The sequence below is a fragment of the Calliopsis andreniformis genome, unplaced genomic scaffold (assembly GCF_051401765.1).
Source record: "Calliopsis andreniformis isolate RMS-2024a unplaced genomic scaffold, iyCalAndr_principal scaffold0015, whole genome shotgun sequence".
In the NCBI taxonomy this organism is placed as follows: domain Eukaryota; kingdom Metazoa; phylum Arthropoda; class Insecta; order Hymenoptera; family Andrenidae; genus Calliopsis; species Calliopsis andreniformis.
Window position 1 is genome coordinate 14,487,173 of NW_027480428.1, and position 144,179 is coordinate 14,631,351.

A 144,179-nucleotide genomic window follows, 5' to 3' on the forward strand; every position below is an offset into this window, starting at 1 on the left:
AATGACCATCACTTTCAAACTGGTTGCAATTAATCCTGTTGTACGATGGAAGAACTGTTGTATTTTTTTTGCATTTTATGCTTCGGGCGTTGACTTCTAAGGACCTTACTATTCAATCTGTCGGAGCTACGCCCTAGAGTGAAGCCTAGGTTGCTCGGAATGTAGAAATGACCATAGCTTTCACACTGGTTGCAATTATGCGTTTTACACGATGGAAAAACTGTTGTATTTATATTGTATTTTATGCTTCTGGCGTTCACTTCCTAGGCCCTAACTATTCGATCTGGTGGAACAACGCCCTAGGGTGAAGCCTAGGTTGCTCGGAATATAGAAATGACCATAACTTTCACACTGGTTGCAATTATTCGTTTTCTACAATGGAAAAACTGTTTTATTTATATCGTATTTTATGCTTTTGGCGTTGACTTCTATGGCCCTAGCTATTCAATCTAGTGGAGCAGCGCCCGAGAGGGAAGCCTAGGTGGCCCGGAACGTAGAAATGACCATCACTTTCAAACTGGTTGCAATTAATCCTGTTATACGATGGAAAAACTGTTGTATTTTTATTGCATTTTATGCTTCGGGCGTTGACTTCTAAGGCCCTAACTATTCAATCTGTTGGAGCAACGCCCTAGAGTGAAGCCTAGGTTGCTCGGAATGTAGAAATGACCATTACTTTCACACTGTTTGCAATTATTCCTTTTATACCATGGAAAAGCTGTTGTATTTATATCGTATTTTATGCTTCTGGCGTTGACTTCTAAGGACCTAACTATTCGATCTGGTGGAGCACCACCCTAGAGTGAAGCCTAGGTTGCTCGGAATATAGAAATGACCATAACTTTCACACTGGTTGCAATTATTCGCTTTCTACAATGGAAAAACTGTTTTATTTATATTGTATTTTATGCTTCTGGCGTTCACTTCTTAGGGCCTAACTATTCGATCTGATGGAACAATGCCCTAGGGTGAAGCGTAGGTTGCCCGGAACGTAGAAATGACCATAACTTTTACACTGGTAGAAATTATTCGTTTTATACAATGGAAAAGCTGTTGTATTTATATTGTATGTTATGCTTCTGGCGTTGACTTCTTAGGACCTAACTATTCCATCTGGTGGAACAACGCCCTAGGGTGAAGTCTAGGTTGTCCGGAAAGTAGAAATGACCATAACTTTCACACTGGTAGCAATTATTCGTTTTATACGATGGAAAAACTGTTCTATTTATTTTGTATTTTATGCTTCGGTCGTTGACTTCTAAGGCCCTAACTATTCGATCTGGTAGAGCAACGCCCTAGAGTGAAGCCTAGGTTGCCCGGTAAGTAGAAATGACCATAAGTTTCATACTGGTTGCAATTATTCGTTTTATACGATGGAAAAACTGTTGTATTTATATTGTATTTTATGCTTCTGGCGTTCACTTCTTAGGCCCTAACACTTCGATCTGGTGGGGCAACGCACTACAGTGAAGCCTAGGTTGCCCGGAACGTAGATCTGACCATAACCTTCACACAGGTTGCAATTATTCATTTTATACGATGTAAAGGCTGTTGTATTTATTTTGTACTTTATTCTTCTGGTGTTGACTTCTTAGGCCCTAACTATTCGATCTGGTGGAACAACGCCGTAGAGTGAAGCCTAGGTTGCCCGGAACGTAGAAATGATCATAGCTTTTACACTGGTAGCAATTATCCGTTTTATACAATGGAAAAACTGTTCTATTTATTTTGTATTTTATGCTTCGGGCGTTGACTTCTAAGGCCCTAACTGTTTGATCTGGTGGAGCAACGCCCTAGAGTGAAGCCTAGGTTGCCCGGAACGTAGAAATGACCATTACTTTCACACTGTTTGCATTTATACCTTTTATACGATGGAAAAGCTGTTGTATTTATATCGTATTTTATGCTTCTGGCGTTGGCTTCTAAGGCCCTATCTATTCGATCTAGTGGAGCAACGCCCTAGAGTGAGGCCTAGATGCCCGGAACGTAGAAATGACCATTACATTCACACTGGTTGCAATTATTCGATTTATACGATGGAAAAACTGTTGCATTTTTATTGTATTTTATGCTTCTGGCGTTCACTTGTTGGGCCCTAACTTTTCGATGTGGTGGAACAACGCCCTAGGGTGAAGCCTAGGTTGCCCGGAACGTAGAAATGACCATAACTTTTACACTGGTAGCAATTATTCGTTTTATACAAAGGAAAAACTGTTCTATTTATTTTGTATTTTATGCTTCGGGCGTTGACTTCTAAGGCCCTAACTGTTTGTTCTGGTGGAGCAACGCCCTAGAGTGAAGCCTAGGTTTCCCGGAACGTAGAAATGACCATTACTTTCACACTGTTTGCATTTATTCCTTTTATACGATGGAAAAGCTGTTGTATTTATATCGTATTTTATGCTTCTGGCGTTGGCTTCTAAGGCCCTAGCTATTCGATCTAGTGAAGCAACGCCCTAGAGTGAAGCCTAGGTTGCCTGGAACGTAGAAATGACCATTACATTCACACTGGTTGCAATTACTCGATTTATACGATGGAAAAACTGTTGTATTTATATTGTATTTTATGCTTCTGGCGTTCACTTGTTAGGCCCTAACTATTCGATCTGGTGGAACAACGCCCTAGGGTGAAGCCTAGGTTGCCCGGAACGTAGAAATGACCATCACTCTCACACAGGTTGCAATAACTCCTGTTATAGGATGGAAAAGCTGTTGTATTTATATCGTATTTTATGCTTCTGGCGTTGACTTCTAAGGACCTAACTATTCGATCTGGTGGAGCACCACCCTAGAGTGAAGCCTAGGTTGCTCGGAATATAGAAATGACCATAACTTTCACACTGGTTGCAATTATTCGCTTTCTACAATGGAAAAACTGTTTTATTTATATTGTATTTTATGCTTCTGGCGTTCACTTCTTAGGGCCTAACTATTCGATCTGATGGAACAATGCCCTAGGGTGAAGCGTAGGTTGCCCGGAACGTAGAAATGACCATAACTTTTACACTGGTAGAAATTATTCGTTTTATACAATGGAAAAGCTGTTGTATTTATATTGTATGTTATGCTTCTGGCGTTGACTTCTTAGGACCTAACTATTCCATCTGGTGGAACAACGCCCTAGGGTGAAGTCTAGGTTGTCCGGAAAGTAGAAATGACCATAACTTTCACACTGGTAGCAATTATTCGTTTTATACGATGGAAAAACTGTTCTATTTATTTTGTATTTTATGCTTCGGTCGTTGACTTCTAAGGCCCTAACTATTCGATCTGGTAGAGCAACGCCCTAGAGTGAAGCCTAGGTTGCCCGGTAAGTAGAAATGACCATAAGTTTCATACTGGTTGCAATTATTCGTTTTATACGATGGAAAAACTGTTGTATTTATATTGTATTTTATGCTTCTGGCGTTCACTTCTTAGGCCCTAACTATTCGATCTGGTGGTACAACGCCCTAGGATGAAGCCTAGGTTGCCCGGAACGTAGAAATGACCATAACTTTTACACTGGCAGCAATTATTCGTTTTATACGATGGAAAAACTGTTCTATTTATTTTTTATTTTATGCTTCGGGCATTGACTTCTAAGGCCCTAACTATTCGATTTGGTGGAGCATCGCCCTAGAGTGAAGCCTAGGTTGCCCGGAACGTAGAAATGACCATAACTTTCACACTGGTTGCAATTATTCGTTTTCTGCGATAGAAAAACTGTTGTATTTATATTGTATTTTATGCTTCGGGCGTTGATTTCTTAGGCCCTAACACTTCGATCTGGTGGGGCAACGCACTACAGTGAAGCCTAGGTTGCCCGGAACGTAGATATGACCATAACCTTCACACAGGTTGCAATTATTCATTTTATACGGTGTAAAGGCTGTTGTATTTATTTTGTACTTTATTCTTCTGGTGTTGACTTCTTAGGCCCTAACTATTCGATCTGGTGGAACAACGCCGTAGAGTGAAGCCTAGGTTGCCCGGAACGTAGAAATGATCATAGCTTTTACACTGGTAGCAATTATCCGTTTTATACAATGGAAAAACTGTTCTATTTATTTTGTATTTTATGCTTCGGGCGTTGACTTCTAAGGCCCTAACTGTTTGATCTGGTGGAGCAACGCCCTAGAGTGAAGCCTAGGTTGCCCGGAACGTAGAAATGACCATTACTTTCACACTGTTTGCATTTATACCTTTTATACGATGGAAAAGCTGTTGTATTTATATCGTATTTTATGCTTCTGGCGTTGGCTTCTAAGGCCCTAGCTATTCGATCTAGTGGAGCAACGCCCTAGAGTGAGGCCTAGGTTGCCCGGAACGTAGAAGTGACCATTACATTCACACTGGTTGCAATTATTCGATTTATACGATGGAAAAACTGTTGCATTTTTATTGTATTTTATGCTTCTGGCGTTCACTTGTTGGGCCCTAACTTTTCGATGTGGTGGAACAACGCCCTAGGGTGAAGCCTAGGTTGCCCGGAACGTAGAAATGACCATAACTTTTACACTGGTAGCAATTATTCGTTTTATACAAAGGAAAAACTGTTCTATTTATTTTGTATTTTATGCTTCGGGCGTTGACTTCTAAGGCCCTAACTGTTTGTTCTGGTGGAGCAACGCCCTAGAGTGAAGCCTAGGTTTCCCGGAACGTAGAAATGACCATTACTTTCACACTGTTTGCATTTATTCCTTTTATACGATGGAAAAGCTGTTGTATTTATATCGTATTTTATGCTTCTGGCGTTGGCTTCTAAGGCCCTAGCTATTCGATCTAGTGAAGCAACGCCCTAGAGTGAAGCCTAGGTTGCCTGGAACGTAGAAATGACCATTACATTCACACTGGTTGCAATTACTCGATTTATACGATGGAAAAACTGTTGTATTTATATTGTATTTTATGCTTCTGGCGTTCACTTGTTAGGCCCTAACTATTCGATCTGGTGGAACAACGCCCTAGGGTGAAGCCTAGGTTGCCCGGAACGTAGAAATGACCATCACTCTCACACAGGTTGCAATAACTCCTGTTATAGGATGGAAAAGCTGTTGTATTTATATCGTATTTTATGCTTCTGGCGTTGACTTCTAAGGACCTAACTATTCGATCTGGTGGAGCACCACCCTAGAGTGAAGCCTAGGTTGCTCGGAATATAGAAATGACCATAACTTTCACACTGGTTGCAATTATTCGCTTTCTACAATGGAAAAACTGTTTTATTTATATTGTATTTTATGCTTCTGGCGTTCACTTCTTAGGGCCTAACTATTCGATCTGATGGAACAATGCCCTAGGGTGAAGCGTAGGTTGCCCGGAACGTAGAAATGACCATAACTTTTACACTGGTAGAAATTATTCGTTTTATACAATGGAAAAGCTGTTGTATTTATATTGTATGTTATGCTTCTGGCGTTGACTTCTTAGGACCTAACTATTCCATCTGGTGGAACAACGCCCTAGGGTGAAGTCTAGGTTGTCCGGAAAGTAGAAATGACCATAACTTTCACACTGGTAGCAATTATTCGTTTTATACGATGGAAAAACTGTTCTATTTATTTTGTATTTTATGCTTCGGTCGTTGACTTCTAAGGCCCTAACTATTCGATCTGGTAGAGCAACGCCCTAGAGTGAAGCCTAGGTTGCCCGGTAAGTAGAAATGACCATAAGTTTCATACTGGTTGCAATTATTCGTTTTATACGATGGAAAAACTGTTGTATTTATATTGTATTTTATGCTTCTGGCGTTCACTTCTTAGGCCCTAACTATTCGATCTGGTGGTACAACGCCCTAGGATGAAGCCTAGGTTGCCCGGAACGTAGAAATGACCATAACTTTCACACTGGTTGCAATTATTCGTTTTCTGCGATAGAAAAACTGTTGTATTTATATTGTATTTTATGCTTCGGGCGTTGATTTCTTAGGCCCTAACACTTCGATCTGGTGGGGCAACGCACTACAGTGAAGCCTAGGTTGCCCGGAACGTAGATATGACCATAACCTTCACACAGGTTGCAATTATTCATTTTATACGATGTAAAGGCTGTTGTATTTATTTTGTACTTTATTCTTCTGGTGTTGACTTCTTAGGCCCTAACTATTCGATCTGGTGGAACAACGCCGTAGAGTGAAGCCTAGGTTGCCCGGAACGTAGAAATGATCATAGCTTTTACACTGGTAGCAATTATCCGTTTTATACAATGGAAAAACTGTTCTATTTATTTTGTATTTTATGCTTCGGGCGTTGACTTCTAAGGCCCTAACTGTTTGATCTGGTGGAGCAACGCCCTAGAGTGAAGCCTAGGTTGCCCGGAACGTAGAAATGACCATTACTTTCACACTGTTTGCATTTATACCTTTTATACGATGGAAAAGCTGTTGTATTTATATCGTATTTTATGCTTCTGGCGTTGGCTTCTAAGGCCCTAGCTATTCGATCTAGTGGAGCAACGCCCTAGAGTGAGGCCTAGGTTGCCCGGAACGTAGAAATGACCATTACATTCACACTGGTTGCAATTATTCGATTTATACGATGGAAAAACTGTTGTATTTTTATTGTATTTTATGCTTCTGGCGTTCACTTGTTGGGCCCTAACTTTTCGATGTGGTGGAACAACGCCCTAGGGTGAAGCCTAGGTTGCCCGGAACGTAGAAATGACCATAACTTTTACACTGGTAGCAATTATTCGTTTTATACAAAGGAAAAACTGTTCTATTTATTTTGTATTTTATGCTTCGGGCGTTGACTTCTAAGGCCCTAACTGTTTGTTCTGGTGGAGCAACGCCCTAGAGTGAAGCCTAGGTTGCCCGGAACGTAGAAATGACCATTACTTTCACACTGTTTGCATTTATTCCTTTTATACGATGGAAAAGCTGTTGTATTTATATCGTATTTTATGCTTCTGGCGTTGGCTTCTAAGGCCCTAGCTATTCGATCTAGTGAAGCAACGCCCTAGAGTGAAGCCTAGGTTGCCTGGAACGTAGAAATGACCATTACATTCACACTGGTTGCAATTATTCGATTTATACGATGGAAAAACTGTTGTATTTATATTGTATTTTATGCTTCTGGCGTTCACTTCCTAGGCCCTAACTATTCGATCTGGTGGAACAACGCCCTAGGGTGAAGCCTAGGTTGCTCGGAATATAGAAATGACCATAACTTTCACACTGGTTGCAATTATTCGTTTTCTACAATGGAAAAACTGTTTTATTTATATCGTATTTTATGCTTTTGGCGTTGACTTCTATGGCCCTAGCTATTCAATCTAGTGGAGCAGCGCCCGAGAGGGAAGCCTAGGTGGCCCGGAACGTAGAAATGACCATCACTTTCAAACTGGTTGCAATTAATCCTGTTATACGATGGAAAAACTGTTGTATTTTTATTGCATTTTATGCTTCGGGCGTTGACTTCTAAGGCCCTAACTATTCAATCTGTTGGAGCAACGCCCTAGAGTGAAGCCTAGGTTGCTCGGAATGTAGAAATGACCATTACTTTCACACTGTTTGCAATTATTCCTTTTATACCATGGAAAAGCTGTTGTATTTATATCGTATTTTATGCTTCTGGCGTTGACTTCTAAGGACCTAACTATTCGATCTGGTGGAGCACCACCCTAGAGTGAAGCCTAGGTTGCTCGGAATATAGAAATGACCATAACTTTCACACTGGTTGCAATTATTCGCTTTCTACAATGGAAAAACTGTTTTATTTATATTGTATTTTATGCTTCTGGCGTTCACTTCTTAGGGCCTAACTATTCGATCTGATGGAACAATGCCCTAGGGTGAAGCGTAGGTTGCCCGGAACGTAGAAATGACCATAACTTTTACACTGGTAGAAATTATTCGTTTTATACAATGGAAAAGCTGTTGTATTTATATTGTATGTTATGCTTCTGGCGTTGACTTCTTAGGACCTAACTATTCCATCTGGTGGAACAACGCCCTAGGGTGAAGTCTAGGTTGTCCGGAAAGTAGAAATGACCATAACTTTCACACTGGTAGCAATTATTCGTTTTATACGATGGAAAAAGTGTTCTATTTATTTTGTATTTTATGCTTCGGTCGTTGACTTCTAAGGCCCTAACTATTCGATCTGGTAGAGCAACGCCCTAGAGTGAAGCCTAGGTTGCCCGGTAAGTAGAAATGACCATAAGTTTCATACTGGTTGCAATTATTCGTTTTATACGATGGAAAAACTGTTGTATTTATATTGTATTTTATGCTTCTGGCGTTCACTTCTTAGGCCCTAACTATTCGATCTGGTGGTACAACGCCCTAGGATGAAGCCTAGGTTGCCCGGAACGTAGAAATGACCATAACTTTTACACTGGCAGCAATTATTCGTTTTATACGATGGAAAAACTGTTCTATTTATTTTTTATTTTATGCTTCGGGCATTGACTTCTAAGGCCCTAACTATTCGATTTGGTGGAGCATCGCCCTAGAGTGAAGCCTAGGTTGCCCGGAACGTAGAAATGACCATAACTTTCACACTGGTTGCAATTATTCGTTTTCTGCGATAGAAAAACTGTTGTATTTATATTGTATTTTATGCTTCGGGCGTTGATTTCTTAGGCCCTAACACTTCGATCTGGTGGGGCAACGCACTACAGTGAAGCCTAGGTTGCCCGGAACGTAGATATGACCATAACCTTCACACAGGTTGCAATTATTCATTTTATACGATGTAAAGGCTGTTGTATTTATTTTGTACTTTATTCTTCTGGTGTTGACTTCTTAGGCCCTAACTATTCGATCTGGTGGAACAACGCCGTAGAGTGAAGCCTAGGTTGCCCGGAACGTAGAAATGATCATAGCTTTTACACTGGTAGCAATTATCCGTTTTATACAATGGAAAAACTGTTCTATTTATTTTGTATTTTATGCTTCGGGCGTTGACTTCTAAGGCCCTAACTGTTTGATCTGGTGGAGCAACGCCCTAGAGTGAAGCCTAGGTTGCCCGGAACGTAGAAATGACCATTACTTTCACACTGTTTGCATTTATACCTTTTATACGATGGAAAAGCTGTTGTATTTATATCGTATTTTATGCTTCTGGCGTTGGCTTCTAAGGCCCTAGCTATTCGATCTAGTGGAGCAACGCCCTAGAGTGAGGCCTAGGTTGCCCGGAACGTAGAAATGACCATTACATTCACACTGGTTGCAATTACTCGATTTATACGATGGAAAAACTGTTGTATTTATATTGTATTTTATGCTTCTGGCGTTCACTTGTTAGGCCCTAACTATTCGATCTGGTGGAACAACGCCCTAGGGTGAAGCCTAGGTTGCCCGGAACGTAGAAATGACCATCACTCTCACACAGGTTGCAATAACTCCTGTTATAGGATGGAAAAGCTGTTGTATTTATATCGTATTTTATGCTTCTGGCGTTGACTTCTAAGGACCTAACTATTCGATCTGGTGGAGCACCACCCTAGAGTGAAGCCTAGGTTGCTCGGAATATAGAAATGACCATAACTTTCACACTGGTTGCAATTATTCGCTTTCTACAATGGAAAAACTGTTTTATTTATATTGTATTTTATGCTTCTGGCGTTCACTTCTTAGGGCCTAACTATTCGATCTGATGGAACAATGCCCTAGGGTGAAGCGTAGGTTGCCCGGAACGTAGAAATGACCATAACTTTTACACTGGTAGAAATTATTCGTTTTATACAATGGAAAAGCTGTTGTATTTATATTGTATGTTATGCTTCTGGCGTTGACTTCTTAGGACCTAACTATTCCATCTGGTGGAACAACGCCCTAGGGTGAAGTCTAGGTTGTCCGGAAAGTAGAAATGACCATAACTTTCACACTGGTAGCAATTATTCGTTTTATACGATGGAAAAACTGTTCTATTTATTTTGTATTTTATGCTTCGGTCGTTGACTTCTAAGGCCCTAACTATTCGATCTGGTAGAGCAACGCCCTAGAGTGAAGCCTAGGTTGCCCGGTAAGTAGAAATGACCATAAGTTTCATACTGGTTGCAATTATTCGTTTTATACGATGGAAAAACTGTTGTATTTATATTGTATTTTATGCTTCTGGCGTTCACTTCTTAGGCCCTAACTATTCGATCTGGTGGTACAACGCCCTAGGATGAAGCCTAGGTTGCCCGGAACGTAGAAATGACCATAACTTTTACACTGGCAGCAATTATTCGTTTTATACGATGGAAAAACTGTTCTATTTATTTTTTATTTTATGCTTCGGGCATTGACTTCTAAGGCCCTAACTATTCGATTTGGTGGAGCATCGCCCTAGAGTGAAGCCTAGGTTGCCCGGAACGTAGAAATGACCATAACTTTCACACTGGTTGCAATTATTCGTTTTCTGCGATAGAAAAACTGTTGTATTTATATTGTATTTTATGCTTCGGGCGTTGATTTCTTAGGCCCTAACACTTCGATCTGGTGGGGCAACGCACTACAGTGAAGCCTAGGTTGCCCGGAACGTAGATATGACCATAACCTTCACACAGGTTGCAATTATTCATTTTATACGATGTAAAGGCTGTTGTATTTATTTTGTACTTTATTCTTCTGGTGTTGACTTCTTAGGCCCTAACTATTCGATCTGGTGGAACAACGCCGTAGAGTGAAGCCTAGGTTGCCCGGAACGTAGAAATGATCATAGCTTTTACACTGGTAGCAATTATCCGTTTTATACAATGGAAAAACTGTTCTATTTATTTTGTATTTTATGCTTCGGGCGTTGACTTCTAAGGCCCTAACTGTTTGATCTGGTGGAGCAACGCCCTAGAGTGAAGCCTAGGTTGCCCGGAACGTAGAAATGACCATTACTTTCACACTGTTTGCATTTATACCTTTTATACGATGGAAAAGCTGTTGTATTTATATCGTATTTTATGCTTCTGGCGTTGGCTTCTAAGGCCCTAGCTATTCGATCTAGTGGAGCAACGCCCTAGAGTGAGGCCTAGGTTGCCCGGAACGTAGAAATGACCATTACATTCACACTGGTTGCAATTACTCGATTTATACGATGGAAAAACTGTTGTATTTATATTGTATTTTATGCTTCTGGCGTTCACTTGTTAGGCCCTAACTATTCGATCTGGTGGAACAACGCCCTAGGGTGAAGCCTAGGTTGCCCGGAACGTAGAAATGACCATCACTCTCACACAGGTTGCAATAACTCCTGTTATAGGATGGAAAAGCTGTTGTATTTATATCGTATTTTATGCTTCTGGCGTTGACTTCTAAGGACCTAACTATTCGATCTGGTGGAGCACCACCCTAGAGTGAAGCCTAGGTTGCTCGGAATATAGAAATGACCATAACTTTCACACTGGTTGCAATTATTCGCTTTCTACAATGGAAAAACTGTTTTATTTATATTGTATTTTATGCTTCTGGCGTTCACTTCTTAGGGCCTAACTATTCGATCTGATGGAACAATGCCCTAGGGTGAAGCGTAGGTTGCCCGGAACGTAGAAATGACCATAACTTTTACACTGGTAGAAATTATTCGTTTTATACAATGGAAAAGCTGTTGTATTTATATTGTATGTTATGCTTCTGGCGTTGACTTCTTAGGACCTAACTATTCCATCTGGTGGAACAACGCCCTAGGGTGAAGTCTAGGTTGTCCGGAAAGTAGAAATGACCATAACTTTCACACTGGTAGCAATTATTCGTTTTATACGATGGAAAAACTGTTCTATTTATTTTGTATTTTATGCTTCGGTCGTTGACTTCTAAGGCCCTAACTATTCGATCTGGTAGAGCAACGCCCTAGAGTGAAGCCTAGGTTGCCCGGTAAGTAGAAATGACCATAAGTTTCATACTGGTTGCAATTATTCGTTTTATACGATGGAAAAACTGTTGTATTTATATTGTATTTTATGCTTCTGGCGTTCACTTCTTAGGCCCTAACTATTCGATCTGGTGGTACAACGCCCTAGGATGAAGCCTAGGTTGCCCGGAACGTAGAAATGACCATAACTTTTACACTGGCAGCAATTATTCGTTTTATACGATGGAAAAACTGTTCTATTTATTTTTTATTTTATGCTTCGGGCATTGACTTCTAAGGCCCTAACTATTCGATTTGGTGGAGCATCGCCCTAGAGTGAAGCCTAGGTTGCCCGGAACGTAGAAATGACCATAACTTTCACACTGGTTGCAATTATTCGTTTTCTGCGATAGAAAAACTGTTGTATTTATATTGTATTTTATGCTTCGGGCGTTGATTTCTTAGGCCCTAACACTTCGATCTGGTGGGGCAACGCACTACAGTGAAGCCTAGGTTGCCCGGAACGTAGATATGACCATAACCTTCACACAGGTTGCAATTATTCATTTTATACGGTGTAAAGGCTGTTGTATTTATTTTGTACTTTATTCTTCTGGTGTTGACTTCTTAGGCCCTAACTATTCGATCTAGTGGAACAACGCCGTAGAGTGAAGCCTAGGTTGCCCGGAACGTAGAAATGATCATAGCTTTTACACTGGTAGCAATTATCCGTTTTATACAATGGAAAAACTGTTCTATTTATTTTGTATTTTATGCTTCGGGCGTTGACTTCTAAGGCCCTAACTGTTTGATCTGGTGGAGCAACGCCCTAGAGTGAAGCCTAGGTTGCCCGGAACGTAGAAATGACCATTACTTTCACACTGTTTGCATTTATACCTTTTATACGATGGAAAAGCTGTTGTATTTATATCGTATTTTATGCTTCTGGCGTTGGCTTCTAAGGCCCTAGCTATTCGATCTAGTGGAGCAACGCCCTAGAGTGAGGCCTAGGTTGCCCGGAACGTAGAAGTGACCATTACATTCACACTGGTTGCAATTATTCGATTTATACGATGGAAAAACTGTTGCATTTTTATTGTATTTTATGCTTCTGGCGTTCACTTGTTGGGCCCTAACTTTTCGATGTGGTGGAACAACGCCCTAGGGTGAAGCCTAGGTTGCCCGGAACGTAGAAATGACCATAACTTTTACACTGCTAGCAATTATTCGTTTTATACAAAGGAAAAACTGTTCTATTTATTTTGTATTTTATGCTTCGGGCGTTGACTTCTAAGGCCCTAACTGTTTGATCTGGTGGAGCAACGCCCTAGAGTGAAGCCTAGGTTGCCCGGAACGTAGAAATGACCATTACTTTCACACTGTTTGCATTTATTCCTTTTATACGATGGAAAAGCTGTTGTATTTATATCGTATTTTATGCTTCTGGCGTTGGCTTCTAAGGCCCTAGCTATTCGATCTAGTGAAGCAACGCCCTAGAGTGAAGCCTAGGTTGCCTGGAACGTAGAAATGACCATTACATTCACACTGGTTGCAATTACTCGATTTATACGATGGAAAAACTGTTGTATTTATATTGTATTTTATGCTTCTGGCGTTCACTTGTTAGGCCCTAACTATTCGATCTGGTGGAACAACGCCCTAGGGTGAAGCCTAGGTTGCCCGGAACGTAGAAATGACCATCACTCTCACACAGGTTGCAATAACTCCTGTTATAGGATGGAAAAGCTGTTGTATTTATATCGTATTTTATGCTTCTGGCGTTGACTTCTAAGGACCTAACTATTCGATCTGGTGGAGCACCACCCTAGAGTGAAGCCTAGGTTGCTCGGAATATAGAAATGACCATAACTTTCACACTGGTTGCAATTATTCGCTTTCTACAATGGAAAAACTGTTTTATTTATATTGTATTTTATGCTTCTGGCGTTCACTTCTTAGGGCCTAACTATTCGATCTGATGGAACAATGCCCTAGGGTGAAGCGTAGGTTGCCCGGAACGTAGAAATGACCATAACTTTTACACTGGTAGAAATTATTCGTTTTATACAATGGAAAAGCTGTTGTATTTATATTGTATGTTATGCTTCTGGCGTTGACTTCTTAGGACCTAACTATTCCATCTGGTGGAACAACGCCCTAGGGTGAAGTCTAGGTTGTCCGGAAAGTAGAAATGACCATAACTTTCACACTGGTAGCAATTATTCGTTTTATACGATGGAAAAACTGTTCTATTTATTTTGTATTTTATGCTTCGGTCGTTGACTTCTAAGGCCCTAACTATTCGATCTGGTAGAGCAACGCCCTAGAGTGAAGCCTAGGTTGCCCGGTAAGTAGAAATGACCATAAGTTTCATACTGGTTGCAATTATTCGTTTTATACGATGGAAAAACTGTTGTATTTATATTGTATTTTATGCTTCTGGCGTTCACTTCTTAGGCCCTAACTATTCGATCTGGTGGTACAACGCCCTAGGATGAAGCCTAGGTTGCCCGGAACGTAGAAATGACCATAACTTTTACACTGGCAGCAATTATTCGTTTTATACGATGGAAAAACTGTTCTATTTATTTTTTATTTTATGCTTCGGGCATTGACTTCTAAGGCCCTAACTATTCGATTTGGTGGAGCATCGCCCTAGAGTGAAGCCTAGGTTGCCCGGAACGTAGAAATGACCATAACTTTCACACTGGTTGCAATTATTCGTTTTCTGCGATAGAAAAACTGTTGTATTTATATTGTATTTTATGCTTCGGGCGTTGATTTCTTAGGCCCTAACACTTCGATCTGGTGGGGCAACGCACTACAGTGAAGCCTAGGTTGCCCGGAACGTAGATATGACCATAACCTTCACACAGGTTGCAATTATTCATTTTATACGGTGTAAAGGCTGTTGTATTTATTTTGTACTTTATTCTTCTGGTGTTGACTTCTTAGGCCCTAACTATTCGATCTAGTGGAACAACGCCGTAGAGTGAAGCCTAGGTTGCCCGGAACGTAGAAATGATCATAGCTTTTACACTGGTAGCAATTATCCGTTTTATACAATGGAAAAACTGTTCTATTTATTTTGTATTTTATGCTTCGGGCGTTGACTTCTAAGGCCCTAACTGTTTGATCTGGTGGAGCAACGCCCTAGAGTGAAGCCTAGGTTGCCCGGAACGTAGAAATGACCATTACTTTCACACTGTTTGCATTTATACCTTTTATACGATGGAAAAGCTGTTGTATTTATATCGTATTTTATGCTTCTGGCGTTGGCTTCTAAGGCCCTAGCTATTCGATCTAGTGGAGCAACGCCCTAGAGTGAGGCCTAGGTTGCCCGGAACGTAGAAATGACCATTACATTCACACTGGTTGCAATTATTCGATTTATACGATGGAAAAACTGTTGTATTTTTATTGTATTTTATGCTTCTGGCGTTCACTTGTTGGGCCCTAACTTTTCGATGTGGTGGAACAACGCCCTAGGGTGAAGCCTAGGTTGCCCGGAACGTAGAAATGACCATAACTTTTACACTGGTAGCAATTATTCGTTTTATACAAAGGAAAAACTGTTCTATTTATTTTGTATTTTATGCTTCGGGCGTTGACTTCTAAGGCCCTAACTGTTTGTTCTGGTGGAGCAACGCCCTAGAGTGAAGCCTAGGTTGCCCGGAACGTAGAAATGACCATTACTTTCACACTGTTTGCATTTATTCCTTTTATACGATGGAAAAGCTGTTGTATTTATATCGTATTTTATGCTTCTGGCGTTGGCTTCTAAGGCCCTAGCTATTCGATCTAGTGAAGCAACGCCCTAGAGTGAAGCCTAGGTTGCCTGGAACGTAGAAATGACCATTACATTCACACTGGTTGCAATTATTCGATTTATACGATGGAAAAACTGTTGTATTTATATTGTATTTTATGCTTCTGGCGTTCACTTGTTAGGCCCTAACTATTCGATCTGGTGGAACAACGCCCTAGGGTGAAGCCTAGGTTGGCCGGAACGTAGAAATGACGCTCACTCTCACGCAGGTTGCAATAACTCCTGTTATAGGATGGAAAAGCTGTTGTATTTATATCGTATTTTATGCTTCTGGCGTTGACTTCTAAGGCCCTAGCTATTCGATCTAGTGGAGCAACGCCCTAGAGTGAAGCCTAGGTTGCCCGGAACGTAGAAATGACCATCACTTTCAAACTGGTTGCAATTAATCCTTTTGTACGGTGGAAGAACTGTTGTATTTTTTTTGCATTTTATGCTTCGGGCGTTGACTTCTAAGGACCTTACTATTCAATCTGTCGGAGCTACGCCCTAGAGTGAAGCCTAGGTTGCTCGGAATGTAGAAATGACCATAGCTTTCACACTGGTTGCAATTATGCGTTTTACACGATGGAAAAACTGTTGTATTTATATTGTATTTTATGCTTCTGGCGTTCACTTCCTAGGCCCTAACTATTCGATCTGGTGGAACAACGCCCTAGGGTGAAGCCTAGGTTGCTCGGAATATAGAAATGACCATAACTTTCACACTGGTTGCAATTATTCGTTTTCTACAATGGAAAAACTGTTTTATTTATATCGTATTTTATGCTTTTGGCGTTGACTTCTATGGCCCTAGCTATTCAATCTAGTGGAGCAGCGCCCTAGAGTGAAGCCTAGGTGGCCCGGAACGTAGAAATGACCATCACTTTCAAACTGGTTGCAATTAATCCTGTTATACGATGGAAAAACTGTTGTATTTTTATTGCATTTTATGCTTCGGGCGTTGACTTCTAAGGCCCTAACTATTCAATCTGTTGGAGCAACGCCCTAGAGTGAAGCCTAGGTTGCTCGGAATGTAGAAATGACCATTACTTTCACACTGTTTGCAATTATTCCTTTTATACCATGGAAAAGCTGTTGTATTTATATCGTATTTTATGCTTCTGGCGTTGACTTCTAAGGACCTAACTATTCGATCTGGTGGAGCACCACCCTAGAGTGAAGCCTAGGTTGCTCGGAATATAGAAATGACCATAACTTTCACACTGGTTGCAATTATTCGTTTTCTACAATGGAAAAACTGTTTTATTTATATTGTATTTTATGCTTCTGGCGTTCACTTCTTAGGGCCTAACTATTCGATCTGATGGAACAATGCCCTAGTGTGAAGCGTAGGTTGCCCGGAACGTAGAAATGACCATAACTTTTACACTGGTAGAAATTATTCGTTTTATACAATGGAAAAGCTGTTGTATTTATATTGTATGTTATGCTTCTGGCGTTGACTTCTTAGGACCTAACTATTCCATCTGGTGGAACAACGCCCTAGGGTGAAGTCTAGGTTGTCCGGAAAGTAGAAATGACCATAACTTTCACACTGGTAGCAATTATTCGTTTTATACGATGGAAAAACTGTTCTATTTATTTTGTATTTTATGCTTCGGTCGTTGACTTCTAAGGCCCTAGCTATTCGATCTGGTAGAGCAACGCCCTAGAGTGAAGCCTAGGTTGCCCGGTAAGTAGAAATGACCATAAGTTTCATACTGGTTGCAATTATTCGTTTTATACGATGGAAAAACTGTTGTATTTATATTGTATTTTATGCTTCTGGCGTTCACTTCTTAGGCCCTAGCTATTCGATCTAGTGGAGCAACGCCCTAGAGTGAAGCCTAGGTTGCCCGGAACGTAGAAATGACCATCACTTTCAAACTGGTTGCAATTAATCCTGTTGTACGATGGAAGAACTGTTGTATTTTTTTTGCATTTTATGCTTCGGGCGTTGACTTCTAAGGACCTTACTATTCAATCTGTCGGAGCTACGCCCTAGAGTGAAGCCTAGGTTGCTCGGAATGTAGAAATGACCATAGCTTTCACACTGGTTGCAATTATGCGTTTTACACGATGGAAAAACTGTTGTATTTATATTGTATTTTATGCTTCTGGCGTTCACTTCCTAGGCCCTAACTATTCGATCTGGTGGAACAACGCCCTAGGGTGAAGCCTAGGTTACCCGGAACGTAGAAATGACCATAACTTTTACTCTGGTAGCAATTATTCGTTTTATACAATGGAAAAACTGTTCTATTTATTTTGTATTTTATGCTTCGGGCGCTGACTTCTAAGGCCCTAACTGTTTGATCTGGTGGAGCAACGCCCTAGAGTGAAGCCTAGGTTGCCCGGAACGTAGAAATGACCATTACGTTCACACTGTTTGCAATTATTCCTTTTATACGATGGAAAAGCTGTTGTATTTATATCGTATTGTATGCTTCTGGCGTTGACATCTAAGGACCTATCTGCTTGATCTGGTGGAGCAACGCCCTTGGGTGAAGCCTAGGTTGCTCAGAATATAGAAATGACAATTACTTTCACACTGTTTGCAATTATTCCTTTTATACGATGCAAAAGCTGTTGTATTTATATCGTATTTTATGCTTCGGGCGTTGACTTCTAAGGCCCTAACTGTTTAATCTGGTGGAGCAACGCCCTAGGGTGAAGCCTAGGTTGCCCGGAACGTAGAAATGACCATTACTTTCGCACTGTTTGCAATTATTCCTTTTATACGATGGAAAAGCTGTTGTATTTATATCGCATTTTATGCTTCTGGCGTTGACTTCTATGGCCCTAGCTATTCGATCTAGTGGAGCAACGCCCTAGAGTGAAGCCTAGGTTGCCCGGAACGTAGAAATGACCATCACTTTCAAACGGGTTGCAATTAATCCTGTTATACGATGGAAAAACTGTTGTATTTTTATTGCATTTTATGCTTCGGGTGTTGACTTCTAAGGCCCTAACTATTCAATCTGTTGGAGCAACGCCCTAGAGTGAAGCCTAGGTTGCTCGGAATGTAGAAATGACCATTACTTTCACACTGTTTGCAATTATTCCTTTTATACCATGGAAAAGCTGTTGTATTTATATCGTGTTTTATGCTTCTGGCGTTGACTTCTAAGGACCTAACTATTCGATCTGGAGGAGCAACGCCCTAGAGAGAAGCCTAGGTTGCTCGGAATATAGAAATGACCATAACTTTCACACTGGTTGCAATTATTCGTTTTCTGCGATAGAAAAACTGTTGTATTTATATTGTATTTTATGCTTCGGGCGTTGATTTCTTAGGCCCTAACACTTCGATCTGGTGGGGCAACGCACTACAGTGAAGCCTAGGTTGCCCGGAACGTAGATATGACCATAACCTTCACACAGGTTGCAATTATTCATTTTATACGGTGTAAAGGCTGTTGTATTTATTTTGTACTTTATTCTTCTGGTGTTGACTTCTTAGGCCCTAACTATTCGATCTGGTGGAACAACGCCGTAGAGTGAAGCCTAGGTTGCCCGGAACGTAGAAATGATCATAGCTTTTACACTGGTAGCAATTATCCGTTTTATACAATGGAAAAACTGTTCTATTTATTTTGTATTTTATGCTTCGGGCGTTGACTTCTAAGGCCCTAACTGTTTGATCTGGTGGAGCAACGCCCTAGAGTGAAGCCTAGGTTGCCCGGAACGTAGAAATGACCATTACTTTCACACTGTTTGCATTTATACCTTTTATACGATGGAAAAGCTGTTGTATTTATATCGTATTTTATGCTTCTGGCGTTGGCTTCTAAGGCCCTAGCTATTCGATCTAGTGGAGCAACGCCCTAGAGTGAGGCCTAGGTTGCCCGGAACGTAGAAATGACCATTACATTCACACTGGTTGCAATTATTCGATTTATACGATGGAAAAACTGTTGTATTTTTATTGTATTTTATGCTTCTGGCGTTCACTTGTTAGGCCCTAACTTTTCGATGTGGTGGAACAACGCCCTAGGGTGAAGCCTAGGTTGCCCGGAACGTAGAAATGACCGTCACTCTCACACAGGTTGCAATTACTCCTGTTATAGGATGGAAAAGCTGTTGTATTTATATCGTATTTTATGCTTCTGGCGTTGACTTCTAAGGCCCTAGCTATTCGATCTAGTGGAGCAACGCCCTAGAGTGAAGCCTAGGTTGCCCGGAACGTAGAAATGACCATCACTTTCAAACTGGTTGCAATTAATCCTGTTGTACGATGGAAGAACTGTTGTATTTTTTTTGCATTTTATGCTTCGGGCGTTGACTTCTAAGGACCTTACTATTCAATCTGTCGGAGCTACGCCCTAGAGTGAAGCCTAGGTTGCTCGGAATGTAGAAATGACCATAGCTTTCACACTGGTTGCAATTATGCGTTTTACACGATGGAAAAACTGTTGTATTTATATTGTATTTTATGCTTCTGGCGTTCACTTCCTAGGCCCTAACTATTCGATCTGGTGGAACAACGCCCTAGGGTGAAGCCTAGGTTGCTCGGAATATAGAAATGACCATAACTTTCACACTGGTTGCAATTATTCGTTTTCTACAATGGAAAAACTGTTTTATTTATATCGTATTTTATGCTTTTGGCGTTGACTTCTATGGCCCTAGCTATTCAATCTAGTGGAGCAGCGCCCGAGAGTGAAGCCTAGGTGGCCCGGAACGTAGAAATGACCATCACTTTCAAACTGGTTGCAATTAATCCTGTTATACGATGGAAAAACTGTTGTATTTTTATTGCATTTTATGCTTCGGGCGTTGACTTCTAAGGCCCTAACTATTCAATCTGTTGGAGCAACGCCCTAGAGTGAAGCCTAGGTTGCTCGGAATGTAGAAATGACCATTACTTTCACACTGTTTGCAATTATTCCTTTTATACCATGGAAAAGCTGTTGTATTTATATCGTATTTTATGCTTCTGGCGTTGACTTCTAAGGACCTAACTATTCGATCTGGTGGAGCACCACCCTAGAGTGAAGCCTAGGTTGCTCGGAATATAGAAATGACCATAACTTTCACACTGGTTGCAATTATTCGCTTTCTACAATGGAAAAACTGTTTTATTTATATTGTATTTTATGCTTCTGGCGTTCACTTCTTAGGGCCTAACTATTCGATCTGATGGAACAATGCCCTAGGGTGAAGCGTAGGTTGCCCGGAACGTAGAAATGACCATAACTTTTACACTGGTAGAAATTATTCGTTTTATACAATGGAAAAGCTGTTGTATTTATATTGTATGTTATGCTTCTGGCGTTGACTTCTTAGGACCTAACTATTCCATCTGGTGGAACAACGCCCTAGGGTGAAGTCTAGGTTGTCCGGAAAGTAGAAATGACCATAACTTTCACACTGGTAGCAATTATTCGTTTTATACGATGGAAAAACTGTTCTATTCATTTTGTATTTTATGCTTCGGTCGTTGACTTCTAAGGCCCTAACTATTCGATCTGGTAGAGCAACGCCCTAGAGTGAAGCCTAGGTTGCCCGGTAAGTAGAAATGACCATAAGTTTCATACTGGTTGCAATTATTCGTTTTATACGATGGAAAAACTGTTGTATTTATATTGTATTTTATGCTTCTGGCGTTCACTTCTTAGGCCCTAACTATTCGATCTGGTGGTACAACGCCCTAGAGTGAAGCCTAGGTTGCCCGGAACGTAGAAATGACCATAACTTTTACACTGGCAGCAATTATTCGTTTTATACGATGGAAAAACTGTTGTATTTATATTGTATTTTATGCTTCGGGCGTTGATTTCTTAGGCCCTAACACTTCGATCTGGTGGGGCAACGCACTACAGTGAAGCCTAGGTTGCCCGGAACGTAGATATGACCATAACCTTCACACAGGTTGCAATTATTCATTTTATACGGTGTAAAGGCTGTTGTATTTATTTTGTACTTTATTCTTCTGGTGTTGACTTCTTAGGCCCTAACTATTCGATCTGGTGGAACAACGCCGTAGAGTGAAGCCTAGGTTGCCCGGAACGTAGAAATGATCATAGCTTTTACACTGGTAGCAATTATCCGTTTTATACAATGGAAAAACTGTTCTATTTATTTTGTATTTTATGCTTCGGGCGTTGACTTCTAAGGCCCTAACTGTTTGATCTGGTGGAGCAACGCCCTAGAGTGAAGCCTAGGTTGCCCGGAACGTAGAAATGACCATTACTTTCACACTGTTTGCATTTATACCTTTTATACGATGGAAAAGCTGTTGTATTTATATCGTATTTTATGCTTCTGGCGTTGGCTTCTAAGGCCCTAGCTATTCGATCTAGTGGAGCAACGCCCTAGAGTGAGGCCTAGGTTGCCCGGAACGTAGAAATGACCATTACATTCACACTGGTTGCAATTATTCGATTTATACGATGGAAAAACTGTTGTATTTTTATTGTATTTTATGCTTCTGGCGTTCACTTGTTAGGCCCTAACTTTTCGATGTGGTGGAACAACGCCCTAGGGTGAAGCCTAGGTTGCCCGGAACGTAGAAATGACCGTCACTCTCACACAGGTTGCAATTACTCCTGTTATAGGATGGAAAAGCTGTTGTATTTATATCGTATTTTATGCTTCTGGCGTTGACTTCTAAGGCCCTAGCTATTCGATCTAGTGGAGCAACGCCCTAGAGTGAAGCCTAGGTTGCCCGGAACGTAGAAATGACCATCACTTTCAAACTGGTTGCAATTAATCCTGTTGTACGATGGAAGAACTGTTGTATTTTTTTTGCATTTTATGCTTCGGGCGTTGACTTCTAAGGACCTTACTATTCAATCTGTCGGAGCTACGCCCTAGAGTGAAGCCTAGGTTGCTCGGAATGTAGAAATGACCATAGCTTTCACACTGGTTGCAATTATGCGTTTTACACGATGGAAAAACTGTTGTATTTATATTGTATTTTATGCTTCTGGCGTTCACTTCCTAGGCCCTAACTATTCGATCTGGTGGAACAACGCCCTAGGGTGAAGCCTAGGTTGCTCGGAACGTAGAAATGATCATAGCTTTTACACTGGTAGCAATTATCCGTTTTATACAATGGAAAAACTGTTCTATTTATTTTGTATTTTATGCTTCGGGCGTTGACTTCTAAGGCCCTAACTGTTTGATCTGGTGGAGCAACGCCCTAGAGTGAAGCCTAGGTTGCCCGGAACGTAGAAATGACCATTACTTTCACACTGTTTGCATTTATACCTTTTATACGATGGAAAAGCTGTTGTATTTATATCGTATTTTATGCTTCTGGCGTTGGCTTCTAAGGCCCTAGCTATTCGATCTAGTGGAGCAACGCCCTAGAGTGAGGCCTAGGTTGCCCGGAACGTAGAAATGACCATTACATTCACACTGGTTGCAATTATTCGGTTTCTACAATGGAAAAACTGTTTTATTTATATTGTATTTTATGCTTCTGGCGTTCACTTCTTAGGGCCTAACTATTCGATCTGATGGAACAATGCCCTAGGGTGAAGCGTAGGTTGCCCGGAACGTAGAAATGACCATAACTTTTACACTGGTAGAAATTATTCGTTTTATACAATGGAAAAGCTGTTGTATTTATATTGTATGTTATGCTTCTGGCGTTGACTTCTTAGGACCTAACTATTCCATCTGGTGGAACAACGCCCTAGGGTGAAGTCTAGGTTGTCCGGAAAGTAGAAATGACCATAACTTTCACACTGGTAGCAATTATTCGTTTTATACGATGGAAAAACTGTTCTATTTATTTTGTATTTTATGCTTCGGTCGTTGACTTCTAAGGCCCTAGCTATTCGATCTGGTAGACCAACGCCCTAGAGTGAAGCCTAGGTTGCCCGGTAAGTAGAAATGACCATAAGTTTCATACTGGTTGCAATTATTCGTTTTATACGATGGAAAAACTGTTGTATTTATATTGTATTTTATGCTTCTGGCGTTCACTTCTTAGGCCCTAGCTATTCGATCTAGTGGAGCAACGCCCTAGAGTGAAGCCTAGGTTGCCCGGAACGTAGAAATGACCATCACTTTCAAACTGGTTGCAATTAATCCTGTTGTACGATGGAAGAACTGTTGTATTTTTTTTGCATTTTATGCTTCGGGCGTTGACTTCTAAGGACCTTACTATTCAATCTGTCGGAGCTACGCCCTAGAGTGAAGCCTAGGTTGCTCGGAATGTAGAAATGACCATAGCTTTCACACTGGTTGCATTTATGCGTTTTACACGATGGAAAAACTGTTGTATTTATATTGTATTTTATGCTTCTGGCGTTCACTTCCTAGGCCCTAACTATTCGATCTGGTGGAACAACGCCCTAGGGTGAAGCCTAGGTTGCTCGGAATATAGAAATGACCATAACTTTCACACTGGTTGCAATTATTCGTTTTCTACAATGGAAAAACTGTTTTATTTATATCGTATTTTATGCTTTTGGCGTTGACTTCTATGGCCCTAGCTATTCAATCTAGTGGAGCAGCGCCCTAGAGTGAAGCCTAGGTGGCCCGGAACGTAGAAATGACCATCACTTTCAAACTGGTTGCAATTAATCCTGTTATACGATGGAAAAACTGTTGTATTTTTATTGCATTTTATGCTTCGGGCGTTGACTTCTAAGGCCCTAACTATTCAATCTGTTGGAGCAACGCCCTAGAGTGAAGCCTAGGTTGCTCGGAATGTAGAAATGACCATTACTTTCACACTGTTTGCAATTATTCCTTTTATACCATGGAAAAGCTGTTGTATTTATATCGTATTTTATGCTTCTGGCGTTGACTTCTAAGGACCTAACTATTCGATCTGGTGGAGCACCACCCTAGAGTGAAGCCTAGGTTGCTCGGAATATAGAAATGACCATAACTTTCACACTGGTTGCAATTATTCGTTTTCTACAATGGAAAAGCTGTTGTATTTATATTGTATGTTATGCTTCTGGCGTTGACTTCTTAGGACCTAACTATTCCATCTGGTGGAACAACGGCCTAGGGTGAAGTCTAGGTTGTCCGGAAAGTAGAAATGACCATAACTTTCACACTCGTAGCAATTATTCGTTTTATACGATGGAAAAACTGTTCTATTTATTTTGTATTTTATGCTTCGGTCGTTGACTTCTAAGGCCCTAGCTATTCGATCTGGTAGAGCAACGCCCTAGAGTAAAGCCTAGGTTGCCCGGTAAGTAGAAATGACCATAAGTTTCATACTGGTTGCAATTATTCGTTTTATACGATGGAAAAACTGTTGTATTTATATTGTATTTTATGCTTCTGGCGTTCACTTCTTAGGCCCTAACTATTCGATCTGGTGGTACAACGCCCTAGGATGAAGCCTAGGTTGCCCGGAACGTAGAAATGACCATAACTTTTACACTGGCAGCAATTATTCGTTTTATACGATGGAAAAACTGTTCTATTTATTTTTTATTTTATGCTTCGGGCATTGACTTCTAAGGCCCTAACTATTCGATTTGGTGGAGCATCGCCCTAGAGTGAAGCCTAGGTTGCCCGGAACGTAGAAATGACCATAACTTCCACACTGGTTGCAATTATTCGTTTTATACGATGGAAAAGCTGTTGTATTTATATCGTTTTTTATGCTCCTGGCGTTGACTTCTTAGGCCCTAACTATTCCATCCGGTGGATCATCGCACTAGGGTAAAGCCCAGATTGCGCGGAACGTAGAAATGACCATAACTTTCACACTGGTAGCAATTTTTCGTTTTATACGATGGAAAAACTGTTCTATTTATTTTATATTTTATGCTTCGGGCGATGACTTCTAAGGCCCTAACTATTCGATCTGGTGGAGCAACGCCCTAGAGTGAAGCCTAGGTTGCCCGGTACGTAGAAATGACCATAACTTTCACACTGGTTGCAATTATTCGTTTTGTACGATGGAAAAGCTGTTGTACTTATATCGTATTTTATGCTTCTGGCGTTGACTTCTTAGGCCCTAACTTTTCCGTCTGGTGGAACAACGCCCTAGGGTGAAGTCTAGGTTGCCCGGAAAGTAGAAGTGACCATAACTTTCACACTGGTAGCAATTATTCGTTTTATACGATGGAAAAACTGTTCTATTTATTTTATACTTTATGCTTCGGGCGTTGACTTCTAAGGCCCTAACTATTCGATCTGGTGGAGCAACGCCCTAGTGTGAAGCCTAGGTTGCCCGGTACGTAGAAATGACCATCACTATCAAACTGGCTGCAATTATTTGTTTTATACGATGGAAAAGCTGTTGTTTTTATATCGTATTTTATGCTTCTGGCGTTGACTTCTTAGGCCCTATCAATTCCATCTGGTGGAACAACGCCCTAGGGTGAAGCCTAGGTTGCCCGGAAAGCAGAAATGACCATAACTTTCATACTGGTTGCAATTATTCGTTTTATATGGTGGAAAAGCTGTAGTATTTATATTGTATTTTATGCTTCTGGCGTTGACTTCTAAGGCCCTAACTATTCGATCAGGTGGAGCAAAGCCCTAGAGTGAAGCCTAGGTTGCTCGAAATGTAGAAAGGACCATAACTTTCACACTGGTTGCAATTATTCGTTTTATACGATGGAAAAGCTGTTGTATTTATATCGTGTTTTATGCTTCTGGCGTTGACTTCTTAGGCCCTAACTATTCCATCTGGTGGAACAACGCCCTAGGGTAAAGCCAAGATTGCGCGGAAGGTAGAAATGACCATAACTTTCACACTGGTTGCTATCATTCGTTTTATATGATAGAAAAACTGTTGTATTTATATTGTATTTTATGCTTCTGGCGTTGACTTCATAGGCCGTAACTATTCGATCTGGTGGAGCAACGCCCTGGAGTGAAACCTAGGTTGCCCGGAACGTAGAAATAACCATAACTTTCACACTGGTAGCAATTATTCGTTTTATACGATGAAAAAACTGTTCTATTTATTTTGTACTTTATGCTTCGGGCGTTGACTTCTAAGGCCCTAACTATTCGATCTGGTGGAACAACACCCTAGAGTGAAGCCTAGGTTGCCCGGATCGTAGAAATGACCATAACTTTCACACTGGTTGCTATTATTCGTTTTATACGATGGAAAAACTGTTATATTTATATTGTATTTAAGCTTCTGGCGTTGACTTCTGAGGCCGCTGCTATTCGATGTGGTGGAAGAACGCCATAGAGTGAAGCCTAGGTAGCCCGGATCGTAGAAATGTCCATATCTTTCACACTGTTTGCAATTTTTCGTTTTATACGATAGAAAAGCTGTTTTATTTATTCTGTTTTTTATGTTTCGGGCGTTGACTTCTAAGGCCCTAACTATTCGATCTGGTGGACCAACGCCCTACAGTGCAGCCTAGGTTGCCCGGAACGTAGAAATGACCATAACTTTCACACTGGTTGCTATCATTCGTTTTATATGATGGAAAAACTGTTGTATTTATATTGTATTTTATGCTTCTGGCGTTCACTTCTTAGGCCCTAACTATTCGATCTGGTGGAACAACGGCCTAGAGTGAAGCCTAGGTTGCCCGGAAAGTAGAAATGACCATAACTTTCACACTGGTTGCAATTTTTCGTTTTATACGATGGAAAAACTGTTCTATTTATTTTATATTTTATGCTTCGGGCGTTCACTTCTTAGGCCCTAACTATTCGATCTGGTGGAAGAACGCCCTAGGGTGAAGCCTAGGTTGCCCGGAACGTAGAAATGACCATAACTTTCACACTGGTTGAAATTATTCGTTTTATACGATGGAAAAGCTGTAGTATTTATATCGTATTTTATGCTTCGGGCGTTGACTTCTTAGACCCTAACATTTCGATCTGGTGGAGCAACGCCCTACAGTGAAGTCTAGGTTGCCCGGAACGTAGATACGACCATAACCTTCACACTGGTTGCAAATGATTCCTGCTATACGATGGAAAAACTGTTGTATTTTTACTGCATGTTATGCTTCGGGCATTAACTTCTAAGGCCCTAACTATGCAATCTGTTGGAGCAACGCCCTAGGGGGAAGCCTAGGTTGCCCGGAACGTAGAAATGACCATAACTTTCACACTGGTTGTAATTATTCGTTTTATACGATGGAAATAGTGTTCTATTTATTTTGTATTTTATGCTTCGGGCGTTGACTTCTAAGGCCCTGACTATTCCATCTAGTGGAACAACGACCTAGGGTAAAGCCCAGGTTGCGCGGAACGCAGAAATGACCATATCTTTCACACTGGTAGCAATTATTCGTTTTATACGATGGAAAAACTGTTTTATTTATTTTGTATTTTATGCTTCGGGCGTTGACTTCTGAGGCCCTAACTATACGACCTGGTGGAGCAACGCCCTAGAGTGAAGCCTAGATTGCCCGGAACGTAGAAATGACCATAACTTTCACACTGGTTGCTATCTTTCGTTTTATACGATGGAAAGACTGTTATATTTATATTGTATTTTATGCTTCTGGCGTTGACTTCTTAGGCCCTAACTATTCGATCTGGTGGAACAACGCCCTAGGGTGAAGCCTAGGTTGCCGGGAAAGTAGAAATGACCATAACTTTCACACTGGTTGCAATTATTCGTTTTATACGATGGAAATGCTGTTGTATTTATATCGTATTTTATGCTTCTGGTGTTGACTTCTTAGGCCCTAACTTTTCCATCTGGTGGTACAACGCCCTAGGGTGAAGTCTAGGTTGCCCGGAAGGTAGAAGTGACCATAACTTTCACACTGGTAGCAATTATTCGTTTTATACGATGGAAAAACTGTTCTATTTATTTTATACTTTATGCTTCGGGCGTTGACTTCTAAGGCCCTAACTATTCGATCTGGTGGAGCAACGCCCTAATGTGAAGCCTAGGGTGCCCGGTACGTAGAAATGACCATCACTATCAAACTGGCTGCAATTATTTGTTTTATACGATGGAAAAGCTGTTGATTTTATATCGTATTTTATGCTTCTGGCGTTGACTTCTTAGGCCCTAACTATTCCATCTGGTGGAACAACGCCCTAGGGTGAAGCCTGGGTTGCCCGGAAGGCAGAAATGACCATAACTTTCATACTGGTTGCAATTATTCGTTTTATATGGTGGAAAAGCTGTAGTATTTATATTGTATTTTATGCTTCTGGCGTTGACTTCTAAGGCCCTAACTATTCGATCAGGTGGAGCAAAGCCCTAGGGTAAAGCCAAGATTGCGCGGAAGGTAGAAATGACCATGACTTTCACACTGGTTGCTATCATTCGTTTTATATGATAGAAAAACTGTTGTATTTATATTGTATTTTATGCTTCTGGCGTTGACTTCATAGGCCGTAACTATTCGATCTGGTGGAGCAACGCCCTGGAGTGAAGCCTAGGTTGCCCGGATCGTAGAAATGACCATAACTTTCACACTGGTTGCTATTATTCGTTTTATGCGATGGAAAAACTGTTATATTTATATTGTATTTAAGCTTCTGGCGTTGACTTCTGAGGCCGCTGCTATTCGATGTTGTGGAAGAACGCCATAGAGTGAAGCTTAGGTAGCCCGGATCGTAGAAATGTCCATATCTTTCACACTGTTTGCAATTTTTCGTTTTATACGATGGAAAAACTGTTCTATTTATTTTTTATTTTATGCTTCGGGCATTGACTTCTAAGGCCCTAACTATTCGATTTGGTGGAGCATCGCCCTAGAGTGAAGCCTAGGTTGCCCGGAACGTAGAAATGACCATAACTTCCACACTGGTTGCAATTATTCGTTTTATACCATGGAAAAGCTGTTGTATTTATATCGTTTTTTATGCTCCTGGCGTTGACTTCTTAGGCCCTAACTATTCCATCCGGTGGATCAACGCACTAGGGTAATGCCCAGATTGCGCGGCACGTAGAAATGACCATAACTTTCACACTGGTAGCAATTTTTCGTTTTATACGATGGAAAAACTGTTCTATTTATTTTATATTTTATGCTTCGGGCGATGACTTCTAAGGCCCTAACTATTCGATCTGGTGGAGCAACGCCCTAGAGTGAAGCCTAGGTTGCCCGGTACGTAGAAATGACCATAACTTTCACACTGGTTGCAATTATTCGTTTTGTACGATGGAAAAGCTGTTGTATTTATATCGTATTTTATACTTCTGGCGTTGACTTCTTAGGCCCTAACTTTTCCGTCTGGTGGAACAACGCCCTAGGGTGAAGTCTAGGTTGCCCGGAAAGTAGAAGTGACCATAACTTTCACACTGGTAGCAATTATTCGTTTTATACGATGGAAAAACTGTTCTATTTATTTTATACTTTATGCTTCGGGCGTTGACTTCTAAGGCCCTAACTATTCGATCTGGTGGAGCAACGCCCTAGTGTGATGCCTAGGTTGCCCGGTACGTAGAAATGACCATCACTATCAAACTGGCTGCAATTATTTGTTTTATACGATGGAAAAGCTGTTGTTTTTATATCGTATTTTATGCTTCTGGCGTTGACTTCTTAGGCCCTATCTATTCCATCTGGTGGAACAACGCCCAAGGGTGAAGCCTAGGTTGCCCGGAAAGCAGAAATGACCATAACTTTCATACTGGTTGCAATTATTTGTTTTATACGATGGAAAAGCTGTAGTATTTATATTGTATTTTATGCTTCTGGCGTTGACTTCTAAGGCCCTAACTATTCGATCAGGTGGAGCAAAGCCCTAGAGTGAAGCCTAGGTTGCTCGAAATGTAGAAAGGACCATAACTTTCACACTGGTTGCAATTATTCGTTTTATACGATGGAAAAGCTGTTGTATTTATATCGTGTTTTATGCTTCTGGCGTTGACTTCTTAGGCCCTAACTATTCCATCTGGTGGAACAACGCCCTAGGGTAAAGCCAAGATTGCGCGGAAGGTAGAAATGACCATAACTTTCACACTGGTTGCTATCATTCGTTTTATATGATAGAAAAACTGTTGTATTTATATTGTATTTTATGCTTCTGGCGTTGACTTCATAGGCCGTAACTATTCGATCTGGGGGAGCAACGCCCTGTAGTGAAACCTAGGTTGCCCGGAACGTAGAAATAACCCTAACTTTCACACTGGTAGCAATTATTCGTTTTATACGATGGAAAAACTGTTCTATTTATTTTGTACTTTATGCTTCGGGCGTTGACTTCTAAGGCCCTAACTATTCGATCTGGTGGAACAACACCCTAGAGTGAAGCCTAGGTTGCCCGAATCGTAGAAATGACCATAACTTTCACACTGGTTGCTATTATTCGTTTTATACGATGGAAAAACTGTTATATTTATATTGTATTTAAGCTTCTGGCGTTGACTTCTGAGGCCGCTGCTATTCGATGTGGTGGAAGAACGCCATAGAGTGAAGCCTAGGTAGCCCGGATCGTAGAAATGTCCATATCTTTCACACTGTTTGCAATTTTTGGTTTTATACGATAGAAAAGCTGTTTTATTTATTTTGTTTTTTATGTTTCGGGCGTTGACTTCTAAGGCCCTAACTATTCGATCTGGTGGACCAACGCCCTAGAGTGCAGCCTAGGTTGCCCGGAACGTAGAAATGACCATAACTTTCACACTGGTTGCTATCATTCGTTTTATATGATGGAAAAACTGTTGTATTTATATTGTATTTTATGCTTCTGGCGTTCACTTCTTAGGCCCTAACTATTCGATCTGGTGGAACAACGGCCTAGAGTGAAGCCTAGGTTGCCCGGAAAGTAGAAATGACCATAACTTTCACACTGGTTGCAATTTTTCGTTTTATACGATGGAAAAACTGTTCTATTTATTTTATATTTTATACTTCGGGCGTTCACTTCTTAGGCCCTAACTATTCGATCTGGTGGAACAACGCCCTAGGGTGAAGCCTAGGTTGCCCGGAACGTAGAAATGACCATAACCTTCACACTGGTTGAAATTATTCGTTTTATACGATGGAAAAGCTGTTGTATTTATATCGTATTTTATGCTTCGGACGTTGACTTCTTAGACCCTAACATTTCGATCTGGTGGAGCAACGCCCTACAGTGAAGCCTAGGTTGCCCGGAACGTAGATACGACCATAACCTTCACACTGGTTGCAAATTATTCCTGCTATACGATGGAAAAACTGTTGTATTTTTACTGCATGTTATGCTTCGGGCATTAACTTCTAAGGCCCTAACTATGCAATCTGTTGGAGCAACGCCCTAGGGGGAAGCCTAGGTAGCCCGGAACGTAGAAATGACCATAACTTTCACACTGGTTGTAATTATTCGTTTTATACGATGGAAATACTGTTCTATTTATTTTGTATTTTATGCTTCGGGCGTTGACTTCTAAGGCCCTGACTATTCCATCTGCTGGAACAACGACCTAGGGTAAAGCCCAGGTTGCGCGGAACGCAGAAATGACCATATCTTTCACACTGGTAGCAATTATTCGTTTTATACGATGGAAAAACTGTTTTATTTATTTTGTATTTTATGTTTCGGGCGTTGACTTCTGAGGCCCTAACTATACGACCTGGTGGAGCAACGCCCTAGAGTGAAGCCTAGATTGCCCGGAACGTAGAAATGACCATAACTTTCACACTGGTTGCTATCTTTCGTTTTATACGATGGAAAGACTGTTATATTTATATTGTATTTTATGCTTCTGGCGTTGACTTCTTAGGCCCTAACTATTCGATCTGGTGGAACAACGCCCTAGGGTGAAGCCTAGGTTGCCGGGAAAGTAGAAATGACCATAACTTTCACACTGGTTGCAATTATTCGTTTTATACGATGGAAATGCTGTTGTATTTATATCGTATTTTATGCTTCTGGCGTTGACTTCTTAGGCCCTAACTTTTCCATCTGGTGGAACAACGCCCTAGGGTGAAGTCTAGGTTGCCCGGAAGGTAGAAGTGACCATAACTTTCACACTGGTAGCAATTATTCGTTTTATACGATGGAAAAACTGTTCTATTTATTTTATACTTTATGCTTCGGGCGTTGACTTCTAAGGCCCTAACTATTCGATCTGGTGGAGCAACGCCCTAATGTGAAGCCTAGGTTGCCCGGTACGTAGAAATGACCATCACTATCAAACTGGCTGCAATTATTTGTTTTATACGATGGAAAAGCTGTTGTTTTTATATCGTATTTTATGCTTCTGGCGTTGACTTCTTAGGCCCTAACTATTCCATCTGGTGGAACAACGCCCTAGGGTGAAGCCTGGGTTGCCCGGAAGGCAGAAATGACCATAACTTTCATACTGGTTGCAATTATTCGTTTTATATGGTGGAAAAGCTGTAGTATTTATATTGTATTTTATGCTTCTGGCGTTGACTTCTAAGGCCCTAACTATTCGATCAGGTGGAGCAAAGCCCTAGGGTAAAGCCAAGATTGCGCGGAAGGTAGAAATGACCATAACTTTCACACTGGTTGCTATCATTCGTTTTATATGATAGAAAAACTGTTGTATTTATATTGTATTTTATGCTTCTGGCGTTGACTTCATAGGCCGTAACTATTCGATCTGGTGGAGCAACGCCCTGGAGTGAAGCCTAGGTTGCCCGGATCGTAGAAATGACCATAACTTTCACACTGGTTGCTATTATTCGTTTTATGCGATGGAAAAACTGTTATATTTATATTGTATTTAAGCTTCTGGCGTTGACTTCTGAGGCCGCTGCTATTCGATGTTGTGGAAGAACGCCATAGAGTGAAGCCTAGGTAGCCCGGATCGTAGAAATGTCCATATCTTTCACACTGTTTGCAATTTTTCGTTTTATACGATAGAAAAACTGTTTTATTTATTTTGTATTTTATGTTTCGGGCGTTGACTTCTAAGGCCCTAACTATTCGATCTGGTAGAGCAACGCCCTAGAGTGAAGCCTAGGTTGCCCGGTAAGTAGAAATGACCATAAGTTTCATACTGGTTGCAATTATTCGTTTTATACGATGGAAAAACTGTTGTATTTATATTGTATTTTATGCTTCTGGCGTTCACTTCTTAGGCCCTAACTATTCGATCTGGTGGTACAACGCCCTAGGATGAAGCCTAGGTTGCCCAGAACGTAGAAATGACCATAACTTTTACACTGGCAGCAAATATTCGTTTTATACGATGGAAAAACTGTTCTATTTATTTTTTATTTTGTGCTTCGGGCATTGACTTCTAAGGACCTAACTATTCGATTTGGTGGAGCATCGCCCTAGAGTGAAGCCTAGGTTGCCCGGAACGTAGAAATGACTATAACTTCCACACTGGTTGCAATTATTCGTTTTATACGATGGAAAAGCTGTTGTATTTATATCGTTTTTTATGCTCCTGGCGTTGACTTCTTAGGCCCTAACTATTCGATCTGGAGGAACAACGGCCTAGGGTGAAGCCTAGGTAGCCCGGAACGTTGAAATGACCATAACTTTCACACTGGTTGCAATTACTTGTTTTATACGATGGAACAGCTGTTGTATTTATATCGTATTTTATGCTTCTGGCGTTGACTTCTTAGGCCCTAACAATTCCATCTGGTGGGACAGCGCCCTAGAGTAAAGCCCAGGTTGCGCGGAACGTAGAAATGACCATAACTTTCACACTGGTAGCAATTATTCGCTTTATACAATGGAAAAACTGTTCTATTTATATTGTATTTTATGCTTCTGGCGTTGTCTACTTAGGCACTAACTATACGATCTTGTGGATCAACGCCCTAGAGTGAAGCCTAGGATGCCTGGAACGTAGAAATGATCATCACTTTCACACGGGTTGCAATTATTCCTCTTATAGGATTGAATGTCTGTTGTATTCTTATTGTATTTTATTCTTCTGGTGTTGACTTCTTAGGCCCTAACTATTCGATCTGGTGGAACAACGCCGTAGAGTGAAGCCTAGGTTGCCCGGAACGTAGAAATGACCATTACCTTCACACTGTTTGCAATTATTCCTTTTATACGATGGAACAGCTGTTGTATTTATATCGTATTTTATGCTTCTGGCGTTGATTTCTAAGGACCTAACTATTCGATCTGGTGGAGCAACGCCCTAGAGTGAAGCCTCGGTTGCTCGGAATGTAGAAATGACCATAACTTTCACACTGATTGCAATTGTTCGTTTTATACGATGGAAAAACTGTTGCATCTTTATCGTATTTTATGCTTCTGGCGTTGACTTCTTAGGCCGTAACTATTCGATCTGGTGGAGCAACGCCCTAGAGTGAAACCTAGGTTACCCGGAACGTAGAAATGACCACTACTATCACACTGTTTGCAATTATTCCTTTTATACGATGGAAAAGCTGTTGTATTTATATCGTATTTTATGCTTCTGGCGTTGACTTCTAAGGACCTAACTATTCGATCTGGTGGAGCAACGCCCTGGAGTGAAGCCTAGGTTGCCCGGAACGTAGAAATGGCCATAGCTTTTACACTCGTAGCAATTATTCGTTTTATACAATGGTAAAACCGTTCTATTTATTTTGTATTTTATGCTTCGGGCGTTGACTTCTAAGGCCCTAACTATTCAATCTGTTGGAGCAACGCCCTAGGGTGAAGCCTAGGATGCTCGGGAAGTAGAAATGACCATAACTTTCACACTGATTGCAATTATTCGTTTTATACGATGGGAAAACTGTTGCATCTTTATCGTATTTTATGCTTCTGGCGTTGACTTCTTAGGCCGTAACTATTCGATCTGGTGGAGCAACGCCCTGGAGTGAAACCTGGGTTGCCCGGAACGTAGAAATGACCACTACTATCACATTGGTTGCAAATTATTCCTGCTATACGATGGAACAGCTGTTGTATTTATATCGTATTTTATGCTTCTGGCGTTGACTTCTAAGGACCTAACTGTTCGATCTGGTGGAGCAACGCCCTAGAGTGAAGCCTAGGTTGCTCGGAATGTAGAAATGACCATAAGTTGCATACTGGTTGCAATTATTCGTTTTATACGATCGAAAAACTGTTGTATTTATATTGTACTTTATGCTTCTGGCGTTGACTTCTAAGGCCCTAAATATTCGATCTGGTGGAGCAATGCCTCAGAGTTAAGTCTAGGATGCCCGAAACGCCGAAATGGACATTACTTTCACGCTTGTTGCAATTATTCCTGTTATACGATGAAAGACTGTTGTATTTTTATTGTATTTTATGCTTCAGGCGTGCACTTCTGAGGCCGTAGCTATTCGATGTGGTGGAAGAACGCCATACAGTGAAGCCTAGGTTGCCCGGAACGTAGAAATGTCCAGTACTTTCACACTGTTTGCAATTATTCCTTTTATACGATGGAAAAGCTGTTGTATTTATATCGTATTTTATGCTTCGGGCGTTGACTTCTAGGGACCTAACTATTCGATCTGGTGGAGCAGCGCCCTAGAGTGAAGCCTAGGTTGCTCGGAATGTAGAAATGACCATAACTTTCACACTGATTGCAACTATTCGTTTTATACGATGGAAAAATTGTTGCATCTTTATCGTATTTTATGCTTCTGGCGTTGACTTCTTAGGCCGTAACTATTCGATCTGGTGGAGCAACGCCCTGGAGTGAAACCTGGGTTGCCCGGAACGCAGAAATGACCACTACTATCACACTGGTTGCAAATTATTCCTGCTATACGATGGAAAAACTGTTGTATTTTTATTGCATTTACGCTTCTGGCGTTCACTTCTTGGGCCCTAACTATTCGATCTGGTGGAACAACGGCCTAGGGTGAAGCCTAGGTAGCCCGGAACGTTGAAATGACCATAACTTTCACACTGGTTGCAATTACTTGTTTTATACGATGGAACAGCTGTTGTATTTATATCGTATTTTATGCTTCTGGCGTTGACTTCTTAGGCCCTAACTATTCCATCTGGTGGAACAGCGCCCTAGAGTAAAGCCCAGGTTGCGCGGAACGTAGAAATAACCATAACTTTCACCCTGGTAGCAATTATTCGCTTTATACAATGGAAAAACTGTTCTATTTATATTGTATTTTATGCTTCTGGCGTTGTCTACTTAGGCACTAACTATACGATCTTGTGGATCAACGCACTAGAGTGAAGCCTAGGATGCCTGGAACGTAGAAATGATCATCACTTTCACACGGGTTGCAATTATTCCTCTTATAGGATGGAAAGTCTGTTGTATTTTTATTGTATTTTATTCTTCTGGTGTTGACTTCTTAGGCCCTAACTATTCGATCTGGTGGAACAACGCCGTAGAGTGAAGCCTAGGTTGCCCGGAACGTAGAAATGACCATTACCTTCACACTGTTTGCAATTATTCCTTTTATACGATGGAAAAACTGTTGCATCTTTATCGTATTTTATGTTTCTGGCGTTGACTTCTTAGGCCGTAACTATTCGATCTGGTGGAGCAACGCCCTAGAGTGAAAGCTAGGTTACCCGGAACGTAGAAATGTCCAGTACTTTCATACTGTTTGCAGTTATTCCTTTTATACGATGGAAAAACTTTTGCATCTTTATTGTATTTTATGCTTCTGGCGTTGACTTCTAAGGACCTTACTATTCAATCTGTCGGAGCAACGCCCTAGAGTGAAGCCTAGGTTGCTCGGAATGTAGAAATGACCATTACTTTCACACTGTTTGCAATTATTCCTTTTATACCATGGAAAAGCTGTTGTATTTATATCGTATTTTATGCTTCTGGCGTTGACTTCTAAGGACCTAACTATTCGATCTGGTGGAGCACCACCCTAGAGTGAAGCCTAGGTTGCTCGGAATATAGAAATGACCATAACTTTCACACTGGTTGCAATTATTCGTTTTCTACAATGGAAAAACTGTTTTATTTATATTGTATTTTATGCTTCTGGCGTTCAATTCTTAGGGCCTAACTATTCGATCTGATGGAACAATGCCCTAGGGTGAAGCGTAGGTTGCCCGGAACGTAGAAATGACCATAACTTTTACACTGGTAGAAATTATTCGTTTTATACAATGGAAAAGCTGTTGTATTTATATTGTATGTTATGCTTCTGGCGTTGACTTCTTAGGACCTAACTATTCCATCTGGTGGAACAACGCCCTAGGGTGAAGTCTAGGTTGTCCGAAAAGTAGAAATGACCATAACTTTCACACTGGTAGCAATTATTCGTTTTATACGATGGAAAAACTGTTCTATTTATTTTGTATTTTATGCTTCGGTCGTTGACTTCTAAGGCCCTAACTATTCGATCTGGTAGACCAACGCCCTAGAGTGAAGCCTAGGTTGCCCGGTAAGTAGAAATGACCATAAGTTTCATACTGGTTGCAATTATTCGTTTTATACGATGGAAAAACTGTTGTATTTATATTGTATTTTATGCTTCTGGCGTTCACTTCTTAGGCCCTAACTATTCGATCTGGTGGTACAACGCCCTAGGATGAAGCCTAGGTTGCCCGGAACGTAGAAATGACCATAACTTTTACACTGGCAGCAATTATTCGTTTTATACGATGGAAAAACTGTTCTATTTATTTTTTATTTTATGCTTCGGGCATTGACTTCTAAGGCCCTAACTATTCGATTTGGTGGAGCATCGCCCTAGAGTGAAGCCTAGGTTGCCCGGAACGTAGAAATGACCATAACTTTCACACTGGTTGCAATTATTCGTTTTCTGCGATAGAAAAACTGTTGTATTTATATTGTATTTTATGCTTCGGGCGTTGATTTCTTAGGCCCTAACACTTCGATCTGGTGGGGCAACGCACTACAGTGAAGCCTAGGTTGCCCGGAACGTAGAAATGACCGTCACTCTCACACAGGTTGCAATTACTCCTGTTATAGGATGGAAAAGCTGTTGTATTTATATCGTATTTTATGCTTCTGGCGTTGACTTCTAAGGCCCTAGCTATTCGATCTAGTGGAGCAACGCCCTAGAGTGAAGCCTAGGTTGCCCGGAACGTAGAAATGACCATCACTTTCAAACTCGTTGCAATTAATCCTGTTGTACGATGGAAGAACTGTTGTATTTTTATTGCATTTTATGCTTCGGGCGTTGACTTCTAAGGACCTTACTATTCAATCTGTCGGAGCAACGCCCTAGAGTGAAGCCTAGGTTGCTCGGAATGTAGAAATGACCATAGCTTTCACACTGGTTGCAATTATGCGTTTTACACGATGGAAAAACTGTTGTATTTATATTGTATTTTATGCTTCTGGCGTTCACTTCCTAGGCCCTAACTATTCGATCTGGTGGAACAACGCCCTAGGGTGAAGCCTAGGTTGCCCGGAACGTAGAAATGACCATAACTTTTACACTGGTAGCAATTATTCGTTTTATACAAAGGAAAAACTGTTCTATTTATTTTGTATTTTATGCTTCGGGCGTTGACTTCTAAGGCCCTAACTGTTTGTTCTGGTGGAGCAACGCCCTAGAGTGAAGCCTAGGTTGCCCGGAACGTAGAAATGACCATTACTTTCACACTGTTTGCATTTATTCCTTTTATACGATGGAAAAGCTGTTGTATTTATATCGTATTTTATGCTTCTGGCGTTGGCTTCTAAGGCCCTAGCTATTCGATCTAGTGAAGCAACGCCCTAGAGTGAAGCCTAGGTTGCCTGGAACGTAGAAATGACCATTACATTCACACTGGTTGCAATTATTCGATTTATACGATGGAAAAACTGTTGTATTTATATTGTATTTTATGCTTCTGGCGTTCACTTGTTAGGCCCTAACTATTCGATCTGGTGGAACAACGCCCTAGGGTGAAGCCTAGGTTGCCCGGAACGTAGAAATGACCATCACTCTCACACAGGTTGCAATAACTCCTGTTATAGGATGGAAAAGCTGTTGTATTTATATCGTATTTTATGCTTCTGGCGTTGACTTCTAAGGCCCTAGCTATTCGATCTAGTGGAGCAACGCCCTAGAGTGAAGCCTAGGTTGCCCGGAACGTAGAAATGACCATCACTTTCAAACTGGTTGCAATTAATCCTGTTGTACGATGGAAGAACTGTTGTATTTTTTTTGCATTTTATGCTTCGGGCGTTGACTTCTAAGGACCTTACTATTCAATCTGTCGGAGCTACGCCCTAGAGTGAAGCCTAGGTTGCTCGGAATGTAGAAATGACCATAGCTTTCACACTGGTTGCAATTATGCGTTTTACACGATGGAAAAACTGTTGTATTTATATTGTATTTTATGCTTCTGGCGTTCACTTCCTAGGCCCTAACTATTCGATCTGGTGGAACAAAGCCCTAGGGTGAAGCCTAGGTTGCTCGGAATATAGAAATGACCATAACTTTCACACTGGTTGCAATTATTCGTTTTCTACAATGGAAAAACTGTTTTATTTATATCGTATTTTATGCTTTTGGCGTTGACTTCTATGGCCCTAGCTATTCAATCTAGTGGAGCAGCGCCCTAGAGTGAAGCCTAGGTGGCCCGGAACGTAGAAATGACCATCACTTTCAAACTGGTTGCAATTAATCCTGTTATACGATGGAAAAACTGTTGTATTTTTATTGCATTTTATGCTTCGGGCGTTGACTTCTAAGGCCCTAACTATTCAATCTGTTGGAGCAACGCCCTAGAGTGAAGCCTAGGTTGCTCGGAATGTAGAAATGACCATTACTTTCACACTGTTTGCAATTATTCCTTTTATACCATGGAAAAGCTGTTGTATTTATATCGTATTTTATGCTTCTGGCGTTGACTTCTAAGGACCTAACTATTCGATCTGGTGGAGCACCACCCTAGAGTGAAGCCTAGGTTGCTCGGAATATAGAAATGACCATAACTTTCACACTGGTTGCAATTATTCGTTTTCTACAATGGAAAAACTGTTTTATTTATATTGTATTTAATGCTTCTGGCGTTCACTTCTTAGGGCCTAACTATTCGATCTGATGTAACAATGCCCTAGGGTGAAGCGTAGGTTGCCCGGAACGTAGAAATGACCATAACTTTTACACTGGTAGAAATTATTCGTTTTATACAATGGAAAAGCTGTTGTATTTATATTGTATGTTATGCTTCTGGCGTTGACTTCTTAGGACCTAACTATTCCATCTGGTGGAACAACGCCCTAGGGTGAAGTCTAGGTTGTCCGGAAAGTAGAAATGACCATAACTTTCACACTGGTAGCAATTATTCGTTTTATACGATGGAAAAACTGTTCTATTTATTTTGTATTTTATGCTTCGGTCGTTGACTTCTAAGGCCCTAGCTATTCGATCTGGTAGAGCAACGCCCTAGAGTGAAGCCTAGGTTGCCCGGTAAGTAGAAATGACCATAAGTTTCATACTGGTTGCAATTATTCGTTTTATACGATGGAAAAACTGTTGTATTTATATTGTATTTTATGCTTCTGGCGTTCACTTCTTAGGCCCTAGCTATTCGATCTAGTGGAGCAACGCCCTAGAGTGAAGCCTAGGTTGCCCGGAACGTTGAAATGACCATCACTTTCAAACTGGTTGCAATTAATCCTGCTGTACGATGGAAGAACTGTTGTATTTTTTTTGCATTTTATGCTTCGGGCGTTGACTTCTAAGGACCTTACTATTCAATCTGTCGGAGCTACGCCCTAGAGTGAAGCCTAGGTTGCTCGGAATGTAGAAATGACCATAGCTTTCACACTGGTTGCAATTATTCGATTTATACGATGGAAAAACTGTTGTATTTATATTGTATTTTATGCTTCTGGCGTTCACTTGTTAGGCCCTAACTATTCGATCTGGTGGAACAACGCCCTAGGGTGAAGCCTAGGTTGCCCGGAACGTAGAAATGACCCTCACTCTCACACAGGTTGCAATAACTCCTGTTATAGGATGGAAAAGCTGTTGTATTTATATCGTATTTTATGCTTCTGACGTTGACTTCTAAGGCCCTAGCTATTCGATCTAGTGGAGCAACGCCCTAGAGTGAAGCCTAGGTTGCCCGGAACGTAGAAATGACCATCACTTTCAAACTGGTTGCAATTAATCCTGTTGTACGATGGAAGAACTGTTGTATTTTTTTTGCATTTTATGCTTCGGGCGTTGACTTCTAATGACCTTACTATTCAATCTGTCGGAGCTACGCCCTAGAGTGAAGCCTAGGTTGCTCGGAATGTAGAAATGACCATAGCTTTCACACTGGTTGCAATTATGCGTTTTACACGATGGAAAGACTGTTGTATTTATATTGTATTTTATGCTTCTGGCGTTCACTTCCTAGGCCCTAACTATTCGATCTGGTGGAACAACGCCCTAGGGTGAAGCCTAGGTTGCTCGGAATATAGAAATGACCATAACTTTCACACTGGTTGCAATTATTCGTTTTCTACAATGGAAAAACTGTTTTATTTATATGGTATTTTATGCTTTTGGCGTTGACTTCTATGGCCCTAGCTATTCAATCTAGTGGAGCAGCGCCCTAGAGTGAAGCCTAGGTGGCCCGGAACGTAGAAATGACCATCACTTTCAAACTGGTTGCAATTAATCCTGTTATACGATGGAAAAACTGTTGTATTTTTATTGCATTTTATGCTTCGGGCGTTGACTTCTAAGGCCCTAACTATTCAATCTGTTGGAGCAACGCCCTAGAGTGAAGCCTAGGTTGCTCGGAATGTAGAAATGACCATTACTTTCACACTGTTTGCAATTATTCCTTTTATACCATGGAAAAGCTGTTGTATTTATATTGTATGTTATGCTTCTGGCGTTGACTTCTTAGGACCTAACTATTCCATCTGGTGGAACAACGCCCTAGGGTGAAGTCTAGGTTGTCCGGAAAGTAGAAATGACCATAACTTTCACACTGGTAGCAATTATTCGTTTTATACGATGGAAAAACTGTTCTATTTATTTTGTATTTTATGCTTCGGTCGTTGACTTCTAAGGCCCTAGCTATTCCATCTGGTAGAGCAACGCCCTAGAGTGAAGCCTAGGTTGCCCGGTAAGTAGAAATGACCATAAGTTTCATACTGGTTGCAATTATTCGTTTTATACGATGGAAAAACTGTTGTATTTATATTGTATTTTATGCTTCTGGCGTTCACTTCTTAGGCCCTAGCTATTCGATCTAGTGGAGCAACGCCCTAGAGTGAAGCCTAGGTTGCCCGGAACGTTGAAATGACCATCACTTTCAAACTGGTTGCAATTAATCCTGCTGTACGATGGAAGAACTGTTGTATTTTTTTTGCATTTTATGCTTCGGGCGTTGACTTCTAAGGACCTTACTATTCAATCTGTCGGAGCTACGCCCTAGAGTGAAGCCTAGGTTGCTCGGAATGTAGAAATGACCATAGCTTTCACACTGGTTGCAATTATTCGATTTATACGATGGAAAAACTGTTGTATTTATATTGTATTTTATGCTTCTGGCGTTCACTTGTTAGGCCCTAACTATTCGATCTGGTGGAACAACGCCCTAGGGTGAAGCCTAGGTTGCCCGGAACGTAGAAATGACCCTCACTCTCACACAGGTTGCAATAACTCCTGTTATAGGATGGAAAAGCTGTTGTATTTATATCGTATTTTATGCTTCTGACGTTGACTTCTAAGGCCCTAGCTATTCGATCTAGTGGAGCAACGCCCTAGAGTGAAGCCTAGGTTGCCCGGAACGTAGAAATGACCATCACTTTCAAACTGGTTGCAATTAATCCTGTTGTACGATGGAAGAACTGTTGTATTTTTTTTGCATTTTATGCTTCGGGCGTTGACTTCTAATGACCTTACTATTCAATCTGTCGGAACTACGCCCTAGAGTGAAGCCTAGGTTGCTCGGAATGTAGAAATGACCATAGCTTTCACACTGGTTGCAATTATGCGTTTTACACGATGGAAAGACTGTTGTATTTATATTGTATTTTATGCTTCTGGCGTTCACTTCCTAGGCCCTAACTATTCGATCTGGTGGAACAACGCCCTAGGGTGAAGCCTAGGTTGCTCGGAATATAGAAATGACCATAACTTTCACACTGGTTGCAATTATTCGTTTTCTACAATGGAAAAACTGTTTTATTTATATCGTATTTTATGCTTTTGGCGTTGACTTCTATGGCCCTAGCTATTCAATCTAGTGGAGCAGCGCCCTAGAGTGAAGCCTAGGTGGCCCGGAACGTAGAAATGACCATCACTTTCAAACTGGTTGCAATTAATCCTGTTATACGATGGAAAAACTGTTGTATTTTTATTGCATTTTATGCTTCGGGCGTTGACTTCTAAGGCCCTAACTATTCAATCTGTTGGAGCAACGCCCTAGAGTGAAGCCTAGGTTGCTCGGAATGTAGAAATGACCATTACTTTCACACTGTTTGCAATTATTCCTTTTATACCATGGAAAAGCTGTTGTATTTATATTGTATGTTATGCTTCTGGCGTTGACTTCTTAGGACCTAACTATTCCATCTGGTGGAACAACGCCCTAGGGTGAAGTCTAGGTTGTCCGGAAAGTAGAAATGACCATAACTTTCACACTGGTAGCAATTATTCGTTTTATACGATGGAAAAACTGTTCTATTTATTTTGTATTTTATGCTTCGGTCGTTGACTTCTAAGGCCCTAGCTATTCCATCTGGTAGAGCAACGCCCTAGAGTGAAGCCTAGGTTGCCCGGTAAGTAGAAATGACCATAAGTTTCATACTGGTTGCAATTATTCGTTTTATACGATGGAAAAACTGTTGTATTTATATTGTATTTTATGCTTCTGGCGTTCACTTCTTAGGCCCTAGCTATTCGATCTAGTGGAGCAACGCCCTAGAGTGAAGCCTAGGTTGCCCGGAACGTTGAAATGACCATCACTTTCAAACTGGTTGCAATTAATCCTGCTGTACGATGGAAGAACTGTTGTATTTTTTTTGCATTTTATGCTTCGGGCGTTGACTTCTAAGGACCTTACTATTCAATCTGTCGGAGCTACGCCCTAGAGTGAAGCCTAGGTTGCTCGGAATGTAGAAATGACCATAGCTTTCACACTGGTTGCAATTATTCGATTTATACGATGGAAAAACTGTTGTATTTATATTGTATTTTATGCTTCTGGCGTTCACTTGTTAGGCCCTAACTATTCGATCTGGTGGAACAACGCCCTAGGGTGAAGCCTAGGTTGCCCGGAACGTAGAAATGACCCTCACTCTCACACAGGTTGCAATAACTCCTGTTATAGGATGGAAAAGCTGTTGTATTTATATCGTATTTTATGCTTCTGACGTTGACTTCTAAGGCCCTAGCTATTCGATCTAGTGGAGCAACGCCCTAGAGTGAAGCCTAGGTTGCCCGGAACGTAGAAATGACCATCACTTTCAAACTGGTTGCAATTAATCCTGTTGTACGATGGAAGAACTGTTGTATTTTTTTTGCATTTTATGCTTCGGGCGTTGACTTCTAATGACCTTACTATTCAATCTGTCGGAACTACGCCCTAGAGTGAAGCCTAGGTTGCTCGGAATGTAGAAATGACCATAGCTTTCACACTGGTTGCAATTATGCGTTTTACACGATGGAGAGACTGTTGTATTTATATTGTATTTTATGCTTCTGGCGTTCACTTCCTAGGCCCTAACTATTCGATCTGGTGGAACAACGCCCTAGGGTGAAGCCTAGGTTGCTCGGAATATAGAAATGACCATAACTTTCACACTGGTTGCAATTATTCGTTTTCTACAATGGAAAAACTGTTTTATTTATATCGTATTTTATGCTTTTGGCGTTGACTTCTATGGCCCTAGCTATTCAATCTAGTGGAGCAGCGCCCTAGAGTGAAGCCTAGGTGGCCCGGAACGTAGAAATGACCATCACTTTCAAACTGGTTGCAATTAATCCTGTTATACGATGGAAAAACTGTTGTATTTTTATTGCATTTTATGCTTCGGGCGTTGACTTCTAAGGCCCTAACTATTCAATCTGTTGGAGCAACGCCCTAGAGTGAAGCCTAGGTTGCTCGGAATGTAGAAATGACCATTACTTTCACACTGTTTGCAATTATTCCTTTTATACCATGGAAAAGCTGTTGTATTTATATTGTATGTTATGCTTCTGGCGTTGACTTCTTAGGACCTAACTATTCCATCTGGTGGAACAACGCCCTAGGGTGAAGTCTAGGTTGTCCGGAAAGTAGAAATGACCATAACTTTCACACTGGTAGCAATTATTCGTTTTATACGATGGAAAAACTGTTCTATTTATTTTGTATTTTATGCTTCGGTCGTTGACTTCTAAGGCCCTAGCTATTCCATCTGGTAGAGCAACGCCCTAGAGTGAAGCCTAGGTTGCCCGGTAAGTAGAAATGACCATAAGTTTCATACTGGTTGCAATTATTCGTTTTATACGATGGAAAAACTGTTGTATTTATATTGTATTTTATGCTTCTGGCGTTCACTTCTTAGGCCCTAACTATTCGATCTGGTGGTACAACGCCCTAGGATGAAGCCTAGGTTGCCCGGAACGTAGAAATGACCATAACTTTTACACTGGCAGCAATTATTCGTTTTATACGATGGAAAAACTGTTCTATTTATTTTTTATTTTATGCTTCGGGCATTGACTTCTAAGGCCCTAACTATTCGATTTGGTGGAGCATCGCCCTAGAGTGAAGCCTAGGTTGCCCGGAACGTAGAAATGACCATAACTTCCACACTGGTTGCAATTATTCGTTTTATACGATGGAAAAGCTGTTGTATTTATATCGTTTTTTATGCTCCTGGCGTTGACTTCTTAGGCCCTAACTATTCCATCCGGTGGATCAACGCACTAGGGTAAAGCCCAGATTGCGCGGAACGTAGAAATGACCATAACTTTCACACTGGTAGCAATTTTTCGTTTTATACGATGGAAAAACTGTTCTATTTATTTTATATTTTATGCTTCGGGCGATGACTTCTAAGGCCCTAACTATTCGATCTGGTGGAGCAACGCCCTAGAGTGAATCCTAGGTTGCCCGGTACGTAGAAATGACCATAACTTTCACACTGGTTGCAATTATTCGTTTTGTACGATGGAAAAGCTGTTGTACTTATATCGTATTTTATGCTTCTGGCGTTGACTTCTTAGGCCCTAACTTTTCCGTCTGGTGGAACAACGCCCTAGGGTGAAGTCTAGGTTGCCCGGAAAGTAGAAGTGACCATAACTTTCACACTGGTAGCAATTATTCGTTTTATACGATGGAAAAACTGTTCTATTTATTTTATACTTTATGCTTCGGGCGTTGACTTCTAAGGCCCTAACTATTCGATCTGGTGGAGCAACGCCCTAGTGTGAAGCCTAGGTTGCCCGGTACGTAGAAATGACCATCACTATCAAACTGGCTGCAATTATTTGTTTTATACGATGGAAAAGCTGTTGTTTTTATATCGTATTTTATGCTTCTGGCGTTGACTTCTTAGGCCCTATCTATTCCATCTGGTGGAACAACGCCCTAGGGTGAAGCCTAGGTTGCCCGGAAAGCAGAAATGACCATAACTTTCATACTGGTTGCAATTATTCGTTTTATATGGTGGAAAAGGTGTAGTATTTATATTGTATTTTATGCTTCTGGCGTTGACTTCTAAGGCCCTAACTATTCGATCAGGTGGAGCAAAGCCCTAGAGTGAAGCCTAGGTTGCTCGAAATGTAGAAAGGACCATAACTTTCACACTGGTTGCAATTATTCGTTTTATACGATGGAAAAGCTGTTGTATTTATATCGTGTTTTATGCTTCTGGCGTTGACTTCTTAGGCCCTAACTATTCCATCTGGTGGAACAACGCCCTAGGGTAAAGCCAAGATTGCGCGGAAGGTAGAAATGACCATAACTTTCACACTGGTTGCTATCATTCGTTTTATATGATAGAAAAACTGTTGTATTTATATTGTATTTTATGCTTCTGGCGTTGACTTCATAGGCCGTAACTATTCGATCTGGTGGAGCAACGCCCTGGAGTGAAACCTAGGTTGCCCGGAACGTAGAAATAACCATAACTTTCACACTGGTAGCAATTATTCGTTTTATACGATGGAAAAACTGTTCTATTTATTTTGTACTTTATGCTTCGGGCGTTGACTTCTAAGGCCCTAACTATTCGATCTGGTGGAACAACACCCTAGAGTGAAGCCTAGGTTGCCCGGATCGTAGAAATGACCATAACTTTCACACTGGTTGCTATTATTCGTTTTATACGATGGAAAAACTGTTATATTTATATTGTATTTAAGCTTCTGGCGTTGACTTCTGAGGCCGCTGCTATTCGATGTGGTGGAAGAACGCCATAGAGTGAAGCCTAGGTAGCCCGGATCGTAGAAATGTCCATATCTTTCACACTGTTTGCAATTTTTCGTTTTATACGATAGAAAAGCTGTTTTATTTATTTTGTTTTTTATGTTTCGGGCGTTGACTTCTAAGGCCCTAACTATTCGATCTGGTGGACCAACGCCCTAGAGTGCAGCCTAGGTTGCCCGGAATGTAGAAATGACCATAACTTTCACACTGGTTGCTATCATTCGTTTTATATGATGGAAAAACTGTTGTATTTATATTGTATTTTATGCTTCTGGCGTTCACTTCTTAGGCCCTAACTATTCGATCTGGTGGAACAACGGCCTAGAGTGAAGCCTAGGTTGCCCGGAAAGTAGAAATGACCATAACTTTCACACTGGTTGCAATTTTTCGTTTTATACGATGGAAAAACTGTTCTATTTATTTTATATTTTATGCTTCGGGCGTTCACTTGTTAGGCCCTAACTATTCGATCTGGTGGAACAACGCCCTAGGGTGAAGCCTAGGTTGCCCGGAAAGTAGAAATGACCATAACTTTCACACTGGTTGCAATTATTCGTTTTATACGATGGAAATGCTGTTGTATTTATATCGTATTTTATGCTTCTGGTGTTGACTTCTTAGGCCCTAACTTTTCCATCTGGTGGTACAACGCCCTAGGGTGAAGTCTAGGTTGCCCGGAAGGTAGAAGTGACCATAACTTTCACACTGGTAGCAATTATTCGTTTTATACGATGGAAAAACTGTTCTATTTATTTTATACTTTATGCTTCGGGCGTTGACTTCTAAGGCCCTAACTATTCGATCTGGTGGAGCAACGCCCTAATGTGAAGCCTAGGTTGCCCGGTACGTAGAAATGACCATCACTATCAAACTGGCTGCAATTATTTGTTTTATACGATGGAAAAGCTGTTGTTTTTATATCGTATTTTATGCTTCTGGCGTTGACTTCTTAGGCCCTAACTATTCCATCTGGTGGAACAACGCCCTAGGGTGAAGCCTGGGTTGCCCGGAAGGCAGAAGTGACCATAACTTTCATACTGGTTGCAATTATTCGTTTTATATGGTGGAAAAGCTGTAGTATTTATATTGTATTTTATGCTTCTGGCGTTGACTTCTAAGGCCCTAACTATTCGATCAGGTGGAGCAAAGCCCTAGGGTAAAGCCAAGATTGCGCGGAAGGTAGAAATGACCATAACTTTCACACTGGTTGCTATCATTCGTTTTATATGATAGAAAAACTGTTGTATTTATATTGGATTTTATGCTTCTGGCGTTGACTTCATAGGCCGTAACTATTCGATCTGGTGGAGCAACGCCCTGGAGTGAAGCCTAGGTTGCCCGGATCGTAGAAATGACCATAACTTTCACACTGGTTGCTATTATTCGTTTTATGCGATGGAAAAACTGTTATATTTATATTGTATTTAAGCTTCTGGCGTTGACTTCTGAGGCCGCTGCTATTCGATGTTGTGGAAGAACGCCATATAGTGAAGCTTAGGTAGCCCGGATCGTAGAAATGTCCATATCTTTCACACTGTTTGCAATTTTTCGTTTTATACGATAGAAAAACTGTTTTATTTATTTTGTATTTTATGTTTCGGGCGTTGACTTCTAAGGCCCTAACTATTCGATCTGGTAGAGCAACGCCCTAGAGTGAAGCCTAGGTTGCCCGGTAAGTAGAAATGACCATAAGTTTCATACTGGTTGCAATTATTCGTTTTATACGACGGAAAAACTGTTGTATTTATATTGTATTTTATGCTTCTGGCGTTCACTTCTTGGGCCCTATCTATTCCATCTGGTGGAACAAAGCCCTAGGGTGAAGCCTAGGTTGCCCGGAAAGCAGAAATGACCATAACTTTCATACTGGTTGCAATTATTCGTTTTATATGGTGGAAAAGCTGTAGTATTTATATTGTATTTTATGCTTCTGGCGTTGACTTCTAAGGCCCTAACTATTCGATCAGGTGGAGCAAAGCCCTAGAGTGAAGCCTAGGTTGCTCGAAATGTAGAAAGGACCATAACTTTCACACTGGTTGCAATTATTCGTTTTATACGATGGAAAAGCTGTTGTATTTATATCGTATTTTATGCTTCTGGCGTTGACTTCTAAGGACCTAACTATTCGATCTGGTGGAGCAACGCCCTGGAGTGAAGCCTAGGTTGCCCGGAACGTAGAAATGACCATAGCTTTTACACTCGTAGCAATTATTCGTTTTATACAATGGTAAAACCGTTCTATTTATTTTGTATTTTATGTTTCGGGCGTTGACTTCTAAGGCCCTAACTATTCGATCTGGTGGAGCAACGCTCTAGAGTGAAGCCTAGGTTGCCCGGAACGTAGAACATACCGTTACCTTCACACTGGTTGCAATTATTCCTGTTATACGATGGAAAAACTGTTGCACCATTATTGTATTTTATGCATGTGGCGTTGACATCTAAGGCACTAACCATTCGATCTGGTGGAGCAAGTCCCTAGAGTGAAGCCTAAGTTGCTCGGAACGTGGAAATGACCATTACCTTCACACTGGTTGCAATTATTCCTGTTATACAATGGAAAAGCTGTTGTATTTATATTGTATTTTATGCTTCTGGCGTTCACTTCTTAGGCCCTAACTATTCGATCTGGTGGAACAACGCCCTAGGGTGAAACCTAGGTTACCCGGTACGTAGAAATGACAAGTGCTTTCATACTGTTTGCAGTTATTCCTGTTATACGATGGAAAAACTTTTGCATCTTTATTGTATTTTATGCTTCTGGCGTTGACTTCTAAGGCCCTAGCTATTCGATTTGGTGGAGCAACGCCCTAGAGTGAAACCTAGGTTGCCAGGAACGTAGAAATGACCTGTACTTTCACACTGTTTGCAGTTATTCCTGTTATACGATGGAACAACTGTTGCATCTTTATTGTATTTTATGCATCTGGCGTTGACTTCTTAGGCCCTAACTGTTCCATCTGGTGGAACAACGCCCTAGGGTGAAGCCTAGGTTGCCCGGAACGTAGAAATGACCAACTATTCCACACTGGTAGCAATTATTCGTTTTATACATGGAAAAGCTGTTATATATATATATATATATATATATATATATATATTGCATTTAATGCTTCTGGCATTGAATTCTATGTCCCTAGCTATTCGATCTGGTGGAGCAACGCCCTAGAGTGAAGCCTAGGTTGCCCGGAACGCAGATATGGCCATTGCTTTCACAATGTATGCAATTATTCATTTTATTCGGTGGAAAAACTGTTGTACTTAGATTGTATTTTATGCTTCTGGCGTTGACTTCTTAGGCCCCAACTATTCGATCTGGTGGAGCAACGCCCTAGAGTGAAGCCTAGGTTGCCCGGAACGTACAAATGACCATAACTTTCACACTGGTTACCATTATTCGTTTTATACGATGGAAAAGCTGTTGTATTTATATCGTATTTTATGCTTCTGGCGCTGACTTCTTAGGCCCTAACTATTCCATCTGGTGGAACAACGCCCTAGGGTGAAGCCTAGGTTGCCCGGAACGTAGAAATGACCAACTATTCCACACTGGTAGCAATTATTCGTTTTATACATGGAAAAGCTGTTATATATATAAATATAGTGCATTTAATGCTTCTGGCATTGAATTCTATGTCCCTACCTATTCGATCTGGTGGAGCAACGCCCTAGAGTGAAGCCTAGGTTGCCCGGAACGTGGTTATGACCATATCTTTCACAATCGTTGCAATTATTCCTGTTATACGATGGTAAAACTGTTGTATTTTTATTGTATTGTATGCTTCAGGCGATGACTTCTAAGGCCCTAACTATTCGATCTGGTGTAGCAACGCATTAGGGTGAAGCCTAGGTTGCCCGGAACGTGGAAATGACCATAACTTTCACACTGTTTGCCATTATTCGTTTTATACGATGGAAAAGCTGTTGTATTTATATCGTATTTTATGCTTCTGGCGTTGACATCTTAGGCCCCAGCTATTCCATCTGGTGGAACAACGCCCTATGGTGAAGCCTAGGTTGCCCGGCACGTAGAAATGACCATTACTTTCACACTGTTTGCAATTATTCCTGTTACACGATGGAAAAACTGTTGCACCTTTATTGAGTTTTATGCTTCGTGCGTTGACTTCTAAGGCCCTAACTATTCGATCTGGTGGAGCAATGCCCTAGAGTGAAGCCTAGGTTGCCCGGAACATAGAAATGACCATTACCTTCACGCTTGCTGCAATTGTTCCTGTTATAAGATGAAAAAACTGTTGTACTTTTATTGCATTTTATGCTTCAGTCGTTGACTTCTACGGCCGTAGCTATTCGATGTGGTGGAGTAATGCCCTAGAGTGAAACCTGGGTTACCCGGATCGTAGAAATGACCATCACTTTCACACTGGTTGCAATTATTCCTGTTATACAATGGAAAAGCTGTTGTATTTTTATTTTATTTTATGCTTCGGGCATTGACTTCTAAGGCCCTAACTATTCAATCTGCTGGAGCAACGCCCTAGGGTGAAGCCTAGGTTGCTCGGAAAGTAGAAATGACCATAAGTTTCATACTGGTTGCAATTATTCGTTTTATACGATGGATAAACTGTTGTATTTATATTGTATTTTATGCTTCTGGCGTTCACTTCTTAGGCCCTAACTATTCGATCTGGTGGAACAACGCCCTAGGGTGAAACCTAGGTTACCCGGTACGTAGAAATGACAAGTGCTTTCATACTGTTTGCAGTTATTCCTGTTATACGATGGAAAAACTTTTGCATCTTTATTGTATTTTATGCTTCTGGCGTTGACTTCTTAGGCCGTAACTATTCGATCTGGTGGAGCAACGCCCTAGAGTGAAACCTAGGTTACCCGGAACGTAGAAATGATCACTACTATCACACTGTTTGCAATTATTCCTTTTATACGGTGGAAAAGCTGTTGTATTTATATCGTATTTTATGCTTCTGGCGTTGACTTCTAAGGACCTAACTATTCTATCTGGTGGAGCAACGCCCTGGAGTGAAGCCTAGGTTGCCCGGACCGTAGAAATGACCATAGCTTTTACACTCGTAGCAATTATTCGTTTTATACAATGGTAAAACCGTTCTATTTATTTTGTATTTTATGTTTCGGGCGTTGACTTCTAAGGCCCTAACTATTCAATCTGTTGGAGCAACGCCCTAGGGTGAAGCCTAGGATGCTCGGAAAGTAGAAATGACCATAACTTTCACACTGATTGCAATTATTCGTTTTATACGACGGAAAAACTGTTGCATCTTTATCGTATTTTAAGCTTCTGGCGTTGACTTCTTAGGCCGTAACTATTCGATCTGGTGGAGCAATGCCCTAGAGTGAAGCCTAGGTTGCCCGGAACATAGAAATGACCAGTACTTTCACACTGGTTGCAGTTATTCGTTTTATACAATGGAACAACTGTTCTATTTATTTTGCATTTTATGCTTCGGGCGTTGACTTCTAAGGCCCTAACTATTCGATCTGGTGGAGCAACGCTCTAGAGTGAAGCCTAGGTTGCCCGGAACGTAGAACATACCGTTACCTTCACACTGGTTGCAATTATTCCTGTTATACGATGGAAAAACTGTAGCACCATTATTGTATTTTATGCGTGTGGCGTTGACATCTAAGGCACTAACCATTCGATCTGGTGGAGCAAGTCCCTAGAGTGAAGCCTAAGTTGCTCGGAACGTGGAAATGACCATAACTTTCACACTGGTTGCCATTATTCGTTTTCTACGATGGAAAAGCTGTTGCATTTATATCGTATTTTATGCTTCTGGCGTTGACTTCTTAGGCCCTAACTATTCCATCTGGTGGAACAAGGCCCAACAGTGATGCCTAGGGAGCCCGGAACGTAGAAATGACCATTACCTTCACGCTTGCTGCAATTGTTCCTGTTATAAGATGAAAAAACTGTTGTACTTTTATTGCATTTTATGCTTCAGTCGTTGACTTCTACGGCCGTAGCTATTCGATGTGGTGGAGTAATGCCCTAGAGTGAAACCTGGGTTACCCGGATCGTAGAAATGACCATCACTTTCACACTGGTAGCAATTATTCCTGTTATACAATGGAAAAGCTGTTGTATTTATATTGTATTTTATGCTTCTGGCGTTCACTTCTTAGGCCCTAACTATTCGATCTGGTGGAACAACGCCCTAGGGTGAAACCTAGGTTACCCGGTACGTAGAAATGACAAGTGCTTTCATACTGTTTGCAGTTATTCCTGTTATACGATGGAAAAACTTTTGCATCTTTATTGTATTTTATGCTTCTGGCGTTGACTTCTAAGGCCCTAGCTATTCGATTTGATGGAGCAACGCCCTAGAGTGAAACCTAGGTTGCCAGGAACGTAGAAATGACCTGTACTTTCACACTGTTTGCAGTTATTCCTGTTATACGATGGAACAACTGTTGCATCTTCATTGTATTTTATGCTTCTGGCGTTGACTTCTTAGGCCCTAACTGTTCCATTTGGTGGAACAACGCCCAAGAGTGATGCCTAGGGTGCCCGGAACGTAGAAATGACCATTACCTTCACGCTTGCTGCAATTATTCCTGTTATACGATGAAAAAGCTGTTGTACTTTTATTGCATTTTATGCTTCAGTCGTTGACTTCTACGGCCGTAGCTATTCGATGTGGTGGAGTAATGCCCTAGAGTGAAACCTGGGTTACCCGGATCGTAGAGATGACCATCACTTTCACACTTGTTGCAATTATTCCTGCTATACAATGGAAAAGCTATTGTATTTTTATTTCATTTTATGCTTCGGGCATTGACTTCTAAGGCCCTAACTATTCAATCTGTTGGAGCAACGCCCTAGGGTGAAGCCTAGGTTGTTCGGAAAGTAGAAATGACCATAAGTTTCGTACTGGTTGCAATTATTCGTTTTATACGATGGAAAAACTGTTGTATTTATATTGTATTTTACGCTTCCGGCGTTGACTTCTAAGGCACTAACCATTCGATCTGGTGGAGCAACGCCCTAGAGTGAAGCCTAGATAGCCCGGAACGTAGAATTGGCCATCACTTTCAAACTGGTTGCAATTAATCCTGTTATACGATGGAAAAGCTGTTGCATTTATATCGTATTTTATGCTTCTGGCGCTGACTTCTTAGGCCCTAACTATTCCATCTGGTGGAACAACGCCCTAGGGTGAAGCCTAGGTTGCCCGGAACGTAGAAATGGCCAACTATTCCACACTGGTAGCAATTATTCGTTTTATACATGGAAAAGCTGTTATATATATATATATATATATATTGCATTTAATGCTTCTGGCATTGAATTCTATGTCCCTACCTATTCGATCTGGTGGAGCAACGCCCTAGAGTGAAGCCTAGGTTGCCCGGAACGTAGAAATGACCATAACTTTCACGCTGGTTGCTATCTTTCGTTTTATACGATGGAAAGACTGTTATATTTATATTGTATTTTATGCTTCTGGCGTTGACTTCTTAGGACCTAACTATTCGATCTGGTGGAACAACGCCCTAGGGTGAAGCCTAGGTTGCCGGGAAAGTAGAAATGACCATAACTTTCACACTGGTTGCAATTATTCGTTTTATACGATGGAAAAGCTGTGGCATCTTTATTGTATTTTATTCATCTGGGGCTGACTTCTAAGGCCGTAGCTATTAGATGTGGTGGAGCAACGCCCTAGGGTGAAGACTAGGTTGCCCGGGACATGGAAATGACCATTACTTTCGGACTGTTTGCAAATATACATTATATACGATGGAAAAGCTGTTGTATTTAATTGTATTTTATACTTCTGGCGTTGACTTCTTAGGCACTATCTATTTAATCTGGTAGAGCACCGCCCTCGAGTGAAGCATAGGTAGCCCGGAACGTAGAAATGACCATAACTTTCACACCGGTAGCAACTATTCGTTTTATACGATGGAAAAACTGCTCTATTTATTTTGTATTTTATACTTCGGGCGTTGACTTCTGAGGCCCTAACTATTCAATCTGTTCGGGCAACGCCCTAGGGTGAGGCCTAGGTTGCCCGGAAAGTAGAAATGACCATAACTTTCATACTGGTTGTAATTATTCGTTTTATATGGTGGAAAAACTGTTGTATTTATATTGTATTTTATGCTTCTGGCGTTGACTTCTAAGGCCCTAACTATTCGATCAGGTGGAGCAACGCCCTAGAGTGAAGCCTAGGTTGCTCGAAATGTAGAAATGACCATAACTTTCACACTGGTTGCAATTATTCGCTTTATACGATGGAAAAGCTGTTGTATTTATATCGTATTTTATGCTTCTGGCGTTGACTTCTTAGGCCCTAACTATTCCACTGGTAGCAATTATTCGTTTTATAGAATGGAAAAACTGTTCTATTTATTTTGTATTTAATGCTTCGGGCGTCGACTTCTAAGCCCCTAACTGTTTGATCTGGAGGAGCAACGCCCTTGAGTGAAGCCTAGGTTGCCCGGAACGTAGAAATGACCATAACTTTCACACTGGTTTCTATTATTCGTTTTATACGATGGAAAAACTGGTATATTTATTTTGTATTTAATGCTTCGGGCGTTGACTTCTAAGGCCCTAACTATTCGATCAGGTGGAGCAACGCCCTAGAGTGAAGCCTGGGTTGCTCGCAATGCAGAAATGACCATAACTTTCACACTGGTTGCAATTTTTCATTTTATACGATGGAAAAACTGTGGTACGTATATTGTATTTTATTCTTATGGCGTTGAATTCTAAGTCGCTAGCTATTCGATCTGGTGGAGCAACACCCTAGAGTGAAACCTAGGTTACCCGGAACGTAGAAATGTCCAGTACTTTCATACTGTTTGCAGTTATTCCTGTTATACGATGGAAAAACTTTTGCATCTTTATTTTATTTTATGCTTCTGGCGTTCACTTCTAAGGCCCTAGCTATTCGATTTGGGGGAGCACCGCCCTAGAGTGAAGCCTAGGTTGCCCAAAACGTAGAAATGACCATAACTTCCACACTGGTTGCAATTATTCGACTATACGATGGAAAAGCTGTTGTATTTATATCGTTCTTTATGCTTCTGGCGTTGACTTCTTAGGCCCTAACTATTCCATCAGGTGGAACAACGCCCTAGGGTAAAGCCCAGATTGCGCGGAACGTAGAAATGACCATAACTTTCACACTGGTTTCTATTATTCGTTTTATACGATGGAAAAACTGTTTTATTTATTTTGTATTTTAAGCTTCGGGCGTAGACTTCTAAGGCCCTAACTATTCGATCTGGTCGAGCAACGCCCTAGAGTGAAGCCTAGGTTGCCCGGAACGTAGAAATGACCATTACTTTCACACTGTTTGCAATTATTCCTTTTATACGATGGAAAAGCTGTTGTATTTATATCGTATTTTATGCCTCTGGCGTTGACTTCTAAGTACCTAACTATTCGATCTGGTGGAGCAGCGCCCTAGAGTGAAGCCTAGGTTGCTCGGAATGTAGAAATGACCATAACTTTCACACTGATTGCAATTATTCGTTTTATACGATGGAAAAACTGTTGCATCTTTATCGTATTTTATGCTTCTGGCGTTGACTTCTTAGGCCGTAGCTATTCGATCTGGTGGAGCAACGCCCTGGAGTGAAACCTGGTTTGCCCGGAACGCAGAAATGACCACTACTATCACACTGGTTGCAAATTATTCCTGCTACACGATGGAAAAACTGTTGTATTTTTATTGCATTTTATGCTTCTGGCGTTCACTTCTTAGGCCCTAACTATTCGATCTGGTGGAACAACGGCCCAGGGTGAAGCCTAGGCAGGCCGGAACGTTGAAATGACCATAACTTTCACACTGGTTGCAATTACTTGTTTTATACGATGGAAAAGCTGTTGTATTTATATCGTATTTTATGCTTCTGGCGTTGACTTCTTAGGCCCTAACTATTCCATCTGGTGGAACAGCGCCCTAGAGTAAAGCCCAGGTTGCGCGGAACGTAGAAATGACCATAACTTTCACACTGGTAGCAATTATTCGCTTTATACAATGGAAAAACTGTTCTATTTATATTGTATTTTATGCTTCTGGCGTTGTCTACTTAGGCACTAACTATTCGATCTTGTGGAACAACGCCCTAGAGTGAAGCCTAGGTTGCCTGGAACGGAGAAATGACCGTCACTTTCACACGGGTTGCAATTATTCCTCTTATAGGATGGAAAGTCTGTTGTATTTTTATTGTATTTTATTCTTCTGGTGTTGACTTCTTAGGCCCTAACTATTCGATCTGGTGGAACAACGCCGTAGAGTGAAGCCTAGGTTGCCCGGAACGTAGAAATGACCATTACCTTCACACTGTTTGCAATTATTCCTTTTATACGATGGAACAGCTGTTGTATTTATATCGTATTTTATGCTTCTGGCGCTGATTTCTAAGGACCTAACTATTCGATCTGGTGGAGCAACGCCCTAGAGTGAAGCCTCGGTTGCTCGGAATGTAGAAATGACCATAACTTTCACACTGATTGCAATTATTCGTTTTATACGATGGAAAAACTGTTGCATCTTTATCGTATTTTATGCTTCTGGCGTTGACTTCTTAGGCCGTAACTATTCGATCTGGTGGAGCAACGCCCTAGAGTGAAAGCTAGGTTACCCGGAACGTAGAAATGTCCAGTACTTTCATACTGTTTGCAGTTATTCCTTTTATACGATGGAAAAACTTTTGCATCTTTATTGTATTTTATGCTTCTGGCGTTGACTTCTAAGGCCCTAGCTATTCGATTTGGCGGAGCACCGCCCTAGAGTGAAGCCTAGGTTGCCCAGAACGTAGAAATGACCATAACTTCCACACTGGTTGCAATTATTCGTTTTATACGATGGAAAAGCTGTTGTATTTATATCGTTCTTTATGCTTCTGGCGTTGACTTCTTAGGCCCTAACTATTCCATCTGGTGGAACAATGCCCTAGGGTAAAGCCCAGATTGCGCGGAACATAGAAATGACCATAACTTTCACACTGGTAGCAATTTTTCGTTTTATACGATGGAAAAACTGTTTTATTTATTTTGTATTTTAAGCTTCGGGCGTTTACTTCTGAGGCCCTAACTATTCGATCTGGTGTAGCAACGCATTAGGGTGAAGCCTAGGTTGCCCGGAACGTGGAAATGACCATAACTTTCACACTGTTTGCCATTATTCGTTTTATACGATGGAAAAGCTGTTGTATTTATATCGTATTTTATGCTTCTGGCGTTGACATCTTAGGCCCCAGCTATTCCATCTGGTGGAACAACGCCCTATGGTGAAGCCTAGGTTGCCCGGCACGTAGAAATGACCATTACTTTCACACTGTTTGCAATTATTCCTGTTACACGATGGAAAAACTGTTGCACCTTTATTGAGTTTTATGCTTCGGGCGTTGACTTCTAAGGCCCTAACTATTCGATCTGGTGGAGCAATGCCCTAGAGTGAAGCCTAGGTTGCCCGGAACATAGAAATGACCAGTACTTTCACACTGGTTGCAGTTATTCGTTTTATACAATGGAACAACTGTTGTATTTATTTTGCATTTTATGCTTCGGGCGTTGACTTCTAAGGCCCTAACTATTCGATCTGGTGGAGCAACGCCCTAGAGTGAAACCTAGGTTGCCAGGAACGTAGAACATACCGTTACCTTCACACTGGTTGCAATTGTTCCTGTTATACGATGGAAAAACTGTTGCACCATTATTGTATATTACGCATGTCGCGTTGACATCTAAGGCACTAACCATTAAATCTGGTGGAGCAAGTCCCTAGAGTGAAGCCTAAGTTGCTCGGAACGTGGAAATGACCATAACTTTCACACTGGTTGCCATTATTCGTTTTCTACGATGGAAAAGCTGTTGCATTTATATCGTATTTTATGCTTCTGGCGTTGACTTCTTAGGCCCTAACTATTCCATCTGGTGGAACAACGCCCAAGAGTGATGCCTAGGGTGCCCGGAACGTAGAAATGACCATTACCTTCACGCTTGCTGCAATTGTTCCTGTTATAAGATGAAAAAACTGTTGTACTTTTATTGCATTTTATGCTTCAGTCGTTGACTTCTACGGCCGTAGCTATTCGATGTGGTGGAGTAATGCCCTAGAGTGAAACCTGGGTTACCCGGATCGTAGAAATGACCATCACTTTCACACTGGTTGCAATTATTCCTGTTATACAATGGAAAAGCTGTTGTATTTTTATTTCATTTTATGCTTCGGGCATTGACTTCTAAGGCCCTAACTATTCAATCTGCTGGAGCAACGCCCTAGGGTGAAGCCTAGGTTGCTAGGAAAGTAGAAATGACCGTAAGTTTCATACTGGTTGCAATTATTCGTTTTATACGATGGATAAACTGTTGTATTTATATTGTATTTTATGCTTCTGGCGTTCACTTCTTAGGCCCTAACTATTCGATCTGGTGGAACAACGCCCTAGGGTGAAACCTAGGTTACCCGGTACGTAGAAATGACAAGTGCTTTCATACTGTTTGCAGTTATTCCTGTTATACGATGGAAAAACTTTTGCATCTTTATTGTACTTTATGCTTCTGGCGTTGACTTCTAAGGCCCTAACTATTCGATCTGGTGGAGCAACGCTCTAGAGTGAAGCCTAGGTTGCCCGGAACGTAGAACATACCGTTACCTTCACACTGGTTGCAATTATTCCTGTTATACGATGGAAAAACTGTAGCACCATTATTGTATTTTATGCGTGTGGCGTTGACATCTAAGGCACTAACCATTCGATCTGGTGGAGCAAGTCCCTAGAGTGAAGCCTAAGTTGCTCGGAACGTGGAAATGACCATAACTTTCACACTGGTTGCCATTATTCGTTTTCTACGATGGAAAAGCTGTTGCATTTATATCGTATTTTATGCTTCTGGCGTTGACTTCTTAGGCCCTAACTATTCCATCTGGTGGAACAAGGCCCAACAGTGATGCCTAGGGAGCCCGGAACGTAGAAATGACCATTACCTTCACGCTTGCTGCAATTGTTCCTGTTATAAGATGAAAAAACTGTTGTACTTTTATTGCATTTTATGCTTCAGTCGTTGACTTCTACGGCCGTAGCTATTCGATGTGGTGGAGTAATGCCCTAGAGTGAAACCTGGGTTACCCGGATCGTAGAAATGACCATCACTTTCACACTGGTAGCAATTATTCCTGTTATACAATGGAAAAGCTGTTGTATTTATATTGTATTTTATGCTTCTGGCGTTCACTTCTTAGGCCCTAACTATTCGATCTGGTGGAACAACGCCCTAGGGTGAAACCTAGGTTACCCGGTACGTAGAAATGACAAGTGCTTTCATACTGTTTGCAGTTATTCCTGTTATACGATGGAAAAACTTTTGCATCTTTATTGTATTTTATGCTTCTGGCGTTGACTTCTAAGGCCCTAGCTATTCGATTTGATGGAGCAACGCCCTAGAGTGAAACCTAGGTTGCCAGGAACGTAGAAATGACCTGTACTTTCACACTGTTTGCAGTTATTCCTGTTATACGATGGAACAACTGTTGCATCTTCATTGTATTTTATGCTTCTGGCGTTGACTTCTTAGGCCCTAACTGTTCCATTTGGTGGAACAACGCCCAAGAGTGATGCCTAGGGTGCCCGGAACGTAGAAATGACCATTACCTTCACGCTTGCTGCAATTATTCCTGTTATACGATGAAAAAGCTGTTGTACTTTTATTGCATTTTATGCTTCAGTCGTTGACTTCTACGGCCGTAGCTATTCGATGTGGTGGAGTAATGCCCTAGAGTGAAACCTGGGTTACCCGGATCGTAGAGATGACCATCACTTTCACACTTGTTGCAATTATTCCTGCTATACAATGGAAAAGCTATTGTATTTTTATTTCATTTTATGCTTCGGGCATTGACTTCTAAGGCCCTAACTATTCAATCTGTTGGAGCAACGCCCTAGGGTGAAGCCTAGGTTGTTCGGAAAGTAGAAATGACCATAAGTTTCGTACTGGTTGCAATTATTCGTTTTATACGATGGAAAAACTGTTGTATTTATATTGTATTTTACGCTTCCGGCGTTGACTTCTAAGGCACTAACCATTCGATCTGGTGGAGCAACGCCCTAGAGTGAAGCCTAGATAGCCCGGAACGTAGAATTGGCCATCACTTTCAAACTGGTTGCAATTAATCCTGTTATACGATGGAAAAGCTGTTGCATTTATATCGTATTTTATGCTTCTGGCGCTGACTTCTTAGGCCCTAACTATTCCATCTGGTGGAACAACGCACTAGGGTGAAGCCTAGGTTGCCCGGAACGTAGAAATGGCCAACTATTCCACACTGGTAGCAATTATTCGTTTTATACATGGAAAAGCTGTTATATATATATATATATATATATTGCATTTAATGCTTCTGGCATTGAATTCTATGTCCCTACCTATTCGATCTGGTGGAGCAACGCCCTAGAGTGAAGCCTAGGTTGCCCGGAACGTAGAAATGACCATAACTTTCACGCTGGTTGCTATCTTTCGTTTTATACGATGGAAAGACTGTTATATTTATATTGTATTTTATGCTTCTGGCGTTGACTTCTTAGGACCTAACTATTCGATCTGGTGGAACAACGCCCTAGGGTGAAGCCTAGGTTGCCGGGAAAGTAGAAATGACCATAACTTTCACACTGGTTGCAATTATTCGTTTTATACGATGGAAAAGCTGTGGCATCTTTATTGTATTTTATTCATCTGGGGCTGACTTCTAAGGCCGTAGCTATTAGATGTGGTGGAGCAACGCCCTAGGGTGAAGACTAGGTTGCCCGGGACATGGAAATGACCATTACTTTCGGACTGTTTGCAAATATACATTATATACGATGGAAAAGCTGTTGTATTTAATTGTATTTTATACTTCTGGCGTTGACTTCTTAGGCACTATCTATTTAATCTGGTAGAGCACCGCCCTCGAGTGAAGCATAGGTAGCCCGGAACGTAGAAATGACCATAACTTTCACACCGGTAGCAACTATTCGTTTTATACGATGGAAAAACTGCTCTATTTATTTTGTATTTTATACTTCGGGCGTTGACTTCTGAGGCCCTAACTATTCAATCTGTTCGGGCAACGCCCTAGGGTGAAGCCTAGGTTGCCCGGAAAGTAGAAATGACCATAACTTTCATACTGGTTGTAATTATTCGTTTTATATGGTGGAAAAACTGTTGTATTTATATTGTATTTTATGCTTCTGGCGTTGACTTCTAAGGCCCTAACTATTCGATCAGGTGGAGCAACGCCCTAGAGTGAAGCCTAGGTTGCTCGAAATGTAGAAATGACCATAACTTTCACACTGGTTGCAATTATTCGCTTTATACGATGGAAAAGCTGTTGTATTTATATCGTATTTTATGCTTCTGGCGTTGACTTCTTAGGCCCTAACTATTCCATCTGGTGGAACAGCGCCCTAGAGTAAAGCCCAGGTTGCGCGGAACGTAGAAATGACCATAACTTTCACACTGGTAGCAATTATACGCTTTATACAATGGAAAAACTGTTCTATTTATATTGTATTTTATGCTTCTGGCGTTGTCTACTTAGGCACTAACTATTCGATCTTGTGGAACAACGCCCTAGAGTGAAGCCTAGGTTGCCTGGAACGGAGAAATGACCGTCACTTTCACACGGGTTGCAATTATTCCTCTTATAGGATGGAAAGTCTGTTGTATTTTTATTGTATTTTATTCTTCTGGTGTTGACTTCTTAGGCCCTAACTATTCGATCTGGTGGAACAACGCCGTAGAGTGAAGCCTAGGTTGCCCGGAACGTAGAAATGACCATTACCTTCACACTGTTTGCAATTATTCCTTTTATACGATGGAACAGCTGTTGTATTTATATCGTATTTTATGCTTCTGGCGCTGATTTCTAAGGACCTAACTATTCGATCTGGTGGAGCAACGCCCTAGAGTGAAGCCTCGGTTGCTCGGAATGTAGAAATGACCATAACTTTCACACTGATTGCAATTATTCGTTTTATACGATGGAAAAACTGTTGCATCTTTATCGTATTTTATGCTTCTGGCGTTGACTTCTTAGGCCGTAACTATTCGATCTGGTGGAGCAACGCCCTAGAGTGAAACCTAGGTTACCCGGAACGTAGAAATGTCCAGTACTTTCATACTGTTTGCAGTTATTCCTTTTATACGATGGAAAAACTTTTGCATCTTTATTGTATTTTATGCTTCTGGCGTTGACTTCTAAGGCCCTAGCTATTCGATTTGGCGGAGCACCGCCCTAGAGTGAAGCCTAGGTTGCCCAGAACGTAGAAATGACCATAACTTCCACACTGGTTGCAATTATTCGTTTTATACGATGGAAAAGCTGTTGTATTTATATCGTTCTTTATGCTTCTGGCGTTGACTTCTTAGGCCCTAACTATTCCATCTGGTGGAACAATGCCCTAGGGTAAAGCCCAGATTGCGCGGAACATAGAAATGACCATAACTTTCACACTGGTAGCAATTTTTCGTTTTATACGATGGAAAAACTGTTTTATTTATTTTGTATTTTAAGCTTCGGGCGTTTACTTCTGAGGCCCTAACTATTCGATCTGGTGTAGCAACGCATTAGGGTGAAGCCTAGGTTGCCCGGAACGTGGAAATGACCATAACTTTCACACTGTTTGCCATTATTCGTTTTATACGATGGAAAAGCTGTTGTATTTATATCGTATTTTATGCTTCTGGCGTTGACATCTTAGGCCCCAGCTATTCCATCTGGTGGAACAACGCCCTATGGTGAAGCCTAGGTAGCCCGGCACGTAGAAATGACCATTACTTTCACACTGTTTGCAATTATTCCTGTTACACGATGGAAAAACTGTTGCACCTTTATTGAGTTTTATGCTTCGGGCGTTGACTTCTAAGGCCCTAACTATTCGATCTGGTGGAGCAATGCCCTAGAGTGAAGCCTAGGTTGCCCGGAACATAGAAATGACCAGTACTTTCACACTGGTTGCAGTTATTCGTTTTATACAATGGAACAACTGTTGTATTTATTTTGCATTTTATGCTTCGTGGCGTTGACTTCTAAGGCCCTAACTATTCGATCTGGTGGAGCAACGCCCTAGAGTGAAACCTAGGTTGCCAGGAACGTAGAACATACCGTTACCTTCACACTGGTTGCAATTGTTCCTGTTATACGATGGAAAAACTGTTGCACCATTATTGTATATTACGCATGTCGCGTTGACATTTAAGGCACTAACCATTAAATCTGGTGGAGCAAGTCCCTAGAGTGAAGCCTAAGTTGCTCGGGACGTGGAAATGACCATAACTTTCACACTGGTTGCCATTATTCGTTTTCTACGATGGAAAAGCTGTTGCATTTATATCGTATTTTATGCTTCTGGCGTTGACTTCTTAGGCCCTAACTATTCCATCTGGTGGAACAACGCCCAAGAGTGATGCCTAGGGTGCCCGGAACGTAGAAATGACCATTACCTTCACGCTTGCTGCAATTGTTCCTGTTATAAGATGAAAAAACTGTTGTACTTTTATTGCATTTTATGCTTCAGTCGTTGACTTCTACGGCCGTAGCTATTCGATGTGGTGGAGTAATGCCCTAGAGTGAAACCTGGGTTACCCGGATCGTAGAAATGACCATCACTTTCACACTGGTTGCAATTATTCCTGTTATACAATGGAAAAGCTGTTGTATTTTTATTTCATTTTATGCTTCGGGCATTGACTTCTAAGGCCCTAACTATTCAATCTGCTGGAGCAACGCCCTAGGGTGAAGCCTAGGTTGCTAGGAAAGTAGAAATGACCGTAAGTTTCATACTGGTTGCAATTATTCGTTTTATACGATGGATAAACTGTTGTATTTATATTGTATTTTATGCTTCTGGCGTTCACTTCTTAGGCCCTAACTATTCGATCTGGTGGAACAACGCCCTAGGGTGAAACCTAGGTTACCCGGTACGTAGAAATGACAAGTGCTTTCATACTGTTTGCAGTTATTCCTGTTATACGATGGAAAAACTTTTGCATCTTTATTGTATTTTATGCTTCTGGCGTTGACTTCTAAGGCCCTAGCTATTCGATTTGGTGGAGCAACGCCCTAGAGTGAAACCTAGGTTGCCAGGAACGTAGAAATGACCTGTACTTTCACACTGTTTGCAGTTATTCCTGTTATACGATGGAACAACTGTTGCATCTTTATTGTATTTTATGCTTCTGGCGTTGACTTCTTAGGCCCTAACTGTTCCATTTGGTGGAACAACGCCCAAGAGTGATGCCTAGGGTGCCCGGAACGTAGAAATGACCATTACCTTCACGCTTGCTGCAATTATTCCTGTTATACGAAGAAAAAGCTGTTGTACTTTTATTGCATTTTATGCTTCAGTCGTTGACTTCTACGGCCGTAGCTATTCGATGTGGTGGAGTAATGCCCTAGAGTGAAACCTGGGTTACCCGGATCGTAGAAATGACCATCACTTTCACACTTGTTGCAATTATTCCTGCTATACAATGGAAAAGCTATTGTATTTTTATTTCATTTTATGCTTCGGGCATTGACTTCTAAGGCCCTAACTATTCAATCTGTTGGAGCAACGCCCTAGGGTGAAGCCTAGGTTGTTCGGAAAGTAGAAATGACCATAAGTTTCGTACTGGTTGCAATTATTCGTTTTATACGATGGAAAGACTGTTGTATTTATATTGTATTTTACGCTTCCGGCGTTGACTTCTAAGGCACTAACCATTCGATCTGGTGGAGCAACGCCCTAGAGTGAAGCCTAGATAGCCCGGAACGTAGAATTGGCCATCACTTTCAAACTGGTTGCAATTAATCCTGTTATACGATGGAAAAACTGTTGTATTTTTATTGCCTTTTATGCTTCGGGCGTTGACTTCTAAGGCCCTAACTATTCAATCTGTTGGAGCAACGCCCTAGGGTGGAGCCTATGTTGCCCGGGATGTAGAAATGACGTTAACTTTCATACTGGTTCCTATTATTCGATATAAACGATGGAAAATCAGTTATATTTATATTGTATTTTATGCTTCTGGCGTTCACTTCTTAGGCCCTAACTATTCGATCTGGTCGAACAACGCCCTAGAGTGAAGCCTAGGTTGCCCGGAACGTAGAAATGATCATTACCTTCACGCTTGTTGCAATTATTCCTGTTATACGATGAAAAAACTGTTGCATTTTTATTGCATTTTTTGCTTCAGGCGTTGTCTTCTAAGGCCGTAGCTATTCGATGTGGTGGAGCAACGCCCTAGAGTGAAGCCTAGATTGCCCGGAACGTAGAAATGACCATAACTTTCACACTGGTTGCTATCTTTCGTTTTATACGATGGAAAGACTGTTATATTTATATTGTATTTTATGCTTCTGGCGTTGACTTCTTAGGCCCTAACTATTCAATCTGGTGGATCAACGCCCTAGGGGGAAGCGTAGGTTGCCCGGAAAGTAGAAATGACCATAACTTTCACACTGGTAGCAATTATTCATTTTATACGATGGAAAAACTGTTCTATTTATTTTGTATTTTATGCTTCGGGCGTTGACTTCTAAGGCCCTGACTATTCCATCTGGTGGAACAACGCCCTAGGGTCAAGCCCAGGTTGCGCGGAACGCAGAGATGACCATAACTTTCACACTGGTAGCAATTATTCGTTTTATACGATGGAAAAACTGTTTTATTTATTTTGTATTTTATGCTTCGGGCGTTGACTTCTGAGGCCCTAACTATACGACCTGGTGGAGCAACGCCCTAGAGTGAAGCCTAGATTGCCCGGAACGTAGAAATGAGCATAACTTTCACACTGGTTGCTATCTTTCGTTTTATACGATGGAAAGACTGTTATATTTATATTGTATTTTATGCTTCTGGCGTTGACTTCTTAGGCCCTAACTACTCGATCTGGTGGAACAACGCCCTAGGGTGAAGCCTAGGTTGCCGGGAAAGTAGAAATGACCATAACTTTCACACTGGTTGCAATTATCCGTTTTATACGATGGAAAAGCTATGGCATCTTTATTGTATTTTATTCATCTGGGGCTGACTTCTAAGGCCGTAGCTATTAGATGTGGTGGAGCAACGCCCTAGGGTGACGCCTAGGTTGCCCGGAACGTAGAAATGACCATTACTTTCACAATGTTTGTAATTATTCATTATATACGATGGAAAATCTGTTTTATTTTTGTTGTATTTTATGCTTCTGGCGTTGACTTCTTAGGCCCTAACTATTTGATCTGGTGGAGCACCGCCGTAGAGTGAAGCCTAGGTTGTCCGGAACGTAGAAATGACCATAACTTCCACACTGGTTGCAATTATTCGTTTTACACGATGGAAAAGCTGTAGTATTTATATCGTATTTTATGCTTCTGGCGTTGACTTCTTAGGCCCTAACTATTCCATCTGGTGGAACAACGCCCTAGGGTAAAGCCCAGGTTGCGCGGAACGCAGAAATGACCATAACTTTCACACTGGTAGCAATTATTCGTTTTATACGATGGAAAAACGGTTTTATTTATTTTGTATTTTGTGCATCGGGCGTTGACTTCTGAGGCCCTAACTATTCGATCTGGTGGAGCAACGCCCTAGAGTGAAGCCTAGGTTGCCCGGAACGTAGAAATGACCATAACTTTCACGCTGGTTGCTATCTTTCGTTTTATACGATGGAAAGACTGTTATATTTATATTGTATTTTATGCTTCTGGCGTTGACTTCTTAGGACCTAACTATTCGATCTGGTGGAACAACGCCCTAGGGTGAAGCCTAGGTTGCCGGGAAAGTAGAAATGACCATAACTTTCACACTGGTTGCAATTATTCGTTTTATACGATGGAAAAGCTGTGGCATCTTTATTGTATTTTATTCATCTGGGGCTGACTTCTAAGGCCGTAGCTATTAGATGTGGTGGAGCAACGCCCTAGGGTGAAGACTAGGTTGCCCGGGACATGGAAATGACCATTACTTTCGGACTGTTTGCAAATATACATTATATACGATGGAAAAGCTGTTGTATTTAATTGTATTTTATACTTCTGGCTTTGACTTCTTAGGCACTATCTATTTAATCTGGTAGAGCACCGCCCTAGAGTGAAGCATAGGTAGCCCGGAACGTAGAAATGACCATAACTTTCACACCGGTAGCAACTATTCGTTTTATACGATGGAAAAACTGCTCTATTTATTTTGTATTTTATACTTCGGGCGTTGACTTCTGAGGCCCTAACTATTCAATCTGTTCGTGCAACGCCCTAGGGTGAAGCCTAGGTTGCCCGGAAAGTAGAAATGACCATAACTTTCACACTGGTTTCTATTATTCGTTTTATACGATGGAAAAACTGTTATATTTATTTTGTATTTAATGCTTCGGGCGTTGACTTCTAAGGCCCTAACTAATCGATCAGGTGGAGCAACGCCCTAGAGTGAAGCCTGGGTTGCTCGCAATGCAGAAATGACCATAACTTTCACACTGGTTGCAATTTTTCATTTTATACGATGGAAAAACTGTGGTACGTATATTGTATTTTATTCTTATGGCGTTGAATTCTAAGTCCCTAGCTATTCAATCTGGTGGAGCAACGCCCTAGAGTGAAACCTAGGTTACCCGGAACGTAGAAATGACCAGTACTTTCATACTGTTTGCAATTATTCATTTTATACGATGGAAAAGCTGTTGTATTTATATTGCATTTTATTCTTCTGGTGTTGACTTTTAAGCCCGTAGCTATTAGATGTGGTGGAGCAACGCTCTAGAGTGTCGCATAGGTTGCCCGGAACGTAGAAATGACCATTACTTTCACAATGCTTGCAAATATTCATTTTATACGATGGTAAAACTGTTGTACTTATATTGTATTTTATTCTTCTGTCGTTGAATTCTAAGTCCCTAGCTTTTCGATCTCGTGGAGCAACGCCCTAGAGTGAAACCTAGGTTACCCGGAACGTAGAAATGACCAGTACTTTCACACTGGTTGCAGTTATACCTGTTATACGATGGAAAAACTGTTGCACCTTTATTGTATTTTATGCTTCTGGCGTTGACATCTAAGGCCCTAACTGTTTGATCTGGTGGAGCAACGCCCTAGAGTGAAGCCTAGGTTGCCCGGAATGTAGAAATGACCATAACTTTCACACTGGTTGCTATTATTCGTTTTATACGATGGAAAAACTGTTATATTTATATTGTATTTTATGCTTCTGGCGTTGACTTCTTGGGCCCTAACTATTCGATCTGGTGGAGCAATGCCTCAGAGTTAAGTCTAGGGTGCCCGAAACGGCGAAATGGTCATTACTTTCACGCTTGTTGCAATTATTCCTGTTATACCATGAAAAGGCTGTTGTATTTTTATTGTATTTTGTGCCTCAGGCGTAGGCTTCTAAGGCCGTAGCTATTCGATATGGTGGAGCAACGCCCTAGAGTGACGCCTAGGTTGCTCGGAATGTAGAAATGAACATAACTTTCACACTGGTTGCAATTATTCGTTTTATACGATGGGAAAACTGTTGCATCTTTATTGTATTTTATGCTTCTGGCGTTTAATTCTAAGTCGCGAGCTATTTGATCTGGTGGAGCAACGACGTAGAGTGAAGCCTAGGTTGCCCGGAACGTAGAAATGACAATTACTTTCACACTATTTGCTATTATTCATTTTGTACGATGGAAAAGCTGTTGTATTTATATTGTATTTTATGCCTCTGTTGTTGACTTCTAAGGTCGTAGCTATTAGATGTGGTGGAGCAACGCCCTATAGTGACGCCTAGGTTGCCCGGAACGTAGAAATGTCCAGTACTTTCATACTGTTTGCAGTTATTCCTGTTATACGATGGAAAAACTTTTGCATCTTTATTGTATTTTATGCTTCTGGCGTTGACTTCTAAGGACCTAGCTATTCGATTTGGCGGAGCACCGCCCTAGAGTGAAGCCTAGGTTGCCCAGAACGTAGAAATGACCATAACTTCCACACTGGTTGCAATTATTCGTTTTATACGATGGAAAAGCTGTTGTATTTATATCGTTTTTTATGCCTCTGGGGTTGACTTCTTAGGCCCTAACTACTCCATCTGGTGGAACAACGCCCTAGGGTAAAGCCCAGATTGCGCGGAACGTAGAAATGACCATAACTTTCACACTGGTAGCAATTTTTCGTTTTATACGATGGAAAACCTGTTTTATTTATTTTGTATTTTAAGCTTCGGGCGTTGACTTCTAAGGCCCTGACTATTCGATCTGGTGGAGCAACGCCCTAGTGTGAAGCCTAGGTTGCCCGGAACGTAGAAATGACCATTACTTTCACACTGTTTGCAATTATTCCTTTTATACGATGGAAAAGCTGTTGTATTTATATCGTATTTTATGCTTCTGGTGTTGACTTCTAAGGACCTAGCTATTCGATTTGGCGGAGCACCGCCCTAGAGTGAAGCCTAGGTTGCCCGGAACGTAGAAATGACCATAGCTTTTACACTCGTAGCAATTATTCGTTTTATACAATGGTAAAACCGTTCTATTTATTATGTATTTTATGCTTCGGGCGTTGACTTCTAAGGCCCTAACTATTCAATCTGTTGGAGCAACGCCCTAGGGTGAAGCCTAGGTTGCTCGGAAAGTAGAAATGACCATAACTTTCACACTGGTAGCAATTATTCGCTTTATACAATGGAAAAACTGTTCTATTTATATTGTATTTTATGCTTCTGGCGTTGTCTACTTAGGCACTAACTATTCGATCTTGTGGAACAACGCCCTGGAGTGAAGCCTAGGTTGCCCGGAACGTAGAAATGACCATAGCTTTTACACTCGTAGCAATTATTCGTTTTATACAATGGTAAAACCGTTCTATTTATTATGTATTTTATGCTTCGGGCGTTGACTTCTAAGGCCCTAATTATTCGATCTGGTGGAGCAATGCCTCAGAGTTAAGTCTAGGATGCCCGAAACGCCGAAATGATCATGACTTTCACGCTTGTTGCAATTATTCCTGTTATGCGATGAAAAGGCTGTTGTATTTTTATTGTATTTTATGCTTCAGGCGTGGACTTCAGAGGCCGTATATATTCGATGTGGTGGACCAACGCCATACAGTGAAGCCTAGGTTGCCCGGAACGTAGAAATGACCACTACTTTCACACTGTTTGCAATTATTCATTTAATACGATGGAAATGCTGTTCTATTTATATCGTATTTTATGCTTCTGGCGTTGACTTCTTAGGCCCTAACTATTTAACCAGGTGGAGCACCACCCTAGAGTGAAGCCTAAGTTGCTCGGAACGTAGAACATACCATTACCTTCACACTGGTTGCAATTATTCCTGTCATACGATGGAAAAACTGTTGCATCTTTATTGTATTTTATGCTTCGGGCGTTGACTTCTAAGGCCCTAACTATTCGATCGTGTGGAGCAACGGCCTAGAGTGAAGCCTAGGTTGCCCGGAATGTAGAAATGACCATAACTTTCACACTGGTTGCTATTATTCGTTTTATACGATGGAAAAACTGTTATATTTATATTGTATTTTATGCTTCTGGCGTTGACTTCTTGGGCCCTAACTATTCGATCTGGTGGAGCAATGCCTCAGAGTTAAGTCTAGGGTGCCCGAAACGGCGAAATGGTCATTACTTTCACGCTTGTTGCAATTATTCCTGTTATACCATGAAAAGGCTGTTGTATTTTTATTGTATTTTGTGCCTCAGGCGTAGGCTTCTAAGGCCGTAGCTATTCGATATGGTGGAGCAACGCCCTAGAGTGACGCCTAGGTTGCTCGGAATGTAGAAATGAACATAACTTTCACACTGGTTGCAATTATTCGTTTTATACGACGGGAAAACTGTTGCATCTTTATTGTATTTTATGCTTCTGGCGTTTAATTCTAAGTCGCTAGCTATTTGATCTGGTGGAGCAACGACGTAGAGTGAAGCCTAGGTTGCCCGGAACGTAGAAATGACAATTACTTTCACACTATTTGCTATTATTCATTTTGTACGATGGAAAAGCTGTTGTATTTATATTGTATTTTATGCCTCTGTTGTTGACTTCTACGGCCGTAGCTATTCGATGTGGTGGAGTAATGCCCTAGAGTGAAACCTGGGTTACCCGGATCGTAGAGATGACCATCACTTTCACACTTGTTGCAATTATTCCTGCTATACAATGGAAAAGCTATTGTATTTTTATTTCATTTTATGCTTCGGGCATTGACTTCTAAGGCCCTAACTATTCAATCTGTTGGAGCAACGCCCTAGGGTGAAGCCTAGGTTGTTCGGAAAGTAGAAATGACCATAAGTTTCGTACTGGTTGCAATTATTCGTTTTATACGATGGAAAAACTGTTGTATTTATATTGTATTTTACGCTTCCGGCGTTGACTTCTAAGGCACTAACCATTCGATCTGGTGGAGCAACGCCCTAGAGTGAAGCCTAGATAGCCCGGAACGTAGAATTGGCCATCACTTTCAAACTGGTTGCAATTAATCCTGTTATACGATGGAAAAGCTGTTGCATTTATATCGTATTTTATGCTTCTGGCGCTGACTTCTTAGGCCCTAACTATTCCATCTGGTGGAACAACGCCCTAGGGTGAAGCCTAGGTTGCCCGGAACGTAGAAATGGCCAACTATTCCACACTGGTAGCAATTATTCGTTTTATACATGGAAAAGCTGTTATATATATATATATATATTGCATTTAATGCTTCTGGCATTGAATTCTATGTCCCTACCTATTCGATCTGGTGGAGCAACGCCCTAGAGTGAAGCCTAGGTTGCCCGGAACGTAGAAATGACCATAACTTTCACGCTGGTTGCTATCTTTCGTTTTATACGATGGAAAGACTGTTATATTTATATTGTATTTTATGCTTCTGGCGTTGACTTCTTAGGACCTAACTATTCGATCTGGTGGAACAACGCCCTAGGGTGAAGCCTAGGTTGCCGGGAAAGTATAAATGACCATAACTTTCACACTGGTTGCAATTATTCGTTTTATACGATGGAAAAGCTGTGGCATCTTTATTGTATTTTATTCATCTGGGGCTGACTTCTAAGGCCGTAGCTATTAGATGTGGTGGAGCAACGCCCTAGGGTGAAGACTAGGTTGCCCGGGACATGGAAATGACCATTACTTTCGGACTGTTTGCAAATATACATTATATACGATGGAAAAGCTGTTGTATTTAATTGTATTTTATACTTCTGGCGTTGACTTCTTAGGCACTATCTATTTAATCTGGTAGAGCACCGCCCTCGAGTGAAGCATAGGTAGCCCGGAACGTAGAAATGACCATAACTTTCACACCGGTAGCAACTATTCGTTTTATACGATGGAAAAACTGCTCTATTTATTTTGTATTTTATACTTCGGGCGTTGACTTCTGAGGCCCTAACTATTCAATCTGTTCGGGCAACGCCCTAGGGTGAAGCCTAGGTTGCCCGGAAAGTAGAAATGACCATAACTTTCATACTGGTTGTAATTATTCGTTTTATATGGTGGAAAAACTGTTGTATTTATATTGTATTTTATGCTTCTGGCGTTGACTTCTAAGGCCCTAACTATTCGATCAGGTGGAGCAACGCCCTAGAGTGAAGCCTAGGTTGCTCGAAATGTAGAAATGACCATAACTTTCACACTGGTTGCAATTATTCGCTTTATACGATGGAAAAGCTGTTGTATTTATATCGTATTTTATGCTTCTGGCGTTGACTTCTTAGGCCCTAACTATTCCACTGGTAGCAATTATTCGTTTTATAGAATGGAAAAACTGTTCTATTTATTTTGTATTTAATGCTTCGGGCGTCGACTTCTAAGCCCCTAACTGTTTGATCTGGAGGAGCAACGCCCTTGAGTGAAGCCTAGGTTGCCCGGAACGTAGAAATGACCATAACTTTCACACTGGTTTCTATTATTCGTTTTATACGATGGAAAAACTGTTATATTTATTTTGTATTTAATGCTTCGGGCGTTGACTTCTAAGGCCCTAACTATTCGATCAGGTGGAGCAACGCCCTAGAGTGAAGCCTGGGTTGCTCGCAATGCAGAAATGACCATAACTTTCACACTGGTTGCAATTTTTCATTTTATACGATGGAAAAACTGTGGTACGTATATTGTATTTTATTCTTATGGCGTTGAATTCTAAGTCGCTAGCTATTCGATCTGGTGGAGCAACACCCTAGAGTGAAACCTAGGTTACCCGGAACGTAGAAATGTCCAGTACTTTCATACTGTTTGCAGTTATTCCTGTTATACGATGGAAAAACTTTTGCATCTTTATTTTATTTTATGCTTCTGGCGTTCACTTCTAAGGCCCTAGCTATTCGATTTGGGGGAGCACCGCCCTAGAGTGAAGCCTAGGTTGCCCAAAACGTAGAAATGACCATAACTTCCACACTGGTTGCAATTATTCGACTATACGATGGAAAAGCTGTTGTATTTATATCGTTCTTTATGCTTCTGGCGTTGACTTCTTAGGCCCTAACTATTCCATCAGGTGGAACAACGCCCTAGGGTAAAGCCCAGATTGCGCGGAACGTAGAAATAACCATGACTTTCACACTGGTAGCTGTTTTTCGTTTTATACGATGGAAAAACTGTTTTATTTATTTTGTATTTTAAGCTTCGGGCGTAGACTTCTAAGGCCCTAACTATTCGATCTGGTCGAGCAACGCCCTAGAGTGAAGCCTAGGTTGCCCGGAACGTAGAAATGACCATTACTTTCACACTGTTTGCAATTATTCCTTTTATACGATGGAAAAGCTGTTGTATTTATATCGTATTTTATGCCTCTGACGTTGACTTCTAAGTACCTAACTATTCGATCTGGTGGAGCAGCGCCCTAGAGTGAAGCCTAGGTTGCTCGGAATGTAGAAATGACCATAACTTTCACACTGATTGCAATTATTCGTTTTATACGATGGAAAAACTGTTGCATCTTTATCGTATTTTATGCTTCTGGCGTTGACTTCTTAGGCCGTAGCTATTCGATCTGGTGGAGCAACGCCCTGGAGTGAAACCTGGTTTGCCCGGAACGCAGAAATGACCACTACTATCACACTGGTTGCAAATTATTCCTGCTACACGATGGAAAAACTGTTGTATTTTTATTGCATTTTATGCTTCTGGCGTTCACTTCTTAGGCCCTAACTATTCGATCTGGTGGAACAACGGCCCAGGGTGAAGCCTAGGCAGGCCGGAACGTTGAAATGACCATAACTTTCACACTGGTTGCAATTACTTGTTTTATACGATGGAAAAGCTGTTGTATTTATATCGTATTTTATGCTTCTGGCGTTGACTTCTTAGGCCCTAACTATTCCATCTGGTGGAACAGCGCCCTAGAGTAAAGCCCAGGTTGCGCGGAACGTAGAAATGACCATAACTTTCACACTGGTAGCAATTATTCGCTTTATACAATGGAAAAACTGTTCTATTTATATTGTATTTTATGCTTCTGGCGTTGTCTACTTAGGCACTAACTATTCGATCTTGTGGAACAACGCCCTAGAGTGAAGCCTAGGTTGCCTGGAACGGAGAAATGACCGTCACTTTCACACGGGTTGCAATTATTCCTCTTATAGGATGGAAAGTCTGTTGTATTTTTATTGTATTTTATTCTTCTGGTGTTGACTTCTTAGGCCCTAACTATTCGATCTGGTGGAACAACGCCGTAGAGTGAAGCCTAGGTTGCCCGGAACGTAGAAATGACCATTACCTTCACACTGTTTGCAATTATTCCTTTTATACGATGGAACAGCTGTTGTATTTATATCGTATTTTATGCTTCTGGCGCTGATTTCTAAGGACCTAACTATTCGATCTGGTGGAGCAACGCCCTAGAGTGAAGCCTCGGTTGCTCGGAATGTAGAAATGACCATAACTTTCACACTGATTGCAATTATTCGTTTTATACGATGGAAAAACTGTTGCATCTTTATCGTATTTTATGCTTCTGGCGTTGACTTCTTAGGCCGTAACTATTCGATCTGGTGGAGCAACGCCCTAGAGTGAAACCTAGGTTACCCGGAACGTAGAAATGTCCAGTACTTTCATACTGTTTGCAGTTATTCCTTTTATACGATGGAAAAACTTTTGCATCTTTATTGTATTTTATGCTTCTGGCGTTGACTTCTAAGGCCCTAGCTATTCGATTTGGCGGAGCACCGCCCTAGAGTGAAGCCTAGGTTGCCCAGAACGTAGAAATGACCATAACTTCCACACTGGTTGCAATTATTCGTTTTATACGATGGAAAAGCTGTTGTATTTATATCGTTCTTTATGCTTCTGGCGTTGACTTCTTAGGCCCTAACTATTCCATCTGGTGGAACAATGCCCTAGGGTAAAGCCCAGATTGCGCGGAACATAGAAATGACCATAAATTTCACACTGGTAGCAATTTTTCGTTTTATACGATGGAAAAACTGTTTTATTTATTTTGTATTTTAAGCTTCGGGCGTTTACTTCTGAGGCCCTAACTATTCGATCTGGTGTAGCAACGCATTAGGGTGAAGCCTAGGTTGCCCGGAACGTGGAAATGACCATAACTTTCACACTGTTTGCCATTATTCGTTTTATACGATGGAAAAGCTGTTGTATTTATATCGTATTTTATGCTTCTGGCGTTGACATCTTAGGCCCCAGCTATTCCATCTGGTGGAACAACGCCCTATGGTGAAGCCTAGGTTGCCCGGCACGTAGAAATGACCATTACTTTCACACTGTTTGCAATTATTCCTGTTACACGATGGAAAAACTGTTGCACCTTTATTGAGTTTTATGCTTCGGGCGTTGACTTCTAAGGCCCTAACTATTCGATCTGGTGGAGCAATGCCCTAGAGTGAAGCCTAGGTTGCCCGGAACATAGAAATGACCAGTACTTTCACACTGGTTGCAGTTATTCGTTTTATACAATGGAACAACTGTTGTATTTATTTTGCATTTTATGCTTCGGGCGTTGACTTCTAAGGCCCTAACTATTCGATCTGGTGGAGCAACGCCCTAGAGTGAAACCTAGGTTGCCAGGAACGTAGAACATACCGTTACCTTCACACTGGTTGCAATTGTTCCTGTTATACGATGGAAAAACTGTTGCACCATTATTGTATATTACGCATGTCGCGTTGACATCTAAGGCACTAACCATTAAATCTGGTGGAGCAAGTCCCTAGAGTGAAGCCTAAGTTGCTCGGAACGTGGAAATGACCATAACTTTCACACTGGTTGCCATTATTCGTTTTCTACGATGGAAAAGCTGTTGCATTTATATCGTATTTTATGCTTCTGGCGTTGACTTCTTAGGCCCTAACTATTCCATCTGGTGGAACAACGCCCAAGAGTGATGCCTAGGGTGCCCGGAACGTAGAAATGACCATTACCTTCACGCTTGCTGCAATTGTTCCTGTTATAAGATGAAAAAACTGTTGTACTTTTATTGCATTTTATGCTTCAGTCGTTGACTTCTACGGCCGTAGCTATTCGATGTGGTGGAGTAATGCCCTAGAGTGAAACCTGGGTTACCCGGATCGTAGAAATGACCATCACTTTCACACTGGTTGCAATTATTCCTGTTATACAATGGAAAAGCTGTTGTATTTTTATTTCATTTTATGCTTCGGGCATTGACTTCTAAGGCCCTAACTATTCAATCTGCTGGAGCAACGCCCTAGGGTGAAGCCTAGGTTGCTAGGAAAGTAGAAATGACCGTAAGTTTCATACTGGTTGCAATTATTCGTTTTATACGATGGATAAACTGTTGTATTTATATTGTATTTTATGCTTCTGGCGTTCACTTCTTAGGCCCTAACTATTCGATCTGGTGGAACAACGCCCTAGGGTGAAACCTAGGTTACCCGGTACGTAGAAATGACAAGTGCTTTCATACTGTTTGCAGTTATTCCTGTTATACGATGGAAAAACTTTTGCATCTTTATTGTATTTTATGCTTCTGGCGTTGACTTCTAAGGCCCTAGCTATTCGATTTGGTGGAGCAACGCCCTAGAGTGAAGCCTAGGTTGCCCGGACCGTAGAAATGACCATAGCTTTTACACTCGTAGCAATTATTCGTTCTATACAATGGTAAAACCGTTCTATTTATTTTGTATTTTATGTTTCGGGCGTTGACTTCTAAGGCCCTAACTATTCAATCTGTTGGAGCAACGCCCTAGGGTGAAGCCTAGGATGCTCGGAAAGTAGAAATGACCATAACTTTCACACTGATTGCAATTATTCGTTTTATACGACGGAAAAACTGTTGCATCTTTATCGTATTTTAAGCTTCTGGCGTTGACTTCTTAGGCCGTAACTATTCGATCTGGTGGAGCAATGCCCTAGAGTGAAGCCTAGGTTGCCCGGAACATAGAAATGACCAGTACTTTCACACTGGTTGCAGTTATTCGTTTTATACAATGGAACAACTGTTCTATTTATTTTGCATTTTATGCTTCGGGCGTTGACTTCTAAGGCCCTAACTATTCGATCTGGTGGAGCAACGCTCTAGAGTGAAGCCTAGGTTGCCCGGAACGTAGAACATACCGTTACCTTCACACTGGTTGCAATTATTCCTGTTATACGATGGAAAAACTGTAGCACCATTATTGTATTTTATGCGTGTGGCGTTGACATCTAAGGCACTAACCATTCGATCTGGTGGAGCAAGTCCCTAGAGTGAAGCCTAAGTTGCTCGGAACGTGGAAATGACCATAACTTTCACACTGGTTGCCATTATTCGTTTTCTACGATGGAAAAGCTGTTGCATTTATATCGTATTTTATGCTTCTGGCGTTGACTTCTTAGGCCCTAACTATTCCATCTGGTGGAACAAGGCCCAACAGTGATGCCTAGGGAGCCCGGAACGTAGAAATGACCATTACCTTCACGCTTGCTGCAATTGTTCCTGTTATAAGATGAAAAAACTGTTGTACTTTTATTGCATTTTATGCTTCAGTCGTTGACTTCTACGGCCGTAGCTATTCGATGTGGTGGAGTAATGCCCTAGAGTGAAACCTGGGTTACCCGGATCGTAGAAATGACCATCACTTTCACACTGGTAGCAATTATTCCTGTTATACAATGGAAAAGCTGTTGTATTTATATTGTATTTTATGCTTCTGGCGTTCACTTCTTAGGCCCTAACTATTCGATCTGGTGGAACAACGCCCTAGGGTGAAACCTAGGTTACCCGGTACGTAGAAATGACAAGTGCTTTCATACTGTTTGCAGTTATTCCTGTTATACGATGGAAAAACTTTTGCATCTTTATTGTATTTTATGCTTCTGGCGTTGACTTCTAAGGCCCTAGCTATTCGATTTGATGGAGCAACGCCCTAGAGTGAAACCTAGGTTGCCAGGAACGTAGAAATGACCTGTACTTTCACACTGTTTGCAGTTATTCCTGTTATACGATGGAACAACTGTTGCATCTTCATTGTATTTTATGCTTCTGGCGTTGACTTCTTAGGCCCTAACTGTTCCATTTGGTGGAACAACGCCCAAGAGTGATGCCTAGGGTGCCCGGAACGTAGAAATGACCATTACCTTCACGCTTGCTGCAATTATTCCTGTTATACGATGAAAAAGCTGTTGTACTTTTATTGCATTTTATGCTTCAGTCGTTGACTTCTACGGCCGTAGCTATTCGATGTGGTGGAGTAATGCCCTAGAGTGAAACCTGGGTTACCCGGATCGTAGAGATGACCATCACTTTCACACTTGTTGCAATTATTCCTGCTATACAATGGAAAAGCTATTGTATTTTTATTTCATTTTATGCTTCGGGCATTGACTTCTAAGGCCCCAACTATTCAATCTGTTGGAGCAACGCCCTAGGGTGAAGCCTAGGTTGTTCGGAAAGTAGAAATGACCATAAGTTTCGTACTGGTTGCAATTATTCGTTTTATACGATGGAAAAACTGTTGTATTTATATTGTATTTTACGCTTCCGGCGTTGACTTCTAAGGCACTAACCATTCGATCTGGTGGAGCAACGCCCTAGAGTGAAGCCTAGATAGCCCGGAACGTAGAATTGGCCATCACTTTCAAACTGGTTGCAATTAATCCTGTTATACGATGGAAAAGCTGTTGCATTTATATCGTATTTTATGCTTCTGGCGCTGACTTCTTAGGCCCTAACTATTCCATCTGGTGGAACAACGCCCTAGGGTGAAGCCTAGGTTGCCCGGAACGTAGAAATGGCCAACTATTCCACACTGGTAGCAATTATTCGTTTTATACATGGAAAAGCTGTTATATATATATATATATATTGCATTTAATGCTTCTGGCATTGAATTCTATGTCCCTACCTATTCGATCTGGTGGAGCAACGCCCTAGAGTGAAGCCTAGGTTGCCCGGAACGTAGAAATGACCATAACTTTCACGCTGGTTGCTATCTTTCGTTTTTTACGATGGAAAGACTGTTATATTTATATTGTATTTTATGCTTCTGGCGTTGACTTCTTAGGACCTAACTATTCGATCTGGTGGAACAACGCCCTAGGGTGAAGCCTAGGTTGCCGGGAAAGTAGAAATGACCATAACTTTCACACTGGTTGCAATTATTCGTTTTATACGATGGAAAAGCTGTGGCATCTTTATTGTATTTTATTCATCTGGGGCTGACTTCTAAGGCCGTAGCTATTAGATGTGGTGGAGCAACGCCCTAGGGTGAAGACTAGGTTGCCCGGGACATGGAAATGACCATTACTTTCGGACTGTTTGCAAATATACGTTATATACGATGGAAAAGCTGTTGTATTTAATTGTATTTTATACTTCTGGCGTTGACTTCTTAGGCACTATCTATTTAATCTGGTAGAGCACCGCCCTCGAGTGAAGCATAGGTAGCCCGGAACGTAGAAATGACCATAACTTTCACACCGGTAGCAACTATTCGTTTTATACGATGGAAAAACTGCTCTATTTATTTTGTATTTTATACTTCGGGCGTTGACTTCTGAGGCCCTAACTATTCAATCTGTTCGGGCAACGCCCTAGGGTGAAGCCTAGGTTGCCCGGAAAGTAGAAATGACCATAACTTTCATACTGGTTGTAATTATTCGTTTTATATGGTGGAAAAACTGTTGTATTTATATTGTATTTTATGCTTCTGGCGTTGACTTCTAAGGCCCTAACTATTCGATCAGGTGGAGCAACGCCCTAGAGTGAAGCCTAGGTTGCTCGAAATGTAGAAATGACCATAACTTTCACACTGGTTGCAATTATTCGCTTTATACGATGGAAAAGCTGTTGTATTTATATCGTATTTTATGCTTCTGGCGTTGACTTCTTAGGCCCTAACTATTCCACTGGTAGCAATTATTCGTTTTATAGAATGGAAAAACTGTTCTATTTATTTTGTATTTAATGCTTCGGGCGTCGACTTCTAAGCCCCTAACTGTTTGATCTGGAGGAGCAACGCCCTTGAGTGAAGCCTAGGTTGCCCGGAACGTAGAAATGACCATAACTTTCACACTGGTTTCTATTATTCGTTTTATACGATGGAAAAACTGTTATATTTATTTTGTATTTAATGCTTCGGGCGTTGACTTCTAAGGCCCTAACTATTCGATCAGGTGGAGCAACGCCCTAGAGTGAAGCCTGGGTTGCTCGCAATGCAGAAATGACCATAACTTTCACACTGGTTGCAATTTTTCATTTTATACGATGGAAAAACTGTGGTACGTATATTGTATTTTATTCTTATGGCGTTGAATTCTAAGTCGCTAGCTATTCGATCTGGTGGAGCAACACCCTAGAGTGAAACCTAGGTTACCCGGAACGTAGAAATGTCCAGTACTTTCATACTGTTTGCAGTTATTCCTGTTATACGATGGAAAAACTTTTGCATCTTTATTTTATTTTATGCTTCTGGCGTTCACTTCTAAGGCCCTAGCTATTCGATTTGGGGGAGCACCGCCCTAGAGTGAAGCCTAGGTTGCCCAAAACGTAGAAATGACCATAACTTCCACACTGGTTGCAATTATTCGATTATACGATGGAAAAGCTGTTGTATTTATATCGTTCTTTATGCTTCTGGCGTTGACTTCTTAGGCCCTAACTATTCCATCAGGTGGAACAACGCCCTAGGGTAAAGCCCAGATTGCGCGGAACGTAGAAATAACCATAACTTTCACACTGGTAGCTATTTTTCGTTTTATACGATGGAAAAACTGTTTTATTTATTTTGTATTTTAAGCTTCGGGCGTAGACTTCTAAGGCCCTAACTATTCGATCTGGTCGAGCAACGCCCTAGAGTGAAGCCTAGGTTGCCCGGAACGTAGAAATGACCATTACTTTCACACTGTTTGCAATTATTCCTTTTATACGATGGAAAAGCTGTTGTATTTATATCGTATTTTATGCCTCTGGCGTTGACTTCTAAGTACCTAACTATTCGATCTGGTGGAGCAGCGCCCTAGAGTGAAGCCTAGGTTGCTCGGAATGTAGAAATGACCATAACTTTCACACTGATTGCAATTATTCGTTTTATACGATGGAAAAACTGTTGCATCTTTATCGTATTTTATGCTTCTGGCGTTGACTTCTTAGGCCGTAGCTATTCGATCTGGTGGAGCAACGCCCTGGAGTGAAACCTGGTTTGCCCGGAACGCAGAAATGACCACTACTATCACACTGGTTGCAAATTATTCCTGCTACACGATGGAAAAACTGTTGTATTTTTATTGCATTTTATGCTTCTGGCGTTCACTTCTTAGGCCCTAACTATTCGATCTGGTGGAACAACGGCCCAGGGTGAAGCCTAGGCAGGCCGGAACGTTGAAATGACCATAACTTTCACACTGGTTGCAATTACTTGTTTTATACGATGGAAAAGCTGTTGTATTTATATCGTATTTTATGCTTCTGGCGTTGACTTCTTAGGCCCTAACTATTCCATCTGGTGGAACAGCGCCCTAGAGTAAAGCCCAGGTTGCGCGGAACGTAGAAATGACCATAACTTTCACACTGGTAGCAATTATACGCTTTATACAATGGAAAAACTGTTCTATTTATATTGTATTTTATGCTTCTGGCGTTGTCTACTTAGGCACTAACTATTCGATCTTGTGGAACAACGCCCTAGAGTGAAGCCTAGGTTGCCTGGAACGGAGAAATGACCGTCACTTTCACACGGGTTGCAATTATTCCTCTTATAGGATGGAAAGTCTGTTGTATTTTTATTGTATTTTATTCTTCTGGTGTTGACTTCTTAGGCCCTAACTATTCGATCTGGTGGAACAACGCCGTAGAGTGAAGCCTAGGTTGCCCGGAACGTAGAAATGACCATTACCTTCACACTGTTTGCAATTATTCCTTTTATGCGATGGAACAGCTGTTGTATTTATATCGTATTTTATGCTTCTGGCGCTGATTTCTAAGGACCTAACTATTCGATCTGGTGGAGCAACGCCCTAGAGTGAAGCCTCGGTTGCTCGGAATGTAGAAATGACCATAACTTTCACACTGATTGCAATTATTCGTTTTATACGATGGAAAAACTGTTGCATCTTTATCGTATTTTATGCTTCTGGCGTTGACTTCTTAGGCCGTAACTATTCGATCTGGTGGAGCAACGCCCTAGAGTGAAACCTAGGTTACCCGGAACGTAGAAATGTCCAGTACTTTCATACTGTTTGCAGTTATTCCTTTTATACGATGGAAAAACTTTTGCATCTTTATTGTATTTTATGCTTCTGGCGTTGACTTCTAAGGCCCTAGCTATTCGATTTGGCGGAGCACCGCCCTAGAGTGAAGCCTAGGTTGCCCAGAACGTAGAAATGACCATAACTTCCACACTGGTTGCAATTATTCGTTTTATACGATGGAAAAGCTGTTGTATTTATATCGTTCTTTATGCTTCTGGCGTTGACTTCTTAGGCCCTAACTATTCCATCTGGTGGAACAATGCCCTAGGGTAAAGCCCAGATTGCGCGGAACATAGAAATGACCATAACTTTCACACTGGTAGCAATTTTTCGTTTTATACGATGGAAAAACTGTTTTATTTATTTTGTATTTTAAGCTTCGGGCGTTTACTTCTGAGGCCCTAACTATTCGATCTGGTGTAGCAACGCATTAGGGTGAAGCCTAGGTTGCCCGGAACGTGGAAATGACCATAACTTTCACACTGTTTGCCATTATTCGTTTTATACGATGGAAAAGCTGTTGTATTTATATCGTATTTTATGCTTCTGGCGTTGACATCTTAGGCCCCAGCTATTCCATCTGGTGGAACAACGCCCTATGGTGAAGCCTAGGTTGCCCGGCACGTAGAAATGACCATTACTTTCACACTGTTTGCAATTATTCCTGTTACACGATGGAAAAACTGTTGCACCTTTATTGAGTTTTATGCTTCGGGCGTTGACTTCTAAGGCCCTAACTATTCGATCTGGTGGAGCAATGCCCTAGAGTGAAGCCTAGGTTGCCCGGAACATAGAAATGACCAGTACTTTCACACTGGTTGCAGTTATTCGTTTTATACAATGGAACAACTGTTGTATTTATTTTGCATTTTATGCTTCGGGCGTTGACTTCTAAGGCCCTAACTATTCGATCTGGTGGAGCAACGCCCTAGAGTGAAACCTAGGTTGCCAGGAACGTAGAACATACCGTTACCTTCACACTGGTTGCAATTGTTCCTGTTATACGATGGAAAAACTGTTGCACCATTATTGTATATTACGCATGTCGCGTTGACATTTAAGGCACTAACCATTAAATCTGGTGGAGCAAGTCCCTAGAGTGAAGCCTAAGTTGCTCGGGACGTGGAAATGACCATAACTTTCACACTGGTTGCCATTATTCGTTTTCTACGATGGAAAAGCTGTTGCATTTATATCGTATTTTATGCTTCTGGCGTTGACTTCTTAGGCCCTAACTATTCCATCTGGTGGAACAACGCCCAAGAGTGATGCCTAGGGTGCCCGGAACGTAGAAATGACCATTACCTTCACGCTTGCTGCAATTGTTCCTGTTATAAGATGAAAAAACTGTTGTACTTTTATTGCATTTTATGCTTCAGTCGTTGACTTCTACGGCCGTAGCTATTCGATGTGGTGGAGTAATGCCCTAGAGTGAAACCTGGGTTACCCGGATCGTAGAAATGACCATCACTTTCACACTGGTTGCAATTATTCCTGTTATACAATGGAAAAGCTGTTGTATTTTTATTTCATTTTATGCTTCGGGCATTGACTTCTAAGGCCCTAACTATTCAATCTGCTGGAGCAACGCCCTAGGGTGAAGCCTAGGTTGCTAGGAAAGTAGAAATGACCGTAAGTTTCATACTGGTTGCAATTATTCGTTTTATACGATGGATAAACTGTTGTATTTATATTGTATTTTATGCTTCTGGCGTTCACTTCTTAGGCCCTAACTATTCGATCTGGTGGAACAACGCCCTAGGGTGAAACCTAGGTTACCCGGTACGTAGAAATGACAAGTGCTTTCATACTGTTTGCAGTTATTCCTGTTATACGATGGAAAAACTTTTGCATCTTTATTGTATTTTATGCTTCTGGCGTTGACTTCTAAGGCCCTAGCTATTCGATTTGGTGGAGCAACGCCCTAGAGTGAAACCTAGGTTGCCAGGAACGTAGAAATGACCTGTACTTTCACACTGTTTGCAGTTATTCCTGTTATACGATGGAACAACTGTTGCATCTTTATTGTATTTTATGCTTCTGGCGTTGACTTCTTAGGCCCTAACTGTTCCATTTGGTGGAACAACGCCCAAGAGTGATGCCTAGGGTGCCCGGAACGTAGAAATGACCATTAACTTCACGCTTGCTGCAATTATTCCTGTTATACGAAGAAAAAGCTGTTGTACTTTTATTGCATTTTATGCTTCAGTCGTTGACTTCTACGGCCGTAGCTATTCGATGTGGTGGAGTAATGCCCTAGAGTGAAACCTGGGTTACCCGGATCGTAGAAATGACCATCACTTTCACACTTGTTGCAATTATTCCTGCTATACAATGGAAAAGCTATTGTATTTTTATTTCATTTTATGCTTCGGGCATTGACTTCTAAGGCCCTAACTATTCAATCTGTTGGAGCAACGCCCTAGGGTGAAGCCTAGGTTGTTCGGAAAGTAGAAATGACCATAAGTTTCGTACTGGTTGCAATTATTCGTTTTATACGATGGAAAGACTGTTGTATTTATATTGTATTTTACGCTTCCGGCGTTGACTTCTAAGGCACTAACCATTCGATCTGGTGGAGCAACGCCCTAGAGTGAAGCCTAGATAGCCCGGAACGTAGAATTGGCCATCACTTTCAAACTGGTTGCAATTAATCCTGTTATACGATGGAAAAACTGTTGTATTTTTATTGCCTTTTATGCTTCGGGCGTTGACTTCTAAGGCCCTAACTATTCAATCTGTTGGAGCAACGCCCTAGGGTGGAGCCTATGTTGCCCGGGATGTAGAAATGACGTTAACTTTCATACTGGTTCCTATTATTCGATATAAACGATGGAAAATCAGTTATATTTATATTGTATTTTATGCTTCTGGCGTTCACTTCTTAGGCCCTAACTATTCGATCTGGTCGAACAACGCCCTAGAGTGAAGCCTAGGTTGCCCGGAACGTAGAAATGATCATTACCTTCACGCTTGTTGCAATTATTCCTGTTATACGATGAAAAAACTGTTGCATTTTTATTGCATTTTTTGCTTCAGGCGTTGACTTCTAAGGCCGTAGCTATTCGATGTGGTGGAGCAACGCCCTAGAGTGAAGCCTAGATTGCCCGGAACGTAGAAATGACCATAACTTTCACACTGGTTGCTATCTTTCGTTTTATACGATGGAAAGACTGTTATATTTATATTGTATTTTATGCTTCTGGCGTTGACTTCTTAGGCCCTAACTATTCAATCTGGTGGATCAACGCCCTAGGGGGAAGCGTAGGTTGCCCGGAAAGTAGAAATGACCATAACTTTCACACTGGTAGCAATTATTCATTTTATACGATGGAAAAACTGTTCTATTTATTTTGTATTTTATGCTTCGGGCGTTGACTTCTAAGGCCCTGACTATTCCATCTGGTGGAACAACGCCCTAGGGTCAAGCCCAGGTTGCGCGGAACGCAGAGATGACCATAACTTTCACACTGGTAGCAATTATTCGTTTTATACGATGGAAAAACTGTTTTATTTATTTTGTATTTTATGCTTCGGGCGTTGACTTCTGAGGCCCTAACTATACGACCTGGTGGAGCAACGCCCTAGAGTGAAGCCTAGATTGCCCGGAACGTAGAAATGAGCATAACTTTCACACTGGTTGCTATCTTTCGTTTTATACGATGGAAAGACTGTTATATTTATATTGTATTTTATGCTTCTGGCGTTGACTTCTTAGGCCCTAACTACTCGATCTGGTGGAACAACGCCCTAGGGTGAAGCCTAGGTTGCCGGGAAAGTAGAAATGACCATAACTTTCACACTGGTTGCAATTATCCGTTTTATACGATGGAAAAGCTATGGCATCTTTATTGTATTTTATTCATCTGGGGCTGACTTCTAAGGCCGTAGCTATTAGATGTGGTGGAGCAACGCCCTAGGGTGACGCCTAGGTTGCCCGGAACGTAGAAATGACCATTACTTTCACAATGTTTGTAATTATTCATTATATACGATGGAAAATCTGTTTTATTTTTGTTGTATTTTATGCTTCTGGCGTTGACTTCTTAGGCCCTAACTATTTGATCTGGTGGAGCACCGCCGTAGAGTGAAGCCTAGGTTGTCCGGAACGTAGAAATGACCATAACTTCCACACTGGTTGCAATTATTCGTTTTACACGATGGAAAAGCTGTAGTATTTATATCGTATTTTATGCTTCTGGCGTTGACTTCTTAGGCCCTAACTATTCCATCTGGTGGAACAACGCCCTAGGGTAAAGCCCAGGTTGCGCGGAACGCAGAAATGACCATAACTTTCACACTGGTAGCAATTATTCGTTTTATACGATGGAAAAACAGTTTTATTTATTTTGTATTTTGTGCATCGGGCGTTGACTTCTGAGGCCCTAACTATTCGATCTGGTGGAGCAACGCCCTAGAGTGAAGCCTAGGTTGCCCGGAACGTAGAAATGACCATAACTTTCACGCTGGTTGCTATCTTTCGTTTTATACGATGGAAAGACTGTTATATTTATATTGTATTTTATGCTTCTGGCGTTGACTTCTTAGGACCTAACTATTCGATCTGGTGGAACAACGCCCTAGGGTGAAGCCTAGGTTGCCGGGAAAGTAGAAATGACCATAACTTTCACACTGGTTGCAATTATTCGTTTTATACGATGGAAAAGCTGTGGCATCTTTATTGTATTTTATTCATCTGGGGCTGACTTCTAAGGCCGTAGCTATTAGATGTGGTGGAGCAACGCCCTAGGGTGAAGACTAGGTTGCCCGGGACATGGAAATGACCATTACTTTCGGACTGTTTGCAAATATACATTATATACGATGGAAAAGCTGTTGTATTTAATTGTATTTTATACTTCTGGCGTTGACTTCTTAGGCACTATCTATTTAATCTGGTAGAGCACCGCCCTAGAGTGAAGCATAGGTAGCCCGGAACGTAGAAATGACCATAACTTTCACACCGGTAGCAACTATTCGTTTTATACGATGGAAAAACTGCTCTATTTATTTTGTATTTTATACTTCGGGCGTTGACTTCTGAGGCCCTAACTATTCAATCTGTTCGTGCAACGCCCTAGGGTGAAGCCTAGGTTGCCCGGAAAGTAGAAATGACCATAACTTTCACACTGGTTTCTATTATTCGTTTTATACGATGGAAAAACTGTTATATTTATTTTGTATTTAATGCTTCGGGCGTTGACTTCTAAGGCCCTAACTAATCGATCAGGTGGAGCAACGCCCTAGAGTGAAGCCTGGGTTGCTCGCAATGCAGAAATGACCATAACTTTCACACTGGTTGCAATTTTTCATTTTATACGATGGAAAAACTGTGGTACGTATATTGTATTTTATTCTTATGGCGTTGAATTCTAAGTCGCTAGCTATTCGATCTGGTGGAGCAACGCCCTAGAGTGAAACCTAGGTTACCCGGAACGTAGAAATGTCCAGTACTTTCATACTGTTTGCAGTTAGTCCTGTTATACGATGGAAAAACTTTTGCATCTTTATTTTATTTTATGCTTCTGGCGTTCACTTCTAAGGCCCTAGCTATTCGATTTGGGGGAGCACCGCCCTAGAGTGAAGCCTAGGTTGCCCAGAACGTAGAAATGACCATAACTTCCACACTGGTTGCAATTATTCGTTTTATACGATGGAAAAGCTGTTGTATTTATATCGTTCTTTATGCTTCTGGCGTTGACTTCTTAGGCCCTAACTATTCCATCTGGTGGAACAACGCCCTAGGGTAAAGCCCAGATTGCGCGGAACGTAGAAATAACCATAACTTTCACACTGGTAGCTATTTTTCGTTTTATACGATGGAAAATCTGTTTTATTTATTTTGTATTTTAAGCTTCGGGCGTTGACTTCTAAGGCCCTAACTATTCGATCTGGTCGAGCAACGCCCTAGAGTGAAGCCTAGGTTGCCCGGAACGTAGAAATGACCATTACTTTCACACTGTTTGCAATTATTCCTTTTATACGATGGAAAAGCTGTTGTATTTATATCGTATTTTATGCCTCTGGCGTTGACTTCTAAGGACCTAACTATTCGATCTGGTGGAGCAGCGCCCTAGAGTGAAGCCTAGGTTGCTCGGAATGTAGAAATGACCATAACTTTCACACTGATTGCAATTATTCGTTTTATACGATGGAAAAACTGTTGCATCTTTATCGTATTTTATGCTTCTGGCGTTGACTTCTTAGGCCCTAACTATTCCATTTGGTGGAACAACGCCCAAGAGTGATGCCTAGGGTGCCCGGAACGTAGAAATGACCATTACCTTCACGCTGCAATCGTTCCTGTTATAAGATGAAAAAACTGTTGTACTTTTATTGCATTTTATGCTTCAGTCGTTGACTTCTACGGCCGTAGCTATTCGATGTGGTGGAGTAATGCCCTAGAGTGAAACCTGGGTTACCCGGATCGTAGAAATGACCATCACTTTCACACTGGTTGCAATTATTCCTGTTATACAAAGGAAAAGCTGTTGTATTTATATTGTATTTTATGCTTCTGGTGTTCACTTCTTAGGCTCTAACTATTCGATCTGGTGGATCAACGCCCTAGGGTGAAACCTAGGTTACCCGGTACGTAGAAATGACAAGAGCTTTCGTACTGTTTGCAGTTATTCCTGTTATACGATGGAAAAACTTTTGCATCTTTATTGTATTTTATGCTTCTGGCGTTGACTTCTAAGGCCCTAGCTGTTCGATTTGGTGGAGCAACGCCCTAGAGTGAAACCTAGGTTGCCAGGAACGTAGAAATGACCTGTACTTTCACACTGTTTGCAGTTATTCCTGTTATACGATGGAACAACTGTTGCATCTTTATTGTATTTTATGCTTCTGGCGTTGACTTCTTAGGCCCTAACTGTTCCATTTGGTGGAACAACGCCCAAGAGTGATGCCTAGGGTGCCCGGGACGTAGAAATGACCATTACCTTCACGCTTGCTGCAATTATTCCTGTTATACGATGAAAAAGCTGTTGTACTTTTATTGTATTTTATGCTTCAGTCGTTGACTTCTACGGCCGTAGCTATTCGATGTGGTGGAGTAATGCCCTAGAGTGAAACCTGGGTTACCCGGATCGTAGAAATGACCATCACTTTCACACTTTTTGCAATTATTCCTGCTATACAATGGAAAAGCTATTGTATTTTTATTTCATTTTATGCTTCGGGCATTGACTTCTAAGGCCCTAACTATTCAATCTGTTGGAGCAACGCCCTAGGGTGATGCCTAGGTTGTTCGGAAAGCAGAAATGACCATAAGTTTCGTACTGGTTGCAATTATTCGTTTTATACGATGGAATAACTGTTGTATTTATATTGTATTTAAGCTTCCGGCGTTGACTTCTAAGGCACTAACCATTCGATCTGGTGGAGCAACGCCCTAGAGTGAAGCCTAGATTGCCCGGAACGTAGAATTGGCCATCACTTTCAAATTGGTTGCAATTAATCCTGTTATACGATGGAAGAACTGTTGTATTTTTATTGCCTTTTATGCTTCGGGCGTTGACTTCTAAGGCCCTAACTGTTTGATCTGGTGGAGCAACGCCCTAGAGTGAAGCCTAGGTTGCCCGGAACGTAGAAGTGACCATAACTTTCACACTGGTTGCTATTATTCGTTTTATACGATGGAAAAACTGTTATATTTATTTTGTATTTTATGCTTCGGGCGTTGACTTCTAAGGCCCTAACTGTTTGATGTGGTGGAGCAACGCCCTAGAGTGAAGCTCAGGTTGCCCGGAACGTAGAAATGACCATAACTTTCACACTGGTTCCTATTATTCGATATAAACGATGGAAAATCAGTTATATTTATATTGTATTTTATGCTTCTGGCGTTCACTTCTTAGGCCCTAACTATTCGATCTGGTGGAACAACGCCCTAGAGTGAAGCCTAGGTTGCCCGGAACGTAGAAATGATCATTACCTTCACGCTTGTTGCAATTATTCCTGTTATACGATGAAAAAACTGTTGCATTTTTATTGCATTTTTTGCTTCAGGCGTTGACTTCTAAGGCCGTAGCTATTCGATGTGGTGGAGCAACGCCCTAGAGTGACGCCTAGGTTGCCCGGCACGTAGAAATGACCATTACTTTCACAATGTTTGCAATTATTCATTTTATGCGATGGTAAACTGTTGTACTTATATTGCATTTTATTCTTCTGGCGTTGACTTCTTAGGCCCTAACTATTCGATCTGGTGGAACAACGCCCTAGAGTGAAGCCTAGCTTGCCAGGAACGTAGAAATGACCATTACTTTCACACTGTTTGCAAATATACATTATATACGATGGAAAGGCTGTTGTATTTATATTGTATTTTGTGCTTCTGGCGTTGACTTCTTAGGCCCTAACTATTTAACCAGGCGGAGCACCACCCTAGAGTGAAGCCTAGGTTGCCCGGAACGTAGAACATACCATTACCATCACACTGGTTGCAATTATTCCTGTCATACGATGGAAGAACTGTTGCATCTTTATTGTATTTTATGCTTCTGGCGTTGACTTCTTAGGCCCTAACTATTCCATCAGGTGGAACAACGCCCTAGGGTGAAGCCTAGGTTGCCCGGAACGTAGAAATGACCAACACTTTCACACTGGTAACAATTATTCGTTTTATACATGGAAAAGCTGTTATATATATATTGCATTTTATGCTTCTGGCATTGAATTCTAAGTCCCTAGCTATTCGATCTGGTGGAGCAACGCCCTAGAGTGAAGCCTAGGTTGCCCGGAACGTAGATATGACCATTGCTTTCACAATGTATGCAATTATTCATTTTATTCGGTGGAAAAACTGTTGTACTTAGATTGTATTTTATGCTTCTGGCGTTGACTTCTTAGGCCCCAACTATTCGATCTGGTGGAGCAACGCGCTAGAGTGAAGCCTAGGTTGCCCGGAACGTACAAATGACCATAACTTTTACACTGGTTACCATTATTCGTTTTATACGATGGAAAAGCTGTTGTATTTATATCGTATTTTATGCTTCTGGCGCTGACTTCTTAGGCCCTAACTATTCCATCTGGTGGAACAACGCCCTAGGGTGAAGCCTAGGTTGCCTGGAACGTAGAAATGACCAACTATTCCACACTGGTAGCAATTATTCGTTTTATACATGGAAAAGCTGTTATATATATATATTGCATTTAATGCTTCTGGCATTGAATTCTAAGTCCCTACCTATTCGATCTGGTGGAGCAACGCCCTAGAGTGAAGCCTAGGTTGCCCGGAACGTGGTTATGACCATATCTTTCACAATCGTTGCAATTATTCCTGTTATACGATGGTAAAACTGTTGTATTTTTATTGTAATGTATGCTTCAGGCGATGACTTCTAAGGCCCTATCTATTCGATCTGGTGTAGCAACGCACTAGGGTGAAGCCTAGGTTGCCCGGAACGTGGAAATGACCATAACTTTCACACTGTTCGCCATTATTCGTTTTATACGATGGAAAAGCTGTTGTATTTATATCGTATTTTATGCTTCTGGCGTTGACATCTTAGGCCCCAGCTATTCCATCTGGTGGAACAACGCCCTATGGTGAAGCCTAGGTTGCCCGGAACGTAGAAATGACCATAACTTTCACACTGGGTGCAATTATTCGTTTTATACGATGGAAAAGCTATTGTATTTATATTGTATTTTATGCTTCTGGCGTTGACTTCTTAGGCCCTAACTATTCGATCTTGTGGAGCAATGCCTCAGAGTTAAGTCTAGGATGCCCGAAACGTCGAAATGATCGTTACTTTCACACCGGTTGCAATTATTCATGCTGTACGATTGAAGAACGGTTGCATTTTTATTGTATTTTCTGCTTCTGTATTTGAATTCTAAGGTCCTAGCTATTCGATCAGGTGGGGCAACGTCCAAGAGTGAAGCCTAGGTTGCCCGGAACGTGGTTATGACCATATCTTTCACAATCGTTGCAATTATTCCTTTTATACGATGGTAAAACTGTTGTATTTTTATTGTATTGTATGCTTCAGGCGATGACTTCTAAGGCCCTAACTATTCGATCTGGTGTAGCAACGCACTAGTGTGAAGCCTAGGTTGCCCGGAACGTGGAAATGACCATAACTTTCACACTGTTTGCCATTATTCGTTGTATACGATGGAAAAACTGTTGCATTTTTATTGTATATTTTGCTTCTGGCGTTGACTTCTAAGGCCCTAACTATTCGATCAGATGAAGCAACGCCCTAGAGTGAAGCCTAGGTTGCTCGAAATGTAGAAATGACCATAACTTTCACACTGGTTGCAATTATTCATTTTATACGATGGAAAAACTGTTGTACTTATATTGTATTTTATTCTTATGGCGTTGAATTCTAAGTCCCTAGCTATTCAATCTGGTGGAGCAACGCCCTAGAGTGAAACCTAGGTTACCCGGAACGTAGAAGTGACCAGTACTTTCATACTGTTTGCAATTATTCATTTTATACGATGGAAAAGCTGTTGTATTTATATTGAACTTTATTCTTCTGGCGTTGACTTTTAAGGCCGTAGCTATTAGATGTGGTGGAGCAACGCTCTAGAGTGTCGCATAGGTTGCCCGGAACGTAGAAATGACCATTACTTTCACAATGCTTGCAAATATTCATTTTATACGATGGTAAAACTGTTGTACTTATATTGTATTTTATTCTTCTGTCGTTGAATTCTAAGTCCCTAGCTTTTCGATCTCGTGGAGCAACGCCCTAGAGTGAAACCTAGGTTACCCGGAACGTAGAAATGACCAGTACTTTCACACTGGTTGCAGTTATACCTGTTATACGATGGAAAAACTGTTGCACCTTTATTGTATTTTATGCTTCTGGCGTTGACATCTAAGGCCCTAACTGTTTGATCTGGTGGAGCAACGCCCTAGAGTGAAGCCTAGGTTGCCCGGAATGTAGAAATGACCATAACTTTCACACTGGTTGCTATTATTCGTTTTATACGATGGAAAAACTGTTATATTTATATTGTATTTTATGCTTCTGGCGTTGACTTCTTGGGCCCTAACTATTCGATCTGGTGGAGCAATGCCTCAGAGTTAAGTCTAGGGTGCCCGAAACGGCGAAATGGTCATTACTTTCACGCTTGTTGCAATTATTCCTGTTATACCATGAAAAGGCTGTTGTATTTTTATTGTATTTTGTGCCTCAGGCGTAGGCTTCTAAGGCCGTAGCTATTCGATATGGTGGAGCAACGCCCTAGAGTGACGCCTAGGTTGCTCGGAATGTAGAAATGAACATAACTTTCACACTGGTTGCAATTATTCGTTTTATACGATGGGAAAACTGTTGCATCTTTATTGTATTTTATGCTTCTGGCGTTTAATTCTAAGTCGCGAGCTATTTGATCTGGTGGAGCAACGACGTAGAGTGAAGCCTAGGTTGCCCGGAACGTAGAAATGACAATTACTTTCACACTATTTGCTATTATTCATTTTGTACGATGGAAAAGCTGTTGTATTTATATTGTATTTTATGCCTCTGTTGTTGACTTCTAAGGTCGTAGCTATTAGATGTGGTGGAGCAACGCCCTATAGTGACGCCTAGGTTGCCCGGAACGTAGAAATGTCCAGTACTTTCATACTGTTTGCAGTTATTCTTGTTATACGATGGAAAAACTTTTGCATCTTTATTGTATTTTATGCTTCTGGCGTTGACTTCTAAGGACCTAGCTATTCGATTTGGCGGAGCACCGCCCTAGAGTGAAGCCTAGGTTGCCCAGAACGTAGAAATGACCATAACTTCCACACTGGTTGCAATTATTCGTTTTATACGATGGAAAAGCTGTTGTATTTATATCGTTTTTTATGCCTCTGGGGTTGACTTCTTAGGCCCTAACTACTCCATCTGGTGGAACAACGCCCTAGGGTAAAGCCCAGATTGCGCGGAACGTAGAAATGACCATAACTTTCACACTGGTAGCAATTTTTCGTTTTATACGATGGAAAACCTGTTTTATTTATTTTGTATTTTAAGCTTCGGGCGTTGACTTCTAAGGCCCTGACTATTCGATCTGGTGGAGCAACGCCCTAGTGTGAAGCCTAGGTTGCCCGGAACGTAGAAATGACCATTACTTTCACACTGTTTGCAATTATTCCTTTTATACGATGGAAAAGCTGTTGTATTTATATCGTATTTTATGCTTCTGGTGTTGGTACTTCTAAGGACCTAGCTATTCGATTTGGCGGAGCACCGCCCTAGAGTGAAGCCTAGGTTGCCCGGAACGTAGAAATGACCATAGCTTTTACACTCGTAGCAATTATTCGTTTTATACAATGGTAAAACCGTTCTATTTATTATGTATTTTATGCTTCGGGCGTTGACTTCTAAGGCCCTAACTATTCAATCTGTTGGAGCAACGCCCTAGGGTGAAGCCTAGGTTGCTCGGAAAGTAGAAATGACCATAACTTTCACACTGGTAGCAATTATTCGCTTTATACAATGGAAAAACTGTTCTATTTATATTGTATTTTATGCTTCTGGCGTTGTCTACTTAGGCACTAACTATTCGATCTTGTGGAACAACGCCCTGGAGTGAAGCCTAGGTTGCCCGGAACGTAGAAATGACCATAGCTTTTACACTCGTAGCAATTATTCGTTTTATACAATGGTAAAACCGTTCTATTTATTATGTATTTTATGCTTCGGGCGTTGACTTCTAAGGCCCTAATTATTCGATCTGGTGGAGCAATGCCTCAGAGTTAAGTCTAGGATGCCCGAAACGCCGAAATGATCATGACTTTCACGCTTGTTGCAATTATTCCTGTTATGCGATGAAAAGGCTGTTGTATTTTTATTGTATTTTATGCTTCAGGCGTGGACTTCAGAGGCCGTATATATTCGATGTGGTGGACCAACGCCATACAGTGAAGCCTAGGTTGCCCGGAACGTAGAAATGACCACTACTTTCACACTGTTTGCAATTATTCATTTAATACGATGGAAATGCTGTTCTATTTATATCGTATTTTATGCTTCTGGCGTTGACTTCTTAGGCCCTAACTATTTAACCAGGTGGAGCACCACCCTAGAGTGAAGCCTAAGTTGCTCGGAACGTAGAACATACCATTACCTTCACACTGGTTGCAATTATTCCTGTCATACGATGGAAAAACTGTTGCATCTTTATTGTATTTTATGCTTCGGGCGTTGACTTCTAAGGCCCTAACTATTCGATCGTGTGGAGCAACGGCCTAGAGTGAAGCCTAGGTTGCCCGGAATGTAGAAATGACCATAACTTTCACACTGGTTGCTATTATTCGTTTTATACGATGGAAAAACTGTTATATTTATATTGTATTTTATGCTTCTGGCGTTGACTTCTTGGGCCCTAACTATTCGATCTGGTGGAGCAATGCCTCAGAGTTAAGTCTAGGGTGCCCGAAACGGCGAAATGGTCATTACTTTCACGCTTGTTGCAATTATTCCTGTTATACCATGAAAAGGCTGTTGTATTTTTATTGTATTTTGTGCCTCAGGCGTAGGCTTCTAAGGCCGTAGCTATTCGATATGGTGGAGCAACGCCCTAGAGTGACGCCTAGGTTGCTCGGAATGTAGAAATGAACATAACTTTCACACTGGTTGCAATTATTCGTTTTATACGATGGGAAAACTGTTGCATCTTTATTGTATTTTATGCTTCTGGCGTTTAATTCTAAGTCGCTAGCTATTTGATCTGGTGGAGCAACGACGTAGAGTGAAGCCTAGGTTGCCCGGAACGTAGAAATGACAATTACTTTCACACTATTTGCTATTATTCATTTTGTACGATGGAAAAGCTGTTGTATTTATATTGTATTTTATGCCTCTGTTGTTGACTTCTAAGGTCGTAGCTATTAGATGTGGTGGAGCAACGCCCTATAGTGACGCCTAGGTTGCCCGGAACGTAGAAATGTCCAGTACTTTCATACTGTTTGCAGTTATTCCTGTTATACGATGGAAAAACTTTTGCATCTTTATTGTATTTTATGCTTCTGGCGTTGACTTCTAAGGACCTAGCTATTCGATTTGGCGGAGCACCGCCCTAGAGTGAAGCCTAGGTTGCCCAGAACGTAGAAATGACCATAACTTCCACACTGGTTGCAATTATTCGTTTTATACGATGGAAAAGCTGTTGTATTTATATCGTTTTTTATGCCTCTGGGGTTGACTTCTTAGGCCCTAACTACTCCATCTGGTGGAACAACGCCCTAGGGTAAAGCCCAGATTGCGCGGAACGTAGAAATGACCATAACTTTCACACTGGTAGCAATTTTTCGTTTTATACGATGGAAAACCTGTTTTATTTATTTTGTATTTTAAGCTTCGGGCGTTGACTTCAAAGGCCCTGACTATTCGATCTGGTGGAGCAACGCCCTAGTGTGAAGCCTAGGTTGCCCGGAACGTAGAAATGACCATTACTTTCACACTGTTTGCAATTATTCCTTTTATACGATGGAAAAGCTGTTGTATTTATATCGTATTTTATGCTTCTGGTGTTGACTTCTAAGGACCTGGCTATTCGATTTGGCGGAGCACCGCCCTAGAGTGAAGCCTAGGTTGCCCGGAACGTAGAAATGACCATAGCTTTTACACTCGTAGCAATTATTCGTTTTATACAATGGTAAAACCGTTCTATTTATTATGTATTTTATGCTTCGGGCGTTGACTTCTAAGGCCCTAACTATTCAATCTGTTGGAGCAACGCCCTAGGGTGAAGCCTAGGTTGCTCGGAAAGTAGAAATGACCATAACTTTCACACTGGTAGCAATTATTCGCTTTATACAATGGAAAAACTGTTCTATTTATATTGTATTTTATGCTTCTGGCGTTGTCTACTTAGGCACTAACTATTCGATCTTGTGGAACAACGCCCTGGAGTGAAGCCTAGGTTGCCCGGAACGTAGAAATGACCATAGCTTTTACACTCGTAGCAATTATTCGTTTTATACAATGGTAAAACCGTTCTATTTATTATGTATTTTATGCTTCGGGCGTTGACTTCTAAGGCCCTAATTATTCGATCTGGTGGAGCAATGCCTCAGAGTTAAGTCTAGGATGCCCGAAACGCCGAAATGATCATGACTTTCACGCTTGTTGCAATTATTCCTGTTATGCGATGAAAAGGCTGTTGTATTTTTATTGTATTTTATGCTTCAGGCGTGGACTTCAGAGGCCGTATATATTCGATGTGGTGGACCAACGCCATACAGTGAAGCCTAGGTTGCCCGGAACGTAGAAATGACCACTACTTTCACACTGTTTGCAATTATTCATTTAATACGATGGAAATGCTGTTCTATTTATATCGTATTTTATGCTTCTGGCGTTGACTTCTTAGGCCCTAACTATTTAACCAGGTGGAGCACCACCCTAGAGTGAAGCCTAAGTTGCTCGGAACGTAGAACATACCATTACCTTCACACTGGTTGCAATTATTCCTGTCATACGATGGAAAAACTGTTGCATCTTTATTGTATTTTATGCTTCGGGCGTTGACTTCTAAGGCCCTAACTATTCGATCATGTGGAGCAACGGCCTAGAGTGAAGCCTAGGTTGCCCGCAACGTAGAAATGACCATAGCTTTCACACTGGTTGCTATTATTCGTTTAATACGATGGAAAAACTGTTATATTTATATTGTATTTTATGCTTCTGGCGTTGACTTCTTAGGCCCTAACTATTCGATCTGGTGGAGCAACGTCCTAGAGTGAAGCCTAGGTTGCCCGGAACGTACAAATGACCATAACTTTCACACTGGTTACCATTATTCGTTTTATATGATGGAAAAGCTGTTTTATTTATGTCGTATTTTATGTTTCTGGCGTTGACTTCTTAGGCCCTAACTATTCGATCTGGTGGAACAACGCACTAGGGTGAAGCCTAGGTTGCCCGGAACGTAGATATGACCATAACCTTCACACAGATTGTAATTATTCGTTTTATACGATTGAAAGGCTGTTGTATTTATTTTGTAGTTTATGCTTCTGGCGTTGAATTCCAAGGCCCTAACACTTCGACCTGGTGGAGCAATGCCTCAGAGTTAAGTCTAGGTTGCCCGAAACGTCGAAAATGATCGTTACTTTCACACTGGTTGTAATTATTCATGCTATACGGTTGAAGAACTGTTGCATTTTTATTGTATTTTCTGCTTCTGTATTTGAATTCTAAGGTCCTAGCTTTTCGATCTGGTGGGGCAACGTCCAAGAGTGAAGCCTATGTTGCCCGGAACGTAGAAATGACCATAACTTTCACACTGGGTAGAATTATTCGTTTTATATGATGGAAAAGCTATTGTATTTATATTGTATTTTATGCTTCTGGCGTTGACTTCTTAGGCCCTAGCTATTCGATCTTGTGGAGCAGTGCCTCAGAGTTAAGCCTAGGATGCCCGAAACGTCGAAATGATCGTTACTTTCACACTGGTTGCAATTATTCATGCTGTACGATTGAAGAACTGTTGCATTTTTATTGTATTTTCTGCTTCTGTATTTGAATTCTAAGGTCCTAGCTATTCGATCTGGTGGGGCAACGTCCAAGAGTGAAGCCTAGGTTGCCCGGAACGTGGTTATGACCATATCTTTCACAATCGTTGCAATTATTCCTGTTATACGATGGTAAAACTGTTGTACTTTTATTGTATTGTATGCTTCAGGCGATGACTTCTAAGGCCCTAACTATTCGATCTGGTGTAGAGACGCACTAGGGTGAAGCCTAGGTTGCCCGGAACGTGGAAATGACCATAACTTTCACACTGTTTGCCATTATTCTTTTTATACGATGGCAAAGCTGTTGTATTTATATCGTATTTTATGCTTCTGGCGTTGACATCTTAGGCCCCAGCTATTCCATCTGGTGGAACAACGCCCTATGGTGAAACCTAGGTTGCCGGAACGTAGAAATGATCATAACTTTCACACTGGAAACAATTATTCATTTTATACATGGAACAGCTGTTCTATTTATTTTGTATTTTATGCTTCGGGCGTTGACTTCTAAGGCACTAACTATTCGATCTGGTGGAGCAACGCCCTAGAGTGTAGCCTAGGTTGCCCGGAACGTACAAATGACCATTACATTCACACTGGTTGCAATTATTCCTGTTATACGATGGAAAAACTGTTGCATCTTTATTGTATTTTATGCTTCTGGCGTTGACTTCTTAGGCCCTAACTATTCGATCTGGTGGAGCAACGTCCTAGAGTGAAGCCTAGTTTGCCCGAAACGTAGAAATGACCATAACTTTCTCACTGGTTACCATTATTCGTTTTATATGATGGAAAAGCTGTTGTATTTATATCGTATTTTGTGTTTCTGGCGTTGACTTCTTAGGCCCTAACTATTCGATCTGGTGGAGCAACGCCCTAGAGTGAAACCTACTTTGCCCGGAACGTAGAACTGACCATTACTTTCACACTGGTTGCAATTGCTCCTGTTATACGATGGAAAAACTTTTGCATCTTTATTGTATTTTATGCTTCTGGCGTTGATTTCTTAGGCCCTAACTATTCGATCTGGTGGAGCAACGCCCTAGAGTGAAGCCTAGGTTGCCCGGAACGTAGAAATGACCGTCACTTTCACACTGGTTGCAATTAATCCTGCTATACTATAGAAAAGCTCTTGTATATTTAATGTATTTTATGCTTCGGGCGTTGACTTCTAAGGCCGTAGCTATTCGATGTGGTGGAGCAACGCCCTAGAGTGACGCCTAGGTTGCCTGGAACGTAGAAATGACCATTACTTTCACAATGTTTCCAATTATTCATTTTATACGAAGGAAAAACTGTTGTACTTATATTGTATTTTCTTCTTATGGCGTTGAATTCTAAGTCCCTAGCTATGCGATCTGGTGGAGCAACGCCCTAGTGTGAAACCTAGGTTGCCCGGAACGTAGAAATTACCATACCTTTCACACTGGTTGCAATTATTCCCGTTATACGGTGGAAAACCTCTTGTAGATTTATTGTATTTTATGCTTCGGGCGTTGACTTCTATGGCCCTACCTATTCGATTTGGTGGAGCAGCACCCTACAGTGAAGCCTAGGTTGTCAGGAACGTAGAAATGAACATAACTTTCACACTGGTAGCAATTATTCGTTTTATACTATGGAAATACTGTTCTATTTATCTTGAGTTTAGTGCTTCGGGCGTTGGCTTCTAAGGCCCTAACTGTTTGAGCTGGTGGAGCAACGCCCTAGAGTGAAGCCTAGGTTGCCTGGAACGTAGAAGTGGCCTTAACTTTCACACTGGCAGCAATTATTCGCTTTTTACAATGGAAAAACTGTTCTATTTATTTTGTATTTTATGCTTCGGCCGTGGACTTCTAAGGCCCTAACTACTCGACCTGGTGGAGCAACGCCCTAGAGTGAAGCATAGGTTGCCCGGAACGTAGAAATGACCTTTACTTTCACACTGGTTGCAATTATTCCTGTTATACGATGGAAAATCTTTTGTATTTATATTGTATTTTATGCTTCTGTCGTAGACTTCTAAGGCCGTAGCAATTAGTTGTGGTGGAGCAACGCCCTAGAGTGACGCCTAGGTTGCCGGAACTTAGAAATGACCATTACTTTCACAATGTTTGCAATTATTCATTTTATACGATGGAAAAACTGTTGTACTTATATTGTATTTTATTCTTCTGGCGTTGAATTCCATGTCCCTAGCTATTCGATCTGGTGGAGCTACGGCCGAGAATGAAACCTAGGTTACCCGGAACGTAGAAATGACCAGTACTTTCACACTGTTTGCAGTTATTCCTGTTACTCGATGGAAAAACTGTTGCATCTTTATTGCATTTTATGCTTCGGCCGTGGACTTCTAAGGACCTAACTATTCGATCTGGTGGAGCAACGCCCTAGAGTGAAGCCTAGGTTGCCCGGAACGTAGAAATGACCACCACATTCACACTGGTTGCAATTATTCCTGTTATACGGTGGAAAAACTCTTGTATATTTATTGCATTTTATGCTTCTGGCGTTGAGTTCTAAGGCCCTAACTATACGATCTGGTGGAGCAACGCCCTAGAGTGAAGCCTAGGTTGCCCGGAACGTAGAAATGATCATCACTTTCACACTGGTGGCAATTATTCCTGTTATACGATGGAAAAACTCTTGTATATTTATTGTATTTTATGCTCCGGGCGTTGACTTCTATGGCCCTACCTATTCGATCTGATGGAGCAACACCCTACAGTTAAGCCTAGGTTGCCCGGAACGTAGAAATGAACATAACTTTCACACAGGCAGCAATTATTCGTTTTATACAATAGAAAAACTGTTCTATTTATTTTGTATTTTATGCTTCGGCCGCTGAGTTCTAAGGCCCTAACTATTCGATCTGGTGGAGCTACGCCCTAGAATGAAACCTAGGTTACACGGAACGTAGAAATGACCAGTAGTTTCACACTGTTTGCAGTTATTCCTGTTATTCGATGGAAAAACTGTTGCATCTTTATTGTATTTTATGCTTCGGTCGTTGACTTCTAAAGCCCTAACTGATCGATCTGGTGGAGCAACGCCCTAGAGTGAAGCCTAGGTTGCCCGGAACGTAGAAGTGACCAGAACTTTCACACTGTTTGCTATTATTCGTTTTATACGATGGAAAAACTGTTGCATCTTTATTGTATTTTATGCTTCTGGCGTTGACTTCTTAGGCCCTAACTATTCGATCAGGTGGAGCAACGTCCTAGAGTGAAGCCTAGGTTGCCCGGAACGTAGAAATGACCATAACTTTCACACTGGTAGCAATTATTCCTGTTATATGATGCAAAAATTGTTGTATTTTTATTTCATTTTATGCTTCGGGCACTGACTTCTAAGGCCCTAACTATTCAATCTGTTGGTGCAACGCCCTAGGGTGAAGCCCAGGTTGCCCGGAAAGTAGAAATGACCATAACGTTCATACTGTTTGCAATTATTCGTTTTATATGATGGATAAACTGTTGTATTTATATTGTATTTTATGCTTCTGGCGTTCACTTCTTAGGCCCTAACTATTCGATCTGGTGGAACAACGCCCTAGGGTGAAACCTAGGTTACCCGGAACGTAGAAATGACCAGTACTTTCATACTGTTTGCAGTTATTCCTGTTATACGATGGAAAAACATTTGCATCTTTATTGTATTTTATGCTTCTGGCGTTGACTTCTAAGGCCCTAGCTATTCGATCTGCTGGAGCAACGCCCTAGAGTGACGCCTAGGTTGCTCGGAATGTAGAAATGAACATAACTTTCACACTGGCAGCAATTATTCGTTTTATACAATAGAAAAACTGTTCTATTTATTTTGTATTTTATGCTTCTGGCCTTCACTTCTTAGGCCCTAACTTTTCGATCTGGTGGAACAACGCCCTAGGGTGAAGCCTAGGTTGCCCGGAACGTAGATATGACCATAACTTTTACACTGGTAGCAATTATTCGTTTTATACAATGGAAAAACTGTTCTATTTATTTTGCATTTTATGCTTCGGGCGTTGACTTCTAAGGCCCTAACTGATTGATCTGGAGGAGCAACGCCCTAGTGTGAAGCCTAGATTGCCCGGAACGTTGAAATGACCATAACTTTCACTCTAGTTGCTAATATTCGTTTTATACGATGGAAAAACTGTTATATTTATATTGTATTTTATTCTTATGGCGTTGAATTCTAAGTCCCTAGCTATTCGATCTGGTAGAGCAGCGCCCTAGAGTGAAACCTAGGTTACCCGGAACGTAGAAATGACCAGTACTTTCATACTGTTTGCAATAATTCATTTTATACGATGGAAAAGCTGTTGTATTTATATTGCATTTTATTCTTCTGGCGTTGACTTTTAAGGCCGTAGCTATTAGATGTGGTGGAGCATCGCTCTAGAGTGTCGCATAGGTTGCCCGGAACGTAGAAATGACCATTACTTTCACAATGTTTGCAAATATTCATTTTATACGATGGAAAAACTGTTGTACTTATATTGTATTTTATTCTTCTGTCGTTGAATTCTAAGTCCCTAGCTTTTCGATCTCGTGGAGCAACGCCCTAGAGTGAAACCTAGGTTGCCCGGAACGTAGAACATACCATTACCTTCACACTGGTTGCAATTATTCCTGTTATACGATGGAAAAACTGTTGCATCTTTATTGTATTTTATGCTTCTGGCGCTGACTTCTTAGGCCCTAACTATTCCATCTGGTGGAACAACGCCCTAGGTTGAAGCCTAGGTTGCCCGGAACGTAGAAATGACCAACTATTTCACACTGGTAGCAATTATTCGTTTTATACATGGAAAAGCTGTTATATATATATTGCATTTTATGCTTCTGGCATTGAATTCTAAGTCCCTAGCTGTTCGATCTGGTGGAGCAACGCCCTAGAGTGAAACCTGGATTACCCGGAACGTAGAAATGACCTGTACTTTCACACTGTTTGCAGTTATTCCTGTTATACGATGGAACAACTGTTGCATCTTTATTGTATTTTATGCTTCTGGCGTTGACTTCTTAGGCCCTAACTATTCGATCTCGTGGACCATCGTCCTAGAGTGAAGCCTAGGTTGCCCGGAACGTACAAATGACCATTACATTCACACTGGTTGCAATTATTCCTGTTATACGATGGAAAAACTGTTGCATCTTTATTGTATTTTATGCTTCTGGCGTTGACTTCTTAGGCCCTAACTATTCGATCTGGTGGAGCAACGTCCTAGAGTGAAGCCTAGTTTGCCCGGAACGTAGAAATGACCATAACTTTCTCACTGGTTACCATTATTCGTTTTATATGATGGAAAAGCTGTTGTATTTATATCGTATTTTGTGTTTCTGGCGTTGACTTCTTAGGCCCTAACTATTCGATCTGGTGGAGCAACGCCCTAGAGTGAAACCTACTTTGCCCGGAACGTAGAACTGACCATTACTTTCACACTGGTTGCAATTGCTCCTGTTATACGATGGAAAAACTTTTGCATCTTTATTGTATTTTATGCTTCGGGCGTTGACTTCTAAGGCCCTAACTATTCGATCTGGTGGAGCAACGCCCTAGAGTGAAGCCTAGGTTGCCCGGAACGTAGAAATGACCAGAACTTTCACACTGTTTGCTATTATTCGTTTTATACAATGGAAAAACTGTTCTATTTATATTGTATTTTATGCTTCTGGCGTTGTCTACTTAGGCACTAACTATTCGATCTTGTGGAACAACGCCCTGGAGTGAAGCCTAGGTTGCCCGGAACGTAGAAATGACCATAGCTTTTACACTCGTAGCAATTATTCGTTTTATACAATGGTAAAACTGTTCTATTTATTATGTATTTTATGCTTCGGGCGTTGACTTCTAAGGCCCTAATTATTCGATCTGGTGGAGCAATGCCTCAGAGTTAAGTTTAGGATGCCCGAAACGCCGAAATGATCATGACTTTCACGCTTGTTGCAATTATTCCTGTTATGCGATGAAAAGGCTGTTGTATTTTTATTGTATTTTATGCTTCAGGCGTGGACTTCAGAGGCCGTATATATTCGATGTGGTGGACGAACGCCATACAGTGAAGCCTAGGTTGCCCGGAACGTAGAAATGACCACTACTTTCACACTGTTTGCAATTATTCATTTAATACGATGGAAATGCTGTTGTATTTATATCGTATTTTATGCTTCTGGCGTTGACTTCTTAGGCCCCAACTATTTAACCAGGTGGAGCACCACCCTAGAGTGAAGCCTAGGTTGCTCGGAACGTAGAACATACCATTACCTTCACACTGGTTGCAATTATTCCTGTCATACGATGGAAAAACTGTTGCATCTTTATTGTATTTTATGCTTCGGGCGTTGACTTCTAAGGCCCTAACTATTCGATCGGGTGGAGCAACGGCCTAGAGTGAAGCCTAGGTTGCCCGGAACGTAGAAATGACCATAGCTTTCACACTGGTTACCGTTATTCGTTTTATATGATGGAAAAGCTGTTGTATTTATATTGTATTTTGTGCTTCTGGCGTTGACTTCTTAGGCCCTAACTATTTAACCAGGTGGAGCACCACCCTAGAGTGAAGCCTAGGTTGCTCGGAACGTAGAACATACCATTACCTTCACACTGGTTGCAATTATTCCTGTCATACGATGGAAAAACTGTTGCATCTTTATTGTATTTTATGCTTCTGGCGTTGACTTCTTAGGCCCTAACTATTCCATCTGGTGGAACAACTCCCTAGGGTGAAGCTTAGGTTGCCCGGAACGTAGAAATGACCAACTCTTTCACACTGGTAACAATTATTCGTTTTATACATGGAAAAGCTGTTATATATATATTGCATTTTATGCTTCTGGCATTGAATTCTAAGTCCCTAGCTTTTCGATCTGGTGGAGCAACGCCCCAGAGTGAAGCCTAGGTTGCCCGGAACGTAGATATGACCATTGCTTTCACAATGTATGCAATTATTCATTTTATTCGATGGAAAAACTGTTGTACTTAGATTGTATTTTATGCTTCTGGCGTTGACTTCTTAGGCCCCAACTATTCGATCTGGTGGAGCAACGTCCTAGAGTGAAGCCTAGGTTGCCCGGAACGTACAAATGTCCATAACTTTCACACTGGTTACCATTATTCGTTTTATATGATGGAAAAGCTGTTGTATTTATATCGTATTTTATGTTTCTGGCGTTGACTTCTTAGGCCCTAACTATTCGATCTGGTGGAACAACGCACTAGGGTGAAGCCTAGGTTGCCCGGAACGTAGATATGACCATAACCTTCACACAGATTGTAATTATTCGTTTTATACGATTGAAAGGCTGTTGTATTTATTTTGTAGTTTATGCTTCTGGCGTTGAATTCCAAGGCCCTAACACATCGACCTGGTGGAGCAATGCCTCAGAGTTAAGTCTAGGTTGCCCGAAACGTCGAAAATGATCGTTACTTTCACACTGGTTGTAATTATTCATGCTATACGGTTGAAGAACTGTTGCATTTTTATTGTATTTTCTGCTTCTGTATTTGAATTCTAAGGTCCTAGCTTTTCGATCTGGTGGGGCAACGTCCAAGAGTGAAGCGTATGTTGCCCGGAACGTAGAAATGACCATAACTTTCACACTGGGTAGAATTATTCGTTTTATATGATGGAAAAGCTATTGTATTTATATTGTATTTTATGCTTCTGGCGTTGACTTCTTAGGCCCTAACTATTCGATCTTGTGGAGCAATGCCTCAGAGTTAAGTCTAGGATGCCCGAAACGTCGAAATGATCGTTACTTTCACACTGGTTGCAATTATTCATGCTGTACGATTGAAGAACTGTTGCATTTTTATTGTATTTTCTGCTTCTGTATTTGAATACTAAGGTCCTAGCTATTCGATCTGGTGGGGCAACGTCCAAGAGTGAAGCCTAGGTTGCCCGGAACGTGGTTATGACCATATCTTTCACAATCGTTGCAATTATTCCTGTTATACGATGGTAAAACTGTTGTATTTTTATTGTATTGTATGCTTCAGGCGATGACTTCTAAGGCCCTAACTATTCGATCTGGTGTAGAGACGCACTAGGGTGAAGCCTAGGTTGCCCGGAACGTGGAAATGACCATAACTTTCACACTGTTTGCCATTATTCGTTTTATACGATGGAAAAGCTGTTGTATTTATATCGTATTTTATGCTTCTGGCGTTGACATCTTAGGCCCCAGCTATTCCATCTGGTGGAACAACGCCCTATGGTGAAACCTAGGTTGCCGGAACGTAGAAATGATCATAACTTTCACACTGGAAACAATTATTCATTTTATACATGGAACAGCTGTTCTATTTATTTTGTATTTTATGCTTCGGGCGTTGACTTCTAAGGCACTAACTATTCGATCTGGTGGAGCAACGCCCTAGAGTGTAGCCTAGGTTGCCCGGAACGTACAAATGACCATTACATTCACACTGGTTGCAATTATTCCTGTTATACGATGGAAAAACTGTTGCATCTTTATTGTATTTTATGCTTCTGGCGTTGACTTCTTAGGCCCTAACTATTCGATCTGGTGGAGCAACGTCCTAGAGTGAAGCCTAGGTTGCCCGGAACGTAGAAATGACCATAACTTTCTCACTGGTTACCATTATTCGTTTTATATGATGGAAAAGCTGTTGTATTTATATCGTATTTTGTGTTTCTGGCGTTGACTTCTTAGGCCCTAACTATTCGATCTGGTGGAGCAACGCCCTAGAGTGAAACCTACTTTGCCCGGAACGTAGAACTGACCATTACTTTCACACTGGTTGCAATTGCTCCTGTTATACGATGGAAAAACTTTTGCATCTTTATTGTATTTTATGCTTCGGGCGTTGACTTCTAAGGCCCTAACTATTCGATCTGGTCGAGCAACGCCCTAGAGTGAAGCCTAGGTTGCCCGGAACGTAGAAATGACCAGAACTTTCACACTGTTTGCTATTATTCGTTTTATACGATGGAAAAACTGTTATATTTATATTGTATTTTATGCTTCTGGCGTTGATTTCTTAGGCCCCAGCTTTTCGATCTGGTGGAACAACGCCCTAGAGTGAAGCCTAGGTTGCCCGGAACGTAGAAATGACCGTCACTTTAACACTGGTTGCAATTAATCCTGCTATACTATGGAAAAGCTCTTGTATATTTAATGTATTTTATGCTTCGGGCGTTGACTTCTAAGGCCGTAGCTATTCGATGTGGTGGAGCGACGCCCTAGAGTGACGCCTAGGTTGCCTGCAACGTAGAAATGACCATTACTTTCACAATGTTTCCAATTATTCATTTTATACGATGGAAAAACTGTTGTACTTATATTGTATTTTCTTCTTATGGCGTTCAATTCTAAGTCCCTATCTATGCGATCTGGTGGAGCAACGCCCTAGTGTGAAACCTAGGTTGCCCGGAACGTAGAAATTACCATACCTTTCACACTGGTTGCAATTATTCCCGTTATACGGTGGAAAACCTCTTGTAGATTTATTGTATTTTATGCTTCGGGCGTTGACTTCTATGGCCCTACCTATTCGATTTGGTGGAGCAGCACCCTACAGTGAAGCCTAGGTTGTCAGGAACGTAGAAATGAACATAACTTTCACACTGGTAGCAATTATTCGTTTTATACAATGGAAATACTGTTCTATTTATCTTGAGTTTAGTGCTTCGGGCGTTGGCTTCTAAGGCCCTAACTGTTTGAGCTGGTGGAGCAACGCCCTAGAGTGAAGCCTAGGTTGCCTGGAACGTAGAAATGGCCATAACTTTCACACTGGCAGCAATTATACGCTTTTTACAATGGAAAAACTGTTCTATTTATTTTGTATTTTATGCTTCGGCCGTGGACTTCTAAGGCCCTAACTACTCGATCTGGTGGAGCAACGCCCTAGAGTGAAGCCTAGGTTGCCCGGAACGTAGAAATGACCACCACATTCACACTGGTTGCAATTATTCCTGTTATACGATGGAAAAACTGTTGCATCTTTATTGCCTTTTATGCTTCGGGCGTTGACTTCTAAGGCCCTAACTATTCAATCTATTGGAGCAACGCAATAGGGTGAAGCCTAGGTTGCCCGGGAAGTAGAAATGACGTTAACTTTCATACTGGTTGCAATTATTCGTTTTATACGATGGAAAAACTGTTCTATTTATTTTGTATTTAATGCTTCGGGCGTTGGCTTCTAACACCCTAACTGTTTGATCTGGTGGAACAACGCCCTAGAGTGAAGCCTAGGTTACCCGGAACGTAGAAATGACCAGTACTTTCATACTGTTTGCAGTTATTCCTGTTATACTATGGTACAACTGTTGCATCTTTATTGTATTTTATGCTTCTGGCGTTGACTTCTTAGTCCCTAACTATTCGATCTGGTGGAGCATCGTCCTGGAGTGAAGCCTAGGTTGCCCGGAACGTAGAAATGACCATAACGTTCATACTGGTTGCAATTATTCGTTTTATATGATGGATAAACTGTTGTATTTATATTGTATTTTATGCTTCTGGCGTTCACTTCCTAGGCCCTAACTATTCGATCTGGTGGAACAACGCCCTAGGGTGAAACCTAGGTTACCCGGAACGTTGAAATGACCAGTACTTTCATACTGTTTGCAGTTATTCCTGTTATACGATGGAAAAACATTTGCATCTTTATTGTATTTTATGCTTCTGGCGTTGACTTCTAAGGCCCTAGCTATTCGATCTGCTGGAGCAACGCCCTAGAGTGACGCCTAGGTTGCTCGGAATGTAGAAATGAACATAACTTTCACACTGGCAGCAATTATTCGTTTTATACAATAGAAAAACTGTTCTATTTATTTTGTATTTTATGCTTCTGGCGTTCACTTCTTAGGCCCTAACTTTTCGATCTGGTGGAACAACGCCCTAGGGTGAAGCCTAGGTTGCCCGGAACGTAGAAATGACCACTACTATCACACTGGTTTCAAATTATTCCTGCTATACGATGGAAAAACTGTTGTATATTTATTGCATTTTATGCTTCGGGCATTGACTTCTAAGGCCCTAACTATTCAATCTGTTGGAGCAACGCCTTTGGGTGAAGCCTAGGTTGCCCGGAACGCAGAAATGACCATAACTTTCACACTGGTTGCAATTATTCATTCTATACGATGGAAAAACTGTTGTATATATGTTGTATTTTATCCTGCTGGCGTTGACTTCTTAGGCCCCAACTATTCCATCTGGTGGGACAACGCCCTACGGTGAAGCCTAGGTTGCCCGGAACGTAGAAATGACCATAGCTTTCACAATGTTTGCAAATATTCATTTTATACGATGGAAAAACTGTTGTACTTATATTGTATTTTATTCTTCTGTCGTTGAATTCTAAGTCCCTAGCTTTTCGATCTCGTGGAGCAACGCCCTAGAGTGAAACCTAGGTTGCCCGGAACGTAGAACATACCATTACCTTCACACTGGTTGCAATTATTCCTGTTATACGATGGAAAAACTGTTGCATCTTTATTGTATTTTATGCTTCTGGCGTTGACTTCTTAGGCCCTAACTATTCCATCTGGTGGAACAACGCCCTAGGGTGTAGCCTAGGTTGCCCGGAACGTAGAAATGACCAACTATTTCACACTGGTAGCAATTATTCGTTTTATACATGGAAAAGCCGTTATATATATATTGCATTTTATGCTTCTGGCATTGAATTCTAAGTCCCTAGCTGTTCGATGTGGTGGAGCAACGCCCTAGAGTGAAACCTGGATTACCCGGAACGTAGAAATGGCCTGTACTTTCACACTGTTTGCAGTTATTCCTGTAATACGATGGAACAACTGTTGCATCTTTATTGTATTTTATGCTTCTGGCGTTGACTTCTTAGGCCCTAACTATTCGATCTCGTGGACCATCGTCCTAGAGTGAAGCCTAGGTTGCCCGGAACGTAGAAATGACCATAACTTTCACACTGGTTACCATTATTCGTATTATACGATGGAAAAGCTGTTGCATTTGTATCGTATTTTATGCTTCTGGCGTTGACTTCTAAGGACCTAACTGATTGATCTGGTGGAACAACGCCCTAGGGTGAAGCCTAGGTTGCCCGGAACGTAGATATGACCATATCTTTTACACTGTTAGCAATTATTCGTTTTATACAATGGAAAAACTGTTCTATTTATTTTGCATTTTATGCTTCGGGCGTTGACTTCTAAGGCCCTAACTGATTGATCTGGAGGAGCAACGCCCTAGTGTGAAGCCTAGATTGCCCGGAACGTTGAAATGACCATAACTTTCACTCTAGTTGCTAATATTCGTTTTATACGATGGAAAAACTGTTATATTTATATTGTATTTTATTCTTATGGCGTTGAATTCTAAGTCCCTAGCTATTCGATCTGGTAGAGCAACGCCCTAGAGTGAAACCTAGGTTACCCGGAACGTAGAAATGACCAGTACTTTCACACTGTTTGCAGTTATTCCTGTTATACGATGGAAAAACTGTTGCATCTTTATTGTATATTTTGCTTCTAGCGTTGACTTCTAAGGCCCTAACTATTCGATCAGATGAAGCAACGCCCTAGAGTGAAGCCTAGGTTGCTCGAAATGTAGAAATGACCATAACTTTCAAACTGGTTGCAATTATTCATTTTATACGATGGAAAAACTGTTGTACTTATATTGTATTTTATTCTTATGGCGTTGACTTCTTAGGCCCTAACTATTCCATCTGGTGGAACAACGCCCTGGAGTGAAGCCTAGGTTGCCCGGAACGTAGCAATGACCATAACTTTCACACTGGTAGCAATTATTCGTTTTATACATGGAAAAACTGTTCTATTTATTTTGTATTTTATGCTTCTGGCGTTGACTTCTAAGGCCCTACCTATTCGATCTGGCGGAGCAACAGCCTACAGTGAAGCCTAGGTTGCTCGGAACGTAGAAATGACCATTACCTTCACACTGTTTGCAATAATTCATTTTATACGATGGCAAAGCTGTTGTATTTATATTGTATTTTATGCTTCTGGCGTTGACTTCTAAGGCCCTATCTCTTCGATTTGGTGGAGCAACGCCACAGAGTTAAGCCTAGGATGCCCGGAACGTCGAAATGGTCATTACTTTCGCACTGGTTGCAATTAGTCATGCTATACGATGGAAAATCTGTTGCATATTTATTGTATTTTATGCTTCTGGCGTTGACTTCTTAGGCCCTAACTATTTAACCTGGTGGAGCACCGCCCTAGAGTGAAGCCTAGGTTGCCCGGAACGTAGAACATACCATTACCTTCACACTGGTTGCAATTATTCCTGTTATACGATGGAAAAACTGTTCATCTTTATCGTATTTTCTGCTTCTGGCGTTGACTTCTTAGGCCCTAACTATTCCATCTGGTGGAACAACGCCCTAGGGTGAAGCCTCGGTTGCCCGGAACGTAGAAATGACCATAACTTTCACACTGGTACCAATTATTCGTTTCATCCGATGGAAAAGCTGTAGTATTTATATCGTATTTTATGCTTCTGGCGTTGACTTCTTAGGCCCTAACTATTCCATCTGGTGGAACAACGCCCTGGAGTGAAGCCTAGGTTGCCCGGAACGTTGAAATGACCATAACTTTCGCACTGGTAGCACTTATTCGTTTTATACGTGGAAGAACTGTTCTATTTATTTTGTATTTTATGCTTCTGGCATTGAATTCTAAGTCCCTAGCTATTCGATCTGGTGGGGCAACGCCCTAGAGTGAAGCCTAGGTTGCCCGGAACGCAGAAATGACCGTTGCTTTCACAATTTATGCAACTATTCATTTTATTCGGTGGAAAAGCTGCTGTACTTAGATTGTATTTTATGCTTCTGGCGTTGACTTCTTAGGCCCTAACTATTCCATCTGGTGGAACAACGCCCTGGAGTGAAGCCTAGGTTGCCCGGAACGTTGAAATGACCATAACTTTCGCACTGGTAGCACTTATTCGTTTTATACGTGGAAGAACTGTTCTATTTATTTTGTATTTTATGCTTCTGGCATTGAATTCTAAGTCCCTAGCTATTCCATCTGGTGGAGCAACGCCCTAGAGTGAAACCTGGATTACCCGGAACGTAGAAATGACCTGTACTTTCACACTGTTTGCAGTTATCCCTGTTATACGATGGAACAACTGTTGCATCTTTATTGTATTTTATGCTTCTGGCGTTGACTTCTTAGGCCCTAGCTATTCGATCCGGTGTAACAACGCCCTAGAGTGAAGCCTAGGTTGCCCGGAACCTAGAAATGACCATAACATTCACACTGGTTACCATTATTCGTTTTATACGATGGAAAAGCTGTTGTATTTGTATCGTATTTTATGCTTCTGGCGCTGACTTCTTAGGCCCTAACTATTCCAATTGGTGGAACAACGCCCAAGAGTGATGCCTAGGGTGCCCGGAACGTAGAAATGACCACTACCTTCACGCTTGTTGCAATTATTCCTGTTATACGATGAAAAAACTGTTGCATTTTTATTGCATTTTTTGCTTCAGGCGTTGACTTCTAAGGCCGTAGCTATTCGATGTGGTGGAGCAACGCCGTAGAGTGACGCCTAGGTTGCCCGGCACGTAGAAATGACTATAACTTTCACACTGGTTACCATTATTCGTTTTATACGATGGAAAAGCTGTTGTATTTATATCGTATTTTATGCTTCTGGCGTTGACTTCTTAGGCCCTAACTATTCCACCTGGTGGAACAACGCCCAAGACTGATGCCTAGGGTGCCCGGAACGTAGAAATGGCCATTACCTTCAGGCTTGCTGCAATTATTCCTGTTATACGATGAAAAAACTGTTGTACTTTTATGGCATTTTATGCTTCAGTCGTTGACTTCTACGGCCGTAGCTATTCGATGTGGTGGAGTATTGCCCTAGAGTGAAACCTGGGTTTCCCGGATCGTAGAAATGACCATCACTTTCACACTGGTAGCAATTATTCCTGTTATACAATGGAAAAGCTGTTGCATTTTTACTTCATTTTATGCTTCTGACGTTGACTTCTTAGGCCCTAACTATTCCATCTGGTGGAACAACGCCCTAGGTTGAAGCCTAGGTTGCCCGGAACGTAGAAATGAACAACTATTTCACACTGGTAGCAATTATTCGTTTTATACATGGAAAAGCTGTTATATATATATTGCATTTTATGCTTCTGGCATTGAATTCTAAGTCCCTAGCTATTCGATCTGGTGGAGCAACGGCCTAGAGTGAAGCCTAGGTTGCCCAGAACGTAGAAATGACCATTGCTTTCACAATGTATGCAATTATTCATTTTATTCGGTGGAAAAACTGTTGTACTTAGATTGTATTTTATTCTTCTGGCGTTGAATTCTAAGTCCCTAGCTATTCGATCTGGCGGAGCAACGCCCTAGAGTGAAACCTGGATTATCCGGAACGTAGAAATGACCTGTACTTTCACACTGTTTGCAGTTATTCCTGTTATACGATGGAACAACTGTTGCATCTTTATTGTATTTTATGCTTCTGGCGTTGACTTCTTAGGCCCTAAGTATTCGATCTCGTGGACCATCGTCCTAGAGTGAAGCCTAGGTTGCCCGGAACGTAGAAATGACCATAACTTTCACACTGGTTACCATTATTCGTTTTATACGATGGAAAAGCTGTTGCCTTTGTATCGTATTTTATGCTTCTGGCGTTGACTTCTTAGGCCCTAACTATTCCATCTGGTGGAACAACGCCCAAGAGTGATGCCTAGGGTGCCCGGAACGTAGAAATGACCATTACCTTCACGCTTGCAGCAATTATTCCTGTTATACGATGAAAAAACTGTTGTACTTTTATTGCATTTTATGCTTCAGTCGTTGACTTCTACGGCCGTAGCTATTCGATGTGGTGGAGTAATGCTCTAGAGTGAAACCTGGGTTACCCGGAACGTAGAATTGACCATCACTTTCAAACTGGTTGCTATTATAGCCAGTTATACAATGGAAAAGCTGTTGTATTTTTATTTCATTTTATGCTTCGGGCATTGTCTTCTAAGGCCCTAACTATTCAATCTGTTGGAGCAACGCCCTATGGTGAAGCCTAGGTTGCTCGGAACGTAGAAATGACCACTTCTTTCACACTGTTTGCAATTATTCATTTAATATGATGGAAAAGCTGTGGTATTTATATCGTATTTTATGCTTCGGGCGTTGACTTCTTAGACCCTAACATTTCGATCTGGTGGAGCAACGCCCTACAGTGAAGCCTATGTTGCCCGGAACGTAGATATGACCGTAACCTTCACACAGGTTGCAATTATTCGTTTTATACGGTGTAAAGGCTGTAGTGTTTATTTTGTATTTTATTCTTCCGGTGTTGACTTCTTAGGCCCTAACTATTCGACCTGGTGGAACAACGCCATACGGTGAAGCCTAGGTTGCCCGGAACGTAGAAATGACCATTACTTTCACACTGTTTGCAGTTATTCCTTTCATACTATGGAAAAGCTGTTGTATTTATATCGTATTTTATGCTTCTGGCGTTGACTTCTAAGGACCTAACTATTCGATCTGCTGGAGCAACGCCCTAGAGTGACGCCTAGGTTGCTCGGAATGTAGAAATGACCATAACTTTCACACTGGTTGCAATTATTCGTTTTATACGATGGAAAAACTGTTGCATCTTTATCGTATTTTATGCTTCTGGCGTTGACTTCTTAGGCCGTAACTATTCGATCTGGTGGAGCAACGCCCTGGAGAGAAACCTAGGTAGCCCGGAACGTAGAAATGACCTCTACTATCACAATGGTTGCAAATTATTCCTGCTATACGATGGAAAAACTGTTGCATCTTTATCGTATTTTATGCTTCTGGCATTGAATTCTAAGTCCCTAGCTGTTCGATCTGGTGGAGCAACGCCCTAGAGTGAAACCTGGATTACCCGGAACGTAGAAATGGCCTGTACTTTCACACTGTTTGCAGTTATTCCTGTTATACGATGGAACAACTGTTGCATCTTTATTGTATTTTATGCTTCTGGCGTTGACTTCTTAGGCCCTAACTATTCGATCTCGTGGACCATCGTCCTAGAGTGAAGCCTAGGTTGCCCGGAACGTAGAAATGACCATAACTTTCACACTGGTTACCATTATTCGTATTATACGATGGAAAAGCTGTTGCATTTGTATCGTATTTTATGCTTCGGGCGTTGACTTCTAAGGCCCTAACTGATTGATCTGGAGGAGCAACGCCCTAGTGTGAAGCCTAGATTGCCCGGAACGTTGAAATGACCATAACTTTCACTCTAGTTGCTAATATTCGTTTTATACGATGGAAAAACTGTTATATTTATATTGTATTTTATTCTTATGGCGTTGAATTCTAAGTCCCTAGCTATTCGATCTGGTAGAGCAACGCCCTAGAGTGAAACCTAGGTTACCCGGAACGTAGAAATGACCAGTACTTTCACACTGTTTGCAGTTATTCCTGTTATACGATGGAAAAACTGTTGCATCTTTATTGTATATTTTGCTTCTAGCGTTGACTTCTAAGGCCCTAACTATTCGATCAGATGAAGCAACGCCCTAGAGTGAAGCCTAGGTTGCTCGAAATGTAGAAATGACCATAACTTTCAAACTGGTTGCAATTATTCATTTTATACGATGGAAAAACTGTTGAACTTATATTGTATTTTATTCTTATGGCGTTGACTTCTTAGGCCCTAACTATTCCATCTGGTGGAACAACGCCCTGGAGTGAAGCCTAGGTTGCCCGGAACGTAGAAATGACCATAACTTTCACACTGGTAGCAATTATTCGTTTTATACATGGAAAAACTGTTCTATTTATTTTGTATTTTATGCTTCTGGCGTTGACTTCTAAGGCCCTACCTATTCGATCTGGCGGAGCAACAGCCTACAGTGAAGCCTAGGTTGCTCGGAACGTAGAAATGACCATTACCTTCACACTGTTTGCAATAATTCATTTTATACGATGGCAAAGCTGTTGTATTTATATTGTATTTTATGCTTCTGGCGTTGACTTCTAAGGCCCTATCTCTTCGATTTGGTGGAGCAACGCCACAGAGTTAAGCCTAGGATGCCCGGAACGTCGAAATGGTCATTACTTTCGCACTGGTTGCAATTAGTCATGCTATACGATGGAAAATCTGTTGCATATTTATTGTATTTTATGCTTCTGGCGTTGACTTCTTAGGCCCTAACTATTTAACCTGGTGGAGCACCGCCCTAGAGTGAAGCCTAGGTTGCCCGGAACGTAGAACATACCATTACCTTCACACTGGTTGCAATTATTCCTGTTATACGATGGAAAAACTGTTCATCTTTATCGTATTTTCTGCTTCTGGCGTTGACTTCTTAGGCCCTAACTATTCCATCTGGTGGAACAACGCCCTAGGGTGAAGCCTCGGTTGCCCGGAACGTAGAAATGACCATAACTTTCACACTGGTACCAATTATTCGTTTCATCCGATGGAAAAGCTGTGGTATTTATATCGTATTTTATGCTTCTGGCGTTGACTTCTTAGGCCCTAACTATTTCATCTGGTGGAACAACGCCCTGGAGTGAGGTTGCCTAGGTTGCCCGGAACGTTGAAATGACCATAACTTTCGCACTGGTAGCACTTATTCGTTTTATACGTGGAAGAACTGTTCTATTTATTTTGTATTTTATGCTTCTGGCATTGAATTCTAAGTCCCTAGCTATTCCATCTGGTGGAGCAACGCCCTAGAGTGAAACCTGGATTACCCGGAACGTAGAAATGACCTGTACTTTCACACTGTTTGCAGTTATCCCTGTTATACGATGGAACAACTGTTGCATCTTTATTGTATTTTATGCTTCTGGCGTTGACTTCTTAGGCCCTAGCTATTCGATCCGGTGTAGCAATGCCCTAGAGTGAAGCCTAGGTTGCCCGGAACCAAGAAATGACCATAACATTCACACTGGTTACCATTATTCGTTTTATACGATGGAAAAGCTGTTGTATTTGTATCGTATTTTATGCTTCTGGCGCTGACTTCTTAGGCCCTAACTATTCCAATTGGTGGAACAACGCCCAAGAGTGATGCCTAGGGTGCCCGGAACGTAGAAATGACCATTACCTTCACGCTTGTTGCAATTATTCCTGTTATACGATGAAAAAACTGTTGCATTTTTATTGCATTTTTTGCTTCAGGCGTTGACTTCTAAGGCCGTAGCTATTCGATGTGGTGGAGCAACGCCGTAGAGTGACGCCTAGGTTGCCCGGCACGTAGAAATGACTATAACTTTCACACTGGTTACCATTATTCGTTTTATACGATGGAAAAGCTGTTGTATTTATATCGTATTTTATGCTTCTGGCGTTGACTTCTTAGGCCCTAACTATTCCATCTGGTGGAACAACGCCCAAGACTGATGCCTAGGGTGCCCGGAACGTAGAAATGACCATTACCTTCAGGCTTGCTGCAATTATTCCTGTTATACGATGAAAAAACTGTTGTACTTTTATTGCATTTTATGCTTCAGTCGTTGACTTCTACGGCCGTAGCTATTCGATGTGGTGGAGTATTGCCCTAGAGTGAAACCTGGGTTTCCCGGATCGTAGAAATGACCATCACTTTCACACTGGTAGCAATTATTCCTGTTATACAATGGAAAAGCTGTTGCATTTTTATTTCATTTTATGCTTCTGGCGTTGACTTCTTAGGCCGTAACTATTCGATCTGGTGGAGCAACGCCCTGGAGAGAAACCTAGGTAGCCCGGAACGTAGAAATGACCTCTACTATCACAATGGTTGCAAATTATTCCTGCTATACGATGGAAAAACTGTTGTATATTTATTGCATTTTATGCTTCGGGCATTGACTTCTAAGGCCCTAACTATTCAATCTGTTGGAGCAACGCCCTTGGGTGAAGCCTAGGTTGCCCGGAACGCAGAAATGACCATAACTTTCACACTGGTTGCAATTATTCGTTTTATACGATGTAAAAACTGTTGTATTTATATTGTATTTTATGCTTCTGGCGTTCACTTCTTAGGCCCTAACTATTCGATCTGGTGGAACAACGCCCGAGAGTGAAGCCTAGGCTGCTCGAAATGTAGAAATGGCCATAACTTTCACACCGGTTGCAATTATTCATTCTATACGATGGAAAAACTGTTGTATTTATGTTGTATTTTATCCTTCTGGCGTTGACTTCTTAGGCCCTAACTATTTGATCTGGTGGAGCAACGCCCTAAAGTGAAGCCTAGGTTGCCCGGAACGTAGAAGTGACCATTACTATAACACTCGTTGCAAATTATTCCTGCTATACGATGGAAAAACTGTTGTATTTTTATTGCATTTTATGATTCGGGCATTGACTTCTAAGGACCTAACTATTCAATCTGTAGGATCAACGTCCTAGGGTGAAGCCTAGGTTGCCCGGAACATAGAAATGACCATAACTTTCACACTGGTTGCAAATTATTCCTGCTATACGATGGAAAAACTGTTGTATATTTATTGCATTTTATGCTTCGGGCATTGACTTCTAAGGCCCTAACTATTCAATCTGTTGGAGCAACGCCCTTGGGTGAAGCCTAGGTTGCCCGGAACGCAGAAATGACCATAACTTTCACACTGGTTGCAATTATTCGTTTTATACGATGGAAAAACTGTTGTATTTATATTGTATTTTATGCTTCTGGCGTTCACTTCTTAGGCCCTAACTATTCGATCTGGTGGAACAACGCCCGAGAGTGAAGCCTAGGTTGCTCGAAATGTAGAAATTGCCATAACTTTCACACCGGTTGCAATTATTCATTCTATACGATGGAAAAACTGTAGTATTTATGTTGTATTTTATCCTTCTGGCGTTGACTTCTTAGGCCCTAACTATTCCCTCTGGTGGAACAACGCCCTAGGGAGAAGCGTGGGTTGCCCGGAAAGTAGAAATGACCATAAATTTAACACTGGTATTAATTATTCGTTTTATACGATGGAAAAACTGTTCTATTTATTTTGTATTTTATGCTTCGGGCGTTGACTTCTAAGGCCCTAACTATTCGATCTGGTGGAGCATCGTCCTGGAGTGAAGCCTAGGTTGCCCGGAACGTAGAAATGACCATAACATTCACACTGGTTACCATTATTCGTTTTATACGATGGAAAAGCTGTTGTATTTGTATCGTACTTTATGCTTCTGGCGCTGACCTCTTAGGCCCTAACCATTCCATTTGGTGGAACAACGCCGAAGAGTGATGCCCAGGGTGCCCGGAACGTAGAAATGACCATTACCTTCACGCTTGTTGCAATTATTCCTGTTATACGATGAAAAAACTGTTGTACTTTTATTGCATTTTATGCTTCAGTCGTTGACTTCTACGGCCGTAGCTATTCGATGTGGCGGAGTATTGCCCTAGAGTGAAACCTGGGTTACCCGGATCGTAGAAATGACCATCACTTTCACACTGGTAGCAATTATTCCTGTTATACGATGGAAAAACTGTTGCACTTTTATTGCATTTTATGCTTCTGTCGTTGACTTCTAAGGCACTAACCATTCGATCTGGTGGAGCAACGCCCTAGAGTGAAGCCTAGGTTGCCCGGAACGTAGAATTGGCCATCACTTTCAAACCGGTTGCAATTAATCCTGTTATACGATGGAAAAACTGTTGTATTTTTATTGCCGTTTATGCTTCGGGCGTTGACTTCTAAGGCCCCAACTATTCAATCTGTTGGAGCAACGCAATAGGGTGAAGCCTAGGTTGCCCGGGAAGAAGAAATGACGTCAACTTTCATACTGGTTGCAATTACTCGTTTTATACGATGGAAAAACTGTTCGATTTATTTTGTATTTAATGCTTCGGGCGTTGGCTTCTAAGACCCTAACTGTTTGATCTGGTGGAGCAACGCCCTAGAGTGAAGCCTAGGTTGCCCGGAACGTAGAAGTGACCATAACTTTCACACTGGTTGTTATTATTCGTTTTATACGATGGAAAAACTGTTATATTTATATTGTATTTTATTCTTATGGCGTTGAATTCTAAGTCCCTAGCTATTCGATCAGGTGGAGCAACGCCCTAGAGTGAAACCTAGGTTACCCGGAACGTAGAAGTGACCAGTACTTTCATACTGTTTGCAATTATTCATTTTATACGATGGAAAAGCTGTTGTATTTATATTGAACTTTATTCTTCTGGCGTTGACTTTTAAGGCCGTAGCTATTAGATGTGGTGGAGCAACGCTCTAGAGTGTCGCATAGGTTGCCCGGAACGTAGAAATGACCATTACTTTCACAATGTTTGCAAATATTCATTTTATACGATGGAAAAACTGTTGTACATATATTGTATTTTATTCTTCTGGCGTTGAATTCTAAGTCCCTAGCTTTTCGATCTCGTGGAGCAACGCCCTAGAGTGAAACCTAGGTTACCCGGAACGTAGAAATGACCAGTACTTTCACACTGGTTGCAGTTATACCTGTTATACGATGGAAAAACTGTTGCACCTTTATTGTATTTTATGCTTCTGGCGTTGATATCTAAGGCCCTAACTGTTTGATCCGGTGGAGCAACGCCCTAGAGTGAAGCCTAGGTTGCCCGGAATGTAGAAATGAGCATAACTTTCACACTGGTTGCTATTATTCGTTTTATACGATGAAAAAACTGTTATATTTATATTGTATTTTATGCTTCTGGCGTTGACTTCTTAGGCTCTAACTATTCGATCTGGTGGAACAACGCCCTGGGGTCAAGCCTAGGTTGCCCGGAACGTAGAAATGACCATAACTTTTACACTGGTAGCAATTATTCGTTTTATACGATGGAAGAGCTGTTGTATTTATATTGTATTTTATGCCTCTGGCGTTGACTTCTAAGGCCGTAGCTATTAGATGTGGTGGAGCAACGCCCTAGAGTGACGCCTAGGGTAATCGGAACGTAGAAATGAACATTACTTTCACACTGGTTGCAATTATTTGTTTTATACGATGGAAAAGCTGTTGTATTTATATCGTATTTTATACTTCTGGCGTTGACTTCTTAGGCCGTAACTATTCGATCTGGTGGAACAACGCCGTAGAGTGAAGCCCAGGTTGCCCGGATCGTAGAAGTGACCATTACTTTCACACTGTTTGCTATTATTCGTTTTATACGATGGAAAAACTGTTATATTTATATTGTATTTTATGCTTCTGGCGTTGATTTCTTAGGCCCCAACTTTTCGATCTGGTGGAACAACGCCCTAGAGTGAAGCCTAGGTTGCCCGGAACGTAGAAATGACCATAACTTTCACACTGGCAGCAATTATTCGCTTTTTACAATGGAAAAACTGTTCTATTTATTTTGTGTTTTATGCTTCGGCCGTGGACTTCTAAGGCCCTACCTACTCGATCTGGTGGAGCAACGCCCTAGAGTGAAGCATAGGTTGCCCGGAACGTAGAAATGACCTTTACTTTCACACTGGTTGCAATTATTCCTGTTATACGATGGAAAAGCTGTTGTATTTATATTGTATTTTATGCTTCTGTCGTTGACTTCTAAGGCCGTAGCAATTAGTTGTGGTGGAGCAACGCCCTAGAGTGACGCCTAGGTTGGCGGAACTTAGAAATGGCCATTACTTTCACAATGTGTGCAATTATTCATTTTATACGATGGAAAAACTGTTGTACTTATATTGTATTTTATTCTTCTGGCGTTGAATTCTATGTCCCTAGCTATTCCATCTGGTGGAGCTACGCCCTAGAATGAAACCTAGGTTACCCGGAACGTAGAAATGACCAGTACTTTCACACTGTTTGCAGTTATTCCTGTTATTCGATGGAAAAACTGTTGCACCTTTATTGTATTTTATGCTTCTGGCGTTGACTTCTAAAGCCGTAGCTATTAGATGTGGAGGAGCAACGCCGTAGAGTGACGCCCAGGTTGCCCGGAACGTAGAAATGACCATAAGTTTCATACTGGTTGCAATTATTCGTTTTATACGATGGAAAAACTGTTGTATTTATATCGTATTTTATGCTCCTGGCGTTGACATCTAAGGATCTAACTATTGGATGTGGTGGAGCAACGCCCTAGAGTGACGCCTAGGTTGCCCGGAACGTAGAAATGATCATCACTTTCACACTGGTTGCAATTATTCCTGTTATACGATGGAAAAACTCTTGTATATTTATTGTATTTTATGCTCCGGGCGTTGACTTCTATGGCCCTACCTATTCGATCTGTTGGAGCAACACCCTACAGTTAAGCCTAGGTTGCCCGGAACGTAGAAATAAACATAACTTTCACACTGGCAGCAATTATTCGCTTTTTACATTGGAAAAACTGTTCTATTTATTTTGTATTTTATGCTTCGGCCGTGGACTTCTAAGGCCCTAACTACTCGATCTGGTGGAGCAACGCCCTAGAGTGAAGCATAGGTTGCCCGGAACGTAGAAATGACCATAAGTTTCATACTGGTTGCAATTATTCGTTTTATACGATGGAAAAACTGTTGTATTTATATTGCATTTTATGCTTCTGGCGTTCACTTCTTAGGCTCTAACTATTCGATCTGGTGGAACAACGCCCTGGGGTCAAGCCTAGGTTGCCCGGAACGTAGAAATGACCATAACTTTTACACTGGTAGCAATTATTCGTTTTATACGATGGAAGAGCTGTTGTATTTTTATTGTATTTTATGCCTCTGGCGTTGACTTCTAAGGCCGTAGCTATTAGATGTGGTGGAGCAACGCCCTAGAGTGACGCCTAGGGTAATCGGAACGTAGAAATGAACATTACTTTCACACTGGTTGCAATTATTTGTTTTATACGATGGAAAAGCTGTTGTATTGATATCGTATTTTATACTTCTGGCGTTGACTTCTTAGGCCGTAGCTATTCGATCTAGTGGAGCAACGCCCCAGAGTGAAGCCTAGGTTGCCCGGAACGTAGAAATGACAATTACTTTCACACTGGTTGCAATTATTCCTGTTATACGATGGAAAAGCTGTTGTATTTATATTGTATTTTATGCTTCTGTCGTTGACTTCTAAGGCCGTAGCTATTAGCTGTGGTGGACAACACCCTAGAGTGACGCCTAGGTTGCCGGAACGTAGAAATGACCATTACTTTCACACTGTTTGCTATTATTCATTTTATACGATGGAAAAGGTGTTGTATTTATATTGTATTTTATGCTTCTGGCGTTGACTTCTAAGGCCGTAGCTATTAGATGTGGTGGAGTAACGCCCTAGAGTGACGCCTAGGTTGCCTGGCTCGTAGAAATGACCATTACTTTCACAATCTTTCCAATTATTCATTTTATACGATGGAAAAACTGTTGTACTTATATTGTATTTTATCCTTATGGCGTTGAATTCTAAGTCCCTAGCTATGCGATCTGGTGGAGCAACGCCCTAGAGTGAAACCTAGGTTGCCCGGAACGTAGAAATTACCATAACTTTCACACTGATAGCAATTATTCGTTTTATACGGTGGAACAACTGTTCTATTTATTTTGTATTTCATGCTTCGGGCGTTGACTTCTAAGGCCCTAACTATTCAATCTGTTGGAGCAACGCCCTAGGGTGAAGCCTAGGTTGCCTGGAAAGTAGCAATGACCAGAACTTTCACACTGTTTGCTATTATTCGTTTTATACGATGGAAAAACTGTTATATTTATATTGTATTTTATGCTTCTGGCGTTGATTTCTTAGGCCCCAACTTTTCGATCTGGTGGAACAACGCCCTAGAGGGAAGCCTAGGTTGCCCGGAACGTAGAAATGACCGTCACTTTCACACTGGTTGCAATTACTCCTGTTATACGATGGAAAAGCTCTTGTATATTTAATGTATTTCATGCTTCGGGCGTTGACTTCTAAGGCCGTAGCTATTCGATGTGGTGGAGCAACGCCCTCGGGTGACGCCTAGGTTGCCTGGAACGTAGAAATGACCATTACTTTCACAATGTTTCCAATTATTCATTTTGTACGATGCAAAAACTGTTGTACTTATATTGCATTTTATACTTATGGCGTTGAAGTCTAAGTCCCTAGCTATGCGATCTGGTGGAGCAACGCCCTAGAGTGAAACCTAGGTTGCCCGGAACGTAGAAATTACCATACCCTTCACACTGGTTGCAATTATTCCTGTTATACGGTGGAAAAACTCTTGTATATTTATTGTATTTTACGCTTCGGGCGTTGACTTCTATGGCCCTACCTATTCGATTTGGTGGAGCAACACCCTACAGTGAAGCCTAGGTTGTCAGGAACGTAGAAATGACCATAACTTTCACACTGGCAGCAATTATTCGCTTTTTACAATGGAATAACTGTTATATTTATTTTGTATTTTATGCTTCGGCTGTGGACTTCTAAGGCCCTAACTACTCGATCTGGTGGAGCAACGCCCTAGAGTGAAGCATAGTTTTCCCGGAAAGTAGAAATGACCATAACATTCACACTGGTCGCAATTATTCGTTTTATACGATGGAAAAGCTGTTGTATTTATACCGTATTTTATGCTTCTGGCGTTGACTTCTTATGCCCTAACTGTTCCATCTGGTGGAACAACGCCCTAGGGTGAAGCCTAGGTTGCCCGGAACGTAGAAATTACCATCACTCTCAAACTGGTTGCAATTAATCCTTTTATACGATGGAAAAACTGTTGTATTTTTATTGCATTTTATGCTACCGGCGTTGACTTCTAAGGCCCTAACTATTCAACCTGTTGGAGCAACGCCCTAGGGTGTAGCCTAGGTTGCCCGGAAAGTAGAAATGAGCACAACTTTCATACTGGTTGCAATTACTCGTTTTATATGATGGAAAAACTGTTGTATTTATATTGTATTTTATGCTTCTGGCGTTCACTTCTTAGGCCCTAACTATTCGATCTGGTCGAACAACGCCCTAGAGTGAAGCGTAGGTTGCCCGGAACGTAGAAATGACCATCACTTTCAAACTGGTTGCAATTAATCCTTTTATACGATGGAAAAACTGTTCTATTTTTATTGCATGTTATGCTTCCGGCGTTGACTTCTAAGGCCCTAACTATTCAATCTGTTGGAGCAACGCCCTAGGGTGAAGCCTAGGTTGCCCGGAAAGTAGAAATGACGTTGACTTCCATAATGGTTGCAATTATTCGTTTTATACGATGGAAAAACTGTTGTATTTATATTGTATTTTATGCTTCTGGCGTTGACTTCTAAGGCACTAACTATTCGATCTAGTGGAGCAACGCCCTAGAGTGAAGCCTAAGTTGCCCGGAACGTAGAAATTACCATCACTTTCAAACTCGTTGCAAATACTCCTGTTATATGATGGAAAAGCTGTTGTATTTATATTGTATTTTATGCTTCTGTCGTTGACTTCTAAGGCCGTAGCAATTAGTTGTGGTGGAGCAACGCCCTAGAGTGAAGCCTAGGTTGCCCGGAACGTAGAAATGACCACCACATTCACAATGGTTGCAATTATTCCTGTTATACGATGGAAAAGCTCTTATATATTTATTGTATTTTATGCTTCGAGCGTTGACTTCTATGGCCCTACCTATTCGATCTGGTGGAGCAAGACGCGACAGTGAAGCCTAGGTTGACCGGAACGTAGAAATGGACATAACTTTCACACTGTTTGCAATTTTTCATTTTATGCGATGGCAAAGCTGTTGTATTTATATTGTGTTTTATGCTTCTGGCGTTGACTTCTAAGGCCGTAGCTATTAGATATGCTGGAGCCACGCCGTAGAGTGACGTCCAGGATGCCCGGAACGTAGAAATGTCCATTACTTTCACAATGTTTCCAATTATTCATTTTATACGATGGAAAAACTGTTGTACTTATATTGTATTTTATACTTATGGCGTTGAATTCTAAGTCCGTAGCTATGCCATCTGGTGGAGCAACGCCCTAGAGTGAAACCTAGGTTGCCCGGAACGTAGAAATTACCATACCTTTCACACTGGTTGCAATTATTCCTGTTATACGGTGGAAAAACTCTTGTATATTTATTGTATTTTATGCTTCGGGCGTTGACTTCTATGGCCCTACCTATTCGATTTGGTGGAGCAACACCCTACAGTGAAGCCTAGGTGGTCAGGAACGTAGAAATGACCATAACTTTCACACTGGCAGCAATTATTCGCTTTTTACAATGGAAAAACTGTTCTATTCATTTTGTATTTTATGCTTCAGCCGTGGACTTCTAAGGCCCTAACTACTCGATCTGGTGGAGCAACGCCCCAGAGCGAAGCCTAGGTTGCCCGGAACGTAGAAATGACAATTACTTTCACACTGGTTGCAATTATTCCTGTTATACGATGGAAAAGCTGTTGTATTTATATTGTATTTTATGCTTCTGTCGTTGACTTCTAAGGCCGTAGCTATTAGCTGTGGTGGAGCGACACCCTAGAGTGACGCCTAGGTTGGCGGAACGTAGAAATTACCATAACTTTCACACTGGTAGCAATTATACGTTTTATACGATGGAACAGCTGTTCCATTTATTTTGTATTTCATGCTTCGGGCGTTGACTTCTAAGGCCCTAACTATTCAATCTGTTGGAGCAACGCCGTAGGGTGAAGCCTAGGTTGCCCGGAAAGTAGAAATGACCATAACTTTCATACTGGTTGTAATTATTCGTTTTATACGATGGAAAAACTGTTGTATTTATATTGTATTTTATGCTTCTGGCGTTCACTTCTTAGGCCCTAACTATTCGATCTGGTCGAACAACGCCCTAGAGTGAAGCGTAGGTTGCCCGGAACGTAGAAATGACCATCACTTTCAAACTGGTTGCAATTAATCCTTTTATACGATGGAAAAACTGTTCTATTTTTATTGCATTTTATGCTTCCGGCGTTGACTTCTAAGGCCCTAACTATTCAATCTGTTGGAGCAACGCCCTAGGGTGAAGCCTAGGTTGCCCGGAAAGTAGAAATGACGTTGACTTCCATACTGGTTGCAATTATTCGTTTTATACGATGGAAAAACTGTTGTATTTATATTGTATTTTATGCTTCGAGCGTTGACTTCTATGGCCCTACCTATTCGATCTGGTGGAGCAAGACGCGACAGTGAAGCCTAGGTTGACCGGAACGTAGAAATGGACATTACTTTCACACTGTTTGCTATTATTCATTTTATACGATGGAAAAGGTGTTGTATTTATATTGTATTTTATGCTTCTGGCGTTGACTTCTAAGGCCGTAGCTATTAGATGTGGTGGAGTAACGCCCTAGAGTGACGCCTAGGTTGCCTGGCTCGTAGAAATGACCATTACTTTCACAATCTTTCCAATTATTCGTTATATACGACGGAAAATCTGTGGTATTTATATCGTATTTTATGTTTCTGGCGTTGACTTCTTAGGCCCTAACTATTCGATCTGGTAGAGCAACGCCCTAGAGTGAAACCTAGTTTGCCCGGAACGTAGAACTGACCATTACTTTCACACTGGTTGCAATTAGTCCTGTTATACGATGGAAAAACTGTTGCATCTTTATTGTATTTTATGCTTCGGGCGTTGACTTCTAAGGCCCTAACTATTCGATATGGTGGAGCAACGCCCTAGAGTGAAGCCTAGGTTGCCCGGAACGTAGAAATGACCAGAACTTTCACACTGTTTGCTATTATTCGTTTTATACGATGGAAAAACTGTTATATTTATATTGTATTTTATGCTTCTGGCGTTGATTTCTTAGGCCCCAACTTTTCGATCTGGTGGAACAACGCCCTAGAGGGAAGCCTAGGTTGCCCGGAACGTAGAAATGACCGTCACTTTCACACTGGTTGCAATTACTCCTGTTATACGATGGAAAAGCTCTTGTATATTTAATGTATTTCATGCTTCGGGCGTTGACTTCTAAGGCCGTAGCTATTCGATGTGGTGGAGCAACGCCCTCGGGTGACGCCTAGGTTGCCTGGAACGTAGAAATGACCATTACTTTCACAATGTTTCCAATTATTCATTTTGTACGATGCAAAAACTGTTGTACTTATATTGCATTTTATACTTATGGCGTTGAAGTCTAAGTCCCTAGCTATGCGATCTGGTGGAGCAACGCCCTAGAGTGAAACCTAGGTTGCCCGGAACGTAGAAGTGACCATTACTATAACACTCGTTGCAAATTATTCCTGCTATACGATGGAAAAACTGTTGTATTTTTATTGCATTTTATGATTCGGGCATTGACTTCTAAGGACCTAACTATTCAATCTGTAGGATCAACGTCCTAGGGTGAAGCCTAGGTTGCCCGGAACATAGAAATGACCATAACTTTCACACTGGTTGCAAATTATTCCTGCTATACGATGGAAAAACTGTTGTATATTTATTGCATTTTATGCTTCGGGCATTGACTTCTAAGGCCCTAACTATTCAATCTGTTGGAGCAACGCCCTTGGGTGAAGCCTAGGTTGCCCGGAACGCAGAAATGACCATAACTTTCACACTGGTTGCAATTATTCGTTTTATACGATGGAAAAACTGTTGTATTTATATTGTATTTTATGCTTCTGGCGTTCACTTCTTAGGCCCTAACTATTCGATCTGGTGGAACAACGCCCGAGAGTGAAGCCTAGGTTGCTCGAAATGTAGAAATTGCCATAACTTTCACACCGGTTGCAATTATTCATTCTATACGATGGAAAAACTGTAGTATTTATGTTGTATTTTATCCTTCTGGCGTTGACTTCTTAGGCCCTAACTATTCCCTCTGGTGGAACAACGCCCTAGGGAGAAGCGTGGGTTGCCCGGAAAGTAGAAATGACCATAAATTTAACACTGGTATTAATTATTCGTTTTATACGATGGAAAAACTGTTCTATTTATTTTGTATTTTATGCTTCGGGCGTTGACTTCTAAGGCCCTAACTATTCGATCTGGTGGAGCATCGTCCTGGAGTGAAGCCTAGGTTGCCCGGAACGTAGAAATGACCATAACATTCACACTGGTTACCATTATTCGTTTTATACGATGGAAAAGCTGTTGTATTTGTATCGTACTTTATGCTTCTGGCGCTGACCTCTTAGGCCCTAACCATTCCATTTGGTGGAACAACGCCGAAGAGTGATGCCCAGGGTGCCCGGAACGTAGAAATGACCATTACCTTCACGCTTGTTGCAATTATTCCTGTTATACGATGAAAAAACTGTTGTACTTTTATTGCATTTTATGCTTCAGTCGTTGACTTCTACGGCCGTAGCTATTCGATGTGGCGGAGTATTGCCCTAGAGTGAAACCTGGGTTACCCGGATCGTAGAAATGACCATCACTTTCACACTGGTAGCAATTATTCCTGTTATACGATGGAAAAACTGTTGCACTTTTATTGCATTTTATGCTTCTGTCGTTGACTTCTAAGGCACTAACCATTCGATCTGGTGGAGCAACGCCCTAGAGTGAAGCCTAGGTTGCCCGGAACGTAGAATTGGCCATCACTTTCAAACCGGTTGCAATTAATCCTGTTATACGATGGAAAAACTGTTGTATTTTTATTGCCGTTTATGCTTCGGGCGTTGACTTCTAAGGCCCCAACTATTCAATCTGTTGGAGCAACGCAATAGGGTGAAGCCTAGGTTGCCCGGGAAGAAGAAATGACGTCAACTTTCATACTGGTTGCAATTACTCGTTTTATACGATGGAAAAACTGTTCGATTTATTTTGTATTTAATGCTTCGGGCGTTGGCTTCTAAGACCCTAACTGTTTGATCTGGTGGAGCAACGCCCTAGAGTGAAGCCTAGGTTGCCCGGAACGTAGAAGTGACCATAACTTTCACACTGGTTGTTATTATTCGTTTTATACGATGGAAAAACTGTTATATTTATATTGTATTTTATTCTTATGGCGTTGAATTCTAAGTCCCTAGCTATTCGATCAGGTGGAGCAACGCCCTAGAGTGAAACCTAGGTTACCCGGAACGTAGAAGTGACCAGTACTTTCATACTGTTTGCAATTATTCATTTTATACGATGGAAAAGCTGTTGTATTTATATTGAACTTTATTCTTCTGGCGTTGACTTTTAAGGCCGTAGCTATTAGATGTGGTGGAGCAACGCTCTAGAGTGTCGCATAGGTTGCCCGGAACGTAGAAATGACCATTACTTTCACAATGTTTGCAAATATTCATTTTATACGATGGAAAAACTGTTGTACATATATTGTATTTTATTCTTCTGGCGTTGAATTCTAAGTCCCTAGCTTTTCGATCTCGTGGAGCAACGCCCTAGAGTGAAACCTAGGTTACCCGGAACGTAGAAATGACCAGTACTTTCACACTGGTTGCAGTTATACCTGTTATACGATGGAAAAACTGTTGCACCTTTATTGTATTTTATGCTTCTGGCGTTGATATCTAAGGCCCTAACTGTTTGATCCGGTGGAGCAACGCCCTAGAGTGAAGCCTAGGTTGCCCGGAATGTAGAAATGAGCATAACTTTCACACTGGTTGCTATTATTCGTTTTATACGATGAAAAAACTGTTATATTTATATTGTATTTTATGCTTCTGGCGTTGACTTCTTAGGCTCTAACTATTCGATCTGGTGGAACAACGCCCTGGGGTCAAGCCTAGGTTGCCCGGAACGTAGAAATGACCATAACTTTTACACTGGTAGCAATTATTCGTTTTATACGATGGAAGAGCTGTTGTATTTATATTGTATTTTATGCCTCTGGCGTTGACTTCTAAGGCCGTAGCTATTAGATGTGGTGGAGCAACGCCCTAGAGTGACGCCTAGGGTAATCGGAACGTAGAAATGAACATTACTTTCACACTGGTTGCAATTATTTGTTTTATACGATGGAAAAGCTGTTGTATTTATATCGTATTTTATACTTCTGGCGTTGACTTCTTAGGCCGTAACTATTCGATCTGGTGGAACAACGCCGTAGAGTGAAGCCCAGGTTGCCCGGATCGTAGAAGTGACCATTACTTTCACACTGTTTGCTATTATTCGTTTTATACGATGGAAAAACTGTTATATTTATATTGTATTTTATGCTTCTGGCGTTGATTTCTTAGGCCCCAACTTTTCGATCTGGTGGAACAACGCCCTAGAGTGAAGCCTAGGTTGCCCGGAACGTAGAAATGACCATAACTTTCACACTGGCAGCAATTATTCGCTTTTTACAATGGAAAAACTGTTCTATTTATTTTGTGTTTTATGCTTCGGCCGTGGACTTCTAAGGCCCTACCTACTCGATCTGGTGGAGCAACGCCCTAGAGTGAAGCATAGGTTGCCCGGAACGTAGAAATGACCTTTACTTTCACACTGGTTGCAATTATTCCTGTTATACGATGGAAAAGCTGTTGTATTTATATTGTATTTTATGCTTCTGTCGTTGACTTCTAAGGCCGTAGCAATTAGTTGTGGTGGAGCAACGCCCTAGAGTGACGCCTAGGTTGGCGGAACTTAGAAATGGCCATTACTTTCACAATGTGTGCAATTATTCATTTTATACGATGGAAAAACTGTTGTACTTATATTGTATTTTATTCTTCTGGCGTTGAATTCTATGTCCCTAGCTATTCCATCTGGTGGAGCTACGCCCTAGAATGAAACCTAGGTTACCCGGAACGTAGAAATGACCAGTACTTTCACACTGTTTGCAGTTATTCCTGTTATTCGATGGAAAAACTGTTGCACCTTTATTGTATTTTATGCTTCTGGCGTTGACTTCTAAAGCCGTAGCTATTAGATGTGGAGGAGCAACGCCGTAGAGTGACGCCCAGGTTGCCCGGAACGTAGAAATGACCATAAGTTTCATACTGGTTGCAATTATTCGTTTTATACGATGGAAAAACTGTTGTATTTATATCGTATTTTATGCTCCTGGCGTTGACATCTAAGGATCTAACTATTGGATGTGGTGGAGCAACGCCCTAGAGTGACGCCTAGGTTGCCCGGAACGTAGAAATGATCATCACTTTCACACTGGTTGCAATTATTCCTGTTATACGATGGAAAAACTCTTGTATATTTATTGTATTTTATGCTCCGGGCGTTGACTTCTATGGCCCTACCTATTCGATCTGTTGGAGCAACACCCTACAGTTAAGCCTAGGTTGCCCGGAACGTAGAAATAAACATAACTTTCACACTGGCAGCAATTATTCGCTTTTTACATTGGAAAAACTGTTCTATTTATTTTGTATTTTATGCTTCGGCCGTGGACTTCTAAGGCCCTAACTACTCGATCTGGTGGAGCAACGCCCTAGAGTGAAGCATAGGTTGCCCGGAACGTAGAAATGACCATAAGTTTCATACTGGTTGCAATTATTCGTTTTATACGATGGAAAAACTGTTGTATTTATATTGCATTTTATGCTTCTGGCGTTCACTTCTTAGGCTCTAACTATTCGATCTGGTGGAACAACGCCCTGGGGTCAAGCCTAGGTTGCCCGGAACGTAGAAATGACCATAACTTTTACACTGGTAGCAATTATTCGTTTTATACGATGGAAGAGCTGTTGTATTTTTATTGTATTTTATGCCTCTGGCGTTGACTTCTAAGGCCGTAGCTATTAGATGTGGTGGAGCAACGCCCTAGAGTGACGCCTAGGGTAATCGGAACGTAGAAATGAACATTACTTTCACACTGGTTGCAATTATTTGTTTTATACGATGGAAAAGCTGTTGTATTGATATCGTATTTTATACTTCTGGCGTTGACTTCTTAGGCCGTAGCTATTCGATCTAGTGGAGCAACGCCCCAGAGTGAAGCCTAGGTTGCCCGGAACGTAGAAATGACAATTACTTTCACACTGGTTGCAATTATTCCTGTTATACGATGGAAAAGCTGTTGTATTTATATTGTATTTTATGCTTCTGTCGTTGACTTCTAAGGCCGTAGCTATTAGCTGTGGTGGACAACACCCTAGAGTGACGCCTAGGTTGCCGGAACGTAGAAATGACCATTACTTTCACACTGTTTGCTATTATTCATTTTATACGATGGAAAAGGTGTTGTATTTATATTGTATTTTATGCTTCTGGCGTTGACTTCTAAGGCCGTAGCTATTAGATGTGGTGGAGTAACGCCCTAGAGTGACGCCTAGGTTGCCTGGCTCGTAGAAATGACCATTACTTTCACAATCTTTCCAATTATTCATTTTATACGATGGAAAAACTGTTGTACTTATATTGTATTTTATCCTTATGGCGTTGAATTCTAAGTCCCTAGCTATGCGATCTGGTGGAGCAACGCCCTAGAGTGAAACCTAGGTTGCCCGGAACGTAGAAATTACCATAACTTTCACACTGATAGCAATTATTCGTTTTATACGGTGGAACAACTGTTCTATTTATTTTGTATTTCATGCTTCGGGCGTTGACTTCTAAGGCCCTAACTATTCAATCTGTTGGAGCAACGCCCTAGGGTGAAGCCTAGGTTGCCTGGAAAGTAGCAATGACCAGAACTTTCACACTGTTTGCTATTATTCGTTTTATACGATGGAAAAACTGTTATATTTATATTGTATTTTATGCTTCTGGCGTTGATTTCTTAGGCCCCAACTTTTCGATCTGGTGGAACAACGCCCTAGAGGGAAGCCTAGGTTGCCCGGAACGTAGAAATGACCGTCACTTTCACACTGGTTGCAATTACTCCTGTTATACGATGGAAAAGCTCTTGTATATTTAATGTATTTCATGCTTCGGGCGTTGACTTCTAAGGCCGTAGCTATTCGATGTGGTGGAGCAACGCCCTCGGGTGACGCCTAGGTTGCCTGGAACGTAGAAATGACCATTACTTTCACAATGTTTCCAATTATTCATTTTGTACGATGCAAAAACTGTTGTACTTATATTGCATTTTATACTTATGGCGTTGAAGTCTAAGTCCCTAGCTATGCGATCTGGTGGAGCAACGCCCTAGAGTGAAACCTAGGTTGCCCGGAACGTAGAAATTACCATACCCTTCACACTGGTTGCAATTATTCCTGTTATACGGTGGAAAAACTCTTGTATATTTATTGTATTTTACGCTTCGGGCGTTGACTTCTATGGCCCTACCTATTCGATTTGGTGGAGCAACACCCTACAGTGAAGCCTAGGTTGTCAGGAACGTAGAAATGACCATAACTTTCACACTGGCAGCAATTATTCGCTTTTTACAATGGAATAACTGTTATATTTATTTTGTATTTTATGCTTCGGCTGTGGACTTCTAAGGCCCTAACTACTCGATCTGGTGGAGCAACGCCCTAGAGTGAAGCATAGTTTTCCCGGAAAGTAGAAATGACCATAACATTCACACTGGTCGCAATTATTCGTTTTATACGATGGAAAAGCTGTTGTATTTATACCGTATTTTATGCTTCTGGCGTTGACTTCTTATGCCCTAACTGTTCCATCTGGTGGAACAACGCCCTAGGGTGAAGCCTAGGTTGCCCGGAACGTAGAAATTACCATCACTCTCAAACTGGTTGCAATTAATCCTTTTATACGATGGAAAAACTGTTGTATTTTTATTGCATTTTATGCTACCGGCGTTGACTTCTAAGGCCCTAACTATTCAACCTGTTGGAGCAACGCCCTAGGGTGTAGCCTAGGTTGCCCGGAAAGTAGAAATGAGCACAACTTTCATACTGGTTGCAATTACTCGTTTTATATGATGGAAAAACTGTTGTATTTATATTGTATTTTATGCTTCTGGCGTTCACTTCTTAGGCCCTAACTATTCGATCTGGTCGAACAACGCCCTAGAGTGAAGCGTAGGTTGCCCGGAACGTAGAAATGACCATCACTTTCAAACTGGTTGCAATTAATCCTTTTATACGATGGAAAAACTGTTCTATTTTTATTGCATGTTATGCTTCCGGCGTTGACTTCTAAGGCCCTAACTATTCAATCTGTTGGAGCAACGCCCTAGGGTGAAGCCTAGGTTGCCCGGAAAGTAGAAATGACGTTGACTTCCATAATGGTTGCAATTATTCGTTTTATACGATGGAAAAACTGTTGTATTTATATTGTATTTTATGCTTCTGGCGTTGACTTCTAAGGCACTAACTATTCGATCTAGTGGAGCAACGCCCTAGAGTGAAGCCTAAGTTGCCCGGAACGTAGAAATTACCATCACTTTCAAACTCGTTGCAAATACTCCTGTTATATGATGGAAAAGCTGTTGTATTTATATTGTATTTTATGCTTCTGTCGTTGACTTCTAAGGCCGTAGCAATTAGTTGTGGTGGAGCAACGCCCTAGAGTGAAGCCTAGGTTGCCCGGAACGTAGAAATGACCACCACATTCACAATGGTTGCAATTATTCCTGTTATACGATGGAAAAGCTCTTATATATTTATTGTATTTTATGCTTCGAGCGTTGACTTCTATGGCCCTACCTATTCGATCTGGTGGAGCAAGACGCGACAGTGAAGCCTAGGTTGACCGGAACGTAGAAATGGACATAACTTTCACACTGTTTGCAATTTTTCATTTTATGCGATGGCAAAGCTGTTGTATTTATATTGTGTTTTATGCTTCTGGCGTTGACTTCTAAGGCCGTAGCTATTAGATATGCTGGAGCCACGCCGTAGAGTGACGTCCAGGATGCCCGGAACGTAGAAATGTCCATTACTTTCACAATGTTTCCAATTATTCATTTTATACGATGGAAAAACTGTTGTACTTATATTGTATTTTATACTTATGGCGTTGAATTCTAAGTCCGTAGCTATGCCATCTGGTGGAGCAACGCCCTAGAGTGAAACCTAGGTTGCCCGGAACGTAGAAATTACCATACCTTTCACACTGGTTGCAATTATTCCTGTTATACGGTGGAAAAACTCTTGTATATTTATTGTATTTTATGCTTCGGGCGTTGACTTCTATGGCCCTACCTATTCGATTTGGTGGAGCAACACCCTACAGTGAAGCCTAGGTGGTCAGGAACGTAGAAATGACCATAACTTTCACACTGGCAGCAATTATTCGCTTTTTACAATGGAAAAACTGTTCTATTCATTTTGTATTTTATGCTTCAGCCGTGGACTTCTAAGGCCCTAACTACTCGATCTGGTGGAGCAACGCCCCAGAGCGAAGCCTAGGTTGCCCGGAACGTAGAAATGACAATTACTTTCACACTGGTTGCAATTATTCCTGTTATACGATGGAAAAGCTGTTGTATTTATATTGTATTTTATGCTTCTGTCGTTGACTTCTAAGGCCGTAGCTATTAGCTGTGGTGGAGCGACACCCTAGAGTGACGCCTAGGTTGGCGGAACGTAGAAATTACCATAACTTTCACACTGGTAGCAATTATACGTTTTATACGATGGAACAGCTGTTCCATTTATTTTGTATTTCATGCTTCGGGCGTTGACTTCTAAGGCCCTAACTATTCAATCTGTTGGAGCAACGCCGTAGGGTGAAGCCTAGGTTGCCCGGAAAGTAGAAATGACCATAACTTTCATACTGGTTGTAATTATTCGTTTTATACGATGGAAAAACTGTTGTATTTATATTGTATTTTATGCTTCTGGCGTTCACTTCTTAGGCCCTAACTATTCGATCTGGTCGAACAACGCCCTAGAGTGAAGCGTAGGTTGCCCGGAACGTAGAAATGACCATCACTTTCAAACTGGTTGCAATTAATCCTTTTATACGATGGAAAAACTGTTCTATTTTTATTGCATTTTATGCTTCCGGCGTTGACTTCTAAGGCCCTAACTATTCAATCTGTTGGAGCAACGCCCTAGGGTGAAGCCTAGGTTGCCCGGAAAGTAGAAATGACGTTGACTTCCATACTGGTTGCAATTATTCGTTTTATACGATGGAAAAACTGTTGTATTTATATTGTATTTTATGCTTCGAGCGTTGACTTCTATGGCCCTACCTATTCGATCTGGTGGAGCAAGACGCGACAGTGAAGCCTAGGTTGACCGGAACGTAGAAATGGACATTACTTTCACACTGTTTGCTATTATTCATTTTATACGATGGAAAAGGTGTTGTATTTATATTGTATTTTATGCTTCTGGCGTTGACTTCTAAGGCCGTAGCTATTAGATGTGGTGGAGTAACGCCCTAGAGTGACGCCTAGGTTGCCTGGCTCGTAGAAATGACCATTACTTTCACAATCTTTCCAATTATTCGTTATATACGACGGAAAATCTGTGGTATTTATATCGTATTTTATGTTTCTGGCGTTGACTTCTTAGGCCCTAACTATTCGATCTGGTAGAGCAACGCCCTAGAGTGAAACCTAGTTTGCCCGGAACGTAGAACTGACCATTACTTTCACACTGGTTGCAATTAGTCCTGTTATACGATGGAAAAACTGTTGCATCTTTATTGTATTTTATGCTTCGGGCGTTGACTTCTAAGGCCCTAACTATTCGATATGGTGGAGCAACGCCCTAGAGTGAAGCCTAGGTTGCCCGGAACGTAGAAATGACCAGAACTTTCACACTGTTTGCTATTATTCGTTTTATACGATGGAAAAACTGTTATATTTATATTGTATTTTATGCTTCTGGCGTTGATTTCTTAGGCCCCAACTTTTCGATCTGGTGGAACAACGCCCTAGAGGGAAGCCTAGGTTGCCCGGAACGTAGAAATGACCGTCACTTTCACACTGGTTGCAATTACTCCTGTTATACGATGGAAAAGCTCTTGTATATTTAATGTATTTCATGCTTCGGGCGTTGACTTCTAAGGCCGTAGCTATTCGATGTGGTGGAGCAACGCCCTCGGGTGACGCCTAGGTTGCCTGGAACGTAGAAATGACCATTACTTTCACAATGTTTCCAATTATTCATTTTGTACGATGCAAAAACTGTTGTACTTATATTGCATTTTATACTTATGGCGTTGAAGTCTAAGTCCCTAGCTATGCGATCTGGTGGAGCAACGCCCTAGAGTGAAACCTAGGTTGCCCGGAACGTAGAAATTACCATACCCTTCACACTGGTTGCAATTATTCCTGTTATACGGTGGAAAAACTCTTGTATATTTATTGTATTTTACGCTTCGGGCGTTGACTTCTATGGCCCTACCTATTCGATTTGGTGGAGCAACACCCTACAGTGAAGCCTAGGTTGTCAGGAACGTAGAAATGACCATAACTTTCACACTGGCAGCAATTATTCGCTTTTTACAATGGAATACCTGTTATATTTATTTTGTATTTTATGCTTCGGCTGTGGACTTCTAAGGCCCTAACTACTCGATCTGGTGGAGCAACGCCCTAGAGTGAAGCATAGGTTGCCCGGAACGTAGAAATTACCATAACTTTCACACTGATAGCAATTATTCGTTTTATACGATGGAACAACTGTTCTATTTATTTTGTATTTCGTGCTTCGTGCGTTGACTTCTAAGGCCCTAACTATTCAATCTGTTGGAGCAACGCCCTAGGGTGAAGCCTAGGTTGCCGGGAACGTAGAAATGACCAGAACTTTCACACTGGTTGCTATTATTCGTTTTATACGATGGAAAAACTGTTATATTTATATTGTATTTTATGCTTCTGGCGTTGACTTCTAAGGCCCTAACTTTTCGATCTGGTGGAACAACGCCCTACAGTGAAGCCTAGGTTGTCAGGAACGTAGAAATGAACATAACTTTCACACTGGTAGCAATTATTCGTTTTATACAATGGAAAAACCGTTGTATTTATACCGTATTTTATGCTTCTGGCGTTGACTTCTAAGGCCCTAACTGTTTGATCTGGTGGAGCAACGCAGTAGAGTGAAGCCTAAGTTGCCCGGAACAATGATATGCCATTACTTTCACACTGGTTGCAATTATTCCTGATATACGATGGAAAAACTGTTGCATCTTTATTGTATTTTATGCTTCTGGCGTTGTCTTCTAAGGCCCTAACTACTCGAACTGGTGGAGCAACGCCCTAGAGTGAAGCATAGTTTTCCCGGAAAGTAGAAATGACCATAACATTCACACTGGTCGCAATTATTCGTTTTATACGATGGAAAAGCTGTTGTATTTATACCGTATTTTATGCTTCTGGCGTTGACTTCTTATGCCCTAACTATTCCATCTGGTCGAACAACGCCCTAGAGTGAAGCGTAGCTTGCCCGGAACGTAGAAATGACCATCACTTTCAAACTGGTTGCAATTAATCCTTTTATACGATGGAAAAACTGTTCTATTTTTATTGCATTTTATGCTTCCGGCGTTGACTTCTAAGGCCCTAACTATTCAATCTGTTGGAGCAACGCCCTAGGGTGAAGCCTAGGTTGCCCGGAAAGTAGAAATGACGTTGACTTCCATACTGGTTGCAATTATTCGTTTTATACGATGGAAAAACTGTTGTATTTATATTGCATTTTATGCTTCTGGCGTTGACTTCTAAGGCACTAACTATTCGATCTAGTGGAGCAACGCCCTAGAGTGAAGCCTAAGTTGCCCGGAACGTAGAAATTACCATCACTTTCAAACTCGTTGCAAATACTCCTGTTATATGATGGAAAAGCTGTTGTATTTATATTGTATTTTATGCTTCTGTCGTTGACTTCTAAGGCCGTAGCAATTAGTTGTGGTGGAGCAACGCCCTAGAGTGAAGCCTAGGTTGCCCGGAACGTAGAAATGACCACCACATTCACAATGGTTGCAATTATTCCTGTTATACGATGGAAAAGCTCTTATATATTTATTGTATTTTATGCTTCGAGCGTTGACTTCTATGGCCCTACCTATTCGATCTGGTGGAGCAAGACGCGACAGTGAAGCCTAGGTTGACCGGAACGTAGAAATGGACATAACTTTCACACTGTTTGCAATTTTTCATTTTATGCGATGGCAAAGCTGTTGTATTTATATTGTGTTTTATGCTTCTGGCGTTGACTTCTAAGGCCGTAGCTATTAGATATGCTGGAGCCACGCCGTAGAGTGACGTCCAGGATGCCCGGAACGTAGAAATGTCCATTACTTTCACAATGTTTCCAATTATTCATTGTATACGATGGAAAAACTGTTGTACTTATATTGTATTTTATACTTATGGCGTTGAATTCTAAGTCCGTAGCTATGCAATCTGGTGGAGCAACGCCCTAGAGTGAAACCTAGGTTGCCCGGAACGTAGAAATTACCATACCTTTCACACTGGTTGCAATTATTCCTGTTATACGGTGGAAAAACTCTTGTATATTTATTGTATTTTATGCTTCGGGCGTTGACTTCTATGGCCCTACCTATTCGATTTGGTGGAGCAACACCCTACAGTGAAGCCTAGGTGGTCAGGAACGTAGAAATGACCATAACTTTCACACTGGCAGCAATTATTCGCTTTTTACAATGGAAAAACTGTTCTATTTATATTGTATTTTATGCTTCTGTCGTTGACTTCTAAGGCCGTAGCTATTAGCTGTGGTGGAGCGACACCCTAGAGTGACGCCTAGGTTGGCGGAACGTAGAAATGACCATTACTTTCACACTGTTTGCTATTATTCATTTTATACGATGGAAAAGGTGTTGTATTTATATTGTATTTTATGCTTCTGGCGTTGACTTCTAAGGCCGTAGCTATTAGATGTGGTGGAGTAACGCCCTAGAGTGACGCCTAGGTTGCCTGGCTCGTAGAAATGACCATTACTTTCACAATCTTTCCAATTATTCATTTTATACGATGGAAAAACTGTTGTACTTATATTGTATTTTATTCTTATGGCGTTGAATTCTAAGTCCCTAGCTATGCGATCTGGTGGAGCAACGCCATAGAGTGAAACCTAGGTTGCCCGGAACGTAGAAATTACCATAACTTTCACACTGGTAGCAATTATACGTTTTATACGATGGAACAGCTGTTCCATTTATTTTGTATTTCATGCTTCGGGCGTTGACTTCTAAGGCCCTAACTATTCAATCTGTTGGAGCAACGCCGTAGGGTGAAGCCTAGGTTGCCCGGAAAGTAGAAATGACCATAACTTTCATACTGGTTGTAATTATTCGTTTTATACGATGGAAAAACTGTTGTATTTATATTGTATTTTATGCTTCTGGCGCTGACTTCTAGGGCACTACCTATTCGATCTGGTGGGGCAGCGCCCTAGAGTGAAGCCTAGGTTGCCCGGAACGTAGAAATGACCAGAACTTTCACACTGTTTGCTATTATTCGTTTTATACGATGGAAAAACTGTTATATTTATATTGTATTTTATGCTTCTGGCGTTGACTTCTTAGGCCCTAACTGTCCAATCTGGTGGAACCACGTCCTAGGGTGAAGCCTAGAATGCCCGGAAAGTGGAAATGACCATAACTTTCACACTGGTTGCAATTATTCGTTTTATACGATGGAAAAGCTGTTGCATCTTAATTGTATTTTACTCATCTGGGGTTGACTACTAAGGCCGTGACTATTAGATGTGCTGGAGTAACGCCCTAGAGTGACGCCTAGGTTGCCCGGAACGTAGAAATGACCATTACATTCACACTGGTTGCAATTATTCGTCTTATACGATGGAAAAGCTGTTGTATTTATATCGTATTTTATGCTTCTGGCGTGACTTCTTAGGCCCTAACTATTCCATCTGGTGGAACAACGCGCTTGGGTGAAGGCAAGGTAGCGGGGAACGTAGAAATGTCCATAACTTTCACACTGGTAGCAATTATTCGTTTTATACGATTGAAAAACTGTTTTATTTATGTTGTATTTTATGCTTCTGGCGTTGACTT